Here is a 144,179-nt window from a genome sequence, read left to right on the forward strand (position 1 = left end):
GTCAACCCTTACTTCTGATGTACTCCGTGCATTGTTCCCATTCTGTGGTGGTCTGCCTTTGTCATCAACTTGACACACTTGCGAAGAGGGAACCACACCTGCAAAATCACTTCCATCAGATTGGCCTGTGGGTATGTCTGTGGCACATTTTCTGGTTTGCTAATTGATGTAGGAGGCCCCAGCCCAGTGTGTTGGGTGCCATCTTCAGGCAGATAGGCCTGGGCTGTGTTAAGAAAGGCAGCTGAGCTGCCAGGAGATGCAAGCAGGTAAACAACTTCCTCTGTTGCTTTCTGCTTTGAGCTCCTGTGTTGAATTCCTGCTTTGGTTTCCCTCTATGGATTGATTGCAATGTTCTTTTGGTCATAGTATTTATCCCAGTGACAGGACTCAAACTAGGACACCTTTTTTCCTTGAACACTACTTCCTCAGTTTTACTTTTTATTTTAGTGTGTTTTGAAATTTATTCACAGCCCTTGAAAAACTCCTTTGTACCTTGTGCACACACAAGTGGTCTTAATGATGCACATATAAAATTTTTTATCTTTAATTTTACTTTTTGAATGACCTGATTAATAAGAGGAAAAATGCAAAACAGGCAGCCATGATTCATCTGTCTTTGCTCTAGCATTAAATATTTATATACTCTGCCTATGTTACACATCCTCCCTGGCTACAGAATCTCACTTCCCTTAAGTTGGAAATAGGAACATATAGCTTCTTTATGGTGTGCTCATTAGTTCTGATTTCCTGAGTTAAAAATGATGGGTTCAAATAGCTGGTTGACTATCTCAGCTTTTTATGCAAAGCAAGGAAAAATTTTGAAGAACAGTTTCTTTGTTTTCTCTGATAGGCCATTTCATTCTGTCTAGGGACACTATAAGCTATAATTTTTAGAAAAAAATTTAAAAGTGCATTTGTTCATGCATGACAGTTCTCTGTGGAGTTCAAATTTATTTGAAGACATTACGTTGGATTTGCTTTAATTATCAGCTGTTTTGAAAGCAAAGGGGTAATAATTGCTTACTAGCTTATTTAGAGGAACTTTGCTAGTAGTTTCCATGCAGATTATTATTATTTTTTTTATCTAATTAAGGTGGCTGTGAGGGATGAGGGAGTATGAATTGTTATGGTTCTACGTGGGCTGAGTCCCACAGCGCTGATGAAGAGGACCTTGGTCTTAGGTGGTTGTTAACCAGCACTTTGAAGAAACGTGGTGTTGTACATGTTCCCTACAAGTCACAGAAACCATTCAGCCAAGGGAGTCTTATTTTCTTTTCACTTTTGGCAAGTAATATCAAAACCATTTTTTTGTATTCTTCCTAAAGATTTTGAATATATGTATGTATGTATGTATGTATGTATGTATTTATGTACGTACATACGTACGTACGTGTCTGTCTGTCTATCTATCTATCTATCTATCTATCTATCTATCTATCTATCTATCCATCTATCATGTATGTCTGTCCCCATGTGTGCCACAAAGCACTTTCTGGATTCTGTTCTCTTCTTCCACCATGTGCCTTCCAGGGATTCAACTCAGGTTGTCAGGGTTGGGGCTTGGAGCAAACACCTTCACACTCCGCACCTTCTGTGTGAGGACCCAAGTTTGAGCTCTAGAACCCACTTTAAAAAGCCCAGCATGGTAAGGCTTGCTTATCATCCCAGCACAGGGAGGCACAGGGAGGCACAGGGAGGCACAGGGAGGCAGACCACTGGGCTCCCTGGCAGGGCAGTCTAGTTGAATCAGTGAGTTCCAGGTAGAGATGAGAGACTCTGTCTCAAATAATGAGGTGGGATGTGTTTAAGGAAGACACCTAAGGTTGACCTCTGCCTCCATGTGCATACCCAAACACACATGTACAGCACCAAGTACACAACCACAAATGCACGTGAACACACAAATAACACCCAAATCTTTCTTGTGCCTTTTGCTCATTTTCTTGAAATGGAATGAAGTTACAAGGTACATACTTACCCCTAATTTATTATCAATCAAGAACCATCTCCATGTGGACTTAGGAAGCTGGAGAGAGAGAGAGAGAGAAAGAGAGAGAGAGAGAGAGAGAGAGAGAGAGAGAGAGAGAGAGAGAGAGAGAGAGATCAAATCTGAGACCAGAGTGGCTTCAGAAAGGAATTTTGCATGGTGCTTGTGTTCCTGTGCACAGTCTCTTATACAGTGATGATTTATTTACAAATTAGTACCATACTGTGATCATTTGTCTCTCCTCCAGCCAGCCTATGGGGGTCTCTAAAAGCTGAGTCTACTTTCTCCCTGTTATATTCTCTGTTCCAGGTTCCTGCTGTGAGTGGAGATGGAGCCCATGACAGTCTACAGGGCAGTCTAGTGGAAAAAAAAAACCCATGGTGCTGTAGGTTAAAGCCTTTTGTTTTTCTCTAGTTAAGGGAGTTCTGTGATCCAGGCAGGACTTTTTAATGCAGAAGAGGCATAAAAGCTTGTGTAGAATAAAGCTGAGATATCACACACACACACACAAACACACACACACACAGTCAGAGAGACAAAGAGAAGAGAGTGAGGGAGAAAGAGAGTGAGGGAGAGAAGGGGGAGAAAGAGAGAGAGAGAGAGAGAGAGAGAGAGAGAGAGAGAGAGAGAGAGAGAGAGAGAGAGAGAGAGTTTGGTGCAGCATGATTCCACCACATGGGAGCAGGCTCTGTTAGTGCAGCAAGGCATTTCCTTGAATGGTTTTTTTCTTAATAGGAAGAAATAACTCAGAGGTACTTTACTGCATGAAAACATGGACACAAAAGTACATACAAATACCTACAAATGAAAACAATTTGAAAAAGTAAAGCATAGAGATTTTCCTCTGCCCTGAGCTTTGTACTCCAGCAATCCCTCCTAGTATCACAGAGTGATGATGGTCTGGGGTATGCTGTCTTGAATGGCATCAGGATCACGCGCCCTTCTTCTCCAGCATCCCAAGAATACCTGTGAGTCTTTAATGGGATAGGTTTTATGTGTAGTATGCTCTAGTGGTGAGTCGGTTTGTAGTCCACACTTCATATTTTGTTGACACTGACCAACTGCAGCTTCATCTTTTATTTATTTTTGTTATATTTCACATTTTTATTTTTATTTATTTTTTGTTTGAGAAAGAGTTTCTCTGTGTAGCTTTGGCTGTCCTAAACCTCACTCTATAGACCAAGTAGGCCTTGAACTCACAGAGACCCACCTGCCTCGGCCTCCTGAGTGCTGGGATTAAAGGCTTTTGTCAACACCACATTCCCCTCCCTTCCAAGGTCACATGTAACCCAGGCTGGCCCTGGACACACTATGTTGCTAAAGATGACCTTGAACTTCTGATCTTCTTGCCTCCATCTTCCAAGTACTGGGGTTACAAGTATGTGTCAAGCTGGGTGCAGTGGTACACACTTGCAATCCCAGCACTTTGGGAGACAGAGGCCGGCAGATCTCTGTGAGTTTGTAGGCCAGCCTGGTCTATAAAGCGAGTCTAAGGACAGCTAAGGCTACACAAAGAAACCCTGTCTCAAAAAACCAACAACCAACCAACCAAAAAATTAAACCAAACCAACTAACCAACCAACGAAACAAACAAACAAAACCAAAATAAACAAACAAACAAACCAAAAAACCCAAAAAACCAAACCAAAACAAACAAAACCAAGTATGTGCTAACACCCCCTGTTTACAAAGCTCTGGTTGTGGAACCCAGGGCTTTCGGTGTGCAAGCACGTTATTGAGACACATCTCCTGTTCAGGTCATGATTTCTTAACCAAATTGAATGATGACAAAAGAGTCCACATTAAACACAGGAAGGGTAGAGCTCTGCAAAGAAACTTGTTCAATGTGGTCTCCTCATGAGACATGCTGCAGGCAGAGCCTCGAGCATAGGTTTATGTAGGAGGACACCTGCAACATTAATGAAAGCAGATTTGGGTCTAAGCCACAAGTCTGCGATGCCATGTTGATTGATACTTATGTCCCCTAGCAAAGCCACCTGCTGGGGAGACTTGTACTGGCTGGTGTGTCCCCCTTTCCGACTGTTATTTCACTCTGTCATACTCTAGGTCCAACCAACTACCACCTGTTTTCCCAGTGACTACAGATCACCTCAAGAGAACTTGACCTTAGCTAAAATTCTTGAGAGATGGGCAAAAGTTCAAAACCAGACTGTTACCCAACCTCCTTCCTTTAGTGCCCCAGGGAGGCTTTTCCTGAAGGGGAGTTTGACATTCTTAATCTTGTCTATATCCCAGGACCACCTCGTTTGGCTGAGCTTGGTGAAAAAAATTTTAAATGAAGGGTCAGGAACTTAGAAGAGGTTCTTCTTCCTTTTCCTCTTCTTTCTCCTCCTCCTCTTCCTCTCCTCCTCCTCTTCCTTCTTCGTGTGTGTGTGTTTGTGTGTGTGTGCACACACACGTGCATGCATTGCTTGTTTTCTGTTATACAAGGGATGTAACCACCTCCCTTCCTTGAATAATCACTGTTTTGATATTGGATTTGTCCGTGCCAGTACCTATATTCTGTGGCATGTGCCAGGCTCTAGAGTGCAGTCTTCTTTGCCTATGGCAGCATTGCTAGGTGGTCTGTTGTGGTAGCACATGCCAGTGCTACCACTGTGAGAGATTATTTTTTGGCATTTAATTGTCTCATTTCCTGGCTTATAATATGTTCCTCCCAGGGGCTGAGGGAAGGTATGTGGTAAAGCCTCAGGGTCTTTCTGGCTGCACAGGGGAGGTGTGGAATTTCTTCTCTCTCAGGAGGGCTCCCAGGACCTGGCCAACTGCTTCCCCTATGGATTTCAGTTTGTTCCATTTCCTTCTGGAACACAGTTGGGAGAAGTATATTGTATCTTTCTGTACTTGTAGAGACTTTCTGTTCATCCTCCAAGTCCATATTCCATCCTGGATTGCTGCTCTGTGACTGTCTTGACAGGCTCACGTGCCACTAAATGTTACATCTTGCCTACCGTAGCCTGTGTATATCACTGTCACCTGCTTGTAGACAGTTACAAGAGGAAAATGTGCTCTGCAAATGGACCTAACCTGGACTCTCAATAAAAAGAATGACGGCAGCCAGGTGGTGGTGACAAATGCCTTTAATCCCAGCACTTGGGAGGCAGAGGTGGGTGGATTGCTGTGAGTTCGAGGCCAGCCTGGTCTACAAAGTGAGTCCAGGACAGTCAAGGCTACACAGAGAAATGCTGTCTCGGGGGAAAAAAAGAATAATAGTGTCTCGCACTTCCATGCTGTGTGTAGTGCTGGGAGGTGCTGATTGCCTTTCTTTCAACACCAGAGGTAAATGGCTCATCCACGAGACTCTAGACAGGTGGAATACAGCGGTCAGCCTACAAGACCCCTTTTGCAATGATGGAGGTGTCTATTATCATCAGATGTTGGTTATTTAGAATACTACGCTTACCCAGGCAGTGTATTTTGGAGTTCCTGCTTGGCTTCGACCTGGTGCTAGGCTATGAGATAAGAGCACAGTGGGGCAGAAGACGCCCCATGATGACGGACAGCTCAGTGCAGGCATTGTGGTGGCACTGTAGAGCAGCTGCTGGCAGATGAGAGGCATTGCTCCTGCCTGCCCCACCCAGCAGCAAAATCTAGAGGGAGATCCGGCTCAAACTCCATTTGGGAGAGTGAGTTTTGAGATATAGCCCCCTGCCTTTTTGTGAATTAGGTCTGCCTCTTAACTCATCTCACTTTCTGTCCTCATATCCTGTCCTGTCAGGAGTGCCTCTTAGGCAAAGTCACTGGCCAGGCACCAGGTTGGTGGTGAGTGACAGCTACCTTCCATCGTTTGGTAGTTTGGGTACTAGTAGTGTCCTCAGGTCATTAGGTAGACAATGCTAAAACTACAAGTCAAGCTTCATGTCGGGAGGTCACACCTGGCACCTTGGTGGCATACTGAGTGATGCTCAAGCTATTGCCAAATTTTAAGCATGATTTCTTGGTATGTGAGCAGAAGCCTGTAAGGTGGGAAGATGCTTATCTCTACAGGCAAGGCCAGTGTGTGTGTGTGTGTGTGTGTGTGTGTGTGTGTGTGTGTGTGTGTGTGTAGAGCTGGAGGCTAGGGCATGAAGATGTAGGGTGGTGAGAGTGAATCTGAAGATGGAGTGGGCAGGACAGGCATCTTTGAAACCCCACCAAGGAGCCTGACATTCAGTTTGAAGTCATTGAAGATGGTCTACAGAGCATAGGCAGATCTGAGCTGTGGTTTTAGCAAGAACATAGGAGGGAGCTGGGTGTGACCCAGGAGACAAGAGTGGGTATTAGTGTTATGGCTCAGAGGAGTGGCAGTGTAGACATGAGTGGGGAAGGATGGAGCAAAAAGATTAAGATGAATGAGGTACTTTGTGGCTGGCTAATGGCAAGTGGTGGGGTCAGTATCAACACCCAGGTGTTGACTCGTTTGTTGGGATGGGAGTTGCCAGGAAGATGATGAGGGAATGTGGATAGTCCTTCTCTAGGGAAGTATCTCTGGGTCTCTGGGGGAAGCATCCAGCACAACTCCAGGCAAATATATGTTCACATCTTAACCCCTGGGACTTGTGATTGTAACTTCTTTGGAAACAGCCTTTGTAGATTATGTGAGGCCAAGCCGAATTCCTTACCCTATGATAGGCAGGCCCTGATCCCATGCCAAGTGCCTGTAGGAGGAAGGGGAGGATGATCTAGATACCAGGACCAAGAATCAGGGGGGATTCGGAGACAGGCTGAGTGATGCTGGCATCACTGAGGCACATCTAGAATCATCTGCAGCTCTGGACCTGTTGGAAGAAAGAGCTTGCATTGCCAACACTTTGATGTCTGACTTCTGGTGTCTGAAATTTTCTAGAACTGCAAGACATAACATTTTTATTGTTCTGAGCAATCTACTTCATGCCCTTTGTTGTTTTCGCCCCAACACGTGAACACAGGTTCATAGATGGAGTATGGGGAGGAGCCTGATGGAGCGCCAGACACAGGGCTGAAATCCTAGCAGAAAAGCCATGGCGCTATGGCAGATGTCCTGGGAGCAGGTTGCTACACGGGGAAAGCAGGAGTGAGAAAACGATGGTATCACCAGATAGAGTCACCACCTCCTTCAAGAGAGTTCACCTCCCAGACCCACATCTATTGAATTAGACAGTGTATAGACTTTTCTGTGTATGCAAGCCACCTGAGGTCTTGTTAGCTGCAAGCTGGAGCTCAGCGGAAGCTAGGGAGTAAGGTCTAATAGATGGCAACTGTATGTACTGTTGTGAGTCCAGGAACAAGTAGACAGGTTCCAGCAAACTGTGCAATGGGGCCAATGGCAGAAGACACAGGAAAGGGAGAAGTGTGAAGAGATTCTGAAGAGTGAGGAACAAGACCTTGGGTGGGTCTCAGGTTGGAAATTAAGGATAGAAAGGAAGGTGGAAGATGAGAAGTTTGCTATGATTCTCTATAATCAATCTATAGAATTATCTATCTATCTATCTATCTATCTATCTATCTATCTATCTATCATCTATCTACACTCTCTATATATTCTATAGTTTTAGGAGTATACACTCTTAAGAGGAAGCTAAGCATTGGGGGTTGCCTTGAAACAAGGTCACAGCTGTGTAACAGGCCACTGGAGACAGAGACAGAACTAAGGGAATAAACTCGTTGGGCACCAAGGAGAGTGGTCGTTTTATTCCACTCTGACAGAAGCAGTTGAGAGATTTGGGACAAAAACAATCCCAGGTGAGAGTGGATGGGTGAGTGGTCCTCGTGACCCCCGGTATGGTCTTATTCCAAGTTCACTTCCTTTGTACTAATATGGCAGGTGGCTGCGGCATTGAACAACCAGAGACCAGATTAATTTTGACACTGAGAAAGGACACAGAAGAGCAGGATGGCTCCTCTCCTGTCTTCCCCTGCCCTTGCTCACCTGGACACCCATGACTTAGGCACTGGCTTTGCTACAGCTAAAGGCACTTAGTCATACAGAAGAAAGGGTCAACACCTTAATTGCAGGGGCTTGCCTGGGCTCTGGGCCTGCATATCTGCTTCAGACCAAGACTTCCACAGTGCCAGGAGGAGGATGTGTGGGTTAGAGCTGCAGTTCGAATGTAGGAAATTATGCATGTGGGTGTAAAGGTGCTTTGAGCACAGTAAGACTGGTTGCATCTCATATTCCGAGCCCCGGTATTTCTCAGTCTTTTACAGTGGCCCTCAAGAACCAAAATGATCTCAGAAACCTTGCAGGCAATATGTGCAGGGTAGATTTGGTTCCGACTCAAGCTACAAAAACTTGAAGATGATCCCTCTCAGCTGCCTTAAAGCCTTCCCCACCCTACCAAGACTGCACTGTCCTGATGGAGACAGTGGCTCTTGGGCCGTGTGTGTGCCATCAAGACCGTGACTGCCGTGCTTCATTGACATCTATTTGGTGGCATGTGCAGGAAGGCCTTTGTGGTGCTTGCTCTTTGCTGCACGGTGGGCGCTCAGCTTTCAGAACTCAGCCGAATAATAACTTCTAGACAGAAATGGCCTGCCTCCTAAACACATGGTTTATGGCCAAGTGCTCCCAAGTACTTTCAGTGCCACTCTCATGCCTTATAAAGATTTTTTTCCAGAAAAAATAAGGCTGCTGCCATCTCCTCCCAAGATATACATGATTCAAATGTCAACGTGCCCGTGGCTTATGCTATGAGCACGCATTAACTTATCAAAGAAGCAGATGTGTGGTAGGGTGCATGTGTGGTCCCTGCACCTCCATTTTTATTCTTGAAACCACCAGATTTGTTACCTGTGTATACGCACTGCCTCCCCTTCCTCCTCAGGAGATTGACGACACAGCCAGTGGAAGAGGGATAGAGAAGTAGATAGAGAACTGTGGCAGGTGTATTTGGATTTGGTTTACCCACTTGTAAACTTGCACTCTTTATGCGTGACTCCGGTCCTGAGGTCACAGTGCTGTGCCCAACTAGTACCCACCACCGAAGAGAAAGACCAGGAAGTTATTGGAGGCCATGGTGGAGTTGGGGTGGGGGTGAGAATCAAGTCCGTCCCAAGCTTGTTGCTTTCTTTCCTTTTTTTTTTTTTTTTTTTTTTTTTTTTTACGTTTTGTGTTTGTTTTCCCACTCTGTAGCCCAGGCTGTCCTGTATTCACAATGTAGCCCAGGCTGTGAACTTACTGCTATCCTCAGCCTTCCAAGTGCTGGTAGAGTTTTGTTTTGTTTTTTAATTTCACATTCCTCCTGCTATTGAGAATTGGTCTTTCCTGCCACTCCCTGGCTCCTGGCAGCACCTCTATGGGAAAATCTATTCATTCTTTTTTAAAAAAGAACAAAATCCATAACAAAAATAACAACATTTCTTTTTTTTTTTTTTTTTTTGTCATTAAGACTGCAGGAGCAGGAGCCTGGGAAGATGGCTTAGTTGGTAAAACATTTTCTGGGTTAGCACGAGGTCCTGAGTTTAATTCCCAGCACTCAAGGGGAAATGCTGGGCAGCGGAAATACACAGGAGGATCCTGACATATACTGGGCCATGCTGGCATTGACCTCTGGCCTGTACACATATGTGCACATGTGCATGTATGCACACAGGCATACACACACACACACACACACACACACACACACACACACACACACACACACACACCCCAAATAGAAATAGCAATAAAGGCTGCTAATGGAATTCTGGCCCAGCGTTGGATCCTTCAGGCTGTTCTTCTTTTTATCCCAGCAAAGGTTGTCCCCATTCCCGAGTCTGCTCTCTCTCACTCAGGGCCACAAAAAAAGTGGATCTTGGAAAACATTCCCTGTAACAAATGACAGAGTGGGAGGTACCTACCCACCAGGATGGGACAGGGAAAAGGCAGAAAGGTCTGGTGAGATCCAACCTCTGATGTGGGGAGATCGATCTGTGACTCCAAGGGGACACTTAGCCCTATTGCAATTCTCAGGCAGAATGAGAAATGAGGAAAGAAGAGGTGCCCATGTGGGGAAGTGCACTGGTGACACTAAGACCGCTGGCTGACCCCATGGCCCAAAAGGCAGCACTTAAGGACAATTACAGGCCAGGAGGTAAGTGGGCACTGCTCCTACAGTGATGCATGTCAGAGCCCATCACTTGTAACTCGCTTAAAATGCTCCTGACAAACTCGCTGACAAGATCCTCATGGTCTGTGGCAGTGGTCACAGAGTCACTTAGCATCCACTCCCAAGAGATCCCAGCATCTCTGCCATCTATAAGCAGAACAGGCTTGAGACAGACTGGAAGGAAACCGAAGCAAAGGCAGAAGAAAGGAAATCAAACAAAACACACACACAAAAAAAGAGGGAGCAGACAGATCTTGGTTCACTGACCTTGTTCCAGGGTGCAGTGTGTAGGGATTTCCTGGGAGGAAAGCAGGAGGGGTTGAAATCGACAAGGCGGGGCCTTGTTATCACAGATAGGGCTGGTCCTGGCAGCATATGATGGCCAGGTCTGTGTGGGGGCTTGCCAGGACCTGGCCAGTGGCATAGGCCAAGGGACACTGTAGTAAATGGACAGGCAGATGGGGCTGAAACTTCTGGGCTCAGAAACCAGCAGTCTGTCACTTCTCCCCAGCACCACGAAAGCTCGTTTTAACCTTCACAAAACTGTGGAAGATGATGACGTTAAAAACATACACGGGTAGATGAGTGGCTCCTGAGGGTGTCATTATCTCACTGGCAACATGAAATGGTAGAAAATATTAAGGGGACTTTTATATTGTAACAAATGAAGGGGCTGCACACCGGACAGCTAGGTTCAGGGCAGCAGGTGCACGGGGTGGGGACACAGTGCAGTCTGACAGGAAGGAAGAATGTAAGCTCAGCAATCCACAGGGGTGTCAGCATCCCCACTGACCTGGACCTTCGCAGGTCGATCTCCCCACATCAGAGGGATTAGTAGTCCGTTCCCTCTGCTTGCATATTCCACATTTCCAACTCATTCCATGTAGGGAGCTTAAAAGATACTAGATTTCTACAAATGGCGTGGGGAAGATGGTAGAGTCCTCTGCCATCCCTTTCTTCAGAATAATGAATGAGTGTTTAGGGTATTTCATCAGCGCCAGCCATTTCCCCATTCCCATGGATCAGTGGTGACAGGACACTCCAGGCACTAATGATGGAAGAAAAAGGAGGAGACTTAATTTTGAGACGCTCTCGTACACCTCAACCCTTTCTTCAGACTCTTCTAAAGGCTGACAATCTGGAAACGTGCCCACTTCTGCCTTAGAACTGATGGTTGAAAAAGAAACTAAGAATTCTGTACATACTTTGGAGGCACCTGCTTGGAGCCCGCTGAAGGAGCAACCATGAGGTAACGATGCCGTTGTGTTGGTCTGCCAGTGGGAACTCTGGTTCTGGGCCTCTGGGTGTGGGCTGCATGCCTCCTTCTTTTTGCACATTCTATGAGGGAACCGTGGGGTGGAGACTCAAGGATTGGGCTCAATTGGCAACAGGGGCTGGACCAAGTGTGTTGGGAGAGATCTCTTACTCTCCCATTTTGGTCACTTTGGTCACAGGTCTAGGATGTTGGCAGGGAGCCTGGGAAAGTCTAGCATAAGCTGTCCCTGATTTCCTGGACAGGCACCTGGTATCCCAGCACTAATAGGAAAACTTTGTTTGAAAGGTTAAAAAGGAAAAAAAAAAAAAAAAAAAAAAAAAAAAACCATCTCTATCATCTCTTAAGAAGAGGGTTTTGCTTTTTGTTTTGAATTTTAGTGCTTTTGACAAAATTTTCTTACTGAATGTGACTCGTAGAAAATTAAATTGACTGAGATAATAAGAGTGAAATGAAGTAATGAAAGTTTATTTCCACTGTGTATTTTCCTAAAATAAAGTTGTTTTTTTTTTTAAAAACAAAAACAAAAACAAAAACTAAATATCCTCCAAATAGATTTGATGTCAGTTCTTGTCTCCTGCCTTTCACTGGGCTGAGGCTGAGCAGGAGGATGAGGATGGAGATAAAGGGCATAAGTGGGTGTGGTCCATGTGAGCATAGCCCATGCACTCAGGAAGATAAGGATGATGATATAGAGGTCAAGAGGATCTGTTCCAGGTTAATATCTTGCATGTTCATGACATCTCCACAGATTATTTTACACATTCCAACTTTCTATTATGGATAGTTTCTCTCCGTTCCTCCTCCACTTTGAGTGTGTGTGTGTGTGTGTGTGTGTGTGTGTGTGTGTGTGTGTGTGTGTGTGTAGGAGGTCTGAGAATAAACACTAGTTGCAGCCCTTTGGTGATTTAAGTCTAATTTAGCTCTGTATTTGCCGGAGCAGTGGCCATCACATGGAGTACATTGAGATGGACAAAGAAAATGAAGCTCTAGGCATATAGATACCACCATGCATTCTTCTTTACCTCCTTGAAGCCAAGGCAGCCTGGTCACCTCCATGCAGCCTGGTCAACTCCGTGTAGCCTGGTCACCTCCATGCAGCCTGGTCACCTCCATGTAACCTGGTCACCTCCATGTGGCCTGGTCCCCTCCATGCAGCCTGGTCACCTCCATGTGGCCTGGTCACCTCCATGTAGCCTGGTCAACTCCGTGTAGCCTGGTCACCTCCATGCAGCCTGCTCACCTCCATGTGGCCTGGTCCCCTCCATGCAGCCTGGTCACCTCCATGTAGCCTGGTCACCTCCATGCAGCCTGGTCACCTCCATGTAGCCTGGTCACCTGCATGTAGCCTGGTCACCTCCATGTAGCCTGGTCACCTCCATGCAGCCTGGCCACCTTCATGTAGCCTGGTCACCTGCATGTAGCCTGGTCACCTCCATGCAGCCTGGCCACCCTCCATGTAGCCTGGTCACCTCTATGTAGCCTGCTCACCTCCATGTAGCCTGGTCAACTCCGTGTAGCCTGGTCACCTCCATGCAGCCTGGTCACCTCAGCATGGTCACCTGCATGCAGCCTGGTCACCTGCATGTAGGCTGGTCACTTCGATGTAGCCTGGTCACCTCCAGACAACCTGGTTATTATATTCACTCTGGTCCCTCTGTACCCTGGCTCTATCCATCAGCTTGGTTCAGACTTAGACCCACTATCTCACCTTAAGGTGAAATCAGATGATGGAGAGGCCTGCCCTCCACAGATGGGCCCTACTTCACAGTTGTGGAACAAGGTGCTGTTGGGCTGGCAGGCAGACCAGGAAGGTTCACTTGGCTGTGAATTTCACAGGTCTAGGAGCTTCCCATGGTGACCTCACTCATTTCTCCATATTGCTTCTTAGTCCTCAGTGAGAGTTATCTCACTTCTGCAATTTTGAAGAACTTTACTCAACAATTCCTACCAACTTCTCCCCCTTCTGATAGTAAATGTTCTTAGTGTTTTCCCAGGGTACGCACACACCCTTGAGATGCTCACTGTGTGTGAGGGACCGTGTGGGAAGCTGGCATCACATAATGCACCAAGGCAGCGTGCATTCTGCCCCACAGCACTCATTGACCCCTGTGAAAACACAGACTGAGCAAGAATGGTAGAACCTTTATCACCAGGTGCCTGAGAGAGTGGGTGAAGTGCAGTGTATTAGTTACATTTCGGTTACTGTATTGAAGTATCAGGAACAAGGCAACTTAAGAAAGGAAGAGCTACTTTTGGCTCATGGTTGCAGAGGGACAGGAGTCCATGATGGCAGAGCAGATGCATGACAGCAAGCAACAGGCATAGAGGCTAGAGCAGAAGCTGAGGGCTCACATTTTTTCCAAACAGGGTTTCTCTGTGTAGCCTTGGCTGTCCTGGACTCACTTTGTAGACCAGGCTGGCCTTGAACTCACAGAGATCCACTTGCCTCTGTCTCCTGGAGTCCTAGGATTACAGGTGTGCACCACTTCACTGGCTGAGGACTCCCATGTTGAACCTCAGCACAAAGCTGAGAAAGAGAGGAGAGAGGGGAGGGGGGAGAGGGAGAGAGGGGAGGGGAGAGAGAGGAAGCGGGGAAGAGAGGGAGGGAGAGGGAGGGGCGAAGGCAGACAGACAAATGGAGAGCAAGCAAACACTAGCAATGACATGAGGCTTTTGAAACCTCAAAACCTGCCTCCAGTGATTTCTATCTTCCAGCAAGGCTGTACCTCCTAGACCTCTCCAAAGAACACCACTGTCTGGGACCAAGTGTTCAAATACACGAATTTGTGAGGGACAGTCTCATGCAAGCCATCAGGTATGCTGACAGAGAATTAACAGTAAGGGGAGTGAATGGGGAAGTCCACAAGGAAAGGGGGTTATTTCAATAAATTTTGTTTGTAGTGGGATGCTTCTTTGCATGGCTCATGCTGGTTACTAGAAGACAGCATGCCATGAGTGATTCTATGACCTATACTCAGGACCAGAACCCAGGCCACAGGCAAAGTTGTCAAACTCTACAGAAGTACCCTAGAAAATTCATTGGTTAATTCCACTATTGGTTAGTATCCTAGTTTCATCTCTATTGCTGTGATAAAACACCCATGACAAAAAACAACTTTGGAGACACAGGATTTATTCGCCTTACAATTCCAGCTTATAGTCGGTCATGAGGAAGTTAAGGGAGGAACCTGAAGTAGCTAGTAACATCAGCGACAAAGTCAAGAGCATGGAAAAATGAATGTGTGTGTGTGTGTTTAGTGCTCAGCTGCCTTCTCTGCTCTTGTACAGTCCAGGGGCAGTGGTGCCTCCCACTTTCAGGATGGGTCTCCCCACATTAATACAATCAAGACAGTCTGCCATAGACAGGTTCACAGGCAAGCCCTCGCTGAGTCTCTGTTCTCAGGGAATTCTAAGTGGTGGCAAGTTGACACTTTAAATTAGCCACTACAGGTGTATAACCGTCAATTGAAGTAGGCAGAAGGGACATCTGTACCTGAATGTTTGTAGGATATTTTACTATGGCCAAGATGCGAATCAGCCTTTGTGTTCATTGATGGATGAATGGATAAAGAAAATGATGTCTTTCTGTACGATGGACTATTATGAAGCTGTAAAAAATAAGGGACATTTTGTCAATTTTTAAAACTGGGGTACATTAGGTTCATGAAACAAGACATGTCATCTTCATGTTCTCATTTAGATATGGAAACCAAAAGCTGACATCAAAGAAGATGAGGGTAGAATAGTGGTTACCAGAGCCAGGGAAGGGCATGGAGAAAGGGGTAGGGAGAGAGTGGTTGATGGTGCAGGCATACTGTTGGATGGAAGGGGTAACTTCTAATATTCTGGAATCACTATTGCTGGTAATAATTAATCGGAAATTGAAAAGTGGCGTGAAGTGAGAATTTTGAATATTCCCAACCGAAAGGTATGGTAAGTGTTCGAGATGACAGACACCATCTGGTCAATATGCATTGTGTGCATGTTCTGAACTACCACCCACACTTGATCCCACAAAACATGTACAGTTACTGTGTCTATTAAAGCAAATGCATGTTCGTGAGTGAAAGGTTAGGAAAGTAGTAGAGTAGAATCTTCTAGAAATATATCTCAAAGAACCATGCCTGCTGTGAGGGATGTAGAAAGGCTACACTGGCCTCCCTCAAGCTGTCTGTGTTTTCTGGAGTGTCTGTTGATTTACGTTGTCCTCGATGGCTCTATTGAGTTTTTGCTTTCTCAGGCCAAATCTATAAACAAAGGCAAGGGAATGTCTTATTTAGTGGGTGAGCAAATATCTTACTTAGCGGATTAAAGTGTCTAAACAGGAACCAGATCAATGCTCTTCCCCGGGAGCTGGAAGTGGTCCTTGACGGGCTTGGTGTCACTCCATCAGGTCATGTCTTTTCACCAAATTCATTGCAAGGAGTTTAACCTAAAGAAATTATGCCCATGGTGCAAAGAACTGGAAAAGGCTGGAGGCACTGGGGTCCGGATCCGAATATTCAGGGTACCCAGGACTGCCCACACTTCTCCTTAAGGACAGGAGGCAGAGCTCTTTATTGTTCAGCCTATTGCCATGGTATTAATTGTCATCCCCATCACTGTGGCAAAACACCAGACTCAATAGGGTCTGTCATTACAAAGGCATCTAGAACATCCATATGGTGACAGAATAGCATAAGCTGAGCTTGAGGCTTTCGGGGGGGGGGGGGGTTGTTAACCTGTGTGACTTCCCTAGTCACATGCCTGGAGTCCTGGAGGGCGGGAGTCAAGAGGATGATACTCCAGATGATAGCAAAGAGATGAGACATGGAGACCGTTGACGGCAGCATTTAGAATGTGCCTGAGAAAGGAATAGCCACTGACATTTAGATAAATGACAGCCATTATTGGCATTGTGGGAAGGGAACCAGGTGGCATGCCATGGATGGAACGATGCCTCATCCTGGCCAGTGACAAGATGGTGGCTGTGCTGGTCATGATGGAATAGTATGTCAGGGCAGGTAACCACGGATACCTGTGATACCTGTGGCTACCACAACACATGCTTAGAAGAAAGGTCGAGAACGTGGTGTGGTGCGCCTAGAATAATCCTGACACCAAAAAATGCATGGAAGGATGAGGTAGTGGGAGAAATACAAATAGCGTACAAATGCATAGAGATGGTAAAGTTCCAGGCCAACCAGAAGAAAAAATTTAAGGTGGAGAATCTGTTGGATGCGGGTACTCTTTGTGGCCCGTCAGCACTCCTAAGCACGCTCTTGCTATTTGGAAGGTGGGCATCTTCCCCCATCCCTCCCATCTTCCTCTTTTAATTATTGTGTTTTGGCATCTTCTGGTTTTATCGCACAGCATCTGTCACGTGGTGGCATCTCATTAAGCAGGATGTCTTCTTGGGTTCTTACTCAGCAAAAGATGATCCCTGACCTGCTCTCAGTGTGCTGCTCTGTGGAGCTGGCTGCTGTTCAGATGGCCTGCTGAGATAGCAGCCTTGGCTGGGCTAGTGAGCCACTCCCAGTTCCATATGTATAGGCTGCTAATTAATGAGGAAGGCCCTCTATGGGTACACCCAGGGAGACCTTCAAAGTTTCAAAGGACTAGATCCTTCCAGGGCCTCTGGCTTCTATTTCTTCTCTTCCAATGCTTTATTTGAGATCATTTTCATCTCTCTTGTTTTCTAATCCTTTCCCTACCAAGGCCTACACCTGTTTCCAAATATTTGCTCCTTGGACACCTTATTGTACAAAATGTCCACTCTAGTGCTAATCTGAAGTTTGAGCCTGGTCTTGTGGAAGCTGCTGCTGAGGGTGCCCTGTGGTCTATGCTGCTATTAGGCCAATGAGCCATGCCCACAGGAGACTTTGCAATATGCAAGTATGCCCTTATATCCCTAGAAAGAAGTCTGACTACAATGGCGTACCCCTTCATGTCCACCAGGATAGTTACTGATTTTGTAAAGGCGTAAGTGTTGGCCAGAGTATCGACAAACTACAGCCTTTCTACTTTGCAAATGCAAAATGGTGCAGCTGCTGTAGAAATTATCACAGTGGTTCCTCAACACTCTCCTCTCCCAAACCGTACAATTTTCATGTGATTCAGAAATTCATACAAAGAAGGGAAGTTAGGGATCAGATAGGAGTCTGACTCACCTTCACCTCCTGTCATTCACTGTAGGTACAAGGCAGAAGCAACACAAATGCCCACCGAGAGAGCTATAGGCCAGCAGAGTGCCAGGTGCCCCACACAATGAAGTATCATCCAGTCACAAAAAGGAAGAGCATTCCTTTTTAATTTAATTTTATTTAATCATAAAATAACAAAAGATTTTTAGGGGATTTTTGAGGCTTTCACACAAAAGCATTATCTATCTATACAAGTCCTCCTCCTTCCTCCCTTCTCCAAACTTCTCCCTCCCCCCCCCCCAGTTCAACAGTTCAATAGTTTAAAGTTCTTCTTTAATTATTATTTCTGCATGCATATACATATATGTATGTTTATATATGTATTTATATGTGTATGTATGACACATGTATATACAAACTAGTGAGTCCACTTTGTGGATATACATACATACATACGCCCAGGGCTTGAGCACTCAGGATTGGATTGAATAACTTGCGTGGGACTTCATCCCTGAAGCTAATTATTTTTCTCAGCAGCTATTTAAAAAATTATTTATTCTGACCGTTGGCTAGATCTGGGTAGGGGTTTAAAGTTTACCGCCTGTATTGTCCTTAGCTGGTGCCTTAGTTTGAGCGGGACCCCTGGGCCCAAATCTGCCTATCATAATGTTCTACTTGTAGGTTTCTAGGACCCTCTGGATCCTTCTACTTTGCTATTCCACAGTTGAGTGGAGAGTGGGATATGGCTTTCTCACGTACTCTGGTGCCTCACATTTGACCATGTCCCCTGGAGGGGGAGACCTGGTGGCACTCAGAGGAAGGACAGCAGGTTGCCAAGAAGAGACTTGATACCCTATGAGCATATACAGGGAGAGGTAATCCCCCTCAGGAACAGTCATAGGGGAGGGGAAAAATGGAAAAATGGGGAGGAGGGAAGAATGGGAGGATACAAGGGATGGGATAAACATTGAGATGTAACAAGAATAAATTAATAAAAAATAATAAAAAATTATTTATTAAAATTTTGTTATAAAGAACTTGCAGATAAAAAAAAAACCATGCAGCAAAATTAGGCAGACCCAAAGGCTATACATCTCAACACTCCGTATGCAGTGGACCTTCTCATTGGGATTTGCATGTTCATTATCAGATGTATGTTTATGCACATATTCACCCCAGCAGGTGCTGAGCACCTGTGGCTCTTTATCCAGGTGTGGGGAAGCATTTCTCCTGTCCACATTGGCATGTCAACTAGTGGTGTTACTAGGCAACTGTGTTGGTGAGATTCCTTGGGTGTATTTTCTCTGTCTTGTTTAGGGGTCAGTATCTAGCAACAGGAGGTCTGGACCTGTGCCTCATACAATCTTTCTTCCCCTTCTTCCACAACTGTTTAAGGTTCCAAGTTTAAGGCTGAATTGCAAAGGTATCTGTTGGAGACTCAAAAGGAAGCAAGTTCAGACACATACTCTCATCCACCATGGATGGGCCCTGGGGACATTGTTCCAAGTGAAGGACACAGTCAGAGAAGCCCTAAAACTGACTGCACACAGTTGGGGGATGAGAAGAGTCCAATGTATAGGGATGGAAATTGAGGTGGTGGCTGCCTGGAGTAGGAGAGAAGAAGTAAGAGGTAACCAGGGGTTATCAGGGTGGTTTTCAGCTTGGGATGTAAAGGAGTTCCAGAGAAGATAGTGGTCATGATGGCAGGGCAATGGCAACGGGGCAGCGCCACATGACTATACACTTAAAAATGGTTATTACGGAGTCTGGAGAGATGGCTCAGTGGGCAGGAGTGCCTGATGCTCTTGAAGAGAACCCAAATTCAATTCTCAGCATCCATGTGGCAGAATATAACAGTCTCTAATTCCATTTCCAGGAGTTCTGATGCCCCCTTCTGGTGTCCAAGGGCACCTATACACATGTAAGCAAATACACACCAACACACACACACACACACACACACACACACACACATAACATAAATGAACATAAAACTTGAAAAATGGTTAGAATAGCAAATTTCATGTTTTCTATATTTATCATAACTGTGGGAAGGAGAGAGAGAGAGAGAGAGACAGACAGACAGACAGACAGAGACAGAGGCAGAGAGAGACAGAGACAGACAGAGACAGACAGAGAGAGGACAGAGGACAGAGGAGAGAAGAGAGAGAGGAGAGAGAGATGACAGAGAGAGGAGAGAAAGAAGAAGAGAGAAGAAAGAGGAGAGAGAAGAGAGAGGAGAGAGAGAGGAGAGAGAGGAGAGAAATAGAGGAGATAGAGATAGATAGATAGATAGATAGATAGATAGATAGATAGAGAGGAGAGAGAAAGAGAGCACCAAAGGATTGGGAGACACATGAGAAATCTTGTGAAGAACATGATGAAATGATCACAGAGTGCAGACTTCGGCCTCCTGATGGGTGCTGTCTCTTATTTCAGTGTCCTGAGGGGCATTAGGGAAACCTCACAGATGCTTTGTTCAGGATACAGAGAGAACCCTGATATTTGGTGGAGGGTCACCCTGTGTCTGAGTGTGTAGGGACGATGTGTCCTTACCTAGGAGGCCTGTGATGGCTAGTGGCCTGGCTCACACCCACAAAGCAGCAGCCTGCAACCCTGTGTCTGTCTTGCCAGGAGCCAGGCATTCGTGGCGATCCATCTTCATTCTGGCACCGGCTTCTGTTCACCCAGCCAGCCCCTGCACTTGCTCTGCCCTGGTTGGGAATCTAACCTGGTTCTGTTTTCAATTTTGGAAGTGTAGTTGTGGATTAAACACCAGTCGAATGATGGGAAAGAGTCAGAGGGAACAGCTGCTCTGTCCTCGCCATCCTGCCAAGGCCTAAATGAGCCTCCAGGAAGCATGGGGGAGGTGAGGGCCTTCTTCCCGGCAGGAATGATGCATGGCCCCAGAATGGCGTGGCCTGTTAGGTAGGGTCATGGTGCTCCTGGGGACCTGTGGGCACAGGGCCATAGGTTCCTACCAACCATCATGGAAACCCCAGTGAGTGGTCATGTATCTGATTAAATTTTAAGGACTGTTCGGATAAGGCAAATGACACCCCAACTGTGCCTAATTAGATGGCTAATCTGCTTGGCTCTTTTGCAGAGATGCACAAGAACCGGGTTACACACAACAATGAGTTATTTCCTGTGGGTCCTCTGCATGTGTTCTTTTCATTTTCTGTCCACCTCTGACCTGCAAGGATCCTTTTCCTTTGATGAATGGAAGGAGCCACCAGACATGTGGTCAAACACTGAGCTTTATTGTCCTTTCTTGACTCATTTTTTTGTAGGACTGATTAACAGGTTTTGTGGGTGGTAGAAAGCTAATTATTCTGGCTAGCCAGGAAGGGTAGTCACCTGGGCCTCTGTGCTTGCTGGAACACTTTGTTTATCTCAGCTTCAGCTGAGGTCCTCTGGGAGAGATGATCATCCATACATATTTTTGGAAGGATCTCTGGGAAACCTGTAGCCATAGGTGGCTTTCTTGCAATGGGGGACTATTTTCCCAGGCAAGTCTTAAAGTGGCATAAAGTGGGCTCACATCTGTTCCCCAATGCCAACATTCCTAAGGTGTCACAAGGCTCCACCTACCTTGGAGCAGGGATTCTTTCTGAGGGGAGGGAGTACCCCTGTGGTAGGTGGTGAGGAGGAAAGGTTCCCAGTAACAAAAGAGAGGAGGTAGGGCACCTATCAAAGAGTGAGCAGTTACTGGTGTTTGTTACCATGGAGGGCAGATGTTTTGAGTTCTGAGATGTGCATAGAAATTTCCTTTTAGTTCAACTTTATTCGCTGTTAAAATAATATTCAAAAAATAATGTAGAAACTGTTTCTGTTAGTTAGAGTATGTTTTGGACATTTCATTTCCTCTTCCTCTCTCTTTCTTTGAGTCAAGGTCTCTCTCTCTCTTTGTAGTACAGACCGGTTTCAATTTTATAATCTTTTCCCTCAGTCTTGTGAGTGTGGGGACTGTAGGGATGTGCCACCACACCCAGCTGCCCTTCCATTCTGTATTCATTTCTACTCCTAGAAGCATGGGGATTTTGTAGGCTATGTTCTAATGCTTTCTTACTTAACACTAGAAAAGGATTAGGAGACTTACTAAGACTCTTACGGCCATACACAGTTTCAGACAGCTGCAGATTTCCAGCTATTTGTCATGTCCAGAAGTTATCTCTTTGCTATACAATTTAGATAATTTCTAATGTAACGTTGGCATGAGGTCATGGGAAATACATCTTTTGGTAATGGTCAATATTTTCATTCTGAGGAAATTTCCATTGCCAAATGATCATGACTGGCACAAAGACACACTGAGGTTCTCAAATGCCATCTCCAGCTGCCATCACTTTCTGCAGTTCCTCAGCATTGCATTTCCAGATTAATCCTAACCTTTTCATGGACATGTGTCATTATTAGCTTCAGCTGTCAACTTGACATGAACCTGGAGTCATCTGAGGTGGAAGGACCCTCAGGTAAGGAATTGCCTAGATCAGATTAGCCTGAGACCATATCTGCAGTGGGGGTGCGGTTATCTTGATTGCTAATTGATGTGGGAGGACCCAGCCCACTGTGGGTGGTACCATCCCTAGGCAGCTGGTTCTGGGCTATGTAGGAAAGCCAGAAGAGCAAACCAGAAGGACAAAGCTAGTAAATAGCATTCCTTTATGGTTTCTGCTTTAAGTGATTCCCTTGACAGCAACCTATGAGATAAAATAAACCCTTTCGGCCCCATGTTACTTTTGATTATTGCATTTATAGCATCAACGAAAAGTAGATTAGAACAGCATGCATATGTTATATTTTAGTAAGTACTTCCTTGATGGCTGGCTGATGGGGACAATGATCCATAGGTCTGGAACTTCTTTCTGCTTTAGCTCTGTATTCTGTGAAAGGTGCTGGAGTTGACTCTTGATGTGGGACTCAGTGCTTGATGGAAAACACAAGGGAAAGTCTTTTCTTATTAGAAAAAAAAACCAGTAAGGATGTTTTTAAAACGCATAAAGAATTATTTAAAACCACAATAAACACAAATCTGAATATAAATATACAGATATACCATAAACGCAAACTTCCTATCTGGATTGACAGCGGTCTCTCCAAGAGCCAAAGATGGTATAAGAGAAACACCGACACCAGATAGGGACTCCTTCCTTTTTGGTCAGGGTTTCCCAAAAGATTTCTGAAACATTCCTAGCTATTGCTATCGCCTTTGATTTCCTTCCAGAGGTAGAAGGTAAGTCCCTCCTGCTGACGATGGCATACACTTCAGACACTGGGCCCAGAGACCGCTTTGCCGGAACTGATTCGAAAGCTTCCTCCCTGAGGAGTAGCTCTGACGGCAGCAGAAGGCAAGCTTCAAAAGGTGAGAAGCAACAGTCCTACCAGCTGTGAGACCTATCGACCACAGCAATGACCAGCGTGGCACCGTGAAAGGCTGCGGTAGTGGCATGCATACCTTGGTGGTAACTTTGTACCCGCTTAACACGGGGGAAACCATGCTTGGTTCTGAAACCTAGCCAGCAACCCAGAGCTAACAGAGTCATGGATCTAGGAAGAAAACCTACAGCCATCATTTTATGAAATAATCCTTATCTACCTTTTAAATATTTGTCCAGACAAGTTTAGTATTCACCCCTCAACAAAACTTCTCTTCAAAGAAATAGAGACCAGTATAAAAAGACCATTAAAATGCAGAGCTTTGGAGCCCAGTTCCAATTGATACATCTATAATACAGTTGCCACACCTAAGACTCAGTCCTTGCAAGAGAAGGGGAGGGAAGATTTTAATAGCCAGAGGATCAGGGAGGTTGTGTCTTCTGCTAGAGGCTACACCCATAAAGTCTCAACTTGTCTGTCTCAACAAGAACTGAACATGGACAACAGCAATAGACATGCTAATGTGGATGGGGAAAGCCCAAAAAGCCTCAACCCTAGACAAGGAACCACAGACAACTAAGGAATTCTGACAATGGGAGAAATAGTCTTCCCCTAGGAAGAGCACACCAATTAGTTATCCAGTACCAAATGGTCAACCCTAAAAGCATACATACAAGTAACGTTGTTGTATAAGCTGAGCAGGTTGTTTTTCTGTATTTAGGAACACACACACACACACACACACACACACACACACACACACACCACACCACCACCACCACCACTACCAATAACAATAACAATAGTACCACCACCACCAACAGCAACAATTAGTGAAAAGGAGGTCAGGAATTTGAAAAAGAACAAGAAAGGGTATATAGGAGGGCTTGCAGGGAGGGAAATGAAAGGAGAAATGATGTAATTACACTACAATCTAAAAAATTACATAAAAAATACATGGTCGTGTCTCCTATACACACTTAGGGGATGAATTGCTGGGACATAGGATATGCATATGTTTGGACCACGCTGAACTCTTTTGAAAAGCAGTTGTATGACTTTCCATCCTAGATAGCATGCTAACAGTTCCCAGTGCTCTGTGTCCTTGCCAATGTTTGGCCTTGTCTCACATTTATAATTTAACATGGGTGTGTTGCAAGTAGGTGCATGTGTTTCTATGTAAACTTTGGGGAGCATAACAGTAAATATTGAGATAATAAGGGTTTCCAGGTATCTGTGAGCCTGTGTGCCAGGAGCAATGGTCAGTTGGTGAGGTGATATTAGAGAGTGAGACCAAGGACAGTCCATCAGGACAGGAAAGCAGGAATTTCTGGCTTGAGATTTCTGGGATGATATGACCAAGTCTACACTGAATATGTTTGAGAGACTGCTGGATAAGCTGGAGTTATCTATCAGTCAGGGTGCTGGCAAGAAATAAGGTGTACAGGCAGGTGTCATAATAAAGACACTATATAAACAGGTATGGACAAGGAATAGGGAAACCAGAGGCAGAACATTGCTTTCTTTGAGGAGATAATGGTGGAGCCGGTAATTACTTGACCAGGAAGAAGTTAGTTGTATGACAAGGCTCCCAACAGTGCAGCCATTCAGCCCAGGAAACCTGGCAAAGCTACAGCCTGCCTGAGCCATGCTTGTTCCTACCTTACCTTTCCTTGCACCACCTTTCAATGGCTCTTTGTTTTTGTTTGTTTGTTTGTTTGTGTTTGGTTTTTTGTTTTTTGCTTCTTTTGGTTCTATTTTATTTTTTATTTATTTATTTTAATTGAATTAATTTATTCAGATTACATCTCAATTGTTATCCCATCCCTTGTATCCACCCCTTCCTCCCTCTCTCCTGCTTTCACCCAATTCCCCTCCCCTATGTCAGTGACTGAGGGGGACCTCCTCCCCCACTATATGATGATCCCTATTTGTAGATGACATGATAGCGTACATAAATGACCCCCAAAATTCCACCAGAGAACTCCTACAGCTGATAAACACCTTCAGCAAAATGGCTGGATACAAAATTAAGTCAAAAAAGTCAGTAGCCTTCCTATATACAAAGGACAATCATGCAGAGTAAAAGATTGGGGAAACTACACCCTTCATGATAACCACAAGCAATATAAAATATCTAGGAGTAACTCTAACCAAGAAAGTAAAGGACTTGTCTGAAAAAAAAAAAAACCTTCAAATTTCTGAAGAAAGAGATAGAAGATGACATCAGAAGATGGAAAGATCTCCCTTGTTCATGGATCAGGAGAATTAACATAGTAAAAATGGCCACCTTACCAAAAGCAATCTACAGATTCAATGCAATCCCTATCAAAATACCTACACAATTTTTTAAAGACATTGAAAGATCAATACTCAACTTCATATGGAAAAACAAAAAACCCAGAATAGCTAAAACAATCCTTTACAATAAAAGATCCTCTGGAAGAATCTCCATACCTGATCTCAAGCCATACTATAGAGCAACAGTAATTAAAACAGCATGGTACTGTCACAGCAATAGGCTGGTTGATCGATGGAATCAAATCGAAGACCCAGAAATGAATCCATGCACATATGGTTACTTGATTTTTGACAAAGAAGCCAAATCTATTCAATGGAAAGAGGATAGCATCTTCAATAAATGGTGCTGGTCTAACTGGAGGTCTATATGTAGAAAAATGCAATTACATACATATATATCACCATGCATAAAACTCAAGTCCAAATGGATTAAAGACTTCAACATAAGACCAGAGACACTAAATCGGTTAAAAGAAAAAGTGGGGAAGAGCCTGGAACACACTGGCACAGGAGACAATTTCCTGAACAGAACATCAATGGCTCTTTGAATGATCTCAACTGACGCCCAAGAGCAGGCTCATCCACTGATTTAGTCTAACCCAAATTGACCCTGTTCTAAAACAATAATGTAGGGAGGGTTGAGAGTGGGTGGTCCTTGGAGCACACTAGGATAAACATGGTTGTAGAGATGACACATTATAAAATAATGTAGAGATTGTTCAAGTAATAATTTAGAAAATTAGACAGTGGATCAGTTAGAAATCACCCAGGAAGGAGGAAAAGTCTCTGGAAGTTTCTTTTCAAGGCTTTTCTAAGCAGAGAAAGGCACAGTTCTTGCTCAGACCATGCGTGTAGACTCTGTAGTGGCGAGTCAAAGCCATGGCTGTTAAGACAAGATGCTTCTGAAGAGATGTCTGATTTGGCTGCATGACGGAGCACCTATATTTGGTGATCCTGACTTTGTCTGGCATACAAACATTCTCCCTCTATCAGCCTCCCTTGCCACGGTGTTTGGCAGCTCCTTTAATAAAGATGTGGGTGGTTGTGGACCATTTCTAGCATCTGTATCCTCTCTCATTTCCAGTTATGATGTATGATTTTTCTTGCCTGTCTACAGTGGCTGGGCCCTACACAGGCAGTGATGGACCACCCCTTTCTTCCCACATTCACGTACCTAGTCTCACAGATCACTTGTGATTATAGCTTGACTTGATTTTCCCCCAGACAGAAACAGATATGGTCTGCGAGAAGCCAAAGCTCGGTCACATGATGTGACCTCCTGACACAACTGACCTCTCCTTTTGCACGCTGGATTTTAAGTAGCTCAATCGATGCTGACAGTGAGACCTCAGAAAACCAATGCAGTGTTTGAGATGTGAAGGTCCAATTGAACGCTCTCTGTTCATATAAAGCAGAACTCAGCTCAAGTAATAATGTTCCTTCCCAGGCCTCATTCAGTCCAATAGTGGTGCCCAATAGTGACCTTAGCTGGAAGGCAAGTTAAATAGAATAAAGTGGAGCGAAAGACTTAAAACCCTCCCGCCCAGGAGGACAGCTCCCGAGAGGATTACGTAGCATGCGTTTTTTTGGTGATTGGCGTTCATGTGTGTTTGATTTTGTTTGTAGGTTTTTTTTTTTGGTCAGTGCCTTGAAGCTTCTTTCTCTAGAGGCTGCTTTTTCTGGATGGATTCATCCAGGTTTGTTGTTTTGGGGTCTCAGAGAGGGCCCTGGAGAGAATGAGTCAGATGAGGACGAGGCTGCAGAGGACTCGGACTCACACCCTCACTGATATTCTGTGAGTTCTGTGGAGGTGGACACAGGCTCTCTTCCTATCTGTCTGTCCTCTTGCGATAACCTGTGGTGTTTCAGCTCAGTTAGGTTGCAGATTCTCAGGCATTTGCCTGTTAATCCTTCTATCGTAATGAGGTGCAAATAGAGTTGTCTTTGATGTATCAGAGGCTCAGTAACAGTTTTCCTGACATCGCGGTATTCCCCAAACTCATCATCTGGGAGGTTGATTTTGGGCGTGGTGGGGACCATGATGCAGCCTGGCTGATGTACTTAGTGTCTTCCACGCTGGCACATTCATTATCAAATCAGATCGACAGAGCTATTCCCTTGAGGCTCCAAAAGAAGAGAGGAGGTTTTTGTTTTTGTTTTTGTTTTTAATCAGAAAAGAAAGTTAGAGAGTAATTAGTATGCACTAATTTATAACAACAACAACAACAACAACAACAATAACATTTTTGAATTGGCGCATAGTTAGAGAGTAGCTTTGGGCATTCTGCCAAACGTTCTGTGTTTGGCGGCTGCCTTTCAAGGTGTCATGCATCTGTTTCCAGATCTGACAGTGACGGTGTGTTTTGAAACAGCTAATTGCTGGCTTTGTTTACTGAGAAAATTTTAGAGCCTCACTCAGGCATCTAATTTCACACAGCATCTGCTGTTGGTGTCACCAATGCAAGTTTCAGAGAAGGGAGCAAAAAAGTAAACAGAGAGTCTGAAAATACAGATAATCCAGGGACAAAAGAGTTTCACACGGCTGGTCAGAGCCTTCAAGCTACCCTCCCCATAATCAAATGTGTGTCATACTTTGCCAAGTATCCCGGGCTGTCACACCTGCCATGCCCACCTGTGACCATTTTCTTCCCTTTCTTGCACTAACTAATCAATTCTGAGCTGCTGGGTTCTCCTCGTTTCTCCTTTATAGCTGGCTCGCAGACCTTGTTTCCGACAGCACTGGAGAAGAAGAAATAGGCTCTCCTGCCCGAAAGGGCAGCGTAGATCACTAGGCGGCCAGAGACAGACAGTGCTATTGACATCAATAGTGTGTGTCTGCCTTGGAAATGGTTTTTAAAAATGTGAACGCTCATAAAACCCAGTGCCTCTGAAGGTTTGGGGGCCGGCCCAGACTTTCCATGGACTGTGGTTAAAAGTGTGAAGTTGTCTCCAACTTTCTGAAGAGCAAAGAGCTGTGCATCTCATTCTCTCGATTCTGTGAAAATGACCAAGATCTAGGAAGGACAAGAAGCAAAACCTAGGTGAGCTGAGTAAAAATGTGAAGAACTGGCTGCAGGAAAAAATACTCACTCCAGCATACAGATAGTATCCCTGTATCCGAGGAAGAAACCTCAGTGCCCAGTAAAAGGCAAATGACTGTAACAGAGTACTAGCCAGTCATTGAAAACGAGCTTACTGAGTTTCTAATGGGACAACCACATTGAAAAGAGGATAAGTGGAAATTAAAGATATAAAGTCATACATACATAATACACATTATTATGATCTCAAGATATGTATATGGGCACAGAAGAGGATTCTGAAATTATAGGTGATTTTTTTTCAATTGTTCTTGATAGTTCCTTTCAAAGTTTGCACAATGAACACACATCACATCCCTTGGTGTCTGAGTGCTAACTAGGCAACGTATTTAAAATCTACATGAAGGAAAGAAATAATCTTAAAAAATGATCCTGCCAACCCAGGCAGTATGCAAGACTATGCAATTCTCTATGTCATCCTCAGGTCTAGACCGGTAGGGGGCTGTATTAATTTCCTTATTGGCCGGATGGTTTCTCATTTGCTGCTGCACAAACAATTTAAGCAAGTGTGAGTTTGGGCTCACAGGGGACACAGCTCATCATAGGGGGTGCATGGCGGCGGGAGGCAACAGGGCATATTGCATCCACAATCAGGAAGCCCAGAAAGACAGATGGACACTGATACTCAGCTCCCTTTCCCTTTCTCAGTCAGCCCAGGACCCCAGCTTGTAGACTGGGGCTTTCTATACTTAGGGGGTGTCTTCTCACCTCAATTCAGTTTAGAAAAATCTCTCACTGACACATTCAGAGGTTTCTTTCCATAGTGATTCTGAACCATATCAAGTGGAAAATCAAGAAGGATGCTAGGTGTAGTCTTTTCTAGACAGGGCTATTGTGTGCCCGAGGAGCCTTGTGATACACACTTGGTCCTTTTTTATATGTGAGGAGTATTTTGGGACACGATAGAGACATGGTCTGGGCACATTGGTCCCTGTAGACTATGAGATCACACTGGTTCAGTTTGGAATGGCACAGGTATTCAAAGAAGCTCTTAGTGTGGGTGCTCTGGGATGCAAGAGGCCTTTGCTTTGGATATAGTGTGTTGTCCATGTTAAAACTGGCGTTTAAGAACCAGCAACATCAATTTTCCCCAGAGACTGGTTAGAAGTGCTGAGCTCTGGGCCAACTGCTTCTGGATATGTTGTTCACAAGTTCCTAGGCCAATGTCTGGGTATACATATTGGGAAGAAGTTGAGTTTCATTCCGGAAGAGATCTGACCCAGTCAGTGGGGACAGAGGTGGGTCACATTCCTAGGAAGTCATCAGGATGTTAATCTTAAGCCTGGTTTTCATGAGCCGCAGGGTTGGCTCCATGGAAGACTGAACTGTGAAAGTTCTGAGTTTGGCTAGTTGAGCAACACGAGTGATACAGGATGTGCCAGCATCAGCTTCTGAATCTGGGGGTTGGCATAAGCCTCACCCTTTCAGGGCTCTGGGTAGCTCTAGGCCAGGCTTGCGTCTGTCCCTCTGTTCATTTTTGCAGAGCATTGACCACTTCAGGATGGTTGTTCAAGGTGCGTCCTGGGCCTTGAGTTCTAGAGCTGTTGGCTCACCTGATTCCTGCTGGGGTTACTCTGGGGCTGTAGGCTTACCCTGAACATCTCTGCTCTGCTCCATAGTTACTGTTCAGCTTATATTACTATTGCACACAGCTGCCTCTCTTTGCTCTTCCTTTTCCTTCTCTTGCCACTTAGAAAGCCTCAAGTGTCCCAGCTGTCTCTCTAGGGATCCTCATGCCTCTCACTAAACTCACAGTGCCCTCTAACCCAATGACTGCTGCTGAGATAGCATGCACTTGACCCTGGCCCATCTCCCCAGAAAAAAACAAGTCATGACCTTTCCCTGGACAGTGTTATCTATATACTAGAAACCCAGCTTGAGACTTGATCCTCTACTGAGTGTAGCCCTTGGTTAGCTTTTGTGGCCTGGTACATTAAAGATACCTGGATGCCAGGTGCCCCTGAGACTTGACTTGCCCCTCCGATGCCTCTTGGTGTTGCTTGGCGCTGAAGTCGTGTGTGTAAGGCTGGCTCTATGCTCCCATAGAGGAAAGCTGTGTGAGCAAGTGGAAGTAGTTTCCAAACCGCTGTGGGTACACTCCTGCAGATCCAGGAGAAGGTGAGGATTTCCACTCCCAAAGGTGACTTAAGCTTCAATTTTCTATCTATCTATCTATCTATCTATCTATCTATCTATCTATCTATCATCTCTCTCTCTTTCTCTCTGTCTCTCTCATTTATTTACACACATGTGGAGAGCAGAGGTCAACTTGATGTATGGTTCTTCAGAAGCTGGCCACCTAGATTATTGAGACAGGGTTTTTCACTGGGACCCGACACAAGTTAAATTAGTCTTGCTGGCCACTGAACTCCAGGGTTCTGCCTATTTCCCTACCTCCAGTGCTGGGATTACTATGCATGCTATCTCATCTGGATCTTTACATGGGTGCTGGGGATCACATTCAGGTCCCCATACTTGTGAGGAAAACACTTTCACAAATGAGCCTTCCTTCCCCCAGCCTTGGACTTAGCTAATAGGCATCGCCATTGTGGGGTCAGTGCCTGTAGTCTTACTGGTGTCTTTCACTGAGGCTCACATCTGCTCTTGTTTTTTTCCACTCAGATAACCTTCCATGTGGACAATATTCAGTATTCCTCAGTGTCCCTGTCACAGAGAATAATGTCATTCCACAGCATACTGCCCAGAGCGCCAGCTTGGCTCTGAAACAGAGGCGCAGAGCCTGGGTGCAGCTGCTGCTGGCTAAGGGGATGTGCAGTTGCTCAGGCTCCCCAAATGCTGGAGAGCTTCCCTTCTTGTCCTCTCCATCTCTTCACTGTGGTGGGATTTATTCTTCTATGTCCTCATTTTTCTCTGTGCTCACCACACAGACAGAAACTCAGAGGGCCCAAAAACTTAAACCACAAGCACCCTGACACTTCCTTCCAGAATTAGAATGTTTCTAAGGCAAGAGGGTCACTGGGAGGGCTTATAACAGGTGGCCACCTTGCACCCTGGGGTCCATTTGATCATCAGGAGCTCAGATGCATTCTGCAAGCATCTATTATATCCCAAGCTCTGATGGTGTCACTGAGTTAAAAGGATGGATAAGCAAGGGAGATAGGTCAGTAGATAAATGCTTAGCATGTATTCTGCAAATGTGTGTAAGGATGCTGTAAGAGGAAATATCATGGCTTCCTTGACCTTGAGTGGAGGTGTTGAAGTCACAGGATGGACCATGGTCTGGTACTGAGACAAGGCGACTCAAATCTTAGTGACTCTGGATGTTCTTTCTCTACACGAGGACATTCTGATGGGGACAGTTAGTAAAACAGAGGATCCTAGAGTAATGGAGCTCCTCATTAGTGAAGGGAAAGGTGGGAACAGACATTTGATGCAAATGCTTATGGGTATAGTCCACCATGATGAGGAAGGCTGTGAATTGAGACAGTAAGATCCTGATGCCGCTTGTTTGAATCTCCTTGGACCAGAAAGCAGAAAGTGGCTAAGAGAAAGTGAGGCTGGGTTATAAAAGTCAAGGCCCTCTCACAGTGACCTTCTCCCTGTAGCAAGAACCCCCGCCTCTTAAAGGTTTTGCAACCGATCAAAATGGTGCCACCACGTCAGGACCAAGTGTTGACACACATGAGCCGGTGGGGGAAACTCACTTCTAAACTATAACACCTTGTGGCCTTGATGCCTCTTATTCCAAGACACCATCTGAATGCCTGCAGGGCATGGACATGGGGGAGAGGAACAAGAAAATGGAACTTGCTCTCAGGCAGGAGGAACATGGCAGGAAAAGTTACTCCTACATTTCACTTGGCTTTCAGCTCCAGATTCAGAGCTGGTGCTTATGGGCTCCGGGAAAGGATTTTACAACTTGGATCAGAGCTGACAACACTTCATTGACGTCTATGGCTTCTAAAGACACATCCCAGGGACATGTGTATAGCCCTGGAGAATCCCTTCTGCCAAACACACTTTCCTTACTGCTGGGACAAAAACCCGACAAAAACAAGTTAAGGAAGAAAGAATTTATTTTGATTCGTAATTTCCAAGGTGTCGTCCATCACAGTAGGGAGGTCATGACACCAGGGGTGGGAGGCAACAGGTGAGGTGTTCACCAGGGCAGCTGCAAGGCTCAACTTGGGGTCAAGGTTAAGTGGAAGGAGCCAAGAGTCAAAGATGGCAGGTTTTCAGGCCAAGGCTAAGCTGCTACTGAGCCTGCTCACACTCTAGGGCAGGGTCAATTAACAACCAAAAGAAGCTGCTGCAGAAATGTTCATGGGCCAATTTGATCTAGGCAAACCTTCAATTAAGACACCCTTTTCAGGTAACTCTACACTGTGTCAAGTTGTCTGTTAAAACTAACCAGCTCCAGCACACATGCCTGTGGGCAAAGTAAGCTGACAACAATGGAGTCTAGTCTGAACCTACGAAAAGGCAGTACTCCTCGCCTAAGTGAGGGATGCTTGAGCCAGAGGGACTTGATACAAATTCAGGATGTGCTGGAACGTTTTCTATTTCTCAAAATGAATTGGAGGATCCCTTCTTGAGGAGTGGGTCTGGAGCATCATGGCAAGATGGTGCCAGGATTAGGAGCAATACAATTGCCAGCCTCCAGACTTGCCTGTGACTGTCAGAGACCGTGGGGAGAGCATTGCTTTCCCAAGAGCAGATTCATGCATCAAAACTTAAAGCCATTTTCTGCCATCTGGAACAGCTCATATCTCTCTCTCTCTCTCTCTCTCTCTCTCTCTCTCTCTCTCTCTCTCTCTCTCTCTCTCTCTCTCTCCTCCTCCTCCTCCTCCTCCTCCTCCCCCCAAACAACTCAACAGTTGCCATCATTCCTGCCAATCTCAACAGGCAAGGTTGTGTCCCCACAACTCATTGGGACCAGAGACTACACGGGCAATGATGACGCCTCCAGTCAGCGTCTATTCGGCCTCTTGATGGAGCCAAGTGCATGTAAATCCATTGTGCCAAGTTTCAATCCCTTCCCATGCTAGCAGAGAACCTGCACTTGGCGTGCTAAGCTGAGCATTGGAGAACAGGTGTCTCTGAAGAGCAGCAGGAGTCACTGAATTTGTTGACTCTACTTGCGTTTATTTAAAAATCTCTGCTGTGTGTGTGTGGGGAGGGTGGGGGAGCTTGCCCAAGCTTGGGACTTGGCTGCTGTGGCATGCCGTTGGAGTCTTTCCATATAGCCACCTGTGTCACACAGCCCTGCTTGCGAGTTACAGTGGAGGGGCTAAGTGAGGCAGTGCTAGCTGACTTTGTGCATGCTCTCCCTTATCCTGCATCGCCGGAATCCCATTGACTGTCATCATGTGGAGAGTAAGATGTGTTTAAACTGCTAACAGACCGGGCCACTGACTTTAACGATGCTCTCAATACTATTTCACCATCATTGTGCAGCTCTTGGTGGAGATTCCACTTGCTTCCTGGGATGGGTGCGAGTTCCAGGAGGAGGCTCAGGCAGATCATAATGAGTGGTACTGTGTTAGTCATCCAAGGGAAGCTGGTAAGAGCAAGGCAGATGGTCCCACATGCACAGTCAGGACATGCAGTGAGCAACCACGGCACAGAGCCACTCTGACATTCTGTGGTGCTCTTAGGAGAAGATGCAGATACATTGGAGGCTGGTAGCACCAATCTTCAGTACCCTGGCTGGTGACTGGGAGATGGCACTGGGTGGGTGTTGAGGAGGGGGGGGGGTGCTATTCTCAATGACAGCCAGAGACTCCCAAGAAGTGATTCTTAGTGTTTCCAGAGCAATACTGCAGTGTGGGATACAAGAGCTGTCTAGATGGATGCTGGACCCTAAGTCTGGCCCAGCAGTGTCTTTGTGTATCTAGGCTTGGCAGGAAACAGGAGATTGCTCAGTTTGGGGGTGTTGAGCTTGCCACATTTGGAAGGATGTGAGGAGACTTAAAGACCCGTGTATATCTTGCTTAAGCTTACATTAGCTCAGGATAGTGGCTACTGATCCTGGAGCTAGCTGCCTGGCTGAAGCTGGATCTGGCTATAGGCCCAGGAAGGAGAGTCACCCTGACACCTGAAGTGGAGACCTGAAAACCACACTCTAATTCTTTCTGGTCCCCTGGTTCTCCTGCAGGTGCCCCTCGTTGACTGACCTACATAGGAAATTAGAAGGTAAAGAAGCTAACTGATGCACCCAGCTTGCTCTCCCTCCTACACATAGGTTGGGGTGTAGAGTGCTTATGAAGACACAGAGCATATGCTCAACTCAGTACCTGACTGACAACCTCTTCAGGCCCAAAGCTTATCCAGGCCCAGGCTTCCCAGAAGCTAGCCCAGCAAGGGGATCAAGCAGATCTCAGAGGAGGGAGAGGTAGCCCGAGAGTTCTTGGTTCAGTCACTGATAAGCTCTGGTCCCTGCCAGTCCCTAGATACCAAACGCCTCATGTCAAAAATGAAAACAGTGATGGCCATTTCCCAAATCCTGTGGAGTCCAAACAGAATCCGAGATGGAAGGTGTATGAAGAGGTGTTCCTAAGAACAAAAGTCCCCTGTATAGTAGCAGTGTGGTTAAATAGACAGACAGCTGCAGAGAGGGGGAGAAGAGAGCTCCTGCTTGTCACAATGCTTATCAGAGGCACGGGCATCACATGAGTGTGTTGCCTTATCAGTGCCAGATTCAGTCTGAGGCTGGGGTTTGCAGAGAGTGAGGCTTAGTCTTTGCTCATGGTTAAAGGAACCAAAGGACTGGAGTGGATCTCAAGGATAGGACCAGTGCCATAGCTGCCACTGTATAGCAGGTACATTTGACCAATAGCATGAACACCATCAATGAATTCATGAAACAGAATTGTCACCAGTTCCGCAGTTTCTGTCATACTAGTTTCTATCACTCAGAAGTTGGGCATGGCTTAATTGTATGTACAGCAAACATTAATCAAAATATTAGTGCCAGCACCAGGCTTTCATGTGAAGGCCCAGCTGCAGAAGATTCTGTCCAGGGAGTATGTATTTGTGGGTAATGTTTATGTCTTTGTAGCTACAGGACTGGGTGCCTAGTTTCCTACTGGCTATGGGCTAGAGGCTAGCTCCCTGGCACAGGGCCTTCTCCATGAGGTGGTTCAGCATCTGGCTTGCTTACTCAAAACAAAGAATGGAGCTCTCCTAGTGATGGCGCTGTACAATCCACGCAAGGCGTTTATTTCCACCCGTTTGCTTCTCTCCCCTTGATTGGTCAGGAGCAAGTCTCAGGCCTCACCCACAGACCTGAGTCAGGCGGGTAGACTGCTCTGGGATGTGAAAGCCAGATAGTGGGGAATCATGGGTCCCTGAAGAGATGCCAAGACACACACATCAACTTGGGTCATTTAAAAAAATGAAATAACAACATACCCAATATAGGGTTTCATGTGTGTATATCTGCCCATGTCTTCAAGTAAATGTTTTCTGTATTTTTTTTCCTAAAAGAATAAAAAGAAATAAAGATTTTGGTTGCACAATAGGCTTGTAGACTTGAGGTATATTATTCCTTTAAGCTGTGGCATCAGAATCCAATTATGTTTCTGTAAGAAAAAGAGTGGTAGGGAAATCCCAGAAGTGCATTTGAGAAGCCCAGGGGGGATTCCGCAGGCTTCAGCAAGAGGAGCAGCGCCCCAGACCCCGAAACTTTATTCCTTGGAAATGGCTTTTGATGGGCACTCATCACAGGAAAGGGCAGGTTTTAATATTGCAAAACTATGTACTTTTAACGATTTCCAGCCAAATGACAACAGAAAAAGGGACAAAATGAAAAGGCTCGAGTAACTTATGAAACGCAACTTCTATCAGTGAGCCAGCAGCCTTGGCTATTGGAATGAAAAGTACTCCTTCAGATCATAAATCTCATTGTAGAAAATTCTAATAATGCCAAAACTTTAGATAATAGCATTTATGTTTTAAGATGCCTAAATGGGATCATGACCAAGTTGGGTCTTGGATTATGACATCTTGCATATTGAGCATAATGTATAAAGCCACTTGGCTGTTACACCCCAGAGGAGTGCAGGGAAGAATTTGGTAGGTAACTATATATCTTGCTAGTTGTGTCAGGACTGATTTTACACATCTGTCTGTATGTTTTTGTGTAAGTAGACACCACTGTGATTAGCTAAGCCTCCAATATTTTCAGTGTTGTCTAAACTTTTAAAATTGGACGTATCCATTATTTTCTCAGCTCTCCGTTCCCTGCATCTGTGAGCTTAAACACATTCATTGTGACAAATAAAAGAGAAGAGAAACAGCAGGTACCCCCTCCTATGTGATGCAAATAATTTAAGTCTTTAAAATGTACCTGCTTGTGTGGTTTCTGCTGAGCCAGCCTCTGTGTCTTTCATAGAAAACCCTCCCGGGGCTCCTTTCTGGATATTCTTGTATGTTCATGTATGCACAGATGCATGCTTGGTGAGTGTTCATGTGTGCATGCATATGCAGGCCAGAGGTCAACCTGGACTCCTCTCCTCCCATAGACACTGTACACCTTGCCTTTTTGAGGCAGGGTCTCTTATTTCTTTGGAAATCACCCAAAAGGCCAGGCTGACTGGTCTTCGAGCCCTAGGGACCCCCTATCTCTGTCTTCTCAATGCTGAGATTTATTTTGGTTCCATGGTGCTTGGGAAGAAAGACAGTGTGCAGTGGCTTAGTTCCTATCAAGGAGGGGGACCAGAGAGCAACAGGAAGTGGCCAAAGACTGGCCCCCTAGTGGCCTACTTTCTCCAGCCAGGACTCACCTCCCAGTTTCCAGAGCATCATCAGCACATGAGCCTGAGAGGGACATTTTAAACCATAACCGCCCTATAGTCGCTCTTATTTTCCCAGGGGTTCCCTTATCACTGGGGACTTGCCAAAGGGAGAGATTCTTTTACTTTTGTGCCTTTGGAGTTCTTGTGATTGTAGGTTCAGTTTCCTGACAGGGCCCTTAGCTTTTCTAGGCTCTTATTTAGTTTTCTTTATTACCGGGGGTCAGGGTCATCCTGACGTTTTCCAACTGTGGGAGCTTGTAAGCACCTGCCGATTTTGATCTTGAAGTGTCTTAGTCATGATGCCGTTTCAGCGTTCCTATTTGGCATTTTCCCATTTGCTTCAGGGACTCTGAGCAGATGTATGATGCCTTCCCAGGGCACCAGTGCTCTGAGCTGACTCCTGTGGACCGGCCACCAGTTTTTACTTAGTAGTACCCTGCTTCTTTCTTTTTCTTTTCCTTGTGCATGACTGCTCTCCTCATCCACTGACACTTTCTTCTGTGCCCACCCAACTGCTGAGTACATCCATTGCGTTGGGTTTGCAGTCCTTGTATTTTTATTTTATTTTATTATCTTTTATTTGTAGGTCTTCTTTCAGTCCCCTTTCAGTCCACTGTTACTTGCAGTTTTCTGTTTCCTTCACATGGTCAAACATGCCCTTTATCACTTAACCTTAGCATTCACAGTTGAGGCACTCTGGCTGTATGACCATTCCCTCACTGGTAACTGGGATTGCCACATAGCCAATGTGGCCTTTGAGCATTTACCCTAAGACCCTGCAGTTATGTGGCTTTCTGGAGAGGTTTTATGCTGTCTTTCAGTTCCATCAGGTCCCAATTCAATCTACCTTTTTAGCCAGGAGACTCCTGGCTCCATAATCCTGGAGATCACCTTCTGCCCGAGGGTTTCCTGAGCTCACAGCTTCTGAGTGTCAGGAATCCTTTTCTGTCCATTATTTTCTCTGCTCCATTCCAGTAGGTTCTTCCCTCTCTGGTACCTTGAGTATGAGAGAGGAAAGGACTTCTTTGGTGTATATCTAGCATCTTCTAACATTGTCAAAGGCAGGAATGTGGGCTCAGCAAACAGTCTCGGCATCCTGGGGGGCTCTGTTTCCATACAAGCCCTTTGGGGCTTCCGGGTACTGTTTCTTTTCTCTGGTTTGTGTTTTGTAACTGTTTTTCATTGTTTTCAGTGGCAGACTGAGTCACAGCAACTCAGCCATTGTTCCTGAACATTCTTTACTTTCCATTGCCCTGTTTAACACTTGAACTCTGAGAATGGCTATCTGTACTTTAAAATGTTTATTTAAAGCCCGCTGTTTTATCACGTGAAGCCTGAGACTCTTGACTTTCAGATGTATGATAGGAATATGTTAATTAGCTTGAGAAAATTTCATTTCTCCAGTGATTTTTAAAACCTTTGAAAGATAGACATTTAATGTAGCAGAAGAGAAATCAAAGGCCAATTGGACTTAGGACTTTATGTATTATTTATGTATTTATTGGTGATACTAGCCCGAAACCGTGGTCCACAGGCATGGTAGACAACAGGTCTACTTCAAATAGCTTTATCCATTTTGTTTGCTTGTTTTTGAGATAGGGCTTCTCTGTGTAGCCTTGGCTGTCCTGGGCTCACTTTATTTTGAGACAGGGTCTCATTAAATTGTATAGCCAGGCCTTTAATTGGTATTCCTCCTGCTTCAGGTTGAGGTCTACCTGGATGCTGGTGACTGAACCAGGGTACTCTGCGAGAGCAACAGTACTCTTAACCACCGCACCATGTCTTTAACCCTGGACAAGAGCTGTTGGTTTTTTAAAAAAGTGCTAAGAGCTTCCTCCCTATGGACTGGATGTTAGGAGCTTGGGTTTTCCCCAAGCTGCCTGTCTCTTCTCTGTGGGTCTCATTTCCATCATTCCTGGGAGGAAGGCACTTGATCTAGGCACCCAAACCAGAAGAGGTCTGAGCTATCCCATCCCACGCTTCCATGAGAAAGGGGCTGCAGCAGGACGCGGGGCTTGCTCGGGCGAGTGGAGGAGGAGCAGGCTAATCAGAGAGGTTGAGAGAAAGAGTGAGACAGAGAGGCGTGGTGACAGGTGGCATGGGAAGAGGATGACCCGGTGGGTGTCAGCTGGGCTTCAAAACGATGGTTCTCAGGTGCTGAGCTCTCTTCTGAGCATTCTCTGGCCCTGCTCTGCGTAAAGATCAGTCAGAAGACCCCATAGCTGGCAGACCTGAGGATGCTGCCATCACACTGTGGGATCTTGGTTCTAACACGAATTTCAGATGCATGCAACTGCCCAACAGGCATGGGGGCCTAACCCCAGCCCTTGCTCTGTCTTCTGGCAAAGCCCTGTGCCCAGACAGAGAGGATCCATTTTTAATTTCAATGTTCCCCACGTATCTGTTCTGTGGGGTTTGTGTTTGTCTTCATGGCTACTGCTGTGCATCCGTAGAAAGGATACATTTAGAAACAACATTCTTTTAACCCAGTCACAACTGATTTCAATATACAATTATTAATCATTTTATAATAACAAATCTCTGCTTTTGCTGAAATCATTTGGGAGAAAAGCACTCAAGAGTTCATCTGCCATACCGCTCTTTCTCTGCTCATGAGTTTAATTATTTCTGGGGTGATGCTGGTGTGTTTTCTCCCCAGGGAGAAAGCAGATGGATGGGGATGAATGGTTAAGGGTCAAATTGGTTGAGATTTGGGGTGATGTGGCTTTGATGGACTTTATATTGGTACTGCACTACTCAGGAGGGTTTTATAACCTAGCCTGTGGACACAGAACTGTTGACCATTGCTCCAGAGTACCTGGAGAGGGTTGCTCACCTGTGACAAGTTAGGTCTTAGCTCGGTACTTCTTTGCCTTGTTGACCATATTCTCAGTGTGTGCCGTGGATACAGTGTGCATTGCCTCACTTGCATTTACAATTGGAAAGCCCTGGAGCAGTGGTTCTCAACCTTTCTAATGCTGGGGCTCTTTAATACAGTCCTCATGTTGTGGTGATTCCCAACCATAAAGTTACTTTGTTGAATCTTCATAACTGTAATTTTGCTACTGTTATGAACTGTAATGTAAATATTTGATATGCAGGATATCTGATGTGATACCCCCAAAGGGGTCACAACCCGCAGGTTGAGAACTGCTGACCTGGACTATGTTGGGTACACAGAGACACATGCAAACATGCACACAGGTTGAGAACCACTGATGTAGACTATATTGTGTATACAGAGACACATGCAAACATGTACTCTCCTCTTCCACTTGGCTCTCAAGGGGGAGGTTATGACTCTCATCTTTAACCAGTTTCTTCATTAATGAAGGGAAGCAAGTGCCAGCATTATTGATAAAGATCATTGGATCACTCCTATGGTTCAGGGTGGGTCCATTGTGTTCAATTGATGACAGTCTTCATTCTCATAGCAGGAGATAGAGACACCTTTTTGGCACAGTCTAGAGGCTGTCAAGGTGGACCTTTGGCAAAGGCCACTGAGTCAAAGCTTCCCAAGTTGGACAAGTATAACTCAGTCATACATCTAAGAGTTGTACTGTAAGGATATTTGGGCAGCCCAGAAATCATAAGAGGCAATGAAATAAAAATATGGAAAGTAGAGAAGGCTGCTAAGAGGGAAAAATCAATTAAAATCCAACAAGAGCTATGCACAGCTCACCTGTTCCCCCAGGTGTTAGACTTTCTCAGTATTAGTGAAATTTGTATGCAATCAGTTCACATCAGAAGCTTTAAAAAGCCATTAATTTTGGCATTATTTTTCTGTTTCAAAACCAAAGTGAGGATTATAAACAGTTTAAAGAGCTTTAAAATGCTAGCACCATTCATCAGAGACCTCAGCCAATGCCCAGAAGAATACAAAAATGGACAAGGTTCTGTTTCATTCTGGAAAGCCCCCGAACCTTCTACTGCTCCACGCCTTGATGTTTGGAGCTCTGAAAGGCAGCGTCTCCTGGGGCATCCATCAGGGCTTCACTAAAAGTGAAGCGAGTTGGGTGAAGGAACGAGGCGGACTTGAGTTCTCTCGGTATTTCAGATGGTGGGAAGCCGACTTCTAGATTATCTCACAAACACATAGAAAACATAAAAAGGAGCAAAATTATGCAGAAGCACATAAATTATGTAGATGATGGAAACCCTATGCACAGCATGATATGTGCACATAATGGCATATTTCCCCAGGGCCTAATTGCTTCCTTTGGGTAACTTCTGAAGCAGCTGAATATTCAGAAGAAAGCAAATTTATTATAATTTGAAAAATACCACAATAAATAAGGCTGTAAGAATAATTCATATTGTATTGGAAGCTGGAAACTCACAATCTGGCCATTTCCCCTTAGTTTGACCAAAGCCCAGAGCTGCCAGAGGCAATCAAACCCAAGCCATACAATGCATGGTTATGTTTTTTGTTCAGCAAGGACTTCTTCTCCCAGATACCCAAGTTGTGCAAAACCCTATCCTGTCATTCAACAGATACTTCCCTATAATTGCAACAGCACCCATTTACTTTATTTCTATGCCCCAAACATTTCCTGCAGCCCATAAGTTAGGTCAGCTCTGAGCTCTCTCCCTGGAACCTGTGGCTTCATATGAGAGACAGAATGAGATCAGTGAAGACTCCCCTCACCAAAGTGAGAGCAAACAAATTATTGTTTGAAGGAGCTTGCTCGGCAAGGGCTAGCCATTTTTTGGCACTAGAGTTCAGCTGGGCCAAGGCAGGCAGAGGGATGGGCTTGATAGGTGTGTGCTATTGGAAGCCGGGGAGCTCGGAGTGTATTCATTGGAGGATGCTGACCTATGGGATTCATCTGAGGACCTTGCTTGGCTTGTTCTAATTGGTCCTGAGTTGGAAGCAGGAGTGAAAATGAAAAAAAAAAAAAAAGCCACTGTTGATTAACTTCTGAGCATTCTGAGCCAATTTCTGCACAGAATATGGGGTCAGAGTTTAGTTTCGGCAGCTGCTATGGACAGTGTCTGCAGATATGCTCAGCTTTCTGTGACTAATTGTGTGAAAAGTATACAGAAGAACATTCTAAGGTCTCTGAGGGTACCAGGGAGGTGACTCCATGTAGAGATGGAGGAAAGCTTGGCTCTGAATGAGTGGTTCCTACTGCTGGAAACAAAGTGCCATGTATGAAGAACCCCAAATAACAGAAATTAGTTGACTTGCAGTTCCAAGGATTAAAAGTCCAAGGTCAAACTTGGTTCCTTCCAAGGGTAGGAGAAGAATTTCTTTTGAGCCTGAACCTTAGCTTTTGACCCCAGCAAATTCTTCAGCTGGTACACAGTGCCCTTCCCTTTCTTCATATCACCCTTCCTCTATCCATGCCTTTGTCTTCAGATTTCCTCCTTACTTACGATGGATCTTGGCGGATCCTAGTGGCCTTAACTTGGTCAACTGCGAAGATGGAAATAAAGTCACATTCACTTGCAGCTAGAACCTCAGGATCATCTCGGGTATGTTAAAAAAAGTTCTGTCTCTTTAGAGCCTGGAGTTCTTGGGAGCAAGTGGCAGATAAGGCCAGAGCAGATGAGATCTTTGAGGTCACCTATCTTATCTTTGTAAAGTGTTCCCCTAAGCCTCTCTGACTTTGCTTGTCTGTAGACAAGTTAAGGAGTCTTTATGGAGTTCTAGAAAGATAGGAAAACTAACTGATTTAAACAAGGACTGGGTCTCCTTCTTCTCCTCCTCCTCCTCCTCCTTCTTCTTCTTCCTCCTCCTCCTCCTCCTTCTTCTTCTTTTTCTTCTTGTTTTTGTTCTTGTTCTTCCTCTTCTTCCCTTTCCCCTCCTCCTTCTCTTTTCTTCTTGTCCTTTTTAAAAAAAAAAGTCAAATTTTGTGTTTAAAGTACAGTTACTCTATAAAAGGAATCAAATTTAAGCTACTGTACTCTCTATGAACCCCAAGATTATTTGCTAACAATAACTAGATGGGGATCATCTTCCTTACATTCAAGACACATATCAACCATGATGGGAAATGGTCACAGGTGGCAGTCATGAAGGAGCATCAAAGGAGGGGACTACAGGTGGGCTGGCTTGGGATATGTTTATGGGTTCACAGCCCATGCAAAAAAAATGTGGATGCCATCAGTTTGGTTCCTGTTTCAGGAGGAGGCTGTCTTTGTTCCATAGTAGCATGTGCCAGATTTAGAACCATTTCATGAGGTCCATACTAAGACTGATGGACATCTGGTAGCTTGTCAGTTAAATTTTAGAGTGAATTTGAAAAGAAGTAGAGGCTGGGAAAAATTACCCAACTTCTGCTAGAATTCATTGTCACCTCTGGGAAAGGGGAGGTGAGGATACCCAGATAGTGAGTGTACAGGTCAGTAAGCTATGAGCAGCCACCTTTCCACAGTGATATATGTTGTATATACACACAGTGATACATTCTTATGTATATATGTACACAGCCACAAATGAACACACCCACTGCTTTTGTGGATTTATTCTATAATCAGGAGCCTAAATGAAACCACAAGAATTCCTAGGCAAATCATAACTTGCCCACCTTTGCCTCTATTGTCAACATTTTCTGAGCATTGTCATCAGAGCTATCTTGTGCTACTGAGTGGTGTTCACTAAGGCTGGGAAACATCCTAATGCTTTCCCGTGAATGACTAGAGATGACCCCTGGTGCCCATGGTTTCACAAATGGCTAATGGCTTTACATAACGATGACCATCTGCAGATAGTAGAACATATCTTGGTGGTGGTGACAAACCCTTACCTTGGAGCATGTGTTGATGAGCTAACTCCCTGGGTCACCGCTGCCTATCGTGTCCTCTTTGGAACAACATTGGGCCTGCAAAACTGCTGCGGCCCGTGGAGTACAGGTAGCTTAACTCCTAACCCCATATTGCAATGAGAGTACTTGGGTGTACAGCTCAGCCCAGAGTTATTGATGGCACATGACAACAGTTTGTAGCCCTCTCTTCCCCCCTCCTAGGAGCTCAGATGTCCCCAAAGTACAACGCTTGAGTCTGTCTTTCTTCCTAGCTATGATGGAAACAGGGATTAGTGAGATGCCAGCAGGGAAACCTCATCTATGAAGTTATGAATGAATAATTCTAATTTTTCACAGAGTTCTGAGAAATCAGTTTGTTTTACATAGAAATGCAATATGTTCTTGAGCTCCCTATATGTGATTAGAATTTTTCCCTCTACTTGGTACCTGTTTCATTACAGAATGGAATCTTGAGCTTATAGTTTTGGACCCACATCACCTCATGCATTTCAATGTCTGTGCCCCAAATCCCTCCTTCTATAAGGCACACCATCCCTACCTTTTTCTTTTCTTTTCACATTGCTTTGGGGTGTGGGGGAAGTGGGTGGAGAGGCTTTCTTTAAGATTTCCAGCCTCATCAAAGCAGACACCCAACCATCTCATGAATGTATTTGGAGAAATGTGCCAATTTTTAAGACAAATGATGATTGCTTAGCCCTGCTAAGAAAAATGGAATTGCCATGCGGGGCTCGGCAGCCCTGTGTAGATGAAGCAGAGATCGTGCCAATGCACCCTGGTGGAAATATCCATCTGAGAAGGGCAATCAAGGTCATTGAGTCCAAGAGGAGCAGGGACTTAGGGAGATTTCCTCAAAGGGAAATCAGACTGCCTTGGGATTTGAGGAAATGACACTGAGGAGAAGGTGATAAGAGCAGAGGGCAGGAACCGGAGGTCCGTGCAGGTGCCTGGCCATCCAAAGCAGCAGGAGCTCCGCTCCTGGGTGGGAGATACTGACAGGGCAGGCTAGTGCAGAAACCTGCCAGGAGACCACCACCAACAAGGGCCAGCTCCAGTGGGCTGAGAAACCATTTCACAGTGGTGTTTTTCTTAGAGAAGAGTGATTTTTAACTTTACTGCACGTATCTTTTCCTCTTCCAAAGCCTGTGTGTGTGTTTAAGGCTTGACAGAACACCATTTTATGTCAGGTCCCAGAGCTCGTAGGGGAGGAGTCTGTGGTCTGTGGGAGGTATACTTTTGGATGGAGGATACAGAGGATACAGGTGAGGTTGCTCAGAAGGCCCAGATGGAGGATGCGTTTTGCATGGAAACATTGTGATCTGTGTCGCCATTCATTGTTTGGAATGAGATTATCCAATTTGTGACCTCCCCGAGTCCATTCTCTCTCCCTTGGTCACCGCCTCATTCATTAGCACCTTGGCCAGAAGAAGGGGGAACTGGAGAAGGCAGTTGATTTATATTTCAGCAGCCTGGTTGGCTCATGGGGCAAAAGCACTGTGTTAATGAAACCTAGGTCAAAAGTAGGAGCCCCAGGTGGGCCAGTTAGTCTGACTGCCTTGGCTGGTCTCAGACTAGAGCTCCAGCCTGGCTCATTGGCTTGTATGTGCATTCTGCTGGCTGAGAATAAAGGGTCGTTGGCATAAATCTGTTTGTGGCAGCAAAATTAAAAAAAAAAAAACCCACCAGTGCTGGTATCTGCCGGGTTATAGCATGCTATCCTGGTCCCATGGGGCAATGCCAAAGGCTGGTGTGGTGAAAGACCTGTATGTAGTGGGCTGTAACTCGTTCAGTTCATGTATTGTCAGGCACCATGGACCGTGTGGACTCTGCAGTCAGCACACTCTCATAAAGAGCTTCAATATTTAATAAGCCATGGGCAGTGTGTCAACCAGGCTGGCCTGATTGGTCCTTCTCTCTGGTGTTCACTGATTTCAGAATGGCCCTACCCTTTGCACTGGGGTGGGATGACCTCACTGGGGAGGATGGAATCTGCATTTCAGATCTGTGTGCCTTCTTATGTAAGGCAAATATATTAATCTCTTTCTATTCTTTTGGCCATGAGCTAAGGCTTCAGATTGAGAATTGATAAAATCTAAGAAAAAGGCAACCCACGTTATGCTTTGCTGGGCACCATGTGTCTTGCTAATGACATTTGTATGTGTTTGTGTGTGTTACATGGATGTGATTACGTGGGTGTGCATGTCTATATATGGGAATGTATAGGCCAGAATAGGACACTGAGTGCCTTCCTCTGTTGCCCTTTACCACACTGCCTTGAGATAAGGACTCCTGTTCATGTGTGCTGGCAGGCCAGAGAGCTCCTGGGATCTATGTCTCTGCTCCCAGTACTAAGGCTACATAGGTGGACATGCCTGATTTGCTTCCATACAGGTGCTGGATTTAGAACTTCAAGTCTCATGCTTGGAGAGCAAGCACTCTGACTTACTGAAGTTCTCCTCAACTCCGTTACTGATAAATTTGTAGGATTGTATTATTTAAGTGTTCTGCATGGTCCTGTTATCCCATAGGCAGCAAGGCTTCCATCGTCATCCAGAATTCTGGGACGTGACTGTAGACCACACAGTGAATTTTTAAAATGTCTGTCTGTCTGTTATCTATCTATCTATCTATCTATCTATCACTTATCTATTATATATTTATCTACCCATCATTTACTTATTTTCTATCATCTGTCTATCCCTTATCTATATGTATCCAAATATACATAAATGTTACATATGTTATATGCATAATTACAAAAACATATAAAATTATAGTATGCACTGTGTATATCTCTGTCTGTGTGTATGTGTGTGTGTCTGTCTCTGTCTGTCTATCTCCCTCACTCTCCCCACCCTCTCTGTGTATAAACATATTCACCTGTGTCTCTTTACTCACCAAGAATTATGTCTCACAAATGGAAGGAAGCACAGCCACCCAAGGATCTGATGAGGGACAGGATTCTGAGCCCTTCAAAACATTTTAGTCCAGAAACTCCTAGACCTCACCAACTGGAGGAAGAGCTCTAGGTCCAGTTTTCTTCCAGAAGAGAAAAACCAACCAACCCTCTCACAGAGCTTCCACTTTTCTTTCAGAGAATTTTTTTTCATTGTTTTCTTTTCTCTCCAGGGAGGCAGCAAGAACAGGCAAAGGGAGGTGCATAGGGAAAATAGCCTGACTGAGATTAAACAAATCTCCCTGGCCGTGTGTCCATCTGCCCATCCATCTGTGAATAACCTGTAATTATTAATAATATGAGTGATGTCATGAGCATTTTGGCAAGAATGCCAAACCCCAGAGACCATTCTGGAATCAGGCGGCTGAGGACAAAGCCCGAATGGTCTGCGTGTTTGTGCTGGAGCCCGGGGTGAGTCTGGCTGGCTGGCGCCCGCGTCTGCCAAGCCCTCTCGGCAGTAGCACCGAGCATATTGGGCTTTCTCATCAACGTCCAATGAGACCAGCCTGGCAGCCTCTCAGAGGACCACCTCTTATATAAAAAATGTTGAGCACACAATCCCTCAAAAATGTCACTCAAAGGACACATGGTTCTTAGTGGGGCCACCTTCAACTTACTGCAAGCATGGTATTTAAATGAACACAAGATACAGGGTCACACAAGGGGATAACAAAGGGGAGACTTGTCCTGGGGCCCAGGTTCCACAAAACATTTAGATTTCTGAGGCATGGGAAGATAAAACCCCAAAGCTTCTCAGGAAAAGCTACCCCTAAAAATGTTAGGATGATAGAACATTCCAGAATGAATTCCGTGAGACACTAAACTAGAGTCTAAGCTGAAAACTTGGCCCTACTATGAGCTATGCTTCAGGCTGCAAATTAAGTTGTCTCCATATGGGGCAAGAGTGGGGTGCAAGTGCTCTGGGTAGGCACAGGTGGCCAGGTACCAGTGGGGTGGTGTTGGGTGTCCTCATTACCAGGAAATTCAAAGACCTTCTTCCCTCTGTCTCATCCCCTTCCCTTCTTCCTTTCTCCTCTCTCTTCCCTCCTTCTAACTTGGACAGGGTCTGGCCTCCTTATGGAGTCCTGTGATCCTAGCCACTTCACACTTTGGCTTTGTTTGGTTCCTCACCTTTACAGCCCTGCAGAAGCCTTGTCCTTTTGGGGGTCCTTTTTTGCCCACTTTCTTTAGTGTATCAGGTCATCTTCTGCACCCAGCAAAGACCAACATGTCTTTGTAGAGTGATGACCTGGCCATCAACTCCTTAAGCCTACATGTCCAAGTCCTTCTGTGACCATGTTAGCACCCAGGCCTTCCTCACTGGAGCCCCTGCTTGCTCCTCTTTTTATTAATGGGGCTTTTAAGATAGCTTGGACTTGGGGGAAAATACAAGGCTTTCCAACCATGTTGGATGATGGAAGTACTATGACTTTTATATGTCCCTGGGAAACAAAGACTCCCAAAAGTTCCTTAGTAAGAAAAGCATCATGGTTGGCGCAACAGTCACAGTTTTCCTAAGTCCTTAGAGGAAAGAGTGTAAGTTGTGCTGGATTTGGGGGAGGGCTGTAATATAGTCCGCGGGCAAAATGCTCAACTGATACATGATAATATTCTGCCAGTGTTGGCGGGTTGTGTTTTCTCTGTGGCTCGCTCATGTCATCTCATGGTATGTCCTCATATGTGTTTCTCTATTTACATTTCTCCTTCTTATAAGAATACCTGTCAGACTGAGCTAGAAGGACTTGTTTTAATTTAACTACTCTTTTAAGAGCCCCGCGTCCTACTACAGTTCCATTCTGTATAGGTAGTCAGGGCTGTGATGCAGTGTGGTCCACACATGAACAAGGCCCTTCTCGTGTGAAGACAATGGAAAGCCGCCGTAAGCCTTGTACTTCCACATCATGCATGGCAATGTCTTTTCTTCTTCTTCTTCTTCTTCTTCTTCTTCTTCTTCTTCTTCTTCTTCTTCTTCTCTTCTTCTTCTTCTTCTTCTTCTTCTTCTTCTTCTTCTTCTTCTTCTTCTTCTTCTTCTTCTTCCTCCTCCTCCTCCTCCTCCTCCTCCTCCTCTTCCTTCTTCTTCTTCTTCTTCTTCTTCTTCTTCTTCTTCTTCTTCTTCTTCTTCTTCTTCTTCTTCCTCCTTTTTCTTCTTCTTCAATTGCAAATAGGCTTTGCTCTTCTTGAACTACAGAGCTATGAAATGGACATGGTCACTCTGGGAAGCCATTGGTTCTAAAAAATGAGGGGCAGGAGACAAGGAGCTTCTGCACTGCTATAATAAAGTGCTAGAGGCTGAGCCATTTATAAAGGCCAGAGATTTATCACTCACAGTTCTGAGTCTGTGGAGTCAAAGGTCAAAGTAAGGTCATCAATGTCTGTGAGGAACTTTCACTGTGTGCTTTCTGACTCTAGGGTGGCTCATTGCTGTTCTACCCTCACAGGACTCAAGGTGGGAAATGGGCTGATGTGTGGAAAATCTATGTAAGGCCACTTAACCCGTTCATGAGGGCTTTACATCCCCAGGAATACTGCGTGTCAGTGCCACCACACAAGGGGTTATGTTTCACTTTTATTTGAGGGCACGTGTTCAAGCCACCCCAGAGAGTTGTTCACAGAGGGAGAGTAAATGATAACCTTGAGGATTCATGGCTTTCTAACTCTTTGGTGATAGCTATTATATCTGAAGAAGACTCAGTTTGCCTCATTGTCCTGTGTTCTCTCCCTTGCACCCAGTAGGTCAGTGTTGCTTTAACGCTTGGTCTTACCTCCTCTTGTTATCACCCGACTGGAAGAGGTGTCCACCTCCTCTTTCCTCTTTCTGGCTTCCACTTAGCAGCCAGACTGCTCTGTAGAGAGAAAACGCAACCTCAGTCACATCCCTTCTTAGAACTTTTTTCAGGGTCCTTTTTGTCTTCCCATCCTCCTCTCTTGACCTCACTGGTCCCATCAATTCTCCTCTCTCCCGACCCCAGCCCTGCTCAGAGTCGCACATGTCGCCAGGGCCTACGCATTGGTTGATCTCCTGCTTCTTTTCCTCTGTGCCCACCAGATATCCCCAGGATCATCTCCTGTCTTCACAGAGATATCAGTTCAAATACCAGCCTAACCCACTAGCTGCCCTAACCACACAGAAAACAGCTCTTCCCTGAGGCTCCCCATCCCTACAGTCCCACCATAGCACTCTGATGGTGCTTAAGTATCTGTCATGTTCTTAGTGTCCTCTTCCCCCAAATGAATGCTCAGTCACCAGACTCTGGTTGTCATAGCCCTGCCACCATCTCTTGGATTAGAAAAACATTTGAGCAGTATGAGCTGGGCACACAGTTGTTCAATGAAGATACCAGAGGCAGAGAGAAACACAAGGACTCAGGACATAGGGCTTGATTCATACAAAAAAATAGTTGCATAACACCCTCCCCTCCCAAAAGGGCATAGGAAGGGCTCTGGTGAGAAGATGCCATGAAGTATTTCAGCTGTGCAGTTGGTGTGCCCCATGCCTGGAGATCCCGGCTGGAGGGAAGAATGGAATGCATACTTGCCCAACAGGGCCCAGACAGAACGTGATTGGTGTGTAAAATTCAGCAGCGGTGGAGCCTGTCAATAGAGAGTTGTCACAATTACACTGGTGAACACAAGCATTTAAACTCACCCATTAAGAAAAAGGGATGGCAAAGGCAGGCAGATCATTGGGAGTTCGAGGCCAGCCTGGCCTACAAAATGAGTCTGTGACAGCCAAGGCTACACTGAGAAACCCTGTCTCGACAAAAACCAAAATAAAAAAGAACAAGAAGAAGAAGAGGAGGAGGAGGAGGAGGAGGAGGAGGAGGAGGAGGAAGAGGAGGTTCCATGTCCCTGAATGGATTAAAAAAAAAATCAGACCTTACAAGAAGCTGCTTAGTAGACATTCAGCTACAGATAAGAGAGGATTAGGCTTGTGAAGGACGGCAGATAAAGCACGCTTCATCTAAGACATCAGATAACACACCCATTGCTTTTGATAAAAATATAAGATCTAATGGATGCATGCATGACATTAATTAAACTTCTTAAGGTGGGTCACATTACACAGCACCAAGACATTTTAAAAAATGGAAGAAAGTAGCAATGGGGAAGAGTGGCTATGGACAGGACGATGGTGGCAGGAAGAGGCGCCCCTCATTGCTAGCAAGAGCCACGCTCAGACCAGGCCAGAGGGGGGCTTGACAATAAGTAAACACACACATGGACAGCTCTTTTGCCAAAGCAGGAATTTCCTGCCTCTGTGAAGCGTTTTCTGCAACCAGAGAGGATACAAATAAAAAATCATAAAACCTTCCAATTAAAAGATTACCCTTTGATCCAGACACACAAGCGGGCAGACACCGAACAAAGCCCCAAAAGAAAAAGCTAAATTAACTTCAAAGAGCAGAGGCTTTGGGGGTGGAGGTGGAGGGCTGGGAGGGGTGCAGAGGGTGGATGTGGGGGGCCCTCCATTCTCCAACAGGCAGAAGAAAAACTTGGAAAGTTGAGAAGTAAGAAACATATCCAAGAACTCCTTCTTTGAAAAACACACCCACAAACAATACTGTCTACAATCCCTGGGAGTCTCACAATAAATTAAAATAAAGACAAAGTAAAGAAAAACCAAATTAGAAGTGAGAGGCGGGGGCCGCTGAGGCACCACTGTCCAGGAGTTTCTCTGCTTTTGGATGTGGCAAGCTGTTTCAGGCATGGTGCAGCCTGCTCAGTGCAGGATGGTCCCTGTGTGTGGCAGGACACCACAGGGTGAGATGCTGTTGGTGGGAGAATTTATTACTTCTCAAATGAGGAAAAAAAAGTGTGTGGTGTCTCAGAGTTTGTCGAATGGCAGTGGGTTTGCATTTCTCAGTTCTGAGAATGCGATTTTCAAGTTTACCTAAGAATGGCTTCTCATCCCCCGGCACGGGACAATCTTGATGTTTTCCTTTGGGAGGGGCTACACCATCCCAGTATCCCATGAAGCCTTTGAGTATCCTCTTTCTTGTGTTCAGGGTAGTTTGGGCTGATATTGGAAGACATAAAACAGCATCTAAGTACCGAAAGTGGGAAAACAAAAATAAAATAAGAATTCGAATGTTTGTATAAAACAGGAGAATTTTACTAGCAGAGCCAAAGTAACCATATTTTTAAGTGACAGAATACATTAAAAGGCTTATGTACAGCACTGGCTAAGTAAGCTGTTAAAACTGGGGGATCCTTTCCTGCACACCAGTCCCAAAGCAGCAAGACACTTCACAGAATCCATGGAATTCTCCCATGTAAGGTGAATGGGGTGGATTAACACTGGGTAATGGCACTCCGAAAAGGGAATTGTGACAGTTTGAGTACCTGATAGGTTCCCTGTAGAGGCGACAGGTTCAGAATCACACAGGGTACCTGGGGAGAGAGATCTGTCTATAGACACTGGCACCAGTAGGACATCCAGTGGGTCTCTAGTCTTACGGGAATCCCTCAGATGCCTGAGGGAGCCATACTATTCCCCCCTTGTCCTTGGTAATCTGAGGAGAACTAGGGCAGAGCCAGGCCAAGCGAACCCTATCCCAGTCCCATCGAGTACATATCTGTGCTTGACTTTGCCTTGATGAGCTTATGTAGGCAAAGGGGACCTTGTGTGCTTGTAGTGTGAGTGCGTGTGTTTTGTGCATACACATGCAGCTGTATACGTGCACCAAATAATGTCAAGCAACTGGGCCACTAGCACAGGGAGATGCAGGTTGCCAGCCCTCCTCTCAGGCTGCATGGGTCTGGCTTCAGTGCCAGCCTCTAAACCCATAGGCTGAACTCCGGTCCCCTGCAAGGGAAGGTGGCTCCTGGCCACCCAGGGCTCTCGTTGCTAGGAAACAGCTCCCTTTGATTGTGTATGTGGAGCATGCCTGTGTTTGTCTTTGGCTCTCAGAAGGACAAAATTCACCATGTGGCGATGGAGAAATAATATTGAAAAGTACGTTAAAAATGAAAGAGGTGCCAAATGGCGCTCTGGATTGCAGATGCTCCCCTTGCTGCGGAGCCTGCCACTTGCAAAAGCAGGACCATTGCAGGGCTTACTAGCCATCACCCAGGCACAGGCTTAGGTTGCATCCCTTCTGCTTCGCAGGTGTAGTATCCTACTGCCCCATCCTTGCGTGCCTGAAGTATGTGTCCAAGTGTGTGATCTTGCAGTCAGGGGCTGCCATCTTGCTCTCTGTCCCTCCCTGCTCTCTCTCTCCTTAACTAACCTAATGGCATAAGAAGAAGGGCAGACAACAGGAAGTGTGAGTCTCCACTCAGTATTTGGGAAAGGGGCACCATGTGGCATGGCTGTAGTCTACCAGACCCACTGGAGTCAGGAAGTACTGGGCAGTGGCAGTCCCTTGGAAGTGGATCTAGTGTCCCCTGCCCACCTGAGTTCGTATGAGACTGAAGCTGAGCATTTCAGTGAGGGTGGCCTCTGAGGAAGAGGTAGGAGAAAAATCAGTATTTCTTGCTGTGCTGCAGGAAGAAGAGAGAGCGGGCCCTTGTGCCCACTGCCTCACGCCCTACTGACTGCTTAAACCTCAGGCCACCCACATGTGTCAACGTTTCCTCATGCCTGATGCCCCAGACCCTGACAGGCCCCAGCTCCTGATGACTCTTGACTTTAAACTCCCTACTTGGTCTTTTGTTACTATTTGACAACTCACATGGCTGACCTCCCTCAGGCCTCCCAATTCATCAGGCCAACAGATGCAAGTGTGGCCACATCCTGCTCGCCTCTCTGTGACTGCTGCTTCCAGGGTCTTAGCAGGTGCTTGGCTGTTTCAGAGGCAAAGCCAGGGAGCCTACAGAACCTCTTAAAAGATTTATTTCTATTATTTTTTTTTTATTTAGGTGTACGTGTAGATCTCTGTTTATGTATACCACATGTGTATGGCTACCAAACGAGGACATTGTATCCTCTGGAACTGGAGTTATAAACAGTTGTGAACCACCCAGTATGAGTATTGGGAATCGAACTCTGGTCTTCTGAAAGAGCAGCAAGTGCTCGTAGCTGCTGCACCATTTCTACAGCTCAGTTTATAGCCTTTTACTAGTATACAAACGTGGATGTCTTTTTAAAAATAAAGTAAAGCACCCACCACAGGTTTCAAACAGTAAACATTTAGAGACGGCTATAAAAGCCTAGAATTCAGAAAAGCCCGCTGCGATTATTAGTTGACAGCCTGGGGTATTTAAATGCCTTCCCTCCCCCACCCCCCACATTTTTGTTTCCATGCTTCTTGACTACATCCTCACTTCACAAGGAAAAAAAAAAGTTAGAGTTAATTAGACTAAGTACAATAGTAGTCCAGGTTGAAAAAAATAATTTTTGGTGGTAAAAATTGAATTTATTATTGATGCTCAGAGGTGTAGTGTGATTATCGGCAATGCCATGGCATCTTCTTTTCCTTTATGATTCTTTGGCTGCAGAGAATCCTCAGGAGGAGTTTGAGTGGGTAGATGCTGGAGGGATGTGTGTAGACTCTGCCAGCAGACTCCTCTTGTCTAGCTCCTTGCATGGGCCCAAACTTGCCACCAGCCTCTTCTGGCAGGTGGAGGCATGCTTAGTGAGGGCCACCCGCTACGGAACACTGGGAAGCCCCCTTATGCACTGCAATTACAGAAACACCTGTGCTAAATGCTTTGTGAGGGTTGGGTCGGTTCTGTGAAGTTGCGGGGTGCCCTGTAGCCTCTGAGTTTCTCATTTCTCCAGTCAACAGCTGCAGGTGTGCACAGTGGGAGCTGCTGAGGTCTGAGGAGGGAGTCTGTGATGACAGGTCTGAAACTAGGATGACACATTTGCTCTCCCCAGTGGCCGTACCCCACATTATCACTATGTTTACAGGGATTGCAGAGGAGATTTGCCACGTCAGACGCACCTGGTAGCCCATAGCAACCTGGGAAGAGAGCAGAAGGCGGAGGTGAGCACTTCCAGAAGGACGGACAGTCACAGGGACCAGGCTACCGCTGGCTGTGGTATTACCCAGTAGAAAATATAGACAATGTGGGAGAAGAGATGGAGACGGTGGCTTATGGCCACATCTAGCCTGTTGACATCATGACTGCTATTTTAAAGGGCTTTTAAAAAATGCTTTTGACTATTATCAAATGTCCAGAATGTTCGTCTATTAAGTGGGCTTTCCAGCTTCTATGGACCATGATAGACCATCCTTTAGGGTCCACAGCCCATCTCTACTGCTTCAGTACTGGTCACTTCTCTTGAAGGCTGTGCCTTGGCATAATTCCCATGCTACCAGGCTATGTACGGCCTCTGTAGGGAAATGAGCTGGTAGCAGGAGGGGAATACTGTCCTATCAAACCACACTGTGGTGATTTGAATGATATGGCCCTCATAGGCTCATATATTTCAATGTTTGGTTCACTGTAGATAGAACTGTTTGGAGAGGATTAGGAAGTGTGGCTTTATTGGAGGGGGTTTGTCACTGGGGGTGGGCTTTAAGGTTTCAAAAAGCTCACACAATCCCCAGACTGTCTGTGTCTGTGTCTGTCTGTCTGTCTGTCTGTCTCTGTCTCTTTCTGTCTGTCTCTCTCTGTGTCTCTGTCTCTGTGTCTGTCTCTCTCTCTGTCTGTCTCTCTCTGTGTCTCTGTCTCTGTGTCTGTCTCTCTCTCTGTCTGTCTCTCTCTGTGTCTGTCTGTCTTTCTGTCTCTCTCTGTGTCTGTCTGTCTGTCTCTCTCTCTCTGTTTCTCTCTCTGTCTGTCTCTCTGTGTGTCTCTGTCTCTGTGTCTGTCTCTCTCTCTGTCTCTATGTTTGTCTCTCTCTCTGTCTGTCTGTCTGTCTCTCTGTCCCCCCCCTCTCTGTCTCTCTCTGTCTGTCTCTCTGTGTGTCTCTGTCTCTGTCTCGTGTCTGTCTGTCTCTGTCTGTCTGTCTGTCTCTCTCCTCTCTCTGTGCTTGTGGATAATAAGATGTAAACTATCATGATGGTCATGGACTCTAACCGTTCTGAAACTGTAGGCAAGCCCCCACTAAACTCTTTAAAAGCTGTCTCAGACATGGTATCTCTTCACAGCAACAGAAAAGTGACTCAGACACTATCCATGTACATTAGGGCAGTCTGAATGACATGCATGTACGTCTCTTTCTAGATGGCAGCCATGATAACTAGTTTGAGGAAGGATAGATAACACACACACTGCACTTGAGTTATTGAGATTCTGTGCATAAAGTGTTCCTGGACATTTGGTGACTTAGAAACACAGCACTGCAAAGTCCCTGCAGGCAGCACCCAGGAGTGAAGCCCAGATGCTTCTAGTTTTGGAACTGGTTACTGGTCAGAAGTGCTGATGTCAGCTGAGCCCCTCCAGGCGCTGCCCTCATGACGATGTCTCCAATCCAAAAGATCTGAGTCCCAGCAGTGGGAAAGAGTTGACGTGTGCCTGGCCTGGGGCTGGCTTTGCCAAGATCTTCCTCATGTAGATTTTGAGCTAGACTAATGGGTGATTTTGAGCTAGACTAATGGGTGTTCGACAGTGTCTTCCTTTTCTCCTGGGTCTTTTGGATTTCCTGTTGAGTGTTCAGGAGACTCACACAGCACTTTCTCAGCATAGACCTACAAGAATAAGAATTGCTTTAAATGAGTCAGCATCTGACCTCTCTCTCTCTCTCTCTCTCTCTCTCTCTCTCTCTCTCTCTCTCTCTCTCTCTCTTATGGGAGTTTCCTGGGAGACTGCACACTCAGAGCAATCAGCTGATCCTCAGTATTCATTCATGGAAGGATTTGGCCTTTGTGTCTTCCTAGGCAGCATAGGCTGTAAGGAATCTTGAAGATGGGGCCATGGTGGCTGAAGCTGTGCAGAAATGCTTCTAGGTGAAGGTATATTAGAAGGCGGGCATCAGAGACCCTTGCTCCAGGCACAGGTCACCAAGGACAGTTTGGATATGAAAGGCCTGTGACACCAGACCAGAAGAAACTGATGTCTTTAGAATTTGACCAGGATGTGGAACACAGAGGCCAGTGCTCTCTCTCTGGGAGGCAGTTAGCCTGGGGAAGGGTTGAAAAGGGAGCTTCTACAGCACAAGGAAGATGGGGTCAGAGAGCTGGAGCATCTTCTCCTGTACCCTCCTCTCTCAGGAAGATATCTTCCTGGGTACGACTTCATCTGATGCGTATTCTGCAGGTAACCCATGAGTACTACTAAGGCTCTGGCTTTGGGCTTTCGTTTCTCCTACTCAGCAAAGTACTAAGCCTGGCCCAGCCCAGATATCCTGTAGCTGCTTCTGAGGGTCTAGGCATGGCTGTCCAATCATGCTAACCAGTCTCAACCTAATGTTAGGAATACCATTCAAGGAAAAAGCCCCAGAGGTCAACGTATTGCTGTTAGTCTATTGGTAAGGCCTACTAAATGTGTATTATTAGACTATAGTTATTATGGTGGTATTATCTACCAGCTTTCACTCAATAAATGACGCAGTCACCTGTTGTACTGTAGAACAGCCTGATTCACCTGGGGCAGGGCAGATATTAATCCCCTAAGCTACCTTCCAGTATCTCCCCGCTTCCATCCCATGCCATCTGCTTCTAATAATTCCTACTGAACTACCTTCCATCCATAAGCCATAAATACTTGCTAAGGTTGTCCATCTTCTCCATTCATACTGATTGGGCCATGAGCTTTTTCCATCTAATCCATCTTAGTGCCCTGCTTCCTTTTCTCACTGGACCCGGATGTCCCACCCTATTCTCTGTATTGCTTTGCATTGGCTAGTTGGCTTTTATTGGCAATACGGAGAACAAATGGTGGCATGCTTACACAACGATGAGACAGGAGATAGTTAGAATAAACATCATAATGCAGGATGGAAACCAGATAGTGGGGTAGATAAATCAGCGTTTGAATGAATAAAGGTCAACTGTACACAGTCTACAAGATTATGCCAAAATCAGTGTGCCTTCCCTTCCTCACTCTTCCCGAGAACCACTCCAATCATTTTTCTTGTCTGTCTTTTCAGAACTTTCTTACCCTCTGCACCTCCACACTACTATCTGCCCTGCATGGACTCTCCATCACACTTCGCTGAGCAGATACAATCAGAAGGAAGCCTACTCTCCTCACCACCATCTCTACTTACCATCTATATCTTTAGACCCACTGAACAACCCAGGCCTAACCCAAAGCCAATTTTGCTCCTATCTTCTCTGCTTAGTGTCATTTGTAGGAATGCTCCTGCCTGACCTCATCAGTTTCCCTTGCTCTCTCCTTTGGGATTATGGTCATCTCATAACAGCAACGCCTATGTGGAATAGCTCATCTCAAGATGTTTCCCTGAAACTCCATTTCTTCCTCCCTTCCTTTCTTTCTTTTTTTTTCAAGATAGGGTTTCTCTGTGTAGCCTTGGTTGTCCCGGACTCACTTTGTAGACCAGGCTTTCCTTGAATTCCCAGCAGTCTGTCTGCTTCTGCCTCCTAGAATGCTGAGACTGCAGGTATGTGCCACAACACCTGAAGCAACTCTATTTCTTTTCAGCACTGCTATTGTCCTTATGTAGGTCAACTGAGATCCATGCTGGATGAGGGCTTGCTTTTGGCCCAGTCACCTCGTAAACCTAGGAATCCAATACAGTGATGAAACACAAACAGGACATTTAGCCACAGACATTTCATTGCCACAAAGTACATAGGTGGATAATCTCACTCTTTAAATTGGATTGAGTATTGGCACATTGCCTGATCAGTTTTACATTCCCTTGAGTAAATGCTTGAGGACTTTGGAACAGTGGTTTGCCATGTAGATCAAAACACATGAGAAAGGAAGCCATCCCTATGTGACCCAGCTGGTCCCATGTAGCCCAACCTCTTGAAGTGCCCCAAGTTCCACAGAAACCAGAGATCCTCCCTGAGTGGTTTTGTAAACTCTGTTTTGAGTAAAAGACAGAAATCCATCAAACAGCCCACAGATTAACTTATCACCCAGTTAAACGGGCTGTCAGTGTGGGGCGGCTGAGCCTGGCCCACTGAATTCAAATGCATGTAAATTTCCCAGGTGGCAGGAGAGAGGATGGCACAGCTGTCAGCCAGTGACATGTGGAAATACATTAACAGTGTTTAAAATATATTTGAAGGGGCTGGCTCATATTTTGATAACACACTCGCCGACAAATGATTTGTGGGAGATAGAAAGCCTGACCTCATCTTTATTCCAAAGGAGTCTTTGTAATGAGTCCCTCCCAAGATGTTGGGGGTTTCAGAGAAGTTGACAATTAACAATGCCTGTCTAAACCGCCAAGGTCCCCTGTGCCGCTGATGTATGCAGCAGGGTTCTCCCAGCCCTACCTGTCAGTGTCACTCCAGCTCACAAAAAAGAGGGAGCATCATTTTCAAAGGAGCCAGTTCCAGTGTGGTGTGCACCTGTGCTAGGCCACACAACTGCAGTGAAGGCAGAAGATCCTCTTGGTTCTTGGTACTTAGCCAGAGAGTGGGTGTCCTTAGCTGAGTATGGTGATCCTCAGGTGTAATAGAAGACCTTTCTGAGCGTGGTCATGTTGGAAATAAGCTAATAGCAAGCTGACAAGACCAGGGCAAATGGAGTAGATCCTAGTAGCCCATTGTGCAGAAGGTATAGGAAAAACAAAGGTGGCTACTATGCTGCTTTGGGGGCAAACTTTAGCTTGTATAGTTGTTTGTTGTTTTTAAATCTCAACTGATTCTTGTCCTCTTCTTTCATAGGCCAGGATCTACCTCTCTCTAGGTGTCCAGCCTTATTGGTTTAGAACACAGAGCCTTGTCTAATGAATGACCTGTGATTGTCCTTCTCAAGAGACAAGCTAGCTCCAGCTGTCACAGAAGAGAAAAAAGGGACCTAGTCTTCTGGCCTATCCTTAATCCTGATGAAGTTTAAATTTCATCTTGCACTGCAAATGGACTGCCAAGACTGATTTCTTACAGTCCTATGTCTGATTACCAAGATATGAGACCCTGAATGGCAAATGTAACTCTCTAAGCTCCACCTCCCCAGCATTAATGGGCGGAGTCCTACAAAGACAAGTGCATTATTCAAGGTTATCTAGAGAGACAGAACTAATAGGGATGAATTTCTAAATGTATAGAAAGGTTTATATTAGAATGGCTTACAGGCTGTGGTCCAGTTAGTCCAACAATGACTGTCTGCCAACAGAATATCTAGGAATTCAGTAATTGTTCAGTCACTGAGGCTGGAGGTCTCAGCTGGTCTTCAGTGTATGCTGGAATCCTGAAGAAGTGATCTCTAATGCCAGCAAGAAAGTGAACTTGTTAGAAAGAGCAAGAACGAGCAGGTTAAGAGAGTTGGGCTTCCTTCCTTCCTTCCTCCATGCCCTTTATATAGGCTGCCAGCAGAAGGTGTGGCCCAGATAGAATGCGATCTTTCCACCTCAGAGATCCAGATTAGAAGTGGGTCTTCCTACTCCAAAGGGTTTAATTAAGAAAAATAATCGCTCATAGGTATGCACAGCCCCACTTAGGTTTTAGTTAAGTCTAGATGTAGTCAAGTTGACAATGAAGAACAGCACAACAACAAGTGATTTGTTTCATACTCAGAGTCCCTTCGTGTTCTCCTGGCCACAGTGAGTCCAGGAGTCCTTATTCCACCCCGATCTCTAACTAACTCTTTAGCTCTCCATAAAACCTAGCTGCACCTCTTGGGACACCCTCACCCAGCAAAGAAAGGGCTATGCTGTAACTAGCCTCTTATCATATGGCTTTTCCTGGGGAGACACGAACAAACTTCTGTATATGCCAGAATAGCATGTAAGACAGAGTGGTTGGAGCTTAATTGGTGTATTGGTCAGAGTTCCCTAGAGAAAGAGAGCTGGCAGGTTAGGTTGGAGGGGTGTTTTGAAAAATGGGTAAATAAGACTTTATGGATGAGTCTTAGGTTTCTGGTTTGACAAACAAATTCACCTGGTTGTTTTATTTGGGTCAGCCAAGTCATCAAGCTGGGAGGAACACAAAGACAAACCTAACAGGGCATTATTGACTTACCTGTGGCTCCAAGGAAATCAGGCAGGCTCCTTATCAAGTGCCCTCCTCATGTGGATGACATTGGAAAATGTTGGGCTAGTGTAAGAGAAAGCCCCCAAAGGTGTGTACAATAACTTGATTTTCCCACTGTATACAAATCATATATACGTATTCAGAGTCCCTTCATGTTCTCCTAGCCACATTGAGTCCAGGAGTGCTTATTTCACACCAATCTCTAACTCTTAGTTATAATATATGTATATATTATATATAAAATAATATATATTTATAATATTATATATTTATATATAATATGTTATATATGTATATGTACATATATTTTTTATATATTTATTTATTTTACCCTCACCCTTCCATCAACTGCTAAAGCATTTCCATGTCATAGCTTGCTCAAAGTTTAGCATCTAGCCATCTAAATCAGATCTAGACATGGCTGAGATGCTTCATGTCATGACTGCTATGATTTGAAAGGCACGTGAAACATCCACCCACAGCATCATGCAGAGGAAAGGAGAGCAATGGGCCCACCACAGAAGAGTCATGTGAGGGGTGGGGTGGGGGTGGTGGTGACAGGAAGCTGTTGTGTGATTTTTTTTCCTGAGTAGATTGAATCAAATGTCTATACACTCTAGATAGGTACCAATCAAAGAAACAGTGCCCTTGGTTAGCTGGGTGATCAAATAGGGATAATTACATAGATAATGGGCCATTTACAGGGGCGTGGGTGAGCCTGGGTGACTCAAAGGTGGCCACATCATTGAAAAGACTACTTTAACATGGGTGCCTAGTAGGAAAGCCACATCACTATAGCTCTCTGCTCAACTTTCAGGCATCATCATTGAAAAATCTCCATTACCTAGCAACTATTACTGCTTATATAACCTTGGGCATGGGCCATGTGATCTTGTAATTTTTTGAGCTTCCTAAGCCCTAATGTTTGCTGTTTCCTGACCTTATGAGCTCCCTCTCCAATCTATGAGGGGATATGTCTCACCTTGGAGGAGAGAGGACACATCAGAAGCCTTGGCAAGACCAGGTCTGAACAGTCAACTCAAATTCCAGATAGGAAGCTTTTTGCAAATCTTTTGGTTAGGGAACTGTCACATTCTCTGAGAGTGGCTCCTTCTGCTTCTGTGTAGCACCAGAGGTCTGCTTTCTGCTTTCCTTTTAAAAAGGGCTGGGTTGGTCTGGCGGTCTTCAAGCTGGTTTATCAACTTCTGAAGCTTGGCAGCCCCAGTGGTTTTGATCTGAACTCTCTCATCCCTTTCGGTCCACGCTGGCTGCACTTCTACTAGCACAATTCCCTTAAAAACTCCTTTGGTTTCCTGTCAGCCTTTCTGGAGTTATTTCCACTAGATAGAAGCTGTCTTTGAGACAGGTGCTACATGGACCATCTTGTCTGTTAGCATGCTATGAGGTAGTGTTCTTAACAGATGTGGACACTGACTTCAGTCAGAAGGGATCTCTAAGGCATTCACACCCACCCTGTGGAGATCTGAGCAGAGCATCTTACAGATGCTCTCTTGACCTCTTTGTCTTGCTCTGTTACCCTGGGCCTTTCTTCTGTTCACCAGGCTCAGAGGCCATTTCTTATTTTGAAAACCTTTTGTCAGCTGCAAAGACTAGTATTAGGTTCTCTGTAACTTTTCTGACACAGAGCACTTCCTTGGCCATTTTATCTGCCTCTTCCTGTTTTATAGTAGCTGGCCTCAAATGCCAGATGGGACTTGAATCATCCACAGGGACAGATGCTGATAGGTACCACTGAGTTCTCACATCAGGCATATTTCTGCCCTCAGTGAAATTGGAGCTTGAAAGCTTGTGACTGATTTCTGCTATGGCCTTCTAAGAAGCCTATCTAATGATAGAAAAATAGCGACAAGGAAAATCTCAGGTTCTGGCTTGGAGCTCCAACAGGAAACATCCCGGAAGCAAAAGAACTCAGTGGGTGACTAAATGGCAGACTCCACAGAGGTAGAGAAGAAACTGGGGGATTGGAAGACAGTTATCCCCCCCTAAATCATCAGACTTATGCAGAAAACCCATCCTCCACTCTAGGAATAGCGTAAGGATGGTGTGAGAGATGTGTGTGCACACTGTAAAGGTATAAGCACTAATTTATGCTGAAGATGATAGAACTGTTTTTCAAAGAGCTGGATGGAGTTAACATAGGATTCCATTGAAGGACATATTATAAGATGTTCTTCAAGAATGGTAGGTGTCAGGCTGGAGAGATGGCTTAGTGGTTAGGAGCACTGGCTGCTCTTCCAGAGGTTCTGAGTTCAATCCCAGCAACCACATGGTGGCTCGCAACCCTCTGTAGTATGATCCAATGCCCTCTTCTGGTGTGCTTGAAGACAGTGTACTCATATAAATAAATAAATAAATAAACAAACAAGCAAACCTTTAAAAGAAAAAAAAAAAAAGAATAGTAGGTGTAGTCACATGGAGCAGCTTAGAGATGTAGGAAAAAGGAGGCAAAGGAAGTCACTGTGGGCACAAGCATAGAATCCAGTAATAATATGCACACCTCTATGCTACATATAAGACCTATGGGAGATCATAATTCCCCACCAAAATCATCAGACTTTTGCAGAAAGCCCCTCCCCAGTTTTTGGAATAGCGTAAGGATGGTGTGAGAGATGTGTGTGATACAATGTAAAAGTTTAAGCCGTAGTTTTTACTGAAAATGACAGAGCATTCATCTTAGAGTTACATGGACTGTTTCTTGTCCATTTAATAGAATACTCTTGAGCATTTAATAGAGTACTCTGCTCATACTGTTTTGAAAATCACTACTGCAGCTCCACTTCAGAGTGGGAGAGGCAGTCAAATGTTTGTGGTCTTTCTTTCTGGAGAGTGGTTGTCATATTCCAGTCATGCAGGAATGTATAGACACCGCAGGAGAAAGGCCAGTGAGATGTGAAACTGACAGACCGGATGCCAGAATGAAAAAAGGTAGAACAAGAAACCCAAAGAAGGAAAGAAAGGAAAAGAAAGAAACACGTGCAGAGTATTTAGTGGGAACAAACGACAGACTGAGCTGCTGAGGCTGCAAGTGGATTAAAATCCCTCTCACCAAACTGGGTGAGACATAAGCCATGGCATACTGTTTGCAAGAAACAGGTTTATGTTTCCTCAGAACACTCAGAAAGCTGGCCTGGAAATGCTAAAATATGCCATGAAAATACCATGCAAAAAAAACTGGTGTAGTTAGGCTAGAGCCAGAGAAAGAAGATGGTGGGGTGTTGTCAAAGTTAACGCAAGTAGAAAGTGACAGAAAATTCACACACTAGAAACATAGGAAAAATTTAAAATTATGTATTAAACAACAGACCCAATATATAAGATACAGAATAAATTGTCAAATCTATAAAATGTGGGAGAGTTCATCCCTCCCTGCCTTCCTCCTTTAGTCCTTTTCCTTTCCTTTTCTCTCCAGTCAGTAGCAAGAAAAACAGATAAAATGAATTTTAATTTTCAGAATTTGAATAATGTGGTTTAAAATTTGATTGGACATACATCAAGTATATACAACACATACACACACACACACACACACACACACACACACACACACACAGAGGGCCATTCAGTGTGCCTTGTATGTGTGTATTAGGTCTCCAAACATCTAACACTTACTTCTTTCAAGTGAAGAAGAAACACTTGAAATTTATTATATGTGGTAATAAGGCAAATCTCAGTTAATTCTGGCTGATTAAATCCATATTGAAAACATTCTGAGAATGGAAAACCTTTCAAGGCTGTCACATCAGCAATAGACTTATAAGTAGGTAATATGTCAGAGCAGAATGTCACAGTGGAACTGAGAAAATGGTTCAAGCTAAGTGACAATAATAATCTACAACCAAGACACGTGGGAGGCATCCAAAGCCACAATTAGAGGGGGGATCCATAGCTTTAATGGTTCATTAGAGACAGGGGGAGTTGGTACCTTATTCATCTACACTAGAAAACAAAGTCTTACGACACCAACAAGTGCAATCTGTAGGAAACGGAAGGAGGTGCACAGAGAAGATAAAGGGGAGAAACTGAGAACAAGAAAACAATGTAGTGGAGAAGAAGATCAAGGCCTTGACTGGTTCTTTATGTTGTAACAATAATAGTTAAAGAAGAGGCAGTGATGTTGAGAGTAGTGCTAAGGAGGTGCTGGAGGGGGAGCAGTGCTGTGGGGTGGAGATGATGTAATCACTGTGTCCCCATATGAAATGCTTAATAAATTGTAATAGAAGCAGTGTTAAAATGGCAGAAGTCACGGCTCTTCAGCAAGACAGATCAAGACAGCTGCAGAACATAAATTTACCCCCATCCATTAAGAGACTTGATCTTTGTCTCTTTTAACACAGGGTGGATCCTAGACCCCACTGTCAAACCCAAAGCTCTAAGAGTTCTAGAAGATTCCTGGAGGAGGGAACAACATTTGTAACTTTGTGTTAGTAAAAGGTTCCTTGGATACACATTTCATAACAAAGATAATTGGTGAATTGACGAATTAAGTTTGACCGACATTAAGAACAAGTTTATCACAAAACAAAATGAAAAGTGAGTCACAGACAGAAAAGAGTATCAGAAAGACCCATCTCTTACAGTGAAAACAACCTTTACCAGAATTCAGTTGTTCCTACAACTTACAACAGGATGGTGTTCTGGTAGACCCATCATACTTTGAAAACACGAGTTGAAAAAATTTTAAGAATACCCAACTCACTGAATACACAGGACATTCATCGTGACTGCCAAAATCTGGAGATCACCAACAAGTCTGTTGCCAGAGGAATAGATAAAGATATATCCAGCCCACAAAATGCTGCTCAGTAACAACAAAAAAAATATTACTGATGGATACAACAGCATGGAGGAAGCACAGTGCTTATGCCAATTAGAAACAGACTTCTGAAGAGTGTCCACTGCATAAGATTTTAGAAAATACATATGGTGGAAGGTAGGTTAGTTGCTCCTGGGAAGGGGAATTTGAAGGAAGGAAGGCAAAGGGACTTAGGGAAACTACTCAGAAAGGATAGATGCTTTATTTTATGTATTTATTTATCACCTTAATGGTGGTGATGGTTTCACAGGTATGTACATATGTTATATCATTGATTAGCATGTTAAGAAGGCTCACTTATATGTCAGCCACGTTTTAACAAAGACATTTAAAAAGATTCAAGGAAAAACAGTCAAATACAAGGAAAAATGCTGTGAACCATGGAACTGTGAGGCCTGGAGACTTCTGAGATACAAAAGACAAGACAGACAGAACAACAACAACAAAAAAATAGAACCCTTTTCCTAATTTTCTCAGAGAGAAGGAGAGAGAGAGAGAGAGATACAGACAGACAGACAGACAGACACAGACACACAGAGACAGAGACAGACAGAAACAGAGAGAGAAAGACAGAGACAAAGATACACACACACACACACACACACACACACACACACACAGAAACACAGGAAGACACACACACAGAGAGAGAGAGAGAGAGAGAGAGTGGAGGAGAGGAGAGAGAGGAGAGAGAGGATGAGAGGAGAGAGAGAGAGAGAGAGAGAGAGAGAGAGAGAGAGAGAGAGAGAGAGAGAGAGAGAGATCACATGTCTTTTATGATTGCATTTAAAAACTTGAACAAATGGGATGGTTTTCTCTCAAGCACATTAACACTATGGAATTCAGATAAAACAACCCCACTGACCCACAACTGCTATGTCATTTGAATTTCTCCTTTATAACACATCTGCAGAAATCATGGATGACCTCATGGTTAGTCTGAGCAGATGTTTGACAGGAGAGCACCACATGCGCTGACAAAGAAACTTATGAAGACCTAAGTTGGCCCTAGGGATTCAAGACTGTCTTGATTTATTTTAGGTTGCATCTTGAATTTGAGAGTGATGGTTTTATTGCCCAGCTGTTTGGGGCATTGGTCTTGTATTATACATCTTTTTAAAACTCAGTATTTTAAAGTGTGGTTTGCTTGGAAGTTGGACAGGTTGTTGCCTTTTGGCAAATGGGCGTACCTTTGTAAACAGGTCCCTGAATCTTGCTCACACAGGACTACAGTACCAGAGTTTTAGTTACAACACCGTTAACTAACTAACATCTACTCCCCAGCCACACTGCTCCAATTCCAGTTGTGCCAGTATGCTGTGAGTCTTGGCATCAGGTCGTGAGTTCAGCCCACACTTCCCTACACAACAACAAATACTGCCCTAGTCAATGACCAGTGTATCACTGTTTGCAAAGGCAATTTGCAATGGGTCACACCTCATCTGTTTGGACATCAACGCATAGAACAGGGGTGCCTCCTTGCCTCTTGGTTATAAACCTTCTCATTGTTTTCAGGAAAATGGATAATCCAAAGAAAGAAGTATCCAAAATCAGTATGTGTGTGTATGTATGTATGTATGTATGTATGTGTGTGTATGTACATATGTATGTATATATGCATACACACACACACACACACACACACACACACACACACACACACACATATATATATATATATATATATATATATATGGAGAGAGAGAGAGAGAGAGAGAGAGAGAGAGAGAGAGAGAGAGAGAGAATGCTACTGGACCAGATGGGTCACTTGGGAGAGGTTCTCCAGCCAACTCTAGCTTTTTGTGTATCTTGGCTCCTGGTCAGTTGAAAGCCATATACTCTCATTGCCAGGGACTCCACCATACCTTACACCAACTCCTTCTGTACACCGAAACTATGACAAAATAAATCCTTCCTCATTTAGGTTGTTCTCAGCCGGTATTTTTGCCACAGTCACTAGAGAAGTGATGAATGCAACAATTTACTCAGTAGGCAAGCAGAAGCAACCATGGCACAATGCTCCCCAGGGTGTTCCAGTCAATGTAGACAGACTCAGCTGCTCATGGTTTGGAGCAATTGTGTCAAGAAGGGTTGTGCAGAGTCTTCAAGGGCCAACTGAAGTTTCTGCAAAGACCCGATCATGCTGCACAGATACCCTTTCCCCCAGAGGTCTGCTTTTTGTCAGAGAAGCCACTTCAGGTGACTTACATGGAGGAGCAGGCAGGATGCAGTGATTCCAGCTTGAGGCCAGTGTGCCAGAGAGGTGGGCCACAGTAGGGCCTTGTTCTTAGCATGGAGTCCAACAAGGTCTTGCGATATCAGTAGACATCCTCTCAGCAGGAATGTGTCAAATTATTTGGAAGATGGGATGGTGGGTGGTGTGAGATGGCTGGGAAAGGACTCTCCACTAACTGTGCCCACCTAGGGTGGCTGGGAGCCTTGATGAATGAACACCCAGAATTGGTTCTTAGACACAGCTCACTGTGGGCTCCCAGCATCTGCAAGTGATGCCGTGGAACCCAGTAGAGCATTTTACGGTGAGAGATTTCTAGACTCTTGCTGTTGGACAGTTACCAGCTGGCTACACTTGTGCCTCATTAGAGAAGTCCCTCCACTTGGAGGCTCTTCAATGGGCCTCTCCACGAAAGTCACAAAGATTCCCTTTCCTTTGTTCCTGTGAAGAGGAGATGTTAAGCCAAGCCAGGCCTGGGTGCTGGATAGGGGCTGTTGAAGCCAGGCATGTGTCATAGTTGTCCCTGCATAGAGGCCCAAAGAGGCCATTGCATGACGCTGTGGCAGTGAAGCCTGGACTGTGTTGGAGACTCCAAGATGTGGGAGATGAAAGAGTCATGGGATACCTGCCAAAGAAAGCTGCAGACCAGTTACAGAATCAGCCCAAGAGAGAGATGTATGTTGCAGTCAACAGAGCTGAAAGGAGTTGGAGATCTGAAGAGCTCTCTCACATCAGACAGTGTTACAGAATTTGCAGTTTGCCCTGCTGTTCTTTATTCTTCCTTTGGTCAAGCATTTCCTCACTATGCTCTTTCCTTCCTTATGGAGGGGTAATGTATATTCTATGCCATTGTATGTTGGAAGTATACTGATCTAAATTTTGATTTTTATTTTGACAGGGATTACAGTTAGTAGACTGCATGAGTCTTGAAAGAGATTTTGGATTTGCAAATAGTGTTGAGACTGTGAGAGACCATGGGGGGCTTTTGAAGTTAGACTGAATGTATACTTGCCTTATGATATGGCTACAAGCTTATGGAGCCCAGGGAGTAGTGGTTTGACTAAAAATGTCCCCCACAGGCTTATATATTTAAATACTTAGTCATCAAGGAGTGGCACTCCTTAAGAAGGATCAAGAGGTGTGTCCTTGTTAGAGTAGGTGTGGCCAATCTTGGAGGAAGTATGTAGCTAGAGGTGAGCATTGAGGTTGGTTTCAGAACCCCAAGCCAGGTTCATTGGCTCTCTCTTTCTAATGTCTGCAGGTCCAGATGTAGAACTCTCAACTACCTCTCCAGCACCATGTCTGCCTGTGTGTCACCATGATCCCTGCCTTGATGATAATGGACTAAACCTCTGAAATGGTAAGCAGGATCCAATTAAACACTTTCTTTTCTTAGAGTTGCCTTGATCACAATGTCTCTTCACAGCAATAGAACCCTGACTAAGACGGAGGCTATTTGAGTTATTTGCATGGACCACAGGGCTGCATCACGGTCATACTTTTATTTGGTTAGCCAAGGAAATTTGACTTTTCCTAACCCTAACAACAGACTATTTTCCATGTTGTCAGCAGGAGAGATCTTAGCAAGTCCAATTACATAAATCACTGGGCACTTGGAGAGCCCAAACTTATTCTGTTTTCCTTCCAGAGTGTAGCAAGGAGTTGAGAGGCCCACAAGGCCCCACTGGACTGTTCAGATGGGCCTAAAGCAGTTACACAGTGCCATTCAGGGAGCCTCTCAGAAGTGTCCATTTTCTTTAATAGAAGGTCTGAGCGCCTATGTGACTATAAGTCACATCTGTCATCTTGTCTTACATCCCAAGAGCAAGGCATGGGAAGTCCTCTCAAAATGCTGGTGCTAAAAGTCTCTTACAGCCCCTTCCCACATCAGCCTGTAGCTCCCTAAGGCTCTTTCTTCTCTGGTACCCCTGAAGCCTTTACACACAACAAGGAAACAAGACTGCAGGAGAAATGATATATAGTTCTAATTTTCATATTTATTTGTAAAGATTTAAAATGTTTCCTTGCAGCCCCACAGCAAGCTCAACTCTGTTCTCTGCAGAAAAAAAAATACATACTACTGGAAGATGACATTTTAATATTTTTGGAAAAAAACTTGGATTATGGATAACAAAACATTCAGGGGAAAGGGAGTCATTAAAATGCATATTGTAAAATTGAAACTTAAGTGTCAAGTTTTTATAGCAGTCTGTCAAATGCCTGACAATTAAAAAAGCTATTTTTAAAATTTTAATGAGACACAATAAGGGTGTAATGTGAAGCAAGATTGCACACCCTCAACACTACGTTTTTAGCATAGCAAGTCTGTTCTCTGTCATCCTCCTAATGTCCCATTTGTAAAATCCACCATCTATTTTTAATTAAATTAGTGTGTACCGTTTATTATGGGCATTATATTTATTAATCTTTAATATTTAATTTAAGATGACTCCTCTAAGAAAGGGATAACTTAGCACGGCACATTGGCATGCCGGGTGCTAATGGCTCTGCCTTTCTCTCTGCAGTAAATACACCGCAACCCTTATTTTTCAAGGCTGAGTCTTGAAGCTTAAGTGCGCCATTCCTCCTCTCTAACAGGATGGAGACAGATGTGTATTGTGATCTTTCAGCCTTGGTTGTTCCAGCCCAGATCCTGCCCCAGCTTCATGAGTCTCAGCCCCTCATTTTCACAGCATACACTAACCGCTGAGTTCTTCGTTACCAGGGAGGAGAATGATTGTGGTCAGGGAACATGGATTTACTGAAGGCACCACACAATTCTCTAACGGCCTGCTGGACCATGTGGCAGCACAGCTGAAAGGTGGGGAACAGGTCGTTTCTAGAAATATGGAGGGTTGAGGCGGGATGGGCTTCAAAGCTGTCAATTATTTACCACCCCCTCAAGTAGCTTAGAACCCATCTTGTTACTCAGGGTAGTTAGAATCTGGACTTGACTTCACTTAGGAGACAAGGAGATACATCAGTCTGGGCTGGTGGTGAGATTGAGGGAAAATTTTGATTAGACACTGTCTTTCCTCTCCTTGCACAAGCAGGAGAACGTGTGTGCACACATGGGTGCAAGTATACTGTGTGTGTGTGTGTGTGTGTGTGTGTGTGTGATCTAAAGCAATGCAGATGGTATAGATGGTATTGGGCGACATGGATTATGTTGTACATTGTTGGGTGTGCTGCAAGAGTTCCTGGGCAGCCCCAAGCCTACTATCTCTACCATTGCCATAGTTGGCTGTGAGGTCCTGTGTCTGAAGCATCAAACAGGCCTCTTGCCCAGAGCTTCTGCAGCAGAGAAGAGAATGGAGAACAGCCCAAGCCAAGAAGCTTACAGAAACAAGATCATGATCCAGGTGTCGTAGCCTAGAGGCCAGTTGGTGTTGACAGATCATGAAGGCAGGCCTGGGCTACAGAGATAGTTCTAGGTTAGCCTGTGATAGAGTGAGATTCTGCCTCAACAAACAAAAAACATCCCTCCTAGAACCAAGGTTATATTATGCAAATATTAGAGGGATTCAAACAAGACCCTGTAGGCAAAGTAGACACACATAAAGCTCCTAGAGTCTGTTTTGATAGACAATCAAATTAGAGCTTTGAACCTCCCTAATTTCATCTGGAGAGCTAACCACATATTATAATTGTTTAACATAAAGGGAAATTATTCTGCAAATGTGATCATGAAAGCGATTTACACTTGCTGTGTTTAACTCCACATGTTGACGGATGGCTGCACGGTCATCTGCTCCAAGGGGAAGCAGTACACTAGCACACTGCTTTTGTCTGATGAATGGATGAACAGCCCAAAGAGCCTGGGATTCCAGGTTGCTTTCAGTTGGGTTTCCTTATAAGAAAGAAGAACATGTGTTGGAGAAGCCAAGTGGGGAACGATGGTTACTCCTCAAAGCTGCTTTTATTATAAGTCCCAAACTGCTTCTATCCCTAGCCAAAGCTGACCTGGACCCCTGCAGAGACAAAGAGTTCATAATACTACTTGCACCATTAACATCTCAGATTGGGTTTGCTGTCTGCCCAGTCACTGGTGGGAATTACATCTCTCCTCTTATGACATGAATGTGAATCCTGGAGCAATATCACAGACCCGGGAAGCAACGTTGAGAAAACAACAAGTGAGGTGCACCTCTGGTGTGGAACACACACATTCATGGTGGACAACAGGCAGGAAGGCAAGGTCATAAGTCAAGCAGTGGACCCGGAGAACCTGGAGCCTTTCAGAAGAATTGGGGCAACAAACCATGGGGACTTTCTGTATGGTGACAATAGCCCACATACACCAACAACTCCTGAGGAACCCCGAAAGCTGGGGGCCCAGTGCTGTAATTGATGCACCTAATTATGTATGACCTCATCAGTAAGGAGGAGTCAAGTGAGGTTCCTATCCTCCTGGATATGTGTTCTGTGTGGAGTTATACATGCTACATTTTTATAAGATTTTTCACACATATCACTTATTAGTTTTTAAGGCTTATGTGCTTATGCAAAAAGCTTATTTAGAAACCCAATTTCTCCATTCTCTTCATGTTCTAGTTTGCTGTGATAAAGCAGCATGACCGAAAACAATTTGGAGAGTAGAGAAGGCAGGAACTCAAGGCAGGAATCTCTAGGCAGCGAATGAGGCAGAGAGCACAGAGGAATGCCGCTTACTGGCTTACTTCTCATGATTTGTTCAAACTGCCTTTTTTTCTATATACCATCACTTGCCTAAGGGTGTACCACTCATAGTGGGCTGGGTCATCCCATCTCTGTCATCAATCAAGAAAATGCCACACAGAGTTCCTATAAGCAATCTGATGTTTTCTACATTAAGGTTCCGTCTTTCTAGATGACTCTGGCTTATGTCAGTTTGAACACACACACACACACACACACACACACACACACACACACACAGACACACAGACAGACAGACAGACAGACACACACACACACACACACACACACACACACACACACACACACACACACCTACCAAACACCTCCCTCAAACCAACCAGTGCACCTTCATTCCTCCGAGGACAACAGAAAGTTGAAATCTCTACAAAAACTTTTGGTTCATGAAGTTGCATCCTATACGTTTGAAGACTTCACCAGAAGGTAAGAGGTTGTCTAATGAGAGTAGAGAGGGTGGCAGAGCAAAGCTTCCACATCTCTATGTATCAGAAAAGCCAGGCCTCAAGGCTCATAGGATCCTCCCTGGTGCAGATGGCTTATCCTCCCGCCTGGCGCGGGGAGGCAGAGTTGACTTCTGGACACTGGAAGGCTGTCCCAGAGTAGATGGCCTTAGATTTCGTAGGATCTGAGGTTCCCATGCCTCTTCCCACTCTAGATGTGGAAGTCTATTCCCTAAAGCTAAAGTCTGAAGTCTCCCTGAAGTCTGCCCCTGTACAAAAGGGGCAATGTCCCTGCCCTGAGGGGGAAAGACAGGCTTTTGTAATCACAAGATCCAAGTGTTCCATATTATCAGCATGTGTGGGGCACCTGTGAGGGAGAGTTAGACAAAGGGTAGGGGTGGGCCAGAGTCAGTTCCTCTCAGGGGTATGGCAGAGGGGCCACTGAATGATTCAGGCAGACATGGCTGCCCTCATTCCCATAGGAATGGTGTTGGACCAATGTCATACACATAGTGAAAAGCTACTCAGGATCTAAGGATCTGTTTTTATTAAGAGGACCTTGGCTTTACTTGGGTAACACCTTACCCAGGCAAGAAGTGATCTTGCAGCCAAATGCTGCCAGGTTTCAGCAGGTAAGATATAAGCAGACTGCCCTCTAATTAGACATGACTCCTAGTGGAAGGACGGGAACACCAATCCACCCACAGAAGCTTCGACCCAAAACTTACCCTGCCTACAAGATGTGCAGGGTCAAAAATAAAGCAGAGGTTGAGGCAATGTCCAACTAATGCCTGGCCCAACCTGGAGTTCAGGGAATCTTGTGGAAGAGTAGGGGGAAGGATAGAAAGACTCAGACAGGATAGGAGCCCCACAAGAAGACCAACAGAGCCAACTAACCAGGGTCCAGGAGGGGCCTGTGGAGACTGAAGCTCCAACCAAGGACCAAGCTCCAGCCTCCATAGTTTTCCTTGTTCTCCTTCTTGTCCTCATTCCTTGTCGTGCTCCTTATCCTCCTCCTTCTGTTACACAATACTATACACTGGTTCCTGGGGCCACTTGGATAAAATTACAGCTGATTTGGTAAAACCATGAGTCACAAAGCTTGCATGAGGTAGTTAAGACACATTTTATTTTTACTCTAAATAGAGTTCATGGTCTAGCTTTTAAGACTCCTAGAATACTGAAGGTTTAAGGCTGGGAGAGTGAGCAAGGTCATAGTAGCTGACCACACATGCCTTAAGCATGGTTTGTCATTATTTCAGCAGCCTTACCTGAACTGTCTCTCTATAAAGGAGTACTGTCTCTACTAGGCAACCTTCATAGCAAATGTCAAATTTGGTGGTATTTTTTTACTTCAGAGTGTGAGCCTTCAGCCAGACTCTGGGTGAGAGACCCCTTTCCCATCCCATGTGCCTCTAATTGGCCCTGTCTTTCTATCCAGCCTCAGCATAACAGGAACAAGGGGGTGAAAAGATTGAGAGAAGCAGGAGAAACAAATGCAGTTGGCATGAAGGGGAGAGGCTTTGGCATCTCTCTGCTCTTTGTCTCTGGGAACAAAGGGACTCCCTGAGGCACATTTATATGTCCAGGATTTGTGTGGCAAAGCCAAAGCAGAAAGATAGCCTGGGGCGTTTGCACCTATACCTGATGAAGGGTACCCTTACCTGCTTCCAATTTACACAGAGCCTTCGCTTCACACGCATGAACACAATCACTTCTCACAGCCACTCTGATGGTATAAACTGGAACTCAAAAGGGTCACGTGTTTGGCTCCAGGTCCCAGAGCTGATAAGTAAAGACCAAGAGTTCTGTTCCAGGCCCGGTGTGTCTCGCTGTACTCCCAGCTGCCTCATTTACTCCAAGGGCTTAATACTGCAGGGGCTGCCCAATGGCTAGAGCTAGTGAGTGCTAAATTGTGAGGAAGCCATGTCTGGATAAATGGAAAAGTGCTCTCCATCTTCCTGCGTACACGTGACAATACATGCTCTGATTTCTAGAGTCTGTAAGGTCCTCCTTGGGAAAAGTGAAGCACTTTAGTGTTGAGAAGAGCTGGGCACGGATGATGCAGGATACAAATGCCTCAGCTGACATCTCCAGTGACCTCCAAGTCAGATGCATCCTGGGATGTAGGTCTGTATGGACATGGTGGCAGCTGGGAGTTCACTCCTCTGCCCAGGGGAATTTCATTGCAGGACTCCATAGAGGTCCAGACAATGAAGAGATGACTTGCCATGGGTCCAGACAATGAAGGGATGACTTGCTACTTGCTGTCTCCCTGGTATGATAAAGGACAGGATGTTGGGTGTGCAGCTCATGAACATCTGTGATCTGACCCATCACTGTGTGTTTCTGCACAGGAGAGAATTTGGATCAATGAATACCCAATGCATCCATCCCATGGCTCTCAGCTATGATCCTGCCCAACTACAGAGCCTGGAGATGGACTCTGCACTGGGGCAGGCGGGGGCGGAGGTGCTTCAATGTGGACTCCTTAGCATATCTGCAATGCTGCCATTTGCCCTTCATTTTCTGGGACAATGTTTGTAGTACTAGTCATCCACCCAAAGACCTTGAATTTGCTCTCTCTCAGGTAGCTGGAGATGGAGCCACTGGCAAGTCCTGCTGGATGATGCCAGGTCATGAGTCCAGGGTGGAAATGCAAGCACTTGAACGAGAGAGCACCTGGGGTTCCTGAGTCCGCCTCTTCCTGTTTCAGGGAGAGAGCTGACGTGGTTGACAAGGGCAGCAGCTTGGGTCCCCACTCTGATGCTGACCCACTTCACCAGGCTCTGTGATGAAGAGAACACCAGGATAGTTAATTCTGTGTGATGTGCCTCAGGATGGGTCTACACCCCTTCTCAGACCTGGTTCTGATTAGCATTTGAGGGTCTCAATGGGGATGACAGAAGGTACTAACTCTCCTCCTGGCTTGCTCTTTCCATGCCAAAGAGGGCCATGGTCTAAGAGAATCTTCCCCTGCTTTTAATTCTCTGCAAAACCCATAGCATAGCTCCCAAACATAGGGGAGTGCACTAGCTTCCGGTTTCTCACCTCTGTAAATGATCTAGAGGCCCAGGACTCACTCCGGTTAACTCAGGTCAACTACCCACTGCTTCATCTGTGAAACAGGAGTTGGTAAGGCTCTTCCCCCTTCAATTCTTGGGCATCCCCATGGTAAGGAAAAGAGAGGCCTAAGGAAGGGATCCCCTTGGGATAATGGGGTTCTCACCTCGCCTGGGCCCAGAGGCTTGGGAGGGGCAAGGGGGAATTGCCTCTCTGTGGCACTTCAGGGAAGGCTGAACAGGCCTCACATTTCCTTGTCCTTGTGAAAGGGGTTCAGACTCAGCACAAGGATGAGTTGAGCGGCCAACTTTACTGAGTTCAGAAAGGAAAACTAGAACATTCTGAAAGGTAAACCAGATGGTGCAGAAGTACTGTTGAGTGGGGGATGAGGGTCCAGACTCTGGGACCTGGATGTCTAGGCCCAGAAAGAAGCTTCTATGGCCATTCAAGAACATAGCACGAGTGAACAGTGATGACGTGGAGGCCTGTAGCACTGCCTATTGGTAGGTAGTGACATGTCAAAGTGAACAATAAGAAGACTGAAAGATGACATAATTGGGTTAAGTGCTAAGTATGAGGACCCAGTTCAAATACCAGGACCCTAAATTTAAAATAGCTATACTTGGTGGGGTGCATTTCTCACTGCAGTGCCAAGGAGGTAGAGGCAGATGGTTTCCAGGGACTTGCTGGCCAGCCTCGTTCTAATCAATGAGTTTTGGAGCTTCAGGCAAGTGAGAGATCCAATCTCAAAAGTTGAGGTGGTCACCCTCCTGAGAAGTGACACTTGAACTTGACCTCTGACCTCCACATGTGCATATAGACATGTACATACACATACATTATACCCAGACACGTACGCAAGGATCAATAATAACATGTTGAGCATAATTACCATGCAGTGCTTGGAATGTAGTCTGGACTGCCCAATTCCTGACCTCATAGTTCTCGTCATCATCAAAACGACACAGTGAGGTGCGCTGGATGACTCAGGCCTGCTTTCAGGGGTATGTGAACTCAAGGCCTGCTGGTCCAGACCATCATCCTGATGACCATTCTTTTTCCTCTCTGCAACCTCCTGTTGTTTCCACTCCCCTTTACCCCCGGGACCATCTGTCCTTTCTGACCTCCTTCTGGAAAAATCTGTTTCCCTACCCTCTGTTCATTCATGTTCAGGCTAGGCTGCACCTGAGGAAACCCTGTGTGTGTGTGTGTGTGTGTGTGTGTGTGTGTGTGTGTGTGATATTCACAACAGCTAAAATGGGACATCTGGGTGACTTCCTCCCAGGCACCTTGGACACTGTCCTGAACAAGGCAGTGACCTGCTCATACATGGCCGGCCCAGATGTGCATCCCTCAGGAGGCAGAATAGAGGAGAACACAGAGAATGAAATCAGGGTCCCACAGTGGGCTTTAGGGAGCACTCTGAACCAGATGTGGTCCAGCTAGTGCCAGCATTTAGCCTGTAAGAGACAAGTTCAATGTAGACATGGGCTGGGAGCCTGGGGGAGGGAGAGGGAGCTTGCTGAGTAGGGCTGGGCACTCTCAAAGCCTGTCCCTGGGGATCAGGAACCTATCTGGGGCCTAAAAGACTTGTTTTCTTTTCTAGAAAGCATAGCTTCATAACCTATTTGTGTCTATTTTTGCAGAAAGACATCTCTAGCAGATGCGCGGGCATGAGGTCACAGGCTTAGAAATGGAGATTCCTCTTCTCATCCAGCGGCCACCAGCCCAGTGATCCCTGAGGGGGTTGCAGTGTGCAGCCCCAGACAGGAAGCCTGCGCAGCACAGAATAGCATGTCCTCTATGTCTTGATTATGTAGCAAATGTAGAAATGCTGCTGGCAGTGTCTCAAGAGCCCTGCCTGATGGCTACGGGGAGACACTGTAGCCTCTCTGGCCGGAGTCCTCAGAGAGACAGGCCTTATCAGAGAGTCTGAGGCTACTGTGGGGATGTTTAGTCAGGAGCTCAGATTTTGGCTTGGACTTGATTTCCAGTTCTCTTTCCCCTTCCTAATCCTAACAGGCATCCCTGTTGCTCATTACACAGTGTTTATGTGTGTAGTTCACAGGAGTAATCAGCAATGACAGATAAATGGAATGAACCAAAGTGGCTGAAACTGATGTTTGGCATACTGTTAAAGGCATGCTGGTGACTGCTTGGCCAAGCCCTTCCTGTCTGGGATCTTCTCACAGGCAAGTCTGCATCAGGCATTCCTGGCAATGTGGAGGACCTGCTGCTTCCTGGATTGAGACAAACGCCTGGCACGTTGGTGCGGCTTGTTCTGTAGGGACCAAGGGGCGTTGTCATCTACATACGACAGGGCTGCTGCAGCCACCAGATCTCAACAACATGGCTTCGGAAACAAGACTCATATCATGATAGCACCAGCCACGTGCTAGCATGGGTGGGGGCCTCCCAAGGCCCTACTCCTAGATAAAGAGATAGGCAATCAATGGCTGCTAAGAGTGAGAGAATCATGGTTTCTCCAGGGATGAGCACCCTGACAGGTTTTCCAACCCCAAGGGGTCTGTCCTAAATACGTTATATTCAAGGCATACTAAGTGGGGTTGGACTATTGTGTGTGCATGCATGTGTGTGTGTGTGTCTGTGTGTATGTGTGTGTGTGTGTGTGTGTGTGTGTGTGTATGAGAGAGAGAGAGAGAGAGAGAGAGAGAGAGAGAGAGAGAGAGAGAGAGAGAGAGAGAGAGAGAGAGAGAGAGAGAGAGAATAATTAAATAATAAAGAAAAGCACGTCATGAATTTATGAGGAAAGGGGTGTTGGGGGAGTATAGGAGGAGTTGGAAGAGGAAGAAGGACGATGGACACAGTCCACATGCATGAAATTCTCAAAAAAATAAAATAAATAAAATGAAGTAAGGAGTTGGTGAGATGGTTCAGTCACTAAAGCAGATACTGTGGAAGCATAAACCTGGGCTCAGACCCCCACACCCACAGCCAAAGCCAAGTGAAGCTTCGCTCACCTGTAATCCCTGTGCTGGGCAAGCACTGTCAGGAGTGTCACACACACACACACACACACACACACACACACACACACACACACACACACACCCCTCATACACATCTACGCACACAGCCACTCTCTCACACATACTCATCACAAATGTGCACTGTTGCACACACAAATACAGATGCATACATGTCCACACAGACATGCACAAGAGCTGTGACAAGTGGAAACAACCTTTCCCCTCCCCACAAAGCAACCCAAACACATCCTCCAATGGACAGGACTGGAGAATGTTGATGAAGTCATCCTAGGCCCCCATCAAAGAGCCAGAAGCTTCCGGTAAGAAGAAGGATGCTGGGCAGGCAGGTGCTTAAAAGCGACTCAGAGCTAGAGGACAGCACCCGATTCAAAGTGACATAGACTTCAACAGCCTTTAATGACTGCCAAGGCCAGGAACCCCCATGGTTCATCTGGACAAAGTGACCAATTAACTGTGTAGGGTCTGGTGGGTGAGGCCACCAAGCTCAGCTGCTATTGCTTAGTTATCTCAAGGCTTTACTCCGAGTTAATGTGCTCAGATATCGTTGAGATAGACACACGTTTGAGTTGTAAGATGAAACAACATTTGATGCTTTTGGAGGCCAGGAACACATGAACGGCAGGAGCCCTGTGATTTTAAACTTTCATTACAGAGTTTTTGGCTTTCTTTTCTCTTTCCCCCACCTTCTCTCCTTCTGCTGTGAAATGTTGTGTACAGGCATAATTAGCCGAATGTAGGAACGCAGCTACTAGGGAGAAGGGGCCTTGGGACTAGACTGAAGGCAGCCAGTTGCAAGGAGAGATGCCACCAGCTCCAGCTGCCTGCCAGGAAGAAGGGGGCAGCTTAATCAGACAGAAAGCCTTTCTCCAGGGAGGTCTTTGGCATTAGGTGTGTGCCCTGTGTGTCCCAGAAGATTAAGCTCTGAAGTTGCTGGGCATTGAGTCGGAAGGGCTGTACCTTAGGTGACTCTACTGCTGAGAGGCTGTAAATGGTCCTCAGAAGGTCCAGCTGCATCAGCCCCATCTTTTTCTCACATCCTGTGCTTGTGAGTCACAACCTGGGACCTTTGGAAACATGTGGACCTTTTCTCTCAGTGAAAAAGGAGAGAATGCAGAGGTAGCAGGAGGCTGTTCTGTGCTCTCACCCTTTCCCTGTCATAGTGATGGTGTTGCCCACAGTATGACTTCTGGTTCATTGCCAGAGACTATGAAGGAAACAGCGAATCCCCCAGAGAATCCACCCATCCCTCCTTTGAGATCAGCTAGGGGCCTTGACTGCTCTGGGGCTTGGTAGAGAGCACAGGGAGGCTAGGTTAGCAACAGACTGGGTATGTCTATGTGCGTTGCCCATCCTCCTACATCCTCCTTGGATAGCTCCTCTTTTTCCTTTTTCAGCAGTAGCTGTGTGCCCAAACTTATCACTATCTAATTGCAACCTTCCAACACAATTGCATTAGATTTGACAAGAAGCCTTTTCCTGTGGTAGATCATTTGTGACTTTTAAAGGTTCTCTCTTATTAGTTAACAGAGTGCAGCTCCCTGGAAGGGCGGGAAAGAGAGGGGCTTGGCAAGCACAGTGCTTAGGGAAATTAGGAGTGGCTTCTATGGTATAAGTGGAGTATCTTTCCTTCTCTGAAGCACTGTCCTCTAAGTCATCCACATTTCACACTGATCTGCCTTGCTACTGTATTCATGTCTCAGGTCTTCTGAGAAACAAGCCCCATGTTGCTCTGGAAGTCTGGGCCTTCACCATCATGGCGGCAAGGACAGCCAGTGCAGGCTTGGCACTACAGAAGACAGCATTGGGATGGAGAATTGCACCAGATTCAGAACAGGGATTTGCCTGTTTCTGCCTCTTGGTAAATAGTCCCAGCATGCTGAACAATAGAAAGGATGGAAGCCGGTCAAAAAGAGACACAAGGGGAGGGATGGTCTCTCAATGGATGACTGTGTGGTGATGAGAAGTCATCATCTGAGGTGGTCAATTTCCCATCAGGACCTTGTTCACTTGGACTGGACAGTGGGGAGGCCTATGAGTCTGGGGTTCCCATGCAATAGCCTTGTGAAATGCTCTCTGGAGGCCTCAAAACTGGCTCCTGATGCCTCTGGCTTCTGAAGATGAGCACTCTTAGGCTTCCTCCTCTATGCCTAGCATCAGGATTGGTCCATGTACAGCAGGCAGAGAATGACTGCTATTGGCCAGCAGACACATTCCTCATGAGGGAACCCAGATACCATCTGATGGTATGGTAATGTCCGTGTCAGTGGATAACATGAGAATCAGAGAGACATCTATTGAAATCACACTGGAAAGTTCAGGGCACTGGGTTGGCAAGAAACTTCTCGACAATCACTGTGAATGGTAAAATGTGGCAGGGCACTGCTCTGCTTCTGTGCCATGCTCTGTCTTTTGCTTCCAGTGACCCTGAAAGGCTGTTTACACTATCAGAACTGTTTTGTAGACAAGTTCTATTTGAAAGGTTATGGTGCCATGCCAAGACCACTGCCCTGAGATGTGGTCAGGAGGATCTTTTAGACTGTAGGGAAACAGCTCGATGCTTAACCCTTTCATGTCATGGTGCTCAGTGCCCAGAAGGGTTGAGCTAATGTCACTTGGTTCAGCTTCCTTCTTAGATGGTCTGTGTGGGTTTCCCCCTTCCTCCTCCTGCCTTCTTTCCCTTGACAGGGCAGTGACTTTGAATGGATATGCAGATATCTCAGGACCCACTGACAGATCACAACAGCCACAAGAATGGCCTCCTTCATGTCCTCTTCTCTTCAGGACTGCCACTTCATGTTCCCTTCAGTCTTCGGGTACCTCAGAATCCAGATGGTCTACACAAGCAAGATGGATGGTCCAGTCCTTCCTCCTCATCAGGCCCATCATCTGTTTACTTAGGATGAGGATCCAAAGTGCTAGAAGATCCTGAAGTGCTCTTCCATATTTCTCACACAGATCTGCCCCTATCTCTGAGCCCACAGGTCCTCCTGCCCTGCTTCACAGAACAGGGGCAGCTGATTCGAGAGCGGTGGGAGTCTCAAGCCCCTGCCTGCACTACAACCCACATCTCACACAGACTGTCTTTGTTCTTTGCCTATTTATTATTTATTTATTTATTTTTCTTTCTTTCTTTTCTTTTTTTTTAAAATTTTTTATTATTAATTTATTCTTGTTACATCTCAATGGTTATCCCATCCCTTGTGTCCTCCCATTCTTCCCTCCCTCCCCTTTTCCCCTTATTCCCCTCCCCTATGACTGTTCCTGAGGGGGATTTCCTCCCCCTGTATATGCTCATAGGGTAGCAAGTCTCTTCTCGGTAACCTGCTGTCCTTCCTCTGAGTGCCACCAGGTCTCCCCCTCCAGGGGACATGATCAAATGTGAGGCACCAGAGTACGTGAGAAAGTCATATCCCACTCTCCACTCAAGTGTGGAGAATGTTCTGACCATTGGCTAGATCTGCGTAGGGGTTTAGAGTTTACTGCCTGTATTGTCCTTGGCTGGTGCCTTAGTTTGAGCGGGACCCCTGGGCCCAAATCTGCCTATCATAATGTTCTACTTGTAGGTTTCTAGGACCCTCTGGATCCTTCTACTTTGCCATTCTCCCATGCTTCTCTCATCTAGAGTCCCAATAGGATGTCCTCCCCTCCGTCCCAGTTTCCTAGTAAGTGAAGGCTTTCATGGGACACGCCCCTTGGGCTAGGATGCAGATATAAGTGAGTAGATACCACCTATTTATTATTTAGCCATCCTGTGGATGCTCGGGGGGTGAGAGACTAATTGTCTTTCATTCCTGGCTTCTTTAGAGAGAATAAGAGAATTACTGAAAAATGTCTTCTTGTTCTATGAGCCAACGAAAGGGTCACACTGGATTCAGTCTGTTCTAGTTGTGAACTGCAGGAATACCCATCCATCAGTGAACGTAAGGTTCACCAAGTCAGATCCACCAGCAAGGAGAATGTCACTTGCCTGTCTTGGGTCAAGCTGTCCCACTGGATGTTAAGGCCATTGCTGAACTGAAGAAGGACTCTAGGGAAGTTTGGACATTTGGAATGTTCTTTTCAGCCCTGAAGGTCCATGAGTGATAACGAGCCTCAGAAATAAGCCTCAAAGCTAAAAGAATGAGATAACATCTTTGCTCTCCTGTTTCCATGCCTTCATTCATAAAACAGGAAGGATGTGTCTGCCCCGTAGAATAGCCATGAAGATAAAATGGACCACACACTGGTCCTCATGGTCTTGTTGAACACCATGGTCAAGCACTGAACAGAACATGCAGAGAGGAGGCTGTGGGAAGCAGGCAGATTTCTAGAGAAGCCTGTCCCAGTTACCTGTCATCCTTGTAGTTCAGGAAACAGGAGCTGGTGTGGACCAAGTGCCTTTCCCTCTGTGTACCTACTGATGCTGCTTCTGCTATCTTCCAGGTGGCCTTTGCTGAGAATTGGGCACTTCTCCTCCACTTTAGAGGCAACTTGGTCTCCAGACTGGGTGCTCTAGGGGTGATCTGTTCTCCAGGCTGGGACTCCAAACAACAAAGGTCCGATGAGGCCCCAGGTCCTGCAGCCCCTCACACTTTGTATAGAAGACTCCAGTCAACCCATAGTTAGGGGAGACGCAGGGCAGGTGTCTGTGTGTTTGACAGGCAGCTTGGGAGTGTGACAGCCTGGCAAGGTAGTGATGTCTGAGTCCGGGTACAGCCATATATAACTATACTCTTGCTTTTGGTAACCATCGTGCTGTAATTTTTCTATGAAAAAGGCCATAAAACAACGACAGTAATAATAACTCTGCTTGTTCGGCAAAGAAAGGAAGTCAGTATATTTTTTTATTTGGAGTTTTGTAGTTTAAACCCCGCCATCTTTATTTCTCCTGTCATCTAACTTTACTATAACACTGTTCCCTGAGAGATGCCCCATAAACCACCCCTTGCTTCCCGAGCCAGTAGTTGAATTCCCAATACAGAACCCCAAGACCCCAGATTAGAGGAGGAGGGTAATATTTTATGACCAGTTTGAAAATATTGTTGCTGCAGCTATAAATTAAGAAGTTAAATTGCTCCCATATTGGGTATTGATATATCACGCATGGTCGAGATTTCCTCTGAAACAGCACACTCCTGATGGCGGGGTGCCAGGCCATGTTGCCGACCACTATGGAGGTCCAGCCAGGGTGGAAAGAGCTGGGGTCCTGGATGGCCACAGCGGTAGGGCCTGATAGGGATGGAAACAAGGTGGGAAAAGGCCTTCCAAGGGGGTGTTATCCTTATGGATGCTAGACTCGCTGGTCGCAGGACCTCTCCTTATGGATGTCCCTAATGGGATAAGAGGTTGCTGCTGTTGCTTGGTTGCTTTTTTCTTCAACTAGGTTTTTTTGCTTTTATAGAATTTCATACAAAAGTACTGTATTCATATTCTTTCCACCTTTCTTTACCTTCTCCGTCTCCTCCCACTTCCCTCCACTCCTTCTCTAACTCATGACCTATTTTTAATTATTCTCTCCCCTCCCTCCCTCCCTCCCTCCCTCCCTCCGTCCCTCCTTCTCTCTCTCTCTCTCTCTCTCTCTCTCTCTCTCTCTCTCTCTCTCTCTCTCTCTCTTTCTCTCTCTCTGTGTTGGGCTTGTAATTTGCTGAGTCTATGTGCTTCGTGATGACCACTTGAGAATAGGCACTCATCCACTTTCTGGTCTGTGCCATGCATCGTATCTTTCATATCCTGAGCATGTAGCACTTTGCCTAGGCATTCCTGGTTTGGAATGGGGCTCCAATCTGTCTGTAGGCAGGGAGCTGGAATGGTTTTGGAATCTATTTGGACAACGACAAACTATTTTCCAGAGCACATGACCATCCACAGCACAGAGGCTGACTTGTGAGTCAAGCAGTGTTCCTCTACACACAGCCAGGTCATTTGCATAATTGTTTCAATTTAGTCTCCGGGTGGAAGGTGTGACTGTGCCTCCCTCCTCTACTTCCCAAGGAAGCCTTACATGACATGAGAGTGACAGGTATAATGTTCTCAAAAAAAAAAGTACACATGCCCAGGCGAGTTTATCACAGTAATGAAAAATGGATAAACGTGCATGAAGCAGTCTAATACATAAAGGGTTAACTGTTCCACCTCCAGTATCTTGAAACAGTTGATGGGCATAGTTCCTAAGTAACTGTACCTGCATTCCCAGGGGGTCTGCTGCTTTCAAAGTCTCATTGGTTAGGTTGCATCAATCAGCAAAGCTCACCAACCCAAGGAAAGGGCCATTGCATTGGCCTTATCACCAACTCCCCCCAAATGGTGTGCAGGAAGCCCCACCACTGACTGTGGGCTAGTGACTACCCATAACTATTGCCTCTCCAGGCATGCTGGCAAGGAAGCTGAGTACTCAATACCCTGGGTCCTGCAGCAGACGGTGCTGGGGCTCTCTGTGTGCATGCAAGGCTCCTGTGCTTTTCCCATAGCAGTTGGGAACATTTGTTCCCCATCCTCCAGTGTCTGTGAGCCAGTTATTCCAACACAGAGATGTTAGCGTGTGACAAGGCATGACCTAGAGCGCCCCTGGGGCAATTTGAAGGGGAGCAATGGTTGCCCACTTTGCAGCTTCATTCTCTGCTAACCTGTTTCTCCCTGAGTACTAGGGCTTGATACATGCTTGTTTATACTGTGGTTGGACAAGGGAACATCCCCTGCCCTCACCTCCTGCTGCATGCTTTCTTGTTTGAATGTTCTAGGATGCCTCCAATTGGTGCATGTAAACTCTGGAGGCTTACTGGGGTCTTAGCAGGGTACTGCCTTTCCTGTAAATGGCAGCAATCCTCTTCTTCTTCCAGTGGCACAGCCTAGCTCCTAGCAGGCTGCCTCTGGGAATTCTTCCGGCCCTTTGAGAACCTGTATTCTACACAGCACTCTTTGAAATTTGATTTGTGGAACACTCAGCTCTGTCCTTCAAAAATGGCTTCTGAGGGAGCATGGCATGCATGACATCAGTGCGACAGTACCAATGAGAGTCACTGCAATGCTTCGTTAGGTTGCTACCGTACTTGGATTGACATTTACTGATCCTGTAAGGGCTAGAATCCACGCTTGCCCATCACATGCCTGATTCATCCCAATCCCGAGGAAGGCTCCTGACTGGGACGGCCCCACACTCCCTCCTTTTACTAGAATGGAACCGATACACTGAGAAGCCAGGGGCTAGACTCAGGAGAAGACAGAGCTCAGCCACAGTCATCCCTCGCTTCTCATGCAGTGCTCATTGTCTAAGTGTGAAGCTGATATCTGAGGCCAGGCAGGTAACTTGGCCATGTTGTGTCCTGAGTCCATGAGGACCCTTGGGAGCAAGGTACACAGACACCCTGAGCACAAGGAAGAACAGATGGAGAGAGGCTGCCTGCTAGGCCTGGCCCATGAGGAGTATGGCAAATAGGGGCACACTCAGGGCTGCAACAGCCCCATGACCAGCAACACTGCCCTACCTAGTGGTTTCCCCGAGAGTGGCAGTAAGCCATATGCCCCTTCATGTTATTAAGCAGGGATTAATGCTACTCAGTACTGGGGTCTCAAAGATTGAGATCCCAGCATCCTTAGTCTCTGAGACCTGTGACTCATCCTGCCCTGGACACATGGACCTGAGGGACAGTCCAAAGCCCTCTGGGGACTCCAGCATGTTGCTTCCCCTGAGAGTCACTGACTCATGGACACTTTGGGCCATTCCAAATGGGCTGCCTAATCGGCCTGCATCCATTATCATTAGCGGCTCTCTGCACGCAGGTACATGAGGGGCTGCCAGGCGCTGGCTTCGGCTGGCTGAGCCAGGGGCCACGCTCCACTGCAAATGAGGACGAGGAACACCTGCTCCAGGGCTGACAGGCCGCCACAGTCATCCTTCACATCTCATGCAACACTTGTTCTGTCAGAGCACGGAGCTGGCACAGGCGGGGGGCAGCTTGCTGCCAGCTCTGTCCTGTCCCCGGTTCCTGCCCATGTTCCTAAGCTGAAGTTCAGCTTTGAATGCCTTTACAAAGAAGTCTGTTAAAAATGTATCCATTTGGCACTAGCCATTCATTCAGTCATTATATTAAGGGTTTAAAAGTAAAGTTTAAAAAAAAAAAACCCGTTGCCTCCAAAATGAACATTTTTTTTTTCCTTTTTTTTTGGCAATTAAGATGGAATCCTGAAAAAAAAAAAAAAAAAGATGGAATCCTGAAATATTAATTGCCCACTAATGGTCTTCGTCCTCCATCATCCGGGGTTGATGAGCATGTTTTCATATGTCCTGGCAATGGGGAGTAAAGGGCCAGTTTATGGCGATGGGCACCAGGGACCTCTCTAGGCAGGCACAATGTCCTTGTATTTTTGGAATGCTTCACTTTTCTAAACAGAGGCCAGCATCCTGACATTCCACACAGTCCTGGTGTGACAAAGACTGCATAAGCCAGCAAGAACAGGACTGGACAGCTCTTTGCCTTCCTTAGCCTCTTTCTACCCATGTGTGTTGTAACCTACTCTAAAAGACATGTGTATGCACACAGCCCCCCCCCCCCCCCCCCCCCCCCCGTCTGCACATCTTCTCAATTGAGAAATATCCATCCTGGCCAATATATATGTGAGCCAGGGACCAGCAAGGCCATGAAGATTTCACTATTTCTCTCCCGGCTTCTACTTGCTGTCTCACCAGACCAAGGAGGCCCTCGATTGATCTGGGGAGAGAGGCATCTTTAAAGACTTCCGGAAATAGCCCCTTCATTTCTCCAGGAAGCTAACAAAAAGGACTCTAAGTCCTGCTGAGTTGCCAGATTTAGGTGACCAAAGGAGCACTACAGTTAGTCTCACCTTGGTTCTCTTCCATCAGGGCAGGAAGGGACATCTTCCATACTGTGTTAGTATCTACCTGCACAGAGATACGTTTTCTCTCTTGGGCAATTCTGTCCTGTTTCAGCCATGAAGCATGTGGTACCCACTTGGAGATTGTAACCTTCATGCCTCATATGATCCTAATCTGGGTCCCTTGTTGGTATCTTCTCTGGCATAAGGGTAGTGATCAGTCTCTGCAGTTTGGCAGATGTTGAATTCATTAACTCTGCAAAGAAACTTCCAGAATAAGCCGGGCAAGTATGTAAACAAATGACAGAGGCCATGTGGATGCATGCTTATAATATATAGTACTTGGCTGATAAAAGGAGGAGGATATTGAATTTGAGTCAGCCTGGGCTACATAGTAAGGTCACACCCCCTGGGCTACATAGTAAGGTCACACCCCCTGGGCTACATAGTAAGGTCACACACCCCCACACCCCCCAAGACCCATAAAAACAACACTAACTTCATCTCTGTCACCACCAAGTAACAGAGGGCATAGCTGGTGTTTAGTACAGGAAAGTCCCTCCCCTCCAGGTCTCCAACGGGGAACTGCCACTTGCTGGATACTCTTGCTCACCAGGCCTGTTCTCCAGATACAGGCTGAGATCAGTCTTAAGCACTTTACTGTCAATCTGAGAGGAGACTTTTTTGTTTCTAAGAGGATTTGCAGTTTGGAGGGTGCTTTAGCTGTGCAATGTACCTTGTTCTCTGAGACCTGATAGACATGAGCCTTCCAGAGCGAAGGAAAGTGAGTTGCTGGGCAGAATGTCTACTGTAGTAGGGAGGACACCTGGTCTCTAAGCTAAGGTCTGAATGAACTTCAACAGAGTGCCCAAGGCTCAGGGGAGTAATGTTCTGGGGACTTGATGGGAAGGCATCTCAGCGATGAGTGTATGTTTGTGGATTGAATGTGAAATGTCCTCCACTGGGTCATGTGTTTGAACACTTGGTTCCCTTTGGGAAGGGATACTTGGCACTCTTTGGGGGAGGTTAGAGTCTTTTGGTTTGTTTTAAAAATGTATATGAGTGTTCTATCTGCACGTACACCTGCAGGCCAAAGAGAATATGTGGGAGTCAATGTTCCCAACCATTGAGCCATCTTTCCCACATTGAGGTTAGAGTTTTTAGGGAAGGTTTAAGAGATAAAGTATTGCTGGAGAAAGTACAGAAGTGCATTACTAGGGGTGGGCTTTCAGTTTTATAGCACGGCCCTACATCCTGTTCTCTGCCTCTCCGTGTCCCTCCCTCCCTCCCTCCCTCCCTCCCTCCCTCTCTGGAACTGTGAGTCATAACAAACCTTTCTCCTTTAAGTTGCCTTTGTCAACATATTTTATCATAGCCTTTCTAATGGCAAAAGTCTCTGAGGTCTTTCTGAGGTACACAGGGACAGCCCTTCTAGCACCTTCCTTATCCCAGTGGCTACCAGAACATTTTTCCATTTCAATTTTGGTGCAGGAAATATCTTATTCATCCTAGGAGCAGGACTCTCTGTGACCTTCTGAAGATCAGAGGCAAATGTGGGTATGGAGGACCACCTGAGAATAGTGGCTGACTACCAAAGAGAAGGGCATGTGGCCACATGGCACATACCATGTGATTTCAATGCGTGTGCTTCTGTGTACATGTTGGAGCAACAGTGTGATGATCTACATACTTTTCTGCCAATGAGCAGAGTCTCTCTTGGCTTTCACAAGAGCACTGTCAAGTTTAACAAAGGGCGGGACACTTTCTTCCTGCTGTCCATCTCACTTTATGAGCAAGGTGTTTTCATTGCTTCCATTCTTTGTCACGGGACACTCAACACAAGGAGGCACCGTGTTGCATGCTGAGTCGGGCAGAGGTGACTTTGAAAAGCAGCAGAAGGCATAAGGCCACCTCATCCTAGGGGAATGGAGCAGATTTTTCCATGGAAGGCATTCTTGCCTCCAGCTCTCAAATCACTGTGCAGACAGGGAAATTAAACAGCCAGCAGAGCTTTGCGTCCGCCAACAACTGCTGACTCTTCAGACGTGCAACACGGCAAGCCATGCAGCCTGTTCCTGGAAGCTTGACTTGGCCAGGAAGAGCCCAGTTCCTCTCTGTGGACTGAAAGGAACACAATGCTCAAGCCAGGTTGGCTTTTGCATGTCATTTGCATAAATTAATGTGACCACACTGGGGTGTGGTTCCTTTCCTCCCTAGTGTGGTGGCTGCCCCTTAGCAGCAATGTGAGTGAATGAGTGAATAGAACATTCCAGACTGTTGCTTCGCAAGTCTAGACTAAAGTCTGTCTGACATGACCCACATCCCTATAGGTCTCTGCGTGGGACCATATGGGATGAGATTTTACTGGCTTCCCGAAGTTGAGGTCATAGTAGCAAGCCAAGCGCAGGTGTGTCTTATGAACAGGTATGTGGCAGTCATACCGTGCAAGTTCTCTTGTGTGGAAGCCTGAAGGCAGCTGGATCACTCTTTGTTTAGATATAATTTTCTAACATTAGCCATTTTCTTGCATTGGTGTGTGTGTGAGTGTATATGTGTGTGTGTGTGTGTCCTTTATGTATATGTGTGTTTTTTGTGTGTTTTTGCATATATGTGTGTGTGTGTGATCAGTGATATCTTAAAGTTCTTCAGAAAATCCAACCCTTTGTAAACGTGACCTCGGGAAGTCAGGCACCTTTCTCAGCTCCCACAGGGCTTCTATCTTCTCTGCCTTCTCTGTCAAGCCCTTGAGGCAACTCTGCATACTTGCATATGTTCGCCTATCAGTCATGGCTTGTAGGTGAACAAGTCACTGTAGTTTCACTTTACAGGTGACAATATTGAGCCTTGAGGCAGGGCCAGGGCCCAGCTCCTGGTCTCTCCTCCCAACACTGTCTTCTGTGGACAATGCAGGACCTTGTGCTTTGTGTTTCTTTTATCCTCAGGAACAGTGTCCATGACAAGTAGCCAGGAAAACCTTGTTAGTCAGGTATCCTCCTCCTGACCATGTTGCCCCCATGGGCAGAGTCAGTGCTGACTCTGTGGGCAGACTAGAAGCAATCTTCCAGGAAGGAGTCCCTGGAGCAGTGATAACAGACCTTTATTTGCTGGGCTGGGGCTCTCTGCACTGCCTTCTAGCTTGACCAGCAGCACAGTCAAGCCACTTGACTACACCATTATCCCAGGACCCTGGATCATGCGAAGAGCATGAAGCTGAATGACTGGGTTGTACACAGAACTGGGATTGGGATCCTCGCAAGGCCTAGTTTCCTGTTCTGCTATGATATTTCTGGAGAAAAATGCCCAGGGCTTTTTTTCCCTCCATATAATTTTCATTTCAATTTGGCTTTTCCCTCCCATACAGGAAAGGTTCAGAGTAATGAGGGATCCTGCACCCATTAAAAGCCAGAGTCCTTCAGCTAAGCTCACTGATTTATCCAGATACCTGAATGAGAAGGATGGAGGCCAGGAGCCTGACTGGGTAGTGGCTGAGTCCTGTGGCACACAGTCCCCACTGCACAAAATAGACCCAGGTACCAGCAAACATCCCAGATGTCTCCCTCCCTGGCCTGTGTTCTGCCATCCCCATCACTCCAAGCAGGTGTCTTAGAGCAGCACAGTTGAAGGAAAAAAGGAAGATAGCATAGGCGTTAGCACCAGGTTGTTGTTCACTTCCTTTATGTCTTGACAGGGCTCAGTGGCCAGCCCATCCTACTGTGAAGATGGGAATTTCTAGAAGAATTTCTAGCTCACTTCAACTGTTTCTGAGGAAGCTGGGGAGAATAGAGAGGGCCTCTGCTGTGTGCCTCTGCACTGGTCTGAGGAAATGTGGCCTCAGTAAAACACGGGCCACACATTCTCAGATTCCTGCCGAAGCTCCCAGTGATTGGTGTAGTGCTTTCTCCCAGGGTATTCCTGTCTGGAGTGGATGCTAGGCCCATCTTCCCACTCACCTCCAGCATCCCAGGGTGTAGGCACCTTGCAGCCCACTGCTGCATGTGTGGGGGTGAACGTCCTTGGTGTTGAGGGGCAGTGTGGTGTGAAAGGCCAGCAGTAATCGCTAAATTAAAGTCCAGCAAACCTGGACAGGTGAGAGGAAGTCTCGGAGCTTAATCAAAAACACATTTCAGTTTCAGCTCTAAATAATGGGCTACAGGGAGGCACATCTGTAAATTATACAGGAAGCCTTCTTCAACAACTGATTCACCCTGACAGTTTTACTGGAGTGTATGAAAATGAGTATTAAAGATGTGATCTGTAGGCTTCCTTCCAGGAATTCCAATCTGGTTTCAATAAAATGGGAACACTGATTGGAAGTGAAGCTGCCTTCCGGTTTTGCCTTTGGCTATTACGTGCTCACTCGTGAAACGACTGAATTCCACAACTACTTTTAATATTCACTTTTGAGTTCATCTCCCGCACTGGGCACATTGAAATGATTAAAATAGCACCGCTCCCCACACCGGGTGCACTCTAATTTACAACAGCCCAGGTGCCGAAGACAAATGAGTCCTCATGGTAAGTCCATTCTTCCTTTGCATGAAGTTCCTTTGCAGCACATCGAGGGCAGAATATTAATAGTAAAAAAAAAAAAATTAAATAATATAATGCCGCTTGAGTAGATGCCTGGGGGAAAAGATTAAAGTTTGGTGAGAGGCAGAACTTGTGTGTTGTGTGTTATTGCACTGGTTGCATCTCTCTCTGGGCTTTTCCGCTTCAAGCCCATGCTTGCAACTGCAGCAATAATTGGGCAGAGACCTTAACTCCCCAGGGATGCCCTCCTCCTGGTCAGATGTGTGCTTGGAGCTGGCCTTGCACTGGTCTTTCACAGCAAAGGGTGAGACTGTGGAGAGTCACCTGCAGCTTCTCTGTCACAGCCTCCATTCTTTTTTTTTTTTTAAATAAAGATTTATTTATTGTATATGAGTGCTTTATCTGCAGAAGAAAGCATCAGATCATATTGTCGATGGGTTTTGAGGCACCATGTGGTTGCTGGGAATTGAACTCAGGACCTCTGGAAGAGCAGGAGGTGCTCTTAACCACTGAGCCATCTCTCCAGCCCCAACAGCCTCCATTCTTAAGAGAACACACTAGAGAGAAGGAGAGTGAAGAGCCCCCTAGAAGACAGGAGGTAACTGACCGGTTCTTCCAGCACAATCCCATCAAAGCCCACTCATCTTTTATGCTAGCCATTGGTCCCTTGGACCACCCACAGGTATCTATCTCATCATCTAGCTCCCTTAAGTGCTATTTATTAGGGAAGGTGGGTGAACACCTTGTCTAGGAGGAGGATAAAAAGAATGGGTTGCTCTGCATCTTTTTTCCCCCCAGAATGCTTCCAACTGGGAGAGGACAAGAAGAAAAACAGTGTTGGTATGTCTCCTACCATCTTTCCATTCATTTATTCATCCAAAGCAGCTATTATGAGATTTTGAGTGGGCAAAAATTGGACCCAAACCCTTGGGGTACTGGGTACCACTGGGAGCCATGAATTCATTTAAAAATGTTTTTGTGGAGTTGCAAATGTTGGTCTGTTTTATATGCAAACTTCACATTTAATTTTCTCTGATCTTTTAAAAATCATGAAAACAGTCTTCATGCATTTAATTTCATACAGAACTTCATTGTATGTTTTTTCTTTCCATTTAAGGATGACTCTGAACTATTTTGGTTTAGGATACCTAAGGTCTTGAATGCAGTTAAACCTGCTGCGAATGTCCAATATAAGCTGTATTTCTTAGTGTGATTAGCAAAGGATGCTTAGGTAGCTGGATTTGAGACATTTTATTTCCCTTGGTTGCTAGTTGCCAATTCTTTAAAAAATAGTTCATTGACTAATTAGTTAGACAGGGTAGCATGTAGCCCAGACTGACCTAAAACTCTATGTGTATTAGAAGGTTACCTTGAACTTCTAATTCCCCTGCCTCCACCTCTTGAGTGCTAGGATTTCAGCCATGTACCACGATGGGTGGTTTATGCAGTGTGGGGCAAGCACTCTACCAAATAGGCTACATTCCTGGATGCAAGGAACTCTCCTATATGTGAGGGAAAAGCCAAATTGAAATGAAAATTATATGGAGGGGAAGAAAGCCCTGGGCATTTTTCTCCAGAAATATCATAGCAGAACAGGAAACTAGGCCTTGAGAGGATCCCAATCCCAGTTCTGTGTACAACCCAGTCATTCAGCCTCATGCTCTTCGCATGATCCAGGGTCCTGGGATAATGGTGTAGTCAAGTGGCTTGACTGTGCTGCTGGTCAAGCTAGAAGGCAGTGCAGAGAGCCCCAGCCCAGCAAATAAAGGTCTGTTATCACCGCTCCAGGGACTCCTTCCTGGAAGATTGCTTCTAGTCTGCCCACAGAGTCAGCACTGACTCTGCCCATGGGGGCAACATGGTCAGGAGGAGGACACCTGACTAACAAGGTTTCCTAAGCTCAAGCCGCGTAAAACTATATAAGAGAATGAGTCCCTGTTACAGATAGTCACCAATATAGTAGCCACCTAGTTAGAAGGAGTGGCGGTCTCATTTATAGCCACTATTCCATGTGTTCTGATTCCTTTTTGGCCATTCCTAATGTAGAGTGCAATGGCTTTGGTAAGCACCTTCTCATTCAGTTCTGTAGCCATCAGATGCATGCAGCTGTATACGCCAAAATCACTGAAAATACCAGTTAAACTCTACCTCATGTGCTTACCAAACAATGAGTAAACGCCATTTTGGGCAACTCAGGTAAAAGGCATTTCCATCACTTCAAAACGTTCTAAGAAGCACAGCAAGCTTGGAGTTTTATCACGATGCTAAAAATTATCAAGAAGAAGATACTGCCTCATTCTCGACCGAAGTTAATTGAAACACCATGGTGTGAGAACGGATCCACAAGCCACTGACAACCTTTGATGAGAGTGGAAATTTCCCAAGTGGGAACAAAGACTAACTCCAACCTAGAGTATTTCGAAGATGAGTTTGGCTAATGATGGTTCTGTCAACACACCTCTGACGGATAGGAGCAGAATGGAATTCTGAACACTTGCAATATCCAGGGTACTCCAGTACTCAAGCCACTGCCACTGAGAGCTTGAGAAAAATGTCTCTCATTTCTTGAAACGTGATTAAAAAAAAAATTGATAACTCTTAGCTGTTTCTTTTTAAGTGTGCCTGTGTACTTCTTCACTGTTGGGCCCTATGGCCGAATCTGTCAGCCCTTTGAGGCCTTGAGGACAAGACCGAGCCTGGCTCGAGTTTCAGCAACAGTCTCTGGTAAATACTTCCACATAGGAATGACTCAGCATGGTCCATCCTGGTGAGAGCCCTGCCTGCCAACAGCCACGTAACACAAACCAATTGGTCCCACAATATCAGGCCACTTTACGTCCTGGGAGATGTCATTTCTCCTAACACCTTATGCCCTGCCCACTCCCTGTACCCTATATAAGAGAAACCTGCCATAATAAAGTTGAGACCTCACCCAGAGGAGACTCCCAACCTAGTGTATTTTTCCTCTGGGCGGCAGAGGAGGCTGGGTCATCAACACTCGCCATCCCACTCAGCCCCCAGGGAGAGGAAATGGCGGGTCGAATCCTCTCCCTTTCCAGCCCTACCTGCCCGATAAGAGACCAGACACTTCACCGAGGGACGAACCTGCCTGTAGATTCTGAGAGGACCCTGTGTGCTGGACATGGATGATGGACCCCAGGGAGTTGACATAGTCTGTCTCTGTGCTCTTCATAGATAGCAACTTATTTCTTGTAATCTACATTTGTTCAAGATGCGGAACCTGTGCAGACAAATTGCGTTTTAGACACCAAGAAGCCAACAAACAGCCCCAAGTCCCTGCTTCTCAACTCTCTGTCTGTCCCAGAGCCCAGCAGGTTGAACAATGGGAAGGGATCTGTTCTAAGTATGGTTCAGATTGGTGACTCAAGTCTCAAAGGACCCCACTCTGCTCTTCACCTACCTAAAATCAGTTCCCCTGAAGTCAAAGGATTTGCAGGGGCTGCGTAGCCATCAAAGCATATCCATTCCAGCTGAGCCAAGAAACCAGCAGAGGAAAGAGGCCATAGTATCACCCTCTTGGGTGTTCCATTAGCGGTCTGGGACAGGGGTTCTCAAGGGAAATTCAGGAAAGCAAGGATGCTTTACTGACCAGTGCTTTATTAGACAGTAATCACTGAGCACCTGTCATATTCCAAGAAGTGTGTGTACCTCAGCTTTACCTTTGTCACTGGCAATTATTACAGGAAGCCTTGATGCTATACCATCACACCCAATATACAAACCATACAATGGAAGCTAGGTAGTTAAATGAATTCTAACACCACAGAGTAGGGGTTGTTCTGTGTAGACCCAACTCCCAGTCTCCCTAAGGCCAAAGCTGAGCACCACAGTGGGAGCCATCTTGAAGGGCATTTTGGTTATCAAGGCAACCCTAGATAAGGAGCCAGTAATTGGGACCAGGATATTATAAGACCTGGATTGAGTTGTGGAGGGCAGACAGGGCATAATGTTGGCTGTGAGAACTGCCAATGCGGTTGCACGGTTGCTCTTAGAAATTAGAGCAAGCAATCTTTGTACCATCCTTGCATGTGAGGAAGGGTGCTTCAAGACAGCTTCCAGAGAAAGTTTTGGATCCTCCTATTGAATATCTCTGACAGAGGAGTCACCTGTAGCAGGGGACATATCTTAGCTAAAGTCACCCAGAGCCAGAAACCAAATCTAGGTCTCCTGTCATTATGTACCAAGAGCTCAGGGGACCTAGGACAGGACCAAAGCAATGTGCTTGTTTTTGCTGGCAGTGAGTGACTTGCTGCTGCCTGGAGTCTTCCTGGGAGTTACACCTGCCAGAAAGAATGGCCTGGAGCCTGCAGGCAGACTTTGCAGCATAGATAGGAGAAGTTCAAGCACCCACCTCAACTTTCATGCTAAGGCCTTAGCCTGTATTGTGGTTTGAATATGAAATGACCCTCATAGATTCATGTATTTCAACAGTTGGGCCCCAATTTGGGAAGGATTTGGCACTTCCAGGAGGCTGACCCTCGCTGGAGGCAGTGTCTCATACATTGCCTGGGAGTGGGCTTTGAGGCTCCATAGCCTGGCCCCACTTCCTGTTCTTCTGTCTCTGCTTCCTGCGTTGTTCCTGCCATTAGGCATTGTATTCTCTCTGAATCTGTAACAACAACAACAACAATAACAACAACAACCACAACACACACACACACACACACACACACACACACACACACACACACACACACACACACACACCTTTCTCCCTCTCTTCCCTAACTTGCTTTTCCTCAGGGTATTTTTTTTAATCAAAGCAGCAGAGAAGTAACTAATATACTAATATAGAGGGGTGATGTTTGAGAGAATGAGGCGTGTGACAGGTCGGTGATGAGCTCAAGGAGAACACGGATGGCATCCACATCTCCTAAGGACAGTGGGGCCATAGGGAGCATGGCACTCCCAGTACCAGGCCCTGCACGTGTTCATGGAAAAAGCTGAGAAACAAACCTTCACAGCACCAGGCCCCACGTTCTCTGCTTTATATTTTTCCTTGCTGTGAATTCCACATGCAAGGAATACTTAACCATCTGCTCAGGCCTCTCACGTCCCTCATCTTATCCTCGTCATTGGAGACTATTTAATCAAACCATCCTTGCCAGGACACACAAAAGCTGAGTTGCTCTGGAGTTTGCAGAGCCTGCTTACTGGGGACTCTGTCGGCTATCCTCCCAAACAAGTTCTGGATCACAACATCACACGTGGGTGCTGGCGAGTTTTCACCTTTGCATTTTCTTCTCAGAAACTGAAGCTTTTTCGCTGTTAGTGTTCAGGGTTCTGTCCTGCCACCAGGCCATAAGTGTTCACAGGCCAGGGTTGGGGTTTTACCCATGCTCATGGGCACACACACACACACACACATACACACACACACACACACACACACACACACACACACACACACACACACAGATTTCCCTAATTTCAGTGAGCTTTGTGTTCCCAGGTGGCAGGGGTCAGGTGGACAGCATTCTGCACTGTTCCTTTGCTCTTTTATCCTCACAAAGTCTTCCCAGCTCCCTGGCCTGAGGGTCCAAGGAACTGTCTGTCAGGTTGGATCAGGTCATCTCTTGGACACTATCTCTTTGTCACGTTGTGTGTAAGCCTTGCAGACAGTGCAAGACTGCTGAATGCGGTCACGGTGGGCAAAGTGGTTGCATATCCAATAGCCCATTTGTGCAAGCACCCAAGCTCAATGTGCAAGAGACTCCGGGTTATTTTGTGCTGCGAGTGGCTTATGAGAGCTCCTATCTCTTCGAAAGAACCCCTCCTGCCTTCTCAAGTCACTCTGGCTGCTTCCCGGAGATGCCAACACATAGAGAACAAGATGGGTTGGAGGCTGCGGCAGCTAGAGCTACCACACAGTGGTCCCTATGCCTTATAGCAGTTGGCTGTCTAGATATCTTGGTGTGGAAATTGCATCAGGGAGTGACAGTACCCTTCCCCAAATCTTCTTCCCCAGTAAACACTACTAACTACCAACTCATAAAACATATCAGCTGGGTTTATTACTTTGAACCGTCTTTCCAATTGTGCTGTAAAATAAAGGCAGATGCCATTTTAAGATCTTATTATTGTCAAGGGCCGGCTTCTCCAGCAGCACCTGCTTAGCAGCAGCCTGCTTGTTTATGGCTCCTTTTTTTTTTTTTATAGGTGACAGTTTAAGGTGGCGCTTCTCTGGTTACAGAGAGTTCTTCCTCGTGCTGCAGAAGTGGCACACGCAGTGGGTGGGCTCCAGTTTCTGTGGCGGCACCAGGCAGGGTCGTGGGTTCACCTGGGTTTTCAGTTGACAGCCTCGCCACGCACGTCAGGCTCTGCCAAATGCTCTGCCATTAATTTATGATTTAAAGTAATTAACTTTTGCTGATTAAAGTAATTATTTCAAGTGCATTGCACCCGGGCCCAAATGATGCCCGCAGCCCCCTCTCCAGTCGGAGCCAGCAGCATGCCAAGTGCTTAAAAGCTGCACCGGGGATCCACGTGGCTTCTGCCCGTCTCTCGGATCTGCCACGTTTATGGCTGACTTGTACTAACTGCTCATTTTAATGCCGAGTTCTGGCAGACCGTTGACACAGTGTGAAACCTTCATCCCGTAAACAAGACAAGCTTCAGCTTGGTGACACCAGTGACAGAGGAAGCTGTTTAAATGAGTCTTGCCTCCAGCCTTCCAGGGGTGGCATGTTTCTGTGCTCTCCTGATTACTCACATTGGCCCTTAAACAATGTATGGCTTTGTCTGCACTTTGCCGAGGGTGCAAACTCAGTCTGGGTGCTGGAAGTCAGCAGCTGCCTAGCACAGACACTCCACGGACACTATGGGGGTGACCCTCCACAGACACTATCAGGTGACAAGGTGATGGCCTGCCCTTCTCAGAAGGTACCTGGGCCCCATGCAGGAAAACAAGCAAAGGGTAATAGAAGGGGGCAGAAAGCAATGGCTAGGGAGAGGGCTCATCTGTCTAACCCCCTGCCATGGGGGGCAGCAGATATAGCACTTTACCCAGCTCCTCCTGCTTACGGTAGGAGCCGAGGAGCCTTGTGTTAGTGTTAGAATCTGAAGACAAGCGAATCCTTCCAACTCACCCTCCTCCTATTTTACAGAGAGCCTGGGTTCCAGGCCTCAGCCTCCCTGATATAGAACAAGTGAGACTTTGAGGCCACAAGTGAGCGTTTAAGGAACAGGAGTCCTTCTTGTCCATAAAATCCTGCACAGTTATCATGCCTGTCACCATGTTTTATGTACCTAGTGAATGCCAGGGACTAAGTCAAGCACTCTGGCCTCACATATTCCCTAGAGGAGGAGATGGAGTCATATTGCCTATCCTCCACGTAAGTTGCCCAAGTTCTAGAGATGTGAGAGGCTTGTCTATGTTCCACTAGTGAGCATGCTCCTTTGGTTTTCCCAAACCCCAGAGGTGTGGTATCTGCTTTGACCTTTGACCTTTGAAGTTTGAGGTACTGGAGAGACGTCTCTGTTAGGAAGATGCTTGCTCTGTGGATTCTCAGCACCTATGGAGAAGTTGGCCATAGCGGCATGTACCTCTAACCCCAGAGCTGGAAGTCGGAGACAAGCAGATATTTGGGGTTCACTGTTTTTCCAGAAAAATGAAGGGCCAGTGAGATGCCGTGGCTCACGAAATAAGATGGAAAGTGACAGAGAAGGATCCTGAAAGTTGACTTTTGGCCTCTACATATATTCACATAGGTAAGAGCAGCTGTACACATGTGCACAAACATTTCCATGTAACACACACACACACACACACACACACACACACACACAGAGAGAGAGAGAGAGAGAGAGAGAGAGACAGAGACAGAGACAGAGACAGAGAGACAGAGAGACAGAGATAGACAGAGACAGAGAGACAAAGAGAGACAGAGACAGAGAGACACAGAGAGAGAGTGTCAGAGAAAGGGGGGGGGGGGGCTTTGCAGAAATCAGTAAGGAATGACCACACTGGCTTTTAGGAAATTTAGTGAACCTCTCTGTATCTTAGCTTTGTTCCCTGGGAAAGATGAGTCACCTGTGCTGTTCCTGATAAATCCAGGGAGGGGTGAGGAGCTGCCACATGTCTTGGTTTGGAAAAGATGGACTTTCATGGGAGCATGTGGTGCTTCTGGCTTTATGCTATTTGGCAGGATGGTTTGAGGGATAAACTTGTATTTTTATCTTTTTTCTAAGTAATTATCCCAATGCCCTGGGCTTTGGGTGAAACTACACGGAAGTCTAATTTTGTATGTAATTAAGTGCCTGGTGGGCAGCCATTCCCAGAAAATGATATTTCAGCCCAGTGCCATTAAGCAAACATCACCAAAAATGATGCTGCCAAGAACAATGATCTGTGTGTTGGCAGCAGTCACCACCCCACGATGGATGGTGGGGGTCATAAATAACCCACTTCACTTTCGGGGTGAATTAAGTGCTCTTGCAGGGTGCAAGAGAGAGACAGCATCAAAGGGAGCATTCAGCTTCTACTAAGGCATCTGGGCTGCGCCAGGGTTGGGCAGATGCCCTGGTCTGCCTGGCACTCCCCTAAAAGGCGACACTCCACTCACTGCTCTCTGGAGCACTGGTCAGAATGCCAAATGGCAGGCTCTGTGCTGCCACCAGCCAGAGGGGGCCTGAGGGAGCTTGAGAAGGATGCTCCCATGCCACACCTGCCTCTGTAGCTAGGGTGTGCTGGTGTGCTCTGGTTCCCACTAGGGATGCAGAGACCCTAGAAAATGCTGTAGGGCCATTGTTTTTGAAGAACTGACATTGAATTCGATTTAAAAGCTGGAGAGTAAATCTGGAATCCAAAGGACCATCCAAGGATGGCAGGCAGGCCCGAGGGCAGTGGATGGGGTGGAGGCTAGAAATGGACTGGCTTGGTGACTGAAAATCCCAATACTTGCTGGACTGGTCCTCAGTGAGTGCAGTGTAGAGCAGGGGCACCCTCTACCCCTCACTTCTTGATTTCTGTAAATAAAGAGAATGAAAACAAAATAAACCAAGACCTTAAAAAGGTGTCTCACAACCTAGCTGGTCAACCACATTGGATAGACTCTTTATCTTGGCCTCCTTTACTGGGTAAACTCCAGGTCTGGAATTTTTGAGACTCCAGATTCAAATCCCAGTTGGACTCCCTATCAGCTGAGTAGCCTTAGGCAAAGCCTCAGTTTCCTCAACCATCAGGGGGACTAAAACATACATCCAGTGATGAGCTTCAGAGAGACTAAGGAAGGAACTGAGCTGTGCCCTGCTGCCAGTGGCACAAACTCCCTCTCCTTTCAAGGAGGCTTGTGCCTGTGAGAAAGGGTATAGGATGAAGCAATAGCACCCAAACGCCAGGGTTGCCCAAAGGACAGGGTGTAGCAGGGATGCCTGGGACCTGAGGGTGACCTGTGCTGCTCTTACTGCATTGAGAATCCTTCACTCTTTCTGGCTCACCACAGCAGGTGCAGGACACTTGCTCTGCACCAGGACAGATCATGAGTTTCAGCATATGGTCTGACTACAATAGACAGAAGATGGTATGTTGGTTTGAATGAGAATGGACCCCTGAGAGGCTCATATATTTCAATCCCTGCTCTCTAGCTGGTGGAACTGTGAGGAGGGTTAGGAGGTGTGGCTTCGTTGAAAGATGTCTGTCATTGGAGCCGTCACTGTTACTTCACCTCAAAGCCCACACCATTACCAGTTAGCTCTCTCTGCCTTGTGCTTATGGAACAGATGTGAGCTCTCAACTCCTGCTTCTGCATTTGTGCCTACCCGTCTGCTATGCTCCCTGAAGTGTTGGTCACAGACTCACCCTCTGAAACTCTTAAGCCTGATACACTGTTTCTTCTGTAAGTTGCCTTGGTCATGGTATCTTGGCACAGCAATGGAAAAGTGTGTAAGACAGATAGTAGCAGCTTCTCTAAGTGAACATCTGGAAAAGATAGATAATAACAGTCAGGAAAACGAAGGTGTCTGGGACCTCAGTCCTCAGCAGCATCCTTGTCTGGGTATCAGCCTACTGGAGCTCTCGTGTTTCTCTTAGTGGCATCATTGAATTTTAAGTATTGGGAGAAGACAAAGCACATAGTCTTCAAAACACCATCTCTGAAAGATGTGGATTCTCCCGTTATGTTATGTGGAGACCTCAGTGGCCTGGTCCTGCATTAGCTGTCTATAGAGCATCTCCAACGAGGTGTAGTCTTAATCTCAAGGAACCACAAGTATCATTCAAGAGCAAATGTGTACACATGAGTCTGGAGTACCCAGTGGGCCCCAAATATAATTCTGAGTATTGTTTGGGGTGACAATACTGAACACAAAAGAGAAGAGGGAGCGAGAATGTGACAACAGATCCTGGGATAAGAGCAATGCAGCTACAAGCATAGGACTATAAATACCCACTGAAAGCTAGAAAAAGCTGGAACTTGATTTTCCTTTTGGGAGGTAATGTGGCCTTGCTGACACTCCAGTTTTGGCAAATGAGAATTACAGCAGATTGAGGCTGTGATAAAGGACTCACTGTGTTTAATCTACTTACATATTATTTTTGGGATAAGATCTCTCTAGGTATACCTGGCTGTCTTAAAACTCACTATGTATTCCAGGTTGGTCTTGAACTCATGAAGACACCCCTGCCTCTGCCTCCCAAGTGCTGGAAATTAAGGTGTGCCTCACCTTGCTCATCATGCCAAAGTTTCTTAAATGTTTCCACTCATAAATCCTTTTATCCTAGATATCTTAGTACAACTCCTGGTATGTAAGAACATAAAATAGGTATGGAAATTAGCCATTTACTGACAATCAATTATTTAAAAAACACTTTGAAAATTTTGGTCTACATAGAATGCTGCAATTTATTAAAGATGTAAGAAAATTAGCATACTAATTTAAGATAGATGCCTTTGTTCATTTTGAATGGAAGCATTAGTTTTTCTCCGAATATTTGATGTGGCAGGACAGAAAGCGTCTTTAAAGGTTTACTCTATCAATATTTTGGTTCCATAATCACTCAGGTTAAGAACACCACTTCTCATAAATAGCAATACAAAAATGGCAGTAGGACACTTAAGGCTATTTCAGAAAGCTATTTAGAAGTCCATTGAATGGGTTTCTATGAAACTCAAGTTGGTAACTCAGATATCAATGTAAAAATGTAAACACTAACTCATTATTATCCAAAGATGCACAAACTTGGCGCTTTTGTGCTGAGGAATGATGGTGGGAGGTTTTCTCTGTTTTCTGCTACTTAATTATTATGTGTCTATAACAGCAGAACACTTTGTGTGGATAGGAAGAGCATTGCATTAATAAACACATGGTAATTCTGGTAGTGTTTGTTTGGATTTCATGGTGGCACATGGGCATGTTGCATTTTCAGACTGCAGTGGGATCCTGCCTAGCAACATGAAGCAAGGCAAGTGCCAACAGAATTGCCTCAGATTAATTTGGCATTTGATTTTGAGTGGACTTTTGGGTGGTGCATATGCAGAATCCATTTAGTGTAGCCTAACTTTTCATGACCCCTACATTCAGTCCCATGACCTCCTACGGTGTTGCTAATCACAGTTTAAGAAGCTAGGTTTTAAGTTGCCACAGTGATGGCCATTTGCTCCAGCAGACATAGAGCACACTGGGGCACTCTGATATGATTAAAGCGGTAATGGTTCATCGATGCTTATGATGGGTTGGACAGGAAATGTCTCCCCAAAAGCTTGGCTGTTGAAGGATCCTAGTTAGTGGTACCCATCACGGAGAGGTATTTGTCCCAGGCTCAGAGGGGCTAACTAATACAAGCCACAGCAGACAAGGGGATAAAACTATTTGTTAAGGAGGCATAGCACCTGGCAAATAGGCCCATGACTGAGTAAACAGATTATGATTACATTAAAAGATAGGAATGATTCATCCTTGGTTTAATTCACTTGACAATTATACTGCTGGCACTCAGTGGATTGGTTGCATTTTAACCAGACCAGCCAGGTAAATCTTGCACCTGCCACATCTCAATGTCCATATGGATAGAGAAAGTCACTGTCCTTTTAGTCTTCTTCCACTGATACCACTGTGCCCCATGTGAGTGAAACCCTGGCTACCTGGTAGACAATGAGGTCTGTCTCTGCTCTGCTTCGCTAAGTTGGAGATAGAGCTTTGAGATGCTTCTTACAAGCCCCCAGACATGATGGAGACCACCAGACATGATGGAGACCACAACCAAGTCAATTGCTTGCCATTTAATGATGGCTGCTGGCCTGCGCTTCCATCCAGGATCTCTGAGAATCTTGGATGTGGGCATGACATGGCTTTGAGATCTCCTTTCATGGAGCAAAGAGAGAGATCTGGGTGGGTGTTCCTCGGGGCCTGGCCTGATGGTCCTGGTAAGTAAGATGGAGACAGCCAGAGGAGCTGGCTGTACTTAGTGGCTCCAGCCTCCCGCTCACTTCAGTCTCATCTGGTTGTGTCCTACCATTTCCCCTAAGGAGGGCACTTGATGTTGTCCCATGGCAATTACATGAGGGACTCTGCTTCTTCTGCACAGTTCACTGTCACCTGAACTTGGCAAGATGAGAGGGACACTCCTCAAGACCTCCTCTGAGGGCCTGAATTCCCAGAGTCACAGAGGGTAGAGGTTAGAGGTGAGCTCTGCCACCCTCCTCTGATGTGACGCTGGTGACACTGACCTTCGAGAATTCAAGGCCTCGGATCTGCACAGTGCAGGTGTGGGAAGTTCTGTTTGTCCTCCAGGCACAGGACTTACCTGCTTCTACCCAACAGGACTGAGCACACTTTACGTTTGGAATTTTAGCCCTGACAGCTATTGATTCTGTGACTGATCCTTTCTAGTGCTGGCTATATTGTTATCTGCACCCATGGCATAAAACCTTACCACAGTAAGGCCCAGGGAAGGCCCCTTCTTCAGAGAGCAATATGGCCTCCCTCGAACCAGCCTGACAGCTTGTTCTCTAAGACAGGGGCCTGCAGGCAGCAAAGCCATTAGGAACAATTTGTTGTCACCCTGCAGGCTTACTCCTCCTAAACTGTTATCAATAAGCTTGTCATCCAAGGCCTAACCTCCTTTGTTCTTTTCATCTGCTCTCCTCTCGGAGGCCTCTCCAGAGCCTGCAGCCTCCTCTGAGGACCTGCAACAGGCTGTCATACACCTGTTTGGCTGGAGGCTGGGCCAGGGGGTCCAGGCATGGTGGGAGAGAGCAGCGAACCACCGGAGCCTCCTGGTTCCCAGTGCTCTTCTGTGTCAGCATGTCAGATGACAGTTGCTGGAGCTGCAGCTGGCATATCAGCCGTGCCAGGGCATGGTGCACCTGCTGCATGCTTTAATGTGCTCTGCCCTCCTGAGGGGTGTGGGTATCACCTTCTCAAGGCTGCTTCTGTGGATGCATCTCAAAAAACAACAGAAAAGGTTGCGTTTCAGGTGACTGTGGCAAGGAGGCCAACACACTGCCGTGTTCACCATCTAGGCAGGGCACTCCTAGGGAGCACTCTGGAGACCAGAAGTGTCTACACATGTGTCCTGGGTGGGATACACCCAGTACAGTCCAAGAATTAAGAACTGGGCCATGCATCTTACTCGTCTGAGAATCGAATCGGACAGACATTTCAGCAATGAGTACTGAGGTCCTGTTGACATCAAGAGAGGGTCCTGACTTGGTCTTCTTGTATCCCTGTGACAAAAGGCCATATGAGAGGCTTAAACAATAGACTTTTTTTTTTCCTTCATGGCTCTAAAGCTGAGGAGTCCAATATGAAGATGCCAGCAAAGCAGGTTCTTACCCTGGGGCTTTTAGGTGGCTGCTTTCAGATGGTGTAGTCACTAGACATCTTGTGTGTGTGTGTGTGTGTGTGTGTGTGTGTGTGTGTGTGTGTGTGTGTGTGTGTGTGTATACACTCTGAAGGAAAGAGGACATGAGTCAGCTCTCTGTTTCTCTTTCTAATAATACTAATTCACTTGTTTCAGGACCCCACACTTATGGCCCCAGCTAACCTTCACCTCCCTCCAAGGGCCCCTTCTCCAAATACCATTACCCCAGCAGTCAGAGAATTCTTTATAGTAGTTTCAGCTGGACAGAAGCATTCAGTCCATACCAGGCCACTGCTCATGGGAGGATAGAGCAGAGTCGTGTTGTGTGCCTTGCTCTGCGGGCACTCCAGTGGGCTAGGATGTCCCCATATTTAGGAGAGCAGAAGATAGCTATCTGTGGAAGGTCATCCTCCCATCTCTTCATAATGCTTTTATTAAGCCTCTGTATAAGCAAATATGCTACTGGTAGCCTTTGGTGATAAGCCAAGGACAGAGTATTTTTCAAGGGAGAATTTCATGCATGAGAGCTTCATAGCAGGACACAGACAGAGAACCACAGATATATGTCTGGCAGGCCTGAGAGAGAAACTAGGCTCCGGGGTTTCCATTTTCCCAGATAAAGGGCATCCTCAAAATAAAGCCCAAGTGGGCAACACATTGTCAGCACACTGGTGCCTTCTCTCGCTGGAAGTGCTTCACCTCCCCTCTTACCTCCATCATCAGGCGGAGACACCAAGGCTGAGGGATATAGGGAGCCTCCCATCTCCCAAGAAAGAGGTCAGAGCCCTGATTCTCTGTGGTCCCACCTTGGCTACATGTGTGATGCTCTATTCTGCCTGTTCTAGAAAAGTCAGCTTTTAAAAGGCTTATGAAGGCACACTGTCACAGGTGCCCTGCAGGCTTGAAAATAACAGGACTTTTGCAAGACCCAGGTGCTCTTCTGGATTGAGGAGTCTTCAACAAAACCCACTTGGCAATGGAACTTCCAGCCAGTTTCATGTCCAGTTTCTCAGACCCCTCTGGCCAAGGCCTGGAACTCCTACCTCAGGAGAAGGCATCACATAGGCAAGGAAACACTATGAAACAGTGGTCAGGCAGGAGCTGGATGAAAGCTTTAGCCATGGCCTCATTGCTGCTGTCTAGAATAGCTTCTGAAGAAGCAGATGGCTACTTCTGGGATCTTCTAGCAGGCCCAATACATAGGACAACCTCTCAGCCTGTCAGCTTTCACACACTGCAGAGTGACTCAGAAACTTAAGCACCACGTGGGTATTTACTTCCTCAAGTCAGAGCATCACCAAGATTTCAGGATCACATAGCCCCTCAGAACAGTGGCCCAGCCCCACAACAGATGGTGCCTCCCTCCTGGCCCAGGCTGCAGGACCAGCAGCAAAGAGGCAGCTGCTCACCTTCTCTCCTTGCCTCTTTCCTTCTGGATAAAGACCATTATGCTAATGAGGGCCATGGGTCCAGGGCAGCCCACGTTGGCCTCTGTAGGACAACTGTGAATGATGTTCAGCCCCAGAAAGCTGGCGTCAATTCCCTGCCATTATCCGAGCTGACACCGATGTGCCAGCCGCAGACAGCTGGGAGGACCTGAGCCTCTGCAGATCCATCTGGAAAGCCAGTCTCGAGCCAGTAGCTTGACTTCGAGTGTGAGATGGCGCTGCTCCAAAGGCAATGGGTGCCCTGTCGCTGTGACCTTGTTCTCTCACACCATCAGAGCAAGAACAAGACAGGGATAGTTTTACATGGAGCAAGGAGTTGTGTCTTGGCTTTCTTATTCTCCAGAGTCCTTGCTGTTATCCCCCCTGGTCCACAGGCGTACAAACATGTAGAGAACTGCTGTAATGCTTTCCTTGACGAGTACTTGTTCCTTTCCCCAGGCAGGGGCACAATGCCAAGGAGCCTGTGTTACCTTTCTAGAGCTGACACAACTGTGCACCTGAAACTATTCTGCTCAAAACAGTTCTGGCTTCTCTTGCAGTTCTGAAAGCTGACAATCAGAGTGAAAGTCATTGGGACATTGGGTGTCCTCTAGACCAGTGGTTCTCAACTTGTGGATCATGACCCCTTTGGGAGTGGAATGACCCATTCACAGGGGTCACCTAAGGCCATTCAAAACCACAGATATTTACATTATTGCTCATAATTGTAGGTGGTTTACCTTGCTCATGTAAAATTCCCTTTGGGGGTTCCTAGGCTTCTGGGCCAGGGACATCATTCTTGACTTGGGGATCATGGCCGCAAAGTTACAACTAGACACTTGTCCTGAAAGCAGCCATCACCTGTCTGTCTTGCGGAGCCATACCGTACTCTTTGTGCCCTTCTTCCAACAGGCCAGGGCCTCTCAGGCAGGGCCTGAGTAAAAAGGGGATCTTGGTCTAGAAGGTCTGGCTAACCAAAAAGTAGTGTTGCACTCAAAGTTCCCCAGTATTACCAGGGGATGCTCTCAGCTTAGGCACCCTCTAATGCACATATATAAGTGTTACGGTCCACAGTGAGATGTGCATGATGCTTGTCATGGGGAGGCAGATGATAGTGAGATGTAGGGCATTAGGCATGCACAACCAAAGGGAGGGGACAAAGTACCTTCTTGGGGGAAAAGAGCTGAGATCTACAGCAGAGCCAGACAGCCACCTCTGTCTATCAGCTACAAGGCCAACAAGTGTGTGAGCATGGCTTTTAGCAGGTGTAATTCACAGAAGTGTGACATGGGCTCACTTCACCATTCCCTCCTGGCTTGCTTGGGTCTGAGGCCACACAAGTGCCAGGATGCCCATCTCCCATCTGCTCACGGAGTCCTCTGTGGATGCAAAGGCGGGACGCCAGACTCTATCAAGGGCACTGGAGCAAGTGACTTTCTTAAACCTAGCATTTACACAATTTAGGTATATTGCGTTCATTTAAGGGCTTTCTGTATAAAGGGTGCAGGGCCCTGAGTGGCCAAATCTGCTAATGCCTTGTGCTTTTTGTGTTTAAATGTGCCACTTCCAATGACTGTCACTGTTGACCTAAGTGAGAAATGTCCCAATATGTTTATGGAAGAGTCGGTAGTGAGGCCTCATGTCATTCAGCTTTTGATAGGTGGAGGAAGATGTTGTTAGGGTTGGATAACTTTTGTAAGCTGAAGCCTCTTGAGCAAGGCTTGTCATGTGTGTCTGTGTGTCCCTGAGAGGCCCGGAGTTCTTCAAAATTTCTCTTGGACACCATGGAAGGAGAGGCCTTCAACAGATTACCCAGAGGTTAATTGGCATTGTCACACTGAATCTCTGCCTTTGATTAGAAGGTTTGTTCATTCTTTGAAGGAATAGTGACTGAATACTTTTTTCTGGGGCAGTATGTTAGTACTCCTTGGAAATGTGGCCAATCACAGGGAGCCTCCCACTAAGGGAGCCCACTGATGAGGACACCTGGCAAGAGGTCCAAGCATTCTGAGTAGCTCAGAGAGGGAAATATGAGGCTTTGGAAGGTGAGGCCAAGAAGTCTTTTCTGATAGGCCTTCATGTTAGTCCCTGGAGGGAGCGGAAGTCTACCCAGCAGAGACTCAATGCAATGGATACGGTAGCTTCTGAGGGATAGCCAGAAGGGAAAGGGGTGGACAGAACATTTCAAAGCAGTAAGAGAAGATGGAAATTGAATGAACTGCTCCATATGGTCATGGCATGTTGGTCCACACAAGCCCCAAGATGATCTAGGAAGTTGAGAGCAGCCACAAGATCCAGAAAGGTCCTTGTAATGGTCTTGGTCTCTCAAGTTCTTCTCCTGCAAAATGGGAACTTGCTTGTGCAGTGTCAGCGAACTAATGCTAGTGAAAACAAAACAAAACAAAACCTACCTAGCAAACTTTAGGGCACGCTCTAGCCACAGTGTACAAAGTCCCAGGCCAGCAGCCATGGACATACCCATGGATCTCTCCAAAAATCCCTCTGCATCTGTCCCTTGATCAGGCATCAAAAGCACTGGGTGTACTGTGGGAGGACCACATAAAAGCATTCCTGCCACTGCCCACCAGTGGCCACAGGAAAAGCTGTCTGTGGGAGCAGGGAGCTTAAACATAAGAAATGACTCCCGAAACACAGCAGCCCTGGGCCTGTTCACCAAGATTTGCCTTTTCTGAGGGATGGACTCTAGGGACTCCACACACTAACTGGCTGTGGTGAGGTGGATACTGAGCTGGGAGGTGGTAAATCTATGTGAGGGTGCAGGTGGGAGTGGCTTAGAGTAAAACTGACCTGTCTGGAAACAGGCACCAGAACAGTGTCAGGATAGCATATGTCCTAAAGGCTTTGCCGGGCCTGTTTGATGGCAGCATTGCCTGCCCACAGTCTGCCTATTAAAGGCCTTTGCTACATGAAAGGAAGCCAGTTTCAAAGCCAGGTCTGGGTCTTGACTTCCAAGTCCAGATGAACGGCTCCATGTGGTCATGGGATGTTGGGCTACACAAGTTCCAGAATGATCTAGAAAGTCTAGAAATGATCTAGAAAGATCTAGAACTGTCCTTGTCATGTCATTCTTTCTCAAGGTCTCCTGCAAAGTAGGCACTTGCTTGTGAAGTGTCAGTAAGCTGGTGCTAGTGAAAACAACAACAAAACAACAACAACAACAACAACAACAACAACAACAACAGCAGCAGCAACAACAACCTGCACACCACACCCCAGGGCATGCTCAAGCTACAGTGTGTGAAGTAAGACACCTAGGTGGTTGCAGCCCGGCCTCAGGGTTTCCTGCCCTGGATTTGGGGATCAAGGGAAATTCCAGGGCAACTGACATGCAGTGTGAAGGAGGTTTCCTAGAGCTTTTATTTGTTGCCCCTTGGCCGGCCACATGGCCCCTCCTTGCCTGCTGTCTATTGCGACTCAGTGCTTCCTGTTGTATTGACACAGGGAACTCTTGCTACTTCCCTTACTTAATTAGGGAGACTGCTGCACACTCAGTGTAATGACTGAGTAAGCAAATTTCCCCTGTTAATCTGCACATTTATCATAGTTGCCTCCCTAAATCGACAGTGACTGGCCAAGTCTAAAGTAACTCTCCGGTTTATAGCTGGGAGATAAAATTCAGACAAATGAACCACCGATGCCCAGTGACATGAAAACATCGTTACAGAACTGTCGGCACTAGGCAGAGTTGGGCCTCTTCGAGGTGGGACTGGTCCAGCGCCATCTGGACATCCAACTGTGAAGTGCTTCTTGGAGTTAATACTGGCCCACCTGTCTCCTGGAGTCACTGAGCCTCCTCGCTCCTTATCAGAGCTTCAATTTTTCTGTATTCCCTTTGCCACCTGACTTATTAACTAATACTCTATTCCCCTTCTGAAACACAGGCTCGAGGGTTTTGTCCACTGTTGAATGCCCCTTACTCAGACCATCCAGGGGGTTATATGTACCCCGTATGCACACGCGTTGAATATAGTAACAGTTGAATAAGAAAGTAGGTCAGGACTGATTGACTGTCCTGTGTCTACATTGTGCTATAGTACTGTGAGCCCAAAGTCATAGGTTAGAGCTTGACTCCCAGAACCTCACATATGATTGTATTTGCAGATGAGACCTTTGAAGATCTAGTTAAGATGAGGTCAATATGGTGAGTTTTCATCCTGTCCTTAGCAAGAGAGAGTAGACGATAAGGACGCATCAAGGAAGAGGGAGACACTGGGCTCATACCCAAACAGAGAGGCAATCAAATGGTGAGTCTTCTGTGGAGATGCTGGGAGCAGAAGCCAGTCTGAAAGGCAAGAGGAAGGCCCCTAAGGAGAATCTGTCACACAGTTCTTCCTTCTAGAACTCTCTGTCTCCAGAAATGAAATGGACATCGGCTTGAGGCATTTGAGGTCCATCTGGATTGTCTTCTCTGGCAGCCAAGCTGACAAGCATAGAGGTGACGGCCCAATCTGTGGACATGTCCTTCAGGACCCACATCCAGAGTGGAACTGACCCAATGTTGGCCAGGTGCAGACTTTTTAGAGGAGATGAGGAGAGGTGGTAGGGCCATGTAGGCATGTCCCATCTGTCCCCTACACACATTCCACTGTCCACAGGCTGTGGAGGAACCAGGTTCATTGCTTGGTCTGATTTTCACGTGTTTGACCCCGTATAATCTGAACAACAGACCTCAGGGCCATCATCTCCATCACCGTCCTGACAGGAGGCTGAGCTATGTTGTGTGTGGTGCATTGGTGTGGTAATGTGGAGAGGAGCCCTGGCAGGCTGGAGGGGCCAGAGGTGGGGATTCAGATGTGACCTGATGGATCAGAAGCTGTTGTAATATATATCCTGGATAGAGTTACTGACATGTGAAAATTTCTCTTATCCAGATGACCCTACCCTTGGCCCTTGGCTTTTTTTTTTTTTTTTTTTTTTTTGAGAGGGAAGAGTGTGTCCTTTCTCTTCTCTGACTGGAAGCCTATTACACTGGTTTCATTGAGAAGGGGAGGGTACAGCCAGATCCACTGGCCCCTGGGATCCAGCTGAGTGCCTTGGGTCTAGCATCATGATACAAAAACCAAAATGATGAAGAACTGCAACGGAACAATTAGCCACAGAAGACTATAAAGTAGGTTTTTTGGATCAGGGCTTCTCCAGTGCCCCATAAAAGGCCCTGCCAGAGACTAACTGCAGCAAGAATCTAGCAGAAGGAACAGAAGAGGGGTCTCTTGTGCCCCCAAAGTCTGCCCTCTAGGTCCTGGTGGGCAGCTGGTGACCCTTGCGCAAACAGCCAGGTCAGCTCATCTTGGGCCTGCATGCCTTTCTCCATTCTCAGGATGCTCAATGGCATTTCTTCCTTTGTGTAGTACTGGGAGTTCTTGCTTCATTATTCAGAAAGTCTTTAGGCTGATGCTCAACCTAGTTAGCCACATTAACATATTTAAATCACAATTAATTGGAAAATTACAGTAAGGTGTGAGGTGGGAGTCATTCTTTCAAATGAGGATCTTAACTTGCTGATGAAACCCAGCCATTTGTTTCTTCCCAGGAAGTCTTCAAACCCCCAGCCAGCACGTGTGCCCTGGCACGTGTATGCCTGCTGTGAGCTGGTGAGGTACCCCTCTCTACCCCACCCCTACATCGCTCAGAGCATCCAGGCTGGCCCAGCAGGAAGGGGAGAAGAGGAGCTCTGGAAAATGGAGGCCCTGACCTCTGTGCCCACTGGCCCCAGACTCCCTGGGGGGAAAGGTCGCCAGGTGCCAGCAGTATATTAGAAGAGGAATGCCCGTAGGGTTGATATTCTGAATACCCTGGACACCCCTGCTTCAACTCAGCAGAGACTGGCCTTACACAGCTGTATCATTCAAGGTCCCTGCCACCATAATGCGGCATCCCTGGAGAAAGACATTGAGCAGGGGTACAGCTGTCCAGTTCCCATGGCTGCTGAGATCTTATTTGGACACTGGATGGGGACTGTGTGGAGGGAGCCCAGAGAGGTCTCCCAGCTATAAATGGCCTCAAGGGAGGCCTTTGAGAATCTGGGCACTGATCTCATTTGCTGACGTGCTTCCAGCTCTCCTTCCTGCCCTGACCAGAGAGGGCAGCCAGTGAAAAGAGGCAGGGTAAGCCTGCACCCTCTCTCACTGTTCTCCAATGCACAGGATAGGGGAGGTGCTGTGTGCACTCACACACTAACCTCCTGGTAACAACTACCATTATAGTAGCTGGACTGACTCTGGGTACTCAACAATGTCCAGGGCCTGTTACATATAGGACACAGGGATCATGGCATCAAAACTGTAGACTGGGAAAATAAAGCCTCCTTTAGGATGGGACGACCTGGAAAGTGCCATGGCTTTGTCCCCGCCTGAACTCCCAACTGACACCTGACACCACTGGCTGGGTATGCCACAAAGCTAGTGATCTTCAGGACTCAGGCACAGACCTCTGTGCTATCTCTGCCACAACAGACAATCAATAAATGTTTGCAAGGTGCATGGCAATCAGAGCTGAGTGTAACGGAAAAAGGCATGTGCCCTCGGTAGATGCAGGAGGCTGGGGCGCCATGCAAAGCGATGTGTGGGTGGCCATAACCTGGTCTAACCAGCTGTCACATTTTCCCTGGACCTCACCTACCTGGGCCCTTTGCTTTCCACATGTGACAAGGCACAAAGGGCTTTCCCTTTAAGTGAGAGGCTGCACTACCAGGGCCCTGCTGATGAGAGAAAGGCGGATTAGAAGGTAGGCAGTGATGGAAGTCAGATGCCCCCGGGAACCGCCTGCAATGGGAGGGTGGGGATTCATTTCCTCTCTCACAAACAGGGTTGATAAGTAGCAGGCATTTGTTTTCCGGGATTCTCTGAGTCGTCTTGTGAGCTTGTTTCCGTCTGAAGCAGCCATGCCTCATTGCATAGCTGAAGGTCCACTGGCATTTCTAGATATTTAACGCCTGCACAATTAGCCAATCATGTTATGTAATGTGTTCTTTAATGCCCCATTTATCTCGTAACTGAACATTTGTGCTTTCTGTTGGAGAGCACAGAGTTTCACTTTTAAAAATTCCATTTGGAAGTGGAAACAACACTTTAGATTTTAAGTGGGGTGCAGAGGGGGCAGGAGGACGCTCCGGAAGGGTCTTCATCTCTAGGGCCATCTCCGCTGCCTTTGCCCCACCCCCACCCCCTTCTGCTGCACGCTTTTGCCACACTTGTCTTCCTCATTTCCATGCAACCCTAGGCTCAACCTGCTTAGCAGCTGGGGGATGGGGTCCAGGGAGGGTAGACAGCCTGAGGAAGGACAAAGGGCAGGGAAGTTGATCAGGATTTGGGCCAGGCAGCAGGATTCCAGAGGAAAACCACTGCAGGATCCTGCCTCCAACAGTCTGTGCCCTGCAGGAGCCTGACACAAGCAACGAGCTCCTCTTCACTTTCAGAGACTCTTCACTCAGGCTATCTGCCTTGCCTTCACCCCTCATCCTGGCAGGGCAGAATTCTTGCTGGAGGGAGGTGTGGCCCTCTTTGTGAGCTCTTTTCTCCAGCAACCTCTGCTCTACTAACTGTTGGCTCCAGGCTTCCCGCATGCAGGACCGCCGACAGAGTGCTCCAGCCTTGCCCCAGCATACTCTCTGATGAGCCCATCTTGGTGCTGAGTGAAAGGGAAAAATCAATAGTGAACTTGGGGCTCCCCGTGCCCACAAGGTCCAGAAGCTGCCTTCTCAGCCGACTGTCTTCCAGGCAAAGCCACCTGCGGGGAGAGGTGAAAGATACATAAACTAATGAAACCTCCTGCGGTGTCAACCTGCCTGCGTGTATACGTCCTTCTTTTGAGTGTGCCCTACATGTTAGTGTTGGCATCTTTCTGTGTGTCTGTTTAGTCTGTACGTGTAGATGCTTGTTCTGAGTTGCTGTGTATGGACGTGTGCTCTTTAGTGTGGGTGAACCCATGCCCATCTATACAGCTGAACATGAGTTTGTAGCTACATACAACTAGAATTTACAGGAGTGTGCCGGCGTGCCTCTGTGTACAGTGCTAACCTGAGTGTTGGGGAGTACAGCTGGGTGTAAATAAACAGAGATTGTATGTGCAGAGTGCACACATATTGCTATGTGTGGTGTGCATATTTCTGTGCCCAAATATAGATTGCAGGCAGGTTTGTCACTGTGTGAACAGGAGGCTGAGGGTGGAGCTGCCAAATAAATATCTTCATTAACCACATATCTGCTGGTCTGCTTCCTCATGTGCCCTTCTAGAACAAACCCTAGTTGGGTCCTTGCTCCCTGTAGCAGCCATTATAATACTATAGGAACTGTCAGACTGCAAACCAAGCTTAGCTTGGAACAGATGCTTGACCCAGAGCAGAGCAGTTTCTGTACCAGTCGGCGATGCCTAGGTCATAGAAGGGATGAGACAACGGGGCTGCCTAAAGCCATGACTAAGTGCTGTGCACCTGGACAGAACTTCTTGCTCTGCAGTCACAGGGTTACTTCCGTCACTGGCTATGCAGCATGTTGCTGTTGGACATCAAAATAAGAAGCCGTATCTAGCAGTAGAACTTGAAATTCCTAGAAATCCCGATTCCCTGTTGGAAGTTAGCCCTGGAAATGTCCATGGCATTTCTTTAAGGTCTGTCCCCACACTCTCTACATTTGAGCTAGCTTACATAGGCAGATCTTATCCCCAACCCCCAAATATCTGAGTCACCAAGGAGCTTGTGCCCATAGGATTACAGTGGTGTTGGGCCTCCATACAAGTTTCCAGGCCCTCTGTTTCTTGTCCTGATTTCCATCCCATTCTGAGTGCTCTTGGTTCTCAGGGGTCTCTAGTAAGAACATACTTCATGGTGGGTGGGACTGAGGTGGAAAAACTACATAAGCACAGATGGTATCCCCAGAACACAGTACACAAGATTGTGCCCATGTGTAGATAGACTTTAATAATGTAGTGAACAGTTAATCTCTTCTATTAATTTCTTTTATACTATGTACTCCTCCAAACATCCAGCATGGTTCCCTTCATATATTTAAGAGCACACATACGTAAACACACAAATACATGTAAGCATACACACACACAAATATACAAACATATTCACATACCTACAAACACACACACACACACACACACACACACACACACACACACACACACACACACACCACACCACACCACCGAAATACTCTGACTTAAGACTGACAGCCAACAAGATCATTATCTCAGGAGAAATTCCATTGCCTATAAAAATTGCAAAGGATTGAGAAAAGCAGTTGGTGGCCTCCCTGTGCTTGGCGACTGTTCAAGTGGAGCAAGCGTGCTTGCCTAACGGAGTACAGAAAGGCCTGGTGTGCCTCCCTCAGTGTGATCCCCATTCTAGGAGCAGAAGTAGTTGTGCTTCTGCAGTGTAGTGCCACGCTCACACTCACTTGCCTCTTACCGTGCTGTCCTCCTAAGCCTGTCATTCATCCGCAGGCCAAGTTGCTTCCTTAGAGCTGCCATATGAAAAGACCACAAACTGGGTGGGGGAAAAGCCCAGAATTTATTAAGTCAAAGGCCAGAAATTCACAATCTGAAACATTGTCAGGGTTCATACCGTCTCTAGAGGGTCTGGAGGAGGGTCCTTCTAGCTCTCCTCCCAGCATCCAGCGTTACTCAGCATCTCTCACATCTGCCTCCATCTGCAAATAGCCTTGTCCTGGTATGTGTCTCCATGACCAAATCTCCCTTCACTCGTAAGGACACCAACCATATTTGATTAGGGCCCACCTAGTCATCATTGCCAGGGTGGCCTCATTTAAACTTTTATGTCATCTGCAAAGACTCCATTTTCAGAGAAGGTGGCATCTGCATTCCAGGTGAGCACAGATCAGCAAACACTGTCCAATCCAGTGTGTAAGAATAAAAAATTAGCTTTTGAAAAAGAGGCATTCTGGGAAGCTATTTGAAATCAGAGACCACACAGGACTGCTGGGTTGACATGAAAAGTAAGAGCTGAGAAGTGCCCAGGTTGGGACCATCAGTGTGTTGGAGGATAGGATGTGTCTCTAGTGAGTGGTGCCCAAGCTACCTTCTTTCTGTTCCTGGAGAGAGTGGGAACAGTGGTAGAGCATGCTCTTGTCTGTTTTCTCTGGTCCCAACAGCTCATGTTCTCTCAGGATGTCTACCTGGGGGGGATAAAATGCTATAGCATCTCCCATGCCCCTGGAGACTTGCAGCATGGACTTATTCTGGAGTCACCAAGGTGCCAACTGCCTTTAGAGTTGATCCACTCAGGGCAGCCAGGTGAGATAATGGCTAGATTTGGCAAGCTAGAAAGATACTTAAATATGGCAGCAGGGCACAAATTCCCATAGTCAAGGAAGCACACGGGAACATCACATCCCACAACTCATCAAATAACCTTTCAGTCTCACATTTGCAGAGCATGTGCCTTCTATCCTGGACCCATTTCCCAAGAGTGGCATCTGTGCCAATCTCATATTCTCTTGTTGGTTCCTTGATTACGGGCATGGTTTGCCCAGTGTCGGCTGAAGAAACGCCAAATATTTAAAAATTCCACATTCCCGCTTCATATTCCACTAAATTTTCTTGTTCCTCTCAATTATACCTGACAGGGACAATAACTCCCTCCAGATGTCCAACTCAGAACAGGTGACCCTAATTTCAAGGAAATCTAGTTTGGTGCCATGCATTTCCTCTTAACTTACTCATCCTTTGCACAGTCTTTGGAAGTGATGTCTCAACACAGCTGAGCATGGCACGTTTTTCTGAGAGTGAGCAGTAGCCAATGCACAGAGTCCTGCTCATTCCTAGAAATGTGGGTACCAAACATCTAAAGAAAAGCAGCAATAGTGGCACATTTACATCAGGAGCCCTCATGTTCACACAGTTGACATGTTTGAGAAGCCATTTTGTCCGTGAAATGGGCATTGATTCTTTTTTTTTTTAAAGATTTATTTATTTTACTTATTGCATATGATTGCTTTATCTGCAGGAGGGTATCAGATTACATTAGATGGTTGTGAGCCACCATGTGGTTGCTGGGAATTGAACTCAGGACCTCTGGAAGAGCAGGTGGCGCTCTTAACCACTGAGCCATCTCTCCAGCCCTGGGCATTGATTCTTATACCTTATTACTATTTATTCAAATCATGGCCAAGACCTACGAGCAATTGAATTAATCTTGCAGGCATTGGTAATTCACATAATCTGGTGGCGTTTGTCCCAGGGCCACCATTTCATTCACCATTTTTCTAAGTCTCCTCCTGTTTTCAAATATCCCTGAGGGCTCAGAATTAAGACCAAGGTACATGGAAGGAAGGGTGGTGCCAGACGATTTTTAATCTAGACTTTTTTATTAGTCACCTTCAAGTGTTATTTTCCTTCCGTGGACATTCTTGCAGCAGTCACAGGCAATTAAAGGGCACCATTTGACATGCTTTCTTCTTTCTTCTTTCTTCAGATCAACCAGGCCTAGAGACCCAGAGGCAGCTGGGACACACGGTTCCTTACTGAGCCCAACAACATCCTGGCTTGAATTTTCCACTGTTTGGACTCTCTGGGAGATAGAATTCTCGCCGTGACTGTGGTGGCTGAGCAGTGGCCTAAACAGTGGGACTTCTACATGTGACAAAACCATGGCCTGTCTTGATTAGGCAAATGTGGCATTGACCCCTAGTACATGTAGTATGCCCATGAAATATAACCCACCCACATTCGGGAAGGTTTAACTGAGGAGACAGACTAACCGTGACCATAGGTGGCACCATCCCATGGGCTGAGGTCCCTGGATTGAATAGAAAACCAAGAGCAAGCTAAGCATCAGCACACATCTCTTTCTGCTTCTTGACCACAGACAACACGTGGCTAGCCACTTCGCGCTCCTGCTATCTGCCTTTTTGTCAAGAGGAGCAGCACCTTCAAGGTATAAGTCAGACTAAACGCTCCCTTTCTTAAGTCATTTCTTGTCAAGTACTTAATAAGAGCAGGGAAATGATCTAGTTTCAAAGCGAATTCCAGGTATTATTCACTTTTATGTACTTCACAGGACCTCTCTAAAAGCGTGACAACATTTTCTCACGTAAGCACCGTGCCATTTCTTGCAATAAAGAGAAATTTCAATGTGGTGTCATGGATATGATTGACTGATGGGGAAATTAGATCTCTGCCATGGGCTTTCAGAGTCGTAGCCCAGGACCCAGCTACTCTTGATTCAGACACACTGATTCCTCGTCAGTACCACATAATGACTGACTGCCACAAGATCCTGCTGTCAAGGCCACAAGCCACTGCCCCCCTACTATTCCTTCTTTGCTACAATCAACTATCTCTTCTCAAACCTTGAGCCAAATAAACCCTTCTTCCCTTAAGTTGTTTATGCCAGGTAATCGGTCACAATGCTGGAAAAAAAAAAAAAAACCTATAAAACTCCATATTGGCCACTGACTAGAGTTCTACCCTCTTCTACAGGAAACCACACTAACAGCGTCTCTCTTAGAGAAGAGTTGTTAATTTTTTTTATTTTTTTATTTTTATTTTTATTTTTATTTTTATTTATTTTTATTTATTTTTTAAGAGTTGTTAATTAAATCTGTCTACCATCTTCGGTTTGAAGGTTGGGAGCTAGGAGAGATGAAGTGTGACATAGGTGGAGAAAGAGCATCTTTCTTGTTTGTTGGAGGGTCCTTTCATTCCCGGTACCAGGCAAAGCCTTCGTTCGGGGGCATGCCCACTTTCCCATGCTTTGCTTATAAAGCCTTACATCTGACAGATGACTATTCTGTAGAGAGAGAGCTACAAAAGAGGTCAAGCAATCAGTCAAGCCGGGAGTCCTGACGTTCTTTCAAACTTGGACTAGAACGGTGGAAAGGAGAGACCAGCTCCATGACTTGAAGAAGTGACTCCGCACACACCCACCCCTCTTAGCCTCCAAAATGGGACTATAAGCCAACCAAGTCCAAGTGGGGCATGCAATTTTTAGGGATGCCTTAGTGACTCAGATTCCACCTCCATCTAGCTTACATGACCCCTTCCAAGTACTCAGTTTCACCAAAACAACTCCTGTTTCATGGTTAGACTGCAATTAAATACATTCTGGACTAGAGGGAATAAGTAAATCCAGCCTGAGTCAGGCTTAAATACACTCATGCACAATGAGACAACCGTGTTCTTGGAATGAACTTTTAGAGAAAAATCTCTTATTTACCATCCTGTGTGTATACGTGGCTGGGACACAGCGTGGGGAAAAATATGCAGAGTGAACAAAGGCTTATATAACCCAAATCTGTCAATCAAAACAATGAACCACTTGTCTCCTGTCCCTAGTAGCCCACTTCTCCAGGACCCACAAGAGGAAGCCCCAGCAGTAACTCAGGGTTCCTGAGCAATCTCCCTGGAGTCTGCTGCTCCTTTAAGGGTACCTGCTTGCCAGTGGTTCTTTCCCTTTTGGGTAAACCCTTTCACACTCAACTATGCATGCTTCTTAAATTGTTTGATTAAGTCCCCAGGAACCTGGGACCCTGAGCCATCACTGAGACCCCCAGTAACACACGGTTTCCTTTTCCTTGCTCACGGGCAAAGACACGTGGTCTGGTTTCACTGGTGAATATTCAACTTGTTAAACTCCAGCAGCAGTGCAGGTTTCAGGCAACTTCATTCTCAACACACCACAGGGTGTCATCTGAGAATCAGTCCATACAGGCAATCAGAAATGTGTGGATCGATCCCCAGATGTAATGATGAAGCCATGTAGTTCTTTATTCCATCACAACTAGCTTAAATGTATCCATACTCCCTAGACCTTCCTATATGCGCTTATAGTGGGTGGAGGATGAGTGATGGTGTCTTTCAATATCTCTCTCTCTCTTCTGGAACTGACAGGCTCCAGACATTTAATCAAGTGCAGAGGGCAAGGTGGACATCTTGGAACATGTAATGGAGGAGCCTGTTGTGCTTGGTTATTACAGATCACATGTAACTGTGTGTAAAATCCCCTGCTGTTCAGAGATTCTTGTACTAAGCAGGTTAATTAAACCTTAATTTGAATCTCCCAGCTTATATGGGTCTGGCCTTAAAATTATCCCACCCAATTCTCTGTCTATGTATGCATTAGTGGGGGAGGGAGAAGTAAGGTAAGGCATTTTATATGTCTGAGTCATTAAATTGGCTTAATCTAATTAGCAGGTTGTGAAACAGTTGAAGAGGTTTGATGGACATGCTACCCCAGGAAAAGCCAATGCATTTAAAAATATTATTTTCCTTTACAAAACACCAGATGTAATGTTTTCGGTATGATAACAATTCATGGTAAAATTAAATTAGCCAAAATGACCCAGGAATCCCATTCAGAGACATTCATGGTAGGCACACAGATCCATCTGGGGCTCCAGGACTCCTAACTTCTGGACACAATGGTCAACTTCAGTCTGGCTTTGAGGCATTCAGCCAACTTTCTGGCTCAGAGTGTCTTGATATGTGTAAACTTTCAAATATTCAGCAAAACCCAGCCCCAGCATTCATCTCCCAGCCCCATCACTCTCTCTCTCTCTCTCTCTCTCTCTCTCTCTCTCTCTCTCTCTCTCTCTCTCTCTCTCACACACACCCCACACACACACACACACACACACACACACACACACACACACACACACGCACCATCACCTTAATGCTCCTGGTGTCTCCCTATCAATATTTACCCTCCTTTCCACCTTTACAATTATATGTATAAATCAATCTGTTGTCTATGATGAGCCCTCTGGGAAATTCTCAGTCTCAGCTCAGGACTTTAAAGATAGTGCATGAAAGATTTCCAAATGGAATCATACATTTGTCCTGTGTGTGTGTGTGTGTGTGTGTGTGTGTGTGTGTGTGTGTGTGTGAGGCTATGGGATGCAGGCATTGACTTTATGCTAGGCAAAAGCCAGGATGGCTTCTCCTTGCCTGAGCCTATTGGTAAGTAGGTAGAAATGTCCCCAGTGGGTGAGGACCATGCAGTCTCCTCTGTAGCCTGCTCCCTGAGTGCACCACGAAAGAGTCCAAGCAAAGCTGTGCATAAACTTGTGGTCCTGCTCAGCAGCCTCACCAGCAAGAACTAAAATAAAGATAAGAACATCCTATGAGTCTTGTCACACTGAAGCGTTGTGGTGGTTGAACTTGAGAAAAAAAGGTATGTGTTGAGAGTGGAACTCCATTTTCAACTCACCGCAGGAGGCTGTGTGAGAAAACGGTCTCGGAAGAGGCAATCAATATTTTGTATAGCAGACACAGTGTGCTGTTAAATGGTCCGGGCTTTGGTTGGTTTTAAAAAGAAGGGGAGGGGCTGCAAGGAGAAACCAGAAGTAGCCAGTAGAAGCGGCTTGTCTTTGTGAGCAAGGGTCTGCAGGAAGGTACCGACCACTGACTGGCTGCCTGGCGTCCTACTAAGCTCTCATTTAAGGCAAGATGGAAGCTGGGCATGGTGGCACATCCATGTTATCCCGGCACTTGGGACATGAATGCATGAGGTTCAGGATTTCAAGGTCACCCTCGGCTATATAGTTTGCAAGTTCAAGGTCAGCCTGAGCTACATGAGACATTGTTGCAAAAGACCAAAACCAACAAAGCAGTCAAGGATGCTACGTGAAGATAATTTTAGGATCATGGATGTCAGATATGGCTCAAGAGGAGAGGGTGTTCTCTTGATGAGGACTGGGCCTTTAGCTTGGCAGGATTTGACTTGGAGGGGTAGGAATGGCCATGGTAGTCAGTGGGGGTAGCTGGGGAAAGCCAGTGCCCAGCTGCCTCTTATCAAATGGCAGACCTCTAGAATGGAATCTTAGTTAAATATGGACCCTGTAGCTTTTCTTTTCATAGATAAAGAAAGGGACTATATTATTCTTACTCCACAGAACTGAACTCCATGGTGGAGTGTCTCTAAGTGTCCCTGTGGGCAATACAGTCTGTGCTGGTCCTCTTGAGTAGAAAGACTCCTGTATGTCCAGCATCATTTCTGAGGAGCTGAAGGTTCCTAGTGATTCTGATCCATTTTTCTTCAGCTTCTCTGACCCCTGGGCCTCATGCTAACTGGGGATTCAACGGTGGTTTCATGGAGGATGAAGCATCTGAGTGAAAACTGGAAGACAAGATGTGGTTAAAAAGCACAGGGGTTCACTGCCATCTCAAAGGTCCTAGATCAGCTTGGAAAGTTTGAGAGGCCAGGCCTTCTTTTCTCTGTGACCATCTCCCCTAACCAATTGTTAGCCCTGTGGGCAGTTAGCTTGAGCTCCAGATGCAGAAACACGCCCCCTTTGAAATGGACTATCTAGCTCTACGACTGCATAACGACTGAAGCCTCCTTGTCAACCCTTGGTAACATACAGTCCATACTGGTTCGTCAAGATGTGAATTGACTGTGGTTTGAAACTTATTTTGCAATGACATCCTGCCTAGAATGGTATTGGCAAGTGAGACCTTGAAAAGGGATGAATGCCACCCAAGAGTCTGGATCCATTCTCATAGCAATGGGTTTGCTCTCTCCAAAGAGGTTACTGCTGGGAAGAGCCTCAACTCCTCGGTCTCCTCCTTGTCTTTCACACAGGCACACTGTCTTAATCACTGTTGCATTGCTGTGGAGAGACACCATGACCAAGGTAACTCTTATAAAAGAAAGCATTTACCTGGGGGCTTGCTTACAGTTTCAGAGGGTTAGTTCATTATCACCATAGAAGGAGCATGGTGGAGCATGGTGTCATCACATCAGTAGCTGAGAATTGCATCCTGTTCTTCAGGTACCTTCACCCACCGGGCCTAGGGTGGGCTTGTTGAACCCTCAAAGTCCACCTCAGTGAAACACTTCCTCCAACAAGACCACTCCTACTCCAATATGCCCACACCTCCCAATCCTTCTCAAATAGTGCCATTCTCTGATGACGAAACATTCAAATAGATAAGCCTATGGGGTAATTCTTATTCAAACAACCACATGTGCCTACATCTCCACCTTTCTGCCATGGTCTGAGCAGTTGGAGGATCTCGGCAGAAGCTAGGCAGACACACAACCCTGTATTGAGCTCTAGTCTCTAGTGTTCTGAGTGAACAGCAGAAAAGAATGACCCAAACACAGGAGAGAAGGGAGACTCTGTCCACAGACATCCTCATTAGATGGTACCATTGGGGTACCCTTATATTCTGTAGCTATTTCCTCTAGATTGGAATGTTCTTTCCTGAAGTGAGGCTTTCAATACTCAGGGAATAAACAAAACAAGGCTCTAGAAACTTCCAAAATTTGCCAGACTTATAACATCCCTCCGAAAGGCTTATACAAGCAACAACTGGCGCCCCCCTGCCCATCCCCTCCCCCTGGCTAACTTCCAGTTGGCCAGGAAGCTCCAGGGAGGCAGTTCTCTTCAGTTGCCACATGTGGACTTCTCCACAGCATCATCTGCCCATTTCAATCAGACTGATTTCTCTAGTTTTTAAATTTATTTTTCAAATCTTTAGCTTTTAGCTGTCAGACGACAGTGACCTAACAGATAACATAAAGAATGAAAACAACATTGTGAATTTTATTTTAAAAAACAAAAACAAAAACAAGAAACCAGAAGCATGCTGTGGTGTCATATACCTTTAAGCTCAGTGTCCAAACTGGTCTATATAGTGAGTTCTAGAATAGCTAGGACTATGCAGAGACACCCAGTCACAACAGAACAAAACAAAACAGGACAGACTTTCAAACCCCCCAACCCCCCCCCAAAACAAATAAACAAGTGGGCAGGCAGGCAAAAAAACAAAACAAAACAAAACAAAAAACCAACAACAAAAGCCCCCAAAGACGGATTTGCTAGTGTTCAAAAACTTCACTGGAGGTATTGAGAGGTCCGGTGGCTTCACTCACATTTCCTCCTCTGAACTTTTCCAGCAATGTAAAATGTGAACTTGCAAATATTAGGAAAGTGGCAGATTGTCATGTTCTGTGAGCCACTGCCACAGTTAATTGAGACAACTAAAGACCACATAGGGAGAAGCTGAGGGTGTCACCCAAGAAATCAGAGTCCCCAGGCTGGCATAGCATGAGCAGGCTGGGCGAGATGGAGGAAAGAGAAGCCAAATGCGTCCCAGGTTCCTCGTGCCAATTGATTAACAGAGCGGCATCAATGTGGTCTCTAAGGACAGGCCCGCGGGGCTTACCCTCCTGGCTGCAAGCAAACGCTGCTGTCCTTGCTGGTGGCAGAGGCAGGGCTGAGGAAAGCCTGCGGATGCACTGCGTTCCTAGCCCCGCTTGGAAATCATGGTGCTGCCAGCAGGGCCAGGAAGGACAGCTTGACAGAAAATCTAAATATATTTCAAAGGAGATGTTTTTGAACCACACAGTGAATTTATCTAAATTAAGTAAGTGCTTATTTGATCAGAATCCTGAAGGACATGTACCACAGCTAGTATATTTTTGAAGCTCTAAACAATAATAGATGGCCCAAAATTTCAATGCTTGGAGAATGTCCCCTAGAGTTTTCATAGGTGAAACACAGTCATTTTCCCTTCTCGAAAACAAAACCTGAGCACTCTAGGTTTCTTGTATGCCTGTCCTCAGCTGTGTCAGCTCCTAGCAGTCTGGAGATCCCAACGACACACAGACAAAAATCTATCAGTGTCTAGAATCTCCGATGTGGTATTTTAACCCCAACATCAAAATGATGGGAATTTGAGAGAAAAAAAAAAGGTATGTTGGAAATGGAGCTGTGAGTTTGTTTGGAGAGCCCCAAAACAGTGCAGAACTGTGAATCTCAAGCCAGAACAGCCCGCTTTGGGGAGGGAGGGACCCTCCAAGGACTGGTGGAGATGGCCAGGCTCGCTCTGCCTGGCTTTATTAACTCATCCGTAATTAGCCCATAGCTTCGATACAATTTAGTTCCTGCCATATGGGCTAATATCGTGTAGAACGGTACCCCCCATGCAGGTGACAGTCTGTCACATTGAAGGCAGATTAGCATAAAACAAACAAACAACACACCCTTAACGACAGTGGTGCCGTTTGCAACACCACAGTTATGGTTGTCTCAGCACTTCCATTAGAAACTCTTATTTTCAAAGATTTTATAAATTAGTCATTAAAAAACAAAACAAAACAAAACAAAACAAAAAACACTCTGGGCTGAAATAAAAACCAACCAATCAACTCCCAGCCAGGAAGGTTTATGTTCAATGACAGTCGGAAAAGTTAAAAAAAAAAAATGGCAAGCACCCAACTTTTTTTATTGCATGTTCTCTCTCTGTTGGAGTCAGCGAATCAAATACTGAGTTTGATTGTTTGTTGAAGAGTAGAGACAGATATCAGTATGGGAAGAGAAAAAAAAATGTCATCTTCTAGGAGAAGGACCACCCGGCCTTGAAGAGTGGGCTTACCATTGTTTGGACTTTGCATTTACACTCTGGGTGCTCCTTAGAGTTTGTGTGTTGGGGGTCTCTCCCTTCACTTGAGTAATATAGATGGGATTTGGAATCTTTAAGATCCGGGGTCCAGGGGGAGGTTGTTCTAACCTCATTTCTTTTGCTATCATAAATGTCCTTTCCCAATAACAAGCTACTTAGGAAAGAAAGGGTTTGTTTGGCATATAGTTCAGGTTACATTCTACCACATAGGGGAAGTCGAGGCAAGAACTCAAGAAGCCATTCATAACATTCTTCACCAGCAGGAACTGAGGGAAACAAATGTTTCCATATCTCCTGCTTGCTCACACTCAGCTTTCTTTGTTCTTAAACAGTGGAGGGACCTCTGCCAAGGGAATGGCACCACCCAAACAGAGCTGATTAACAGCTCTGATCCCCTATAGACACGCTCACAGATAATTCCTCAGTTGGGACTCTATTTCCGAATGATTCAAGTTTGATGTTTGAAGCTAGCCAGCACAACGGTTGGTTGGGGTGTGTCCTGGGAAGAGACTTGTGAGCCTCCAACCTGTGCAGTTTCCCGTTCTGGCTGTGTAACCCAGACTCTCGCATGAAGTCTCGCAATTGTGATGTCATCCATCATGAGATAAAGACATCACCGGAACTGAGCTGCTACTGGTAAAATTGATGTACTTAATCCTCTAGAGTTGTGAGCCACACAAACCTCTTTCCTTTCCAAAGTCACCTAATCTCAGGTACTTCATTCTAATAATGGGAAGCTGGCTGATGTTGCATGCTAGTGTCCAGCAGACCTGTAGGGACTGAAGACGGGTGTTGTTTCCAGTGATTGGAGCTTACCTGAGGGAGGAGGAACCTGGGCTGTATTCAAGAAGGATGGTCTCAGAGTTGGAGAACCTTGCTCAACTGCATGGGTTTTTTGTATAACATATCTCTGAAGGAAAAAACACATTTATGGGACTAACACTACAGCATTCAATCATTCAGATACAGACCAGTTATCTGTATCTGTATCTGTGAAAAAGTTGAGATTTCTACTAGATCCTTGAAGAACTCTGTACCAGGTGACTATATCTTTCTGGGCATGGTGTATATTCAGTCCTGGTGGCCACAGTGCCTCTGATTCTTGCTCTAATTATGGTTATGGAATAACAGCTCAGGTGGTTGAAGGTCACATCCAGAATCTGGCCCTGTTCTCTACAGAGGAATTTAGTGGGACTTGAGGGCTGAGGAATTCCTGCTGGCCTCAGCGGATGAGGTATGAGAGGAGTCAAAGAGATTAATCTTAGCTCTGATAGAAGGAAGCTCCTACCTGGGGGAAGTCACTAGGTTAAATATGGGTGCCTTTGTAAGGATAGGCAGAAAGTGACCAGTCCCTTGGGCTCTGTTGATGTCAGTCACCCACAAGCTTTGGATTCAAACTCCTGAATCCTTGTGGGTATTATTACTTGTACCTATGCATCCAGTATCCTTGGTGAGGCACTCTGCCTGGGTTGGTGAGGAGGTCTTTCATTAGGGATGGGAGCCTTCTTGTTCTGCCTAGGGATGTGTGTCTTGCACGTTTCATAATGTTCAAGTCATGACACAACCCTGGAAGAGGAAATGGCATTTCTTTATTAAAACTGCTTTATTAAGTCTGTTTTTCAGCAGAGAGAAAGGGAGAGAGGGGAGAGAGAGAGAGAGGTAGAGAGAGAGAGAGAGAGATAGAGAGAGAGAGAGAGATAGAGAAAGAAAGCGCTTTCTACGGCAGAGAATTCAGTCCTAGTTTTACAGACTCTTCTTTTGAAAGGTGCTTTTGCTTTCTGCTGCTTTGCATCATTGAGATGAAACAAATTGTGCTATGCAGACTGGAGCTAAATTGTCCTACCTCTCATTGGCCATTTATGTGACTCCATGGCTTTCGAATGGGGGGATACAGGAGGATGCCAAATGTCCTGCCATTTCACACCCAGCAGCAGACAGAGCTCTTTGCACAATACCACCCTCAGAGCATCTGTTGTTATTAAGTAAGATGATCAAATGTTGAATAGGACTTGGATTTTGTTTTTCCCATCACTTATCGGGCAAGAATAATATGCATTCTGAGGACAAAAGGAATGTTCAAAGGCCATTGTGCCAATAGCTGCATTTTTGTGCTCTTGTTTATTGCTGATTGTAAAATAAACTTTGGCCCCTTTTAATATACGTTATAAAAATGCTCTTTGAATTGAGAGAATGTCACCCACTAAATTCAGTTAACATCATCAGAATTAAAAATGCAACACAGTCACACATTCTAGACCAATGCCCATAAAAAAGCCACATTGCTGAACTGAGGAGTTGCGCAGCTACCTTGCAACCCTGCTGTAAAGATGGAGAAAGACTAGCCTGCCAGCCCTGCAGCCCACACAGGAGGGAGTATATGCAGGTATGTGTAGACACACACACACACACACACACACACACACACACACACACACACACACACACACACACGCACACTCCAGCACTTTTCCAAGGTCTCTGGAGTTCCCTGCTGGTTAGATAGCATCTCCAAAGGAATGCTTTTAGCTGCTTCACACTTCTTCAAGGCAAATGTGAGCAGTAACAAAACACAGGCAAAGGCAGTCACAGACAAGATGATTTCATCTGGGTGGGAAGTCACAGGCTGGTTAGAGCCATCTGGGGAGTGTTGAGGGGGTACAGTACTCTCTTAAGGCTCTACACACTGATGCTGTCTGCTTTTCATATCTAGATATGACACAAACCAGAGAGTAGAGGGTATGGGATTGGGGGGGCCACCTGCCAGGACTATCTCCCCCTGAGAGAGTGCATGATTCCTTTTAGTTTCTCTCTTCAAACTCTGCCCAAACCCAAGCTGTGGAGTCCAGCCTTTCCTTGAGAAGCCTTCTTTCTCTATCTGCAGTATGATTTGATTTGTAAATTCTTAGTGTCGTTGGGATGACCAACCCTGAGGCATCTCTTACGCTAACATGCCACTCTGATAGACACTGCGGAACATCCCACAGGCACTCTTTCCCTTCCTCACTGAAGGGCCCCCCCTCTTTTGACGTTTGGCTAAGCCATCAGCAAGTGCCAAGGCTCCTACTTTCCCCTCAGCATGCAGTCATTCCACTCCCTGCACAGTGACTCTCTCATAGTACCCAAGCCAAGAAGGACCCCCAGATGAAGACAATGAAGTTCAGAAAACCCAAAAAAACCCACAAAAAACAAACAAAACAAAACAAAACAAAAAAACAAAAAACAAAAACAAAAACAAAAAAAGAACAAAAACAAACAAAACCAGGAGTGCCCCAGATAGCTGGGAGTGCAGATCCTATTCAGTTGTCTCCAGTGCAGGGCTCATATTTGTCCTTGAGACTTAGTGTAGAGCAGTGTCCTCCCAGAAGGTCTCATTGGCAGTTGGCAGTATCCCAGTTGGAAGTCTCATGTGTAAGACCTTATCTGTCTCCCTTGATTCTCTGTAAGAGTTTGCTTATGTTAATAAATTTCTTGCTCTGAAATTTAAGAGTCCAGGTTGTGCCCACTCTGTCCCTGATGAATTACCTAGGACTCCATATTGCTATGCTCACTGAGCTCTGACATCCATCCCCATCTGCAAAACCCTTCTGTACCATGTCTCATGTATACACCTTCACTCTCCAAAGTGCGCCACCTCTCACAGCCTCTTTCTCTCAGAGGCCTCATCTTTTAGGGATGCCTACCTGCCTTCCATACATATTCCCAGCATCCTTCACTGTGGTACTGTGTTCATAAGCCCTTGTAACATAATTTCCTATTTCCTCATCAAGTGCCTCCATGTGAGTGGATTGACTTCCACAGAAAGAGCAGAACGTGTCTTCCTCAGTGTGGTCTTCATAGGCAGTTCCACAGATGTGGTTTCCTGAGGTAACAGTCACGGGGGTAGATTTAGCACCCGTGCTTGGAGAAGATTTTTTCTAGATGTCAACTGAACACTGTAACTATTAGCCACTGAATGGGACTGAGGTGCTGTGAGGGGCTTCACAGGTGCTTGGGTAGATTGCTACCCTAAGCAAAGACAGAATGAGGGTGAGCATCACCTGGTATTCTGCAAACAAACTGGAAAATATGGGGGTGGGAGAGAAGAGGCACCTTTAGGGGGAACACTCAAGAGGCAAGGCTTGATCTTAGCTTGAGAAAAGAGAAATGCAATGAACAAGGGGGTGGATGCACTTGGATGAATGGGTGGAGAAGGAGAGCAAGAGAACTAAGTGGAGACTTGGCCATTTGCCCTGCATACCTCAGCACGTCCCATCATTAGCTCACAGCATGATCTGACTTCTTGGCCATCGGTGATCAGGGCCTGGGAGTGCAGGAGTGACTTCTCTGTGTTCCCTTCTTATCGCTAAAATTGAAAATGGTACCTGGTCTTGGGAAAGAACTCATATTGTCCAAAGAAAGCACACTCCAGCCAGCTCTCTAATTCAGCCTCCTTCTTATTTCTACAGAGTAGAAAGTGGTTGTGTTTTACTTTATTTCACCAGTTATTGATTTTTTTTGATGCATTGCTTTGAATATAGCCCAGGCTGGTATGGAACTTGTAATCTCCCTGCCTTAGTCTCCCTGAGTATAAGTATGCATCCATGAATGTTTACATGTATTTGTAGGTGCATGTGGAGGTAGGTACATGTGGAGGTCAGAAGTTAGGAATTTTCTCTATGGCCCTACCACCTTACACAGGGAGGCAGGGTTACTCACTCAAACCCAGACTTACTTAGATTCTGGTCTCACAAGTTGGCTCACTTTTGGCATACCTGTCTCTACTTTATGAGGTGAGCTGTTACTCCCATGCGATTGACCTGGGGTCTGGGGATCGAAACTGTTTCTTGTGCTTGCATGACAAGGGGTTAATTACTGAGTCATCCACCAGTCGACACCTTGCATGTTAACCACACTAAAAATTATATTTTATATCATACTTTATTATATGTTTGTAGGTATTTTGCCTGCACTGTATGCCTGTGTATTACACATGTGTCTGTTGCCTGAGAAGGCCAAAAGAGGGCACCAGATCCCCTGGAACTGGAGTTACAGATGGTTGTGAGCAGCCTTGTGGGTGCTGGGAATTGAACTCAAGTCCTTTGGAAGAGCAGCTATTGCTCTTAACCACTGAGCCACCTCTCCAATCTCTTAAATATTTATTTTAATATATGTTCTTTATTCCTCTAATCTAGTTTTTGTTAGTTGCCTTTAGGACCCTTGATTCATCATTTTCTCCTCCTTGATCCCAGCTCTGAGGTGAACTTTACCCAAGCCCTTTATCTGAGACTGACCTCTCTACACTGGGTCACCTGCACAGTCAGGAGACAGTCACCCTGCCAATGTAGACCATTTCCTTCCAGTAGCGTGAAGCCAGGAGTTTAATTTCTCATAAGCCTTCTAGCACAGCAATGCCATTTCTCTCTTTAGCTGAAGATACATCTGTCTGTGGTTTTGGTCTTCCGATTGAGTTTGCTGTTTGATTTTGTTATTTAGGGAGGAGAGTTTATGAAAAGTCTGCTTCACAGCCTGCAGGAAACTGCCTAGGGGGCCACAGGGCTGCAGGGGAGAGTGCTGACTGTGCTTGATTTGTGCTGTGGACTCTATCAGTGCCACCCCCCCCCAAAGGCCACACAGAATCTGTGGCTACAAAGAACATTTCTAGAGTGAGGGAAAGCTGGGGAAAAGCAAGGTTTGAGTTGTCTGAACATATAAAGAAACTATTACTATGTCTATATCCCAGGGTGCCTTTTGTTTATGAACGCCGAGGAAAGAGAGAGAGAGAGAGAGAGAGAGAGAGAGAGAGAGAGAGAGAGAGAGAGAGAGAAAAGCAAGGGTATCTTTCTTGTGCTAAGTGACTTGGTCAAGGCTTGTAGGAAGCTCTTCTCCATGGCCAATAGACTGACCTCTTCTTACTTAGCCACAGAAAGGCCCAGCCTTAGTGAGAGTGACTCCCTGATATTTAAACCGAAGAGAGCACACCTGGGAATGCCAGAGGGCCCAAGGCAGCATTCATTACATGTAGCCCACATCATGTGCCCAAATGCCAATGCTGGGATTTCAGAGCCATTCTAGTCCAGTTCCCAAGTGTGGAAGCGTGAAGGTCAATGACAGGTGATTTACAATCACCGAACAATGAATTTATTAAAAGGTGCAGGATATACAAAGGTAAGACACTCAAAGTAGGGCAAAGGAGAGTATGGCAAAGATAAGGATGGGGAAACTTGCCACCACTGTAAAGCTCCTGGGGATGCTGAAGGTATTGAGAAGCTGCTGCACCCAACCCTCGACATTCCCATTGCATGGAGTCAAAGGATGTATCTCTCCCTCCCCCTCCCTCTCCATGCATAGACACAAGGGTACCAGTTCTCTCTCTCTCTCTCTCTCGTTATTAGAATTCTTTTTTATCTGAAGTTTGCGTATTTTTAATTTATTCACTTTACATCCCAGTTGTAGCCCCCTCGCTCGTCTCCTCCCTGTACCACCCTCCCTCCCTCTTCCCCTCCCCCTTTCACCTCTGACCCAAGCCTATCAAGTCTCATCAGGACTGCCTGCATCCTCTTTATCTGTGGCCTGGTATGGCTGCCCTGCCAGAGGGAAGTGAGCAATGAGTGGGCAACAGGGTCCATATTATGTGTTCCATGGAGACTATGCTGCCTATCGACCACATCTGAGCAGGGGGTCTTGATTGGTGCATCAGTCTCTGGGCCCAGATTTGTTGCCTCTGTTGCTCTCCTTGTGGAGCTCCTATAACCTTCAGGTCCTTCTATCCCCCAACTCTTCCCTAAGTTACTCTGCACTCCATTCCATAGTTTGGCTGTGAGACTCAGCATGTGCTTTGATCCCATGCTGGGTGGAGACTTTCAGAGGATCTCTATGGTAGGCTCCCATCCTGTTCCCTGTCTTCAAGCACTTCTGGTGTTTATTCTATCTGCCCTTCTGAGTGGCCATGAAGCATCCTTCCTAGAGTCCTCCTTGCCATTTAGCTTCTTTAGGTCTGTGAATTGTAGTGCGGTTATCCTTTATTATATGACTAATATCTGCTTATAAGTGAGTATATACCATGCTTGTCTTTCTGGGTCTGGGTTACCTCACTCAGGATGATCTTTTCGAATTTTATCCATTTGCCTGCGAACGTCAAGATTTCTTTGTTTTTAATAGCTGAGTAGTATTCCATTGTGTAAATGTACCACAGTTTCTTTATCCATTCTTTGATTGAGGGACATCTAGATTGTTTCCAGATTCTGGCTATCATGAATAAGGCTGCTATGACCATAATGAATAAATCTCCTTGTTGTGTGGTGGAGCATCTTTCAGGTATATTCCCAGGAGTGGTATAGCTGAGTCTTGATGTAGAACTATTTCAAATTGTCTGAGAAAGTGCCAGATAGATTTCCAAAGTGGTTGTACAAGTTTGCACTCCCACCAGCGATGGAGGAGTATATTTCATCTTTCCCCACACCCTCGCCAGCATGTGCTGTCATTTGAATTTTTGACCTTAGCCATTCTGATGGGTGGAAGGTGGAATCTCAGAGTTGTTCAATTTGCATTTCTCTGATGACTAAGGACACTGAGCATTTCTTTGATGTTCCTCTGTTGAGAATTCTCTGTTTAGCTCTGTACTCCAGTTTTTAATTGGATTATTTAGTTTGTTGGTGTTTAATTTCTTGAGTTCTTTATATATTTTGGGTATTAGCCCTTTGTCAGATGTAGAGTTGGTGAAGATATCTTCCCAATCTGTGTTTCCCTTACTTTTTTGTCCTGCTATATCAGTGCCTCTGTGGCTCTGAGTTCAAATCCAATTACTTCCTTCAGCCATCTATTAAATGCTAAGTGGCACGCATTGTCCCTCTGGTGATGCTGCTGTGGGGCATAGGGTCTGCTCTAGAACCTTGCTGTTCCTCGGTTTTCTTGGAAGTAAAGCTAAAGTAAGGATGAAAGAAGTACACAGAGCAAACAATGGAATGAGACGACAAGTAGGAGGAGCATACATGATACCCAGGCACCGGGAGTGACTGGCGTGAGGTTGCTGCTTGCTACAGGAGGTTTCACCCTAAACCAAGCAGATTTAAGAGCCAAGGGAAGACAGAAGTGGCTCTTAATGTTTTAACAGATTTGCCTGTCACCTTATAGAATTCAAAATCATCTAAAGAGCTGCAGTAATCTATAATCTATAATCCTGGGACCCCCTCCCTCTGAATTCCACTCTTTTGATATGAAAAGAGGCTTTAGGTCCTTTGCTAGGAAGGAAGCCATGGGATCCATCGGAAGCCTTTGGACATCTCTGAAGAACAACACATGGCTACAATGCTCACTCTTGCTCCCCTGACTGTAGAGGCCAATCTTGTTACTTTCATTATCTCCTTCCTACATTCAGCCATATTAGATTTATCAAATGCTGGATTTTAAGGAAGAAAAGCTGTTCAAGGAGATAAAGCACTTGGCCAGGCTAGATGGTCAAGGATTCTCAGGAATAGATACTGAACCCAGGTCCCACAATGACACATGGCACTGCTATCTCAGGGTCCAGCTGGTCAACCAGAATTGTCAGAAACAATTGACAGCATAGCCTTCATACCTCCGGGCCATCCTTGTCATGACGTGGAGTCAGAAGCCTTAAAAATGTACATCACTAAATATTGAACCAGACGAAAGATGTGTAGAATCTGCTGATAAGCAATAAAAAAAAAAAAAAAAAAAAAAAAAAAAGATTCTCCCCCCTTCTTAGACTGTTCTACAGCAATGGAAATAAAGAACGGACGGGTCACCTCTATACCACTGGCAGCAGGAAACTTGCCAAGTTGGGCTAAAAATAAGTGATGGATGAGGTCCTATTCTCCAGACACATCCAGTGAGAGCAGGCTAGGTCAACCCTGAGCCATTCTGGCTGAAGAGAAGAAGCATGCTTAATGGGAATAACTGAGGTTAGGGGACGGGGAGCTTGGCTTGCTTCTGTCTCTCAGTCAGGAAGCCAGGATAAGTACTACGGCCACTGAGTGCACTTTCTTTGGACTCTCCCTACCTGTAGTCTGAGGGGCTGGTCACAAAATGAATACTGAGAGCCTCTGTGTTCATTATTTTCCTAGTTGCTGTGACTGAATAACTGGCGAGAAGCAACTTGAAGGAGGAAGGGCTTGCGCGTTGAGTTCGAAATGGCGGGGAAAGCATGGAGAAGGGAGCAGCTGAGGCCCTGCTTGTTCACATCTCAGTGGAGCAGAAATCACCGAGCACAAAACAATGGAACTCCAGCTGGCTTACTCCTTTCTTCCTCCTTTAAAAGCCTGTGTACCCAGTCCATGGGCTGGCACCACCCACGATCAAAGTCCGTCTTCACCTGATTGCTCCTCTCTGGAAGTGTCCTCACACACCCACAGAAGGATTCTATGGCCAACCAATGTTGACGGGGAAGGTACACCATTGTAGCTGTACATTGTGTGTGGCTTCTTCTCTGTACAGTCTTTCACAAAAACGCCGCTCTCCTTTCTGTGTGGCCACTCAGGACTTCAGGCAGCTGGTGGCAGAGCCTAGAACTTCTACATACAAGCTCAGATCTAGGGCTGGCACTGATGGAGGCAGGGGTAGAGGAGACGCAGAGGTAGGGTTGGAAGAGGCAGGTGCTTCTGCTCCAGCCTGGCTGTGCAGCAAGGGAGGGGCGCTTCTGACCACCATGGGTGGGGAATTCCCGTTGCCACTGACTTTTTAACAAACTACTTCCAAAGCTGGTTTAAATCATTTACCCACTTTAATATCCCAGCTGCCCATGTATTTTTCATCCGTTCCCATCCCTATAGGCTATCTTTCCCCAAATCAGTAAATCCAATTTGTCATGACTCAGATATGTTTTCAGGCTCAGAACAACCATCTTTTTTAAAAAATGCAAACCAAATGGGATTAACTTCCACCAATTGTTTAACTGCAATCAAGACATGTTCATAAATGATGTAAATATATTTACTGCATTCCTTTAAGAGGATTGTCCACCACCAGCCACGAGAGCTAGCTAGCAGTGAGCCCTTCCCCAGGCTTTATGGGACTATTAATGTGTATGGATTGCTGTGTCTCTTTAATTTTGCCTTGGCTTGAAGGAGCCTTATTTTCCTAGGGATTTAGGTTAGCTCCCAGATGGCAAAAATCAGGATCAATCTTCTTTTCAAGTTAAAAAAAAATTCACTTTCACATCCATTCTTGCCATTTCTCCTTTCGGCTCTCATTTCCTACTACCTCGCTAAAAATAACTGCCATCGGTTTGTGGAATTTGCTTGCTAATTCTCTCAGTCCCCAAAGGTACTTTGTACTGGTGACACACAATAAACTTGACCAGCTCAAATTTCCCGAGTTACCTTGAGTTGTCACCTGGCATTTCTGGGTGGATGTAACCATGTATGACCTCTCATGTTATATGGGTTATCTCTTGTGTGTGTGTGTGTGTGTGTGTGTGTGTGTATTAAAAATGATGTCATATTTTAGTCTCTCTAAAGTCCCACCAATTTCACTCCTTTTATTTATCACACTGGCGCCTAAGGGTTCATTTACAGAGTGTTCCCCGGTTTGCAGGCTTTGTTTCAGGGGCTGAGCTCCATCAATGAGCAAGTCAGACAGCATTCTCCTATGCCTTGAAGGTGTAGGTGGTTTAGAATGGATGCCAGGTGTTTGCAGAAGGTAGTAAATGGGAGTGGAAACCAAGGGGGTCGGGGGAAAGGTAAGTTGTGGTGGTGGCTGCCAGAACGAGATCTCTCCTGTCCTGAGGTTGGACTGAAAGTGGTCTTGGGCCACTTCTCCATCTCTCACGGCAACCCTCTCTGCCCTCCCCTTTTGTTCTCTGTCCCGTCTGTCACTGCACCGTGCCTAGGTGGCCTCTTGGGTTTTGGTCTCCTTTGCCCAACACACAGAACAAATTTCAGGTTTAGTCTGAAACAGTCCAACAGCAGGGGCCAGGCACACACTGTTAGGAGGAAAGTTGGCCCCCACAGAAACAAAGCAGCAGAGACTGGAACCTCATTTTAAAGACCAGAAGTAGCTGCGTCTACAAGGGGCCAAGCAAGCCATAAGCCCAAATGGTTACTGTAAGGAAGTACCACGCTGGGTTTTGTTCAGGATTTCTATTCTGTAAGCCTAGTGTGCCCAAATTTGTCCATTTTTTTTTTTTTTTTTTTGCGAAGATCAAGGCTGAGGACTCTGGTGACATTTGTCTTTGTGCCTTGAGACTCAATCACCCAATCAACAGTTTTCCCCCAATGTAGCATAATTTAAAACACCTTGTTGGACGTTTGGTGATACTCAACAGCCAGGCTGAACGACGGATTCTGATATTAACTAAATCCACTCCATCTGACCCAATTTTTCTGGGCCACTCTTTTGACAACTCCCAGTGTTTTCTATGTTTCTGCAGCCTAGTGCTGCCTCCCCACAATCCTTCACTGCCCCCACTCCCCTCCCCATCTTTATGCCCCATGAATCCTGGGCATCCTGCCATCCCATTACAGCCTTCTTCCGCTCTCTCCCCCTTCAGCTCCACAGCCTCCCCCTTCCTCTGACCTCTCAGGCAGTTCCTGGCGCCCCTCCAAGACCCCCTACCTTTGGCTGTTAGAGTTTTGGTGAGCAGCAGCTGTGACCGCTGCTCAGCTGGGCCCTGACACTGGGCTGTGGGGGAAACCTCAGATGTTCCAGCTTGTAATGCACTGGGGGGGAAGCCCACATGCAGATGCTGGGAGCCTGCAAGCCAGCACAGGGCTCCAGGGCCCTTAGGCAGCCACGAGACAACATGGCCTGGAAAGCTGTCCCGGTGCCACTTTCCTGAGTTGTAACCTCCTCCCCGCCAAGACCTTGGTCCTTCTCCTTGGCAAGTTAAGTGAAAGACCACGTGTATCTCCATTGTTATATTGCCTAATTCTGAATAACTTTTGTTAAGTTGTGATCTCTAAGTTAAAAGGCATGCTGCGACACTTGTGGACACTGTCCACATCCAGTTCAGATCCTTTTTTGGAGCCTGACTGAGGGCGGGAGGGCATGGGGAGGGAGGTGAAATAATGATGCTGGTGTCCGTTGTTCGGTGTTGCTTTAAGAAGCGAAAGTAAGCAACTGCCTACTGATGTAATAACCAAGTCACCCAGCTCCGGACACACGGGGAAACTGGACAGAAATGGACCCAGGGTCACAGAACCCTGAAGAGTTCCGTGAAGCCTCCCGTGAATTGACTGCCCTGAAATTAAACCCTCCACTCTGGCTCTACTCCCCTGCAGCAGGAGAGTATTCTTAAGGGCTTTCAGACTTTTTTTTTTTTTTTTTCTGGCTTGAACTGTGTAATTCTTCTCCTACTTTTTTTTTTATTTAAAAAAAAACTGGAGGAGAGTGGAGAGTGAGCAATATGATCTTCCCAGAGATAGGAAGGCAGGACACAAGGGCTCTTTGTCCCCACCCTGAAGCCCCAGGACTTATGTCAAAGCCAGAAGCCACGCTGAAATGAAATCGGTGCAGGCATTATTCTGCCTCATTTAAATTTGGCCTGTCTGCCTTCTGACCTGCGTGGAGGGAAGCGCCATTATGTACAAAATGCAAATGCAAGAAAATAGAAATAATAGGTCCTATTAGGGAACAGGACCAGACGGTTTCCTTAATTCCGAGCTCATGATTTTGAGCAGTGTTCCAGTAAATTCTGGGCCTCTGCTCATTGTCTCTTACAATTTGAATCACTGCTTCTGTGTGGTTTCTGTCTTTTCCCAGTTTTTTTTTTTTTTTTTTTTAGTTCAACCTACACAGCCCCCAAATGCTAACTTCCATCCATGTTAAATTGTACCAACTGCAGGGAAGGGGGCCTTAGAAACTCCCAGGAGAAGGTTCAGCCCTCTTGGGCACAGGGAGAGCTATTTTCCTGAGCACTTGCAGCTTTCAAGTTGATGAAGAGGTTTTCACAAATAAATAACGAGCCTTTTCAGGGCCTCTAGGCAATTCACTGCCCACCTTGACCTTCCATACACTAACTTTGGGACTTGGTAGTTCCCAACTCCAGTTTGTAACTCACGATGCTTTTCGTATAAAAGTTCACAAGATCTTTTTCTCTTAATCTGCTTTTAGGTCACTTTAATTATGTCCCAGTTAAGTTGACCATTTTTAGCTGCATTATATATACTTTTTATTGATTCTTTATGAATTTCACATTGTGCATCCCGACCCCACTCATCTGTAGGATCATGTAGACTTTTTTTTCATCTTTTGAGAGTGCAACACCCTATCTCTGGGCAAAGCTAGAGGGAAACAGACAACCTTATGCAGAGATGAAAGCTGCATAAAATCTCAGAATGACTTGGTGCCTTACTATCCCAAGACCAGTCCCCAGGCAAATGATGTATCACCTGGTTGGAGATACAAGTTAAAATAGATTTGAGGAAAGTTTAAAAGGACCTCTTTGAGCTCATATATATATATATATTTTCTGGATATTTACCAGGAATTGATGAAACCTCGGGGAGCCCAGAGCTCTATCCAGGCACCCATAGACTCTGCAGGAAACACTGTATGCCTGCCTGAAACTATCAGCAAGGTATCCAGAAAGAAGAGAGGACCCCCCCACAAAAATGGGGACCACACTCATATTCTACACTATCTTGTTTGATTGTGAGCTCTTAGCCATGCTAAGCTTCTGGAAAGAGAAAATGCAGAATAAAATTAAAAAATAAACAACAAAACTAGTGTCTTGCAGATCCCACAATCTAGGCTCCTCAGCTCTCCCACTTCATGCCCCCGGGGGGAAGGCTTGGGTCTTGAACTCGTTGTGAAATCTTCAAACACATAATAAGAATTAATCACCATCCCTTCTCTATTTTAACAGCTGCCGACTACCTCCCTCGTCCACTGCAGCTGCGCTGCAGTCCTCTCCCTTTGCTGACATCCTAATCCCATTACAGCTGGGAACTCGCACACATAAAATGCAGATTTAAGCTTATTTTGAAACAACTTCTACTTGTTGATTGTTGCCATCTATATCACAAGCAGGAACTTGCAGCTCTCATCTGGCGGTCCAGCCCATCGTGCCAGCCTTGGAAGAGCCTCCTCCTTCCTTGCCTGGATTATCGCTGGACCCCCATTTTACAGCCAGACCAGGCAGCTTCCAAACCACGTACACACTTGTGGACCAAACTCATCCAGAAGTGGCATCTATCCATCTGCTCCTTGCTCCTCTCTGCTCCCAGATGGGCCCCAGTGGGTGGGAGAGAGAGAGAGAGAGAGAGAGAGAGAGAGAGAGAGAGTGTCCGGCAGGTGAGCCTCAAAAGGCACAGCACAGATGCAGAGACCACTCCGGACCTGGTTGGCTCCAGTTCCTGAAAAGACCTCCCAGCACTGTTTTCTTGGCTTGCAAGTTAAGTGGGAGAAATCGATTTCCTGGTTTGCTGGATGTGCTCTTCCAATGAGACACTCAGTTGACCAATCCCACTCTGCCCTTGTTTTGACCTTCATTTTCATACAAGTTCATGCATGGTCCAAAGTTCAACACAGGAATTTCCTCAGACCGAAAAGATGGGGGTTAACAAATCTAAGGAAAAATAATTTGCATGCTTGAATGTTTATGCCACACTTGCTTTCAAGGGGGGGCTCCGGCTTGTTGCTTCTCTTCTCTGCGCTATCCAGTGGGTGGGGCTGCTGTGACTCAGTCAATAACAGATAATTGTTTTGTCTTTTTTTTTTTTTTTTTTTAGAAATTATTGTAACATGCATGGAAGAACCAGGACAAGAAGTGCCTAATCTACTGCATTACTGTTGGAAATTGACTTAGCCTTTTCTCTTTATTAGCTTTTGCTTACAGTCAGGGGCCTTTCCAGTGGTTTCCAGCAGAAACCAGACCCACTGACACCTTACATCACAGAGAAGAGACCTGCTTGTATTTTGAAATTGTTCTGAATACATTTTTTTTGTTGTTGTTAAAAGGCTCTTCCTCCTGTGTTTTTAATGTAGTGGTTTTGGCAGCCCCATCTGCTGTTTGTTAGTGGAAGTGTCTAGTTAAGAACTAGGAAAGATCTGTGTGCCCACCCCTCATTTTCCCCTCAGTAGCCTTATGGGTTTTATAGCACAGTCCTTCTTCCAGAGGCAAGTTGCCATGAGGGTGACTAAACCATAACATGGTCTGGCAGGGCTTTGGAGACAGAGGAACTCAGGAGTCCCCAGCCTGCCAAGTCAGTGGTGTCAATGATGAAAACCTTGAAGGATGCCAAGGAGCAGGCATTTGGTTCACTCTTTGCTGGCTCAACAGAATGAGCTCCTGAGCCTGGGATGATCTTTGTCTGGGGCTATGTATTGAAAAGTTGATGCTCACCCACCACACCGGCTATGGGAAGGTGAGTAATGACAACCTTTCCTGGGAGGCCTCACAAGAGCCAATCAGATTGATGTTTCCATTCCTTCCCAGGGCGAAGACTCCCCAAAGTGAGCCCCATAAACCCCAGGCTCCCCTCTTTTGGCACCATTCCTCATCTCCTGCTGCTGCCGTACAAGAGTTTCTCCAGAGGTGTGATGCAGTGCCAGGCCCATCGTGCCTGTGGTATCCCAGTTTGGCCAGCAACCGAGTCAGGATCATTGGGCCCAAATTGTCAAGTGGCACTCCTTCTGGCAATATTTAAACAGACCTCATTCGGACTGACGTTCCTCAGACAGGCTGCATCTGGTTGTCCTGCTCCCAGCCCCTCTTGCCTGGTTCTTAAGAAAGAGCTGCAGTTTGCCAAGCAGAGGACATTCTCTGGGCACAATAGACCCCGGCCGTCTCCCATGCTTTCTGCAGAGCTGTGATCCTGCCTCTAAAATCAACCAGAGGGCAATTTCAGATCCCAAGCTGGAGGCCAGTCAATACACTATTATAAGTATAAATATTTAGGAATCCCGTAAGAAAGGGCAGCTGTTTTTCTTATGCTGACTCAGAAATGCCTTCCCCAAGCCTAGTGGGTAGCGCAAGGGATCCTGGAGTCCACACTTGTCCGCATTTAGAGTGGGAATGTACCTTGGACACAATGAAGGCTGAAGGAACCAGGACTCAGCATGCTCACTGCTGGGGGCCTGTCTAGAGGGAAGCTCTTCATGCTAAACAAGGTCAGTAACCTTAGTCTGCTCACATGCAAACACATGCTCAAATCTGCGCGAACTGATTTATCCTTACATATGTTGCATGCTTTAACAGACACAACTTAGCTAGACTAACCTTACTTGAACCAGTTGCTGTTTTCTTGGGGACTACAGAAAGACTTTAGGGTAGTCGTATATTTGAAGCACAGTGTGCCTCGAGTTTGCTGAGGTTTGTACTTTGCACACGTGTGTGGGGACTTCCCAGGCCCCCAGTTCCCGGTTCCTACCCACGCAGCATGTTCTTCCAACCAGTTGGTAAACAGGCAGTCCCCGCGGCATCTGCACGAATGCCAGTGCATGGATCTGCCATTAAGAGAGCCCGTTAGGGGAGGAAGCATGTCCCTCACCCGGTGTCCTCTGCCCCCATATCTGGGACAGGGGATTCTCATGTCCCCAGAACCAGGTCTTTGGATTCTCCTGGTGCATTCTGATTGCATCCATCTGTGTTTGGTGGCTTGTCTTGATGTCTCCATTTATGCCACTGATTTCATTTCACACTTAAGCAAACCATATTCCTTAGTAGAACCACAGAAGGAAGAGGGTGCACTTTTGGGCTGTCACAGCCTGGTGACTGGAACAGGCAGACAACGGACACATGGGGGCTTCTCTCTTGGTGGCATGGGGAATAGTGCTCCACAGCCAGCTGGTGTTGTCACTGGGAGACGGCTAACTCAGAAGACTTCTGTGACATGCAGACTGTCCACCCATACAGTGATCTTGTGATCACAGTCTAATACTAGAGTTAGCAGACACAGTTGCCTGGACATGAGGACTATCAAAGCAGTTTAAGAGATGCCTGGTTCTCTTTGATGAAGAGAAACTTCCTTTGTAAGGCCTTTATTTAATACAGAAATTAATTATCCTGAAGATCATAACCCAAGCCATATTTTCCAAAAGAATGAAGGGGCATTGCACTTAATAGTGACATGTAAACTTCACATCTGGAGTTGAGAATTAGGAAAAAAAAAAGAGGAAATGAAGAAAAAAGAGGGTGTGAAAATAAAGTGAGAAAGAGGGAAAAAAAAAAAAAAAGACAAATGAGCCATGTTTACTCACAGCAAGGAAATTAATGATTTTATATCTCATTTCTTCTGCATGTGGTACTTTTCAGCCATGGTCATTGG

This window comes from Acomys russatus, chromosome 5 (genome assembly GCF_903995435.1).
Source record: "Acomys russatus chromosome 5, mAcoRus1.1, whole genome shotgun sequence".
In the NCBI taxonomy this organism is placed as follows: domain Eukaryota; kingdom Metazoa; phylum Chordata; class Mammalia; order Rodentia; family Muridae; genus Acomys; species Acomys russatus.